This window comes from Adiantum capillus-veneris, chromosome 11 (genome assembly GCF_014529385.1).
Source record: "Adiantum capillus-veneris isolate H3 chromosome 11, ASM1452938v2, whole genome shotgun sequence".
In the NCBI taxonomy this organism is placed as follows: domain Eukaryota; kingdom Viridiplantae; phylum Streptophyta; class Polypodiopsida; order Polypodiales; family Pteridaceae; genus Adiantum; species Adiantum capillus-veneris.
The window spans coordinates 28,726,097-28,870,275 of NC_140941.1; the positions used below are offsets into that span (position 1 = coordinate 28,726,097).

The following is a 144,179-nucleotide window of genomic DNA, read 5'->3' on the forward strand; positions in this document are numbered from 1 at the left end:
TTGGTCAATGACATTGTCGTCCCCATGTAATCATTTACGTAAACGACTTACATAAAATACCGGATGGACACGAGAGTTTGTAGGCACGATCACCAACTCGGTTGATTATCTTGAAAGGCTCACAATATCTTTGAGATAATTTAGGTGTTGGCCCAGTCTTCAAAATTTTTGAATGCTCTAACACACGCAAAAACACTTCTTCCCCTTCCTCAAAGGTAACTGGCTGACGTTTCTCATCAGCGTACTTCTTATATTGATCATGCGCTTGTCGGACATTCTGACGAGCAAGTTTCAGCATATCCATAAGGTCTTGGAGAAAATCCTTAACCTACTGTAATTTTTTGGTTGCCAACCCCACAGTAACGGGTGACCTAGGTTGAAAACCATACATGAGCATCAAAGGACTAAATCCAATCGTGACATGCTTAGCACTATTGTAAGAAAACTCAAGAAGAGGTAGATACTCTTCCTGACATGTTTGTTTCTTGCTAACGTATGCACGTAGCATATCCTCTAGCACTTGGTTAACTCGTTCAATTTGACAATCCGTTTATGGATGATCTGTTGTACTGAGGTTGAGTTGTGTACCCAATCATTTAAACACAACCCTAAAAAATGACTATTAAACTTGGGATCACGATCACTCACAATGTTTCTTGGCCAGTCATACAACCTGTACAGATTATCCACAAATAACTTAGCTAATTCTGGAATCTTTATGGTCGACTTGGTTGGAGTAAACTTGCATAGTTTAGTCAACGGGTCTGCGAGCACCCATACTGAGTCATGACCTTGTACAGTGGTTGGTAAACCTACAATAAAATCCATAGAGATACTTTCCCATTTCCCATTGGGAATCTCCAAAAGGAGGTAAGAGTCCTCTTGCCTTCAGGCGCTCTTCTTTGTTAACTTGACATTTTTGGCAATGCAAGACATAGTCTTGAACATAGCCATGTAAACCTGGCCAGTAAAATTGTCGTCGTATGAGAGCGTAAGTCTTTTTAATACCTGGGTGCCCTGCACTTGGACTGTCATGACATTCATAAAGAATCTGACGCTGAATGTCTGTGTTCGTCGGTACACAAACTGTCCCCTTGTGGAGTAGGTACCCATTATCGATGGAAAAATTCTTCCATTGTTGCAGTTCATCAGTCGATGGAGGAGAACTGTGTGTGGAGGTTAACGACACACTACCAACATTGGAGTGAGAAGGATCCCTCATTTGAACATGGCTCCACACTTTGGAGTATGCATCATCATGCTCATATTTTCCCTTCAAAGAATCCAAAAACTCACTGCGAAGTTTCATGAACAAAAGAGAAATGATCTCTAGCATACGACTAAGAGCATTAGCCACCACATTGTATCGTCCTTTACGATACCAAAGCTTTGCGTCATACTCCTAAAGGATCTCAGCCCACCTGGTCTTTCGACCCTTCAAGTTTGTTTGTTGTGTAAACCATTCTATGCTTTCATGGTCAAGCACAATCTCAAATTGAGCTCCATACAAATAATTCTGCCATGTCTTTAAGGCAAACATTATTGTGTAGAGTTCACGTTCATAAGTAGAATAATTTTGATGTGCTAAATCAAGATTCTTGCTTTCAAATGCAATTCGCCTCCCCTCCTGTAGAAGTACTGCTCTAATAGCAAGGTTACTGGAATTTGTTTCCGAAACAAAAGGCTTCAAAGGATCCACAATAGCTAGAATAGGAGTTGTAGCTAATGCATCGTTGAGTGTATCAAAACTGTATTGTTGAACGGCCCCCCATTGGAAGGTTTTTCCTTTGCCTCTGAGTTGGTCTGTCATTGGAACAACATTATGAGCATAGTTTTTGACGAACCTTCGATAAAAACTTGCAAATCTCAAGAAAATTGTAACTCTTCCACATTATTAGGAGAAGGCCACCTCCGGATGGCATCCATATTGGATTGATCCATGTGGAGCCCACTAACTGAGATAACATGCCCTAGATAGTGAATTTCCTCCTTGAGAAAGTCACACTTTGATTCTTTGGCATATAAATTATTTGTTCATAACAAATCAAACACCTGTCTCAAATGTTGCAAGTGCTTCTCGTCAGAAGCACTATATATGCGAATGTCATCGAGAAAAACGATAACAAATTTACCCGAGTACGGTCTCAAGAAACTATCCATGAGTGTCATGAATGTTGTGGGCGCATTGGTTAACCCAAAAGGCAAAACCAAAAACTCACAATGTCCAAACCTTGTTTAGAATGCAGTTTTGGGTATATCAGCAAGTCGAATACGTACTTGGTGATAGCTGATCGCAAGTCTATCTTCGTAAAAATACAAGCATGAGTGAGCTTGTTGAACAACTCATCCACGCGTGGTTATGGGTACTTGTTCTTAATAGTGACCGCATTTAATCCAAGGTAGTCTATGCACATGCGCATACTACCATCCTTTTTCTTCACTAATAGGATAGGAGAAGCGCATGGTCAAGAACTTGGTTGAATAAAACCTTTCCTAAGATAGTTAGCAAGCTGACGTTCCGCCTCAGCAGAGCTTTAGAATAACTAATTTTGTAGGGAGGTTTACTGACTGGTTTACTGCCTGCAACCATGTGTATGCCATGTTGCACAGATTATGTGGGTGATAATCTTGATGGCAAGTCATTACAAAAAACATCGTGAAATTCCATCAATAATTTTTTTAACTGACTAGCAACCTTTTCTTGTTGAGAAGTAGCCATTGCTGGAAGAGATGAGAGAGAAGCATGCGGCATTGAGGAATGTTCAACAGATTCACATTAGAAACAAAATGACACAATGAGTAACACAAGAAAACTTCTTCTATTTCATGATCAGAAGTGAGCTTTATAAGCTCTATTTTACATATGAGTGGTAAGGAAGGCACATCCTTCTCTCCTAAAAACAACACATGTGCACCATGGGATTCAAACATCAGACTATTGTGCTCGTAGCTACACTTTAGTAATGGTCCTAGGCTATGCAACCATTCTCTACCAAGTACCACATCTACTAGCTTCATATTCATAACCTGGAAATCCAAGGATGTGGAATAGCCTTAAATTTCCAACGATACATCTCTAACTAGAGTATCCCATACTTCGGTATCATAACCGTTCATCATGGCTACCTTGTAGCGGTGGGAACTCGGCAATTTGAGTTTTTTCACTAATCCGTAGTTAATGAAATTGTGAGTAGCACCGTCATCTACCAAGATACGCACCTTGTGCCCTTGAAGAGATCCGTGCATATGCACTAACTCATAAGGACCGACGGTCTATTGCCACATGGAAGCTGTGATACATCATTCATGCACCACCTTGGTGTGTATTACCTCCACCTTGGAGAAATGTGAGGAAGACTCAAGAGGCAGGAGTTGTGCCATGCTCATTAATTTCTTATTACTTTGAGCAGTAAATTTCCCCTTGGGACAATCCTTTTTGCCATGGCCACGTCCTAAGCATTGAAAGCACAACTTCTCTTTTTTAGCCTTCTCAAATTCCTCAAAAGAGAGAGGCCCGCAAGAACCCTTGGGTTTTTTACCTACTTCATAACTGGCTACTAGAAATTTCCTTTGTGCCCATGTTGTGTGTGTGTATTACCATGTATATTAGCAGGCACATGATTATTATGTGATTTCTTTTCATCTAGATCATCATGAATGTGGGCTTTCACTATGGCCTCCTCAAGGGTTTTAGGGTCATGAGTCTTGACGTGCTTCTTAAGCTCTGGCGTCAGACCATGGATAAATCCACGTACTTGTTGAAAGGTGTCTAGCCCTTCCAACTTGAGGATAACATCCCAATAATGAGAGATATATTCAAGCAATGATGGGTGTTGGCACGTGGAACACGTGTCCCAAGATGTCCAATTTCTATCTGCCTCATTTGTGGGCAGAAACTCTTTTTGAAACATAGCCTCAAAGGCTGTCCAATTATGTGGTATGATATTCTCCTCCTTGAGAGGCATCCACCATTTAGAGGCCTTGCCTTCCAGAGTCAGACTTGTCTGCAGTGCTCGAGACTACATCTGGAGTACGCCATAAGGTCTGAATTCCATCCCACTGGCTGAGAAAGATATTCATTGCATCCTTATTGCGATCTCGCTCCTCTCCCTTAAAAGTTGGTGGCTTTGTATTTTTCAACATATCGTCCACCTCCTTTGCAGCGATAGAGTGCATAGAATCTGAAGATGGACCTTGTCCATGACCAGAAGGGCCTTGCCCCTGATCATCCACGTGCTCATGCATATGTATGTCAACAGGGACCTTGGCCTGCTGCTGCATAAACTGTATCACTAAATTGGATAGTTTACTAGCATTTTCATTTAGGGATGCAAAATTCATTTCCATTACTGATATGCGTGCTTGAAGTGCTTGAAATTCTTGGATATCAAGAAATTCATAAGCGTCATCTCCTCCCATAGCTTCGTGGGTACCCTCTGTGAGAGTAAGGTCTTCCACAAAGTCAAAAAGATCCCTACAAGAAGGAGGGGGAGAGCCCTACAAGAGGGGGCTAGAGAGAGAGCACACACACTTATACAATGATAAATTAGTTAATTTTTTCAACATTTATCAAGTCCTCTCTCTCAAAGGGGAAAATGGGACACTTGTCCCAAGACTACCCTTGTTGCTTGTAATGCATCCTGCATGTGATTGACCATTCTTGATGGGGTTCCAATGAGCTTCAAGCATGAGCTCCAATCGGGGGTCAACCAAAGCAAGAAGGGGATAGCTTGGGGGATATATTCTCCCACACACACTCACACACACTCTCATTTTGTGAAGTGCAAAGTGCAAGAGCTCCATCTCCTTCTCCCAGCTAGTAGAGATGTTGAGAGCCTACACCAACACTCTTGGCTATGGAATGAAAATCCAACCAAGAGCCATGCTTCAATGCTTAATCTTGCCATCTTCTCCATCTTCATTACTATGCTATTATGTATGCTAGCAAGAAGAGTGATGATAAGTGAGGAACTACTTCTTTCTCCTATGGAATGTTTCTTCTTCCTCTTCCCTACCCTCATTCCCCGCTATCTCTCTCCATCTTCGAAGGTGTTTGAGGCCTTGGGACTGAGGCTTGGGAAATTTAATGCTTTTTGCAAAGTTTATGTAATGCTCGTGATGCATGAATCTTTCCATCTTCATTGCATCACGTAGGTCACAAGGAACACAAAGATTGTATTGTACCAAGTCTCTCTTGAGGGGAGAATATATAATACAAATGCTTATTGAAGGGGGGACCGGCTCCACATAGATTCGGTCCTCAATTGTTGTCATGTTCTCTAAACTCTCTCTTTTTCAAACGTATTTCTCATGCCAAGTTAACTAAATACTATGTTTATGTTTATACCATCAATTAAGTTCACATTCTATACTCACAAAGTATTCTCATGAAGGTGCTTTCTATAATTTCCTAATTCCGCTACTCTCAAAGTTCATAGGTCATTTCCATTACATTGGTATCGGAGCATTTGGTTTCTCTTTTCTTGCTTAAGAAGAGAGGTCCTTAAAGTAGCCTATTAATGGTTGATTTTGTTAATTATATTAGGGTAAGTGGGGTTGGGATCTATCGGTTTTGTTGATCCTGTTGGGTATGCAAGCCTGGTAATGGTGTCTTAGCCTGTGGGAATACCCTCATAAAGCATGTAGGGAAAGGTTTTTTAAAGGTTGAGTTTTGCATGGCAAGAAAAATCCTTCATATTTTAAGGCTTCTTCACAAGAATATACATCAACATATAGCGTGTTATTTACCACTGAGTATCTCTCTCTCTCTCTCTCTCTCTCTCTCTCTCTCTCTCTCTCTCTCTCTCTCTCTCTCTCTCTCTCTCTCTCTCTCTCTCTCTCTCTCTCTCTCTCTCTCTCTCTCTCTCTCTCTCTCTCTCTCGCTTCTGTAGCTTTTCTCGCTCGTCACCTCTACACGCTCCTCCACAGCCGCCATGGCTCCTTGGTGGCACCCACCATAGCCCAAGGTTACAACATCTGGTATTAGAGCTAGGTGCTCTCTCAAGGCGGGCATAGCTTGGCCAGTAGTGTCAAGCCACACAGTGGCACTGCAGGCGGAAATTCCTAGGTTGGTTGGCAAACCCACTCAGAGCCTTCACAAGGCGGCAAAGCTCCAGGAGATTGGGCAGATTTTTGAAGGCGGTGTCATCCTCGTTTCGCGCGGTGCTTCAAAAGAGCCGGCCAACTGCTGCACAACACTATTTTTGATTTACAAACACAAAACAAAAGCTTTGATTAAGAATCTCCTATGAAAGCTAGAGTTCACACATAGTGTGATTATCCACGGCTACAGGCCTTGGATGGTGATGTTAACGAAAAGCATGAGGGCAACTCCAACAATCGAAGCTTCTCGAGAAAGAAAGCCATTGGTGATTTTTCAATGGTTTTGCTTCAAGCACTTGATACATCCACAAATGCTACACATCTCACTTGAGTATCTGCTTCGCGACTATAGTACAAATTTTCAAAACCAGTTTAGTGTCGTGGAACTGTCATGGAATTGTGATCTTTTGTCAAAACTTTTCAGTCAAAACCATCATACACTTTTCAGTCAAAACCTTATTCTAGCTTTAATTTGTCAACTATTGCCATGCAATCAAAACTTTGTACAGGGTTACAGACACTCCCATGAAAATAAAAGTGGTAAGACCACCCTCATGTTTGGTTGAGTTCTGGTATGTCTCACATTGATGGTTGTTTGAGGGAAGTGCACACACACACCTATGTTATAGTCAAGGGGGGACTTCTACTCATGGTTCAGGTGAATGGACTCTACCATGGTCTGTATCAAGTCCATTGTCATTGGTTTGGGCTTGAGGGGGGGGGTTGTTGGGTATGCAAGCCCGGTAATGGTGTCTTAGCTGGTGGGAATACCCTCATAAAGCATGCAGAGAAAGGTTTGTTAAAGGTTGAGTTTTGCATGGCAAGAAAAATCCTTTATATTGTAAGGCTTCTACACAAGAATATACATCAACATATAGCGTGTTATTTACCACTGAGTATCAATCTCTCTCTCTCTCTCTCTCTCTCTCTCTCTCTCTCTCTCTCTCTCTCTCTCTCTCTCTCTCTCTCTCTCTCTCTCTCTCTCTCTCTCTCTCTCTCTCTCTCTCTTCTGCAGCTTTTCTTGCTCGTCACCTCTGCACACTCCTCCACAGACGACATGGCTCCTCGGTGGCACCCACCATAGACCAAGGTTGCAACAGAGCCCACTATGTGGGATATGGTGCACACCTCAAGAGCTTTGGTCTTAAGAATGAGGTCCTTTTAGACATGCCTATGGCTTTACCATTATTGAGCCATAAGAAGTCCAAAAGGAGCTAGTCCTCGGTAGCTCAGCAATATTACACCCACACCACTACTCTCTACAATTACCCAACTCGAGTCGTGGGTGTCGATACTTAAGTGCCGATTTTCAAAGGCTAAGAGGAGTAGCAACTAAGGTTTTGAATTGCCAAAGCATACACTAAGTAAGTACAGAGCTTTTGTTACCATGGCTAACAATAACCAAGAGAGTAGAATGAACATTGATAACTTTTGATAAGTTTGCAATGCGTACTAGAGGCTCACGCAACGTGCCCATAGATAGGGATAGCTTGCTTTGGCACTACCTGATCCACTTGGGCCATTGATTCTTTAAGTTTCTCACACAGAGTTCTCCAAGGATGGTTCTGCGGAGTTGCTTAAGTGCAAAGCATTAAGTGTCATACTTGCTAAAGATTCCCTTCCCCTAAATGCTCACAAATGTATATTGGTGGACCGAGAGGCAACATTGTATGTCTTTACAGGCAAGCACCCTGGGTCAGTCCTCTCCCACTGTGCCTTAAGCCTAGGTCAAGGGGTGACAAACCCAAAGAAAATTGTAAAACCCCTTGGCATCGTCAGCTATTTTCCCCATACCCATAGATGTAGTTCATAGAAAAACTAATCAGCCATGATGTAATATCCAAATCAATACATAATATATTCTTTTAATGGATATCTCTCAACATTCTGTACTTGTTTTTTTTCTACTTCATATTGTCTAATCAAATTCATTTCCACAATGCGTGCACAAAACCTCAACCATGCAAGCACTTGCCGATCAAGGGGGACCGCCCGTTGATTTTTTCACAAAACAGAGCAACGGGGAGGGCGTACGAAGATGACGGGATGACCACAGTACTCGGTGGCGCCTAGCAGGGTTGGATGGCACAAAAAAAGCCTCTTTGCGCCACGACACATAGGGGACACTTTTGACTAGGTGGCAGGAAGACCACGGTGGCGCTTGGCGGGGTGAGACAGTTCAAAAAAATCACCTGTGCACCACAACATTGGATTAAAATCCCATAGCCAAGAGTGTTGGTGTAGGCTCTCAACTTCTCTACTAGCTTGGAGAAGGAGATGGAGCTCTTGCACTTTGCACTTCACACAATGAGAGTGTGTGTGTGGGAGAGTATATCCCCCAATCTTGCCCCCTTATTGCTTTGTTTGAACCCCCTTGTAGCTCATGCCTGAAGCTCATTGGACCCCAACAAGCTTGACCAATCACATGCAGGTTGCATTACAAGCAACAAGGGGGGGTCTTGGGACGAGTGTCGCCCTTTCCGCTTTGAGAGAGAGAACTTAATAAACGCTGAAACAATTAATTAAATTAACTAATTTATCATTGGACCCCTTGGGAGGCCAACCAATAGGCTTTCGGAACACCATGAGGGCAACATGAGGAGGAGCTTGACAAGTTTCCTATTTGCTTTCTTTGTACCAAGCTTTCCTTGTGTGAGGGTGTGTGTGTTCTCTCTCTAGCCCCCTCTTGTAGGGCTCGCCCCCTCCTTGTAGGTATCTTTTTGACTTTGTGGAACACCTTACCCTCAAGAACCTTAGTCAGCAAGAATGAAAAAGCACCTCAATCTTGGGTAGTGTCCCCACAATCACCTCAAACTCCCTAGTTGGCAAGCAGGACAAGCACCTCAAGCATCTTAGTTAGCAAGCAAGACAAGCACCTCAATCACCTTAGTCATCAAGCAGGACAAGCACCTACAACACCTTAGTCAGCAAGCACCTCAAGCTTGGGCCCTCAAGATTAGCCCTAGCTTACTTAGGTCAAAGGACTTTTAACACTAACATTTGGAGGTCTTTAATGAAGCTAACCCTAAGGTCTTTTAAGCTCCATTGGTTAGCCTTTCTCTTTGACATACTATTTCTCATTTGGACCATCTCCTTGATTGGCTTCAAAGTTTGAAAAGGACCATAGTTTCTTTTTGCTAATTTAGCATAATAGTTTTGATGGCCCGTAGGATTTTTTCCCATCGTTTGCCTCAATCGAGCCTTGAGAAACTTTAGTAAGACCCAATAATTTTTTTTGAACATTAAGGCCCTTCTGTGCTTCAGCATCAACTTTTTGCCTTTGTTGATAGATGGATATAGCCTCCTTAATCTTTTGAAAATATTCTTGTAGTTCATGACTATACTCATCGATAGCGAATATCTTCCCATGTACTTTAACTAGCAAGGGACTTTTAGGTCTTCCCTAAAAGATTTCAAAAGGTGCTTTTCATGTAGAAGCATGGACAGTGTTATTGTACGCATACTCTACAAGAGGTAAGTACTTTTCCCATTGTGAGCATTGATCTACTTCGGTAACATAAGTCTTTAGTAGATCGAGTATCGTAAGATTGTCTATCTCACTTTGTCCATCCGTTTGTGGGTGATAGGTCGAGGAGAAATTAAATCTTGTTCATAGATTTTCAAAGATACCTTTCCAAAAATTACTGGTCATTCTAGGATCTCTATTTGAAATGATGGATGTTGGCAATCCATGGTGTTTGAAAATCTGTGATATGAAGAGAGTTGCCATTTGGTGTGTCTTAATAGTCTTTTTGTCAGGAATAAAGTGTGCTTGCTTGCTAAACGTGTTGACTATTGTCCATATTTCCATATTATGATGGATGGAGTTGCTCAATACAAAGGTAAAATCCATGGATATACTCTCTCATGGTGAATTTGGGATAGGAAATGGCTGGGGTAATCCAGGTTGCTTCCCTCTATCATACTTGGTCTTTTGGCATACTACACATTTTGAAACATACTCTTGTATGCCCACTTTCATGGTAGGCCAATAGAAGTAATAATCTACTCCTCGGACAGTAGGTTGAATGCCTTTAAGTTCTGCATAAGGAGGAGCATGGGATTCATACATGACTTTCTCACGAAGGGAGTGGGTAACACATAGCCTATTTCCATGGAGAAGATAAACATCCTACAAGGTGAATGGTTCCTCTTTATTCCCCAAAGCAAGCCCTCACATTATGTCTCTTAATTCAGGGTCAATAGCATGCTTATCTATCATAGAAGATAGATCATTGTGAGTTTCTATAGACACCACATTAACTTTTTGTAAAAGTGCATCGCCCACTTGATTGTGCTTACCTGCAATGCGAGCAATATGGAAATTAAATTGCAAAAGAAAATTTTTCCACCTCATTTGTTTGTTGAAAAGCTTGGTTTGCGTCATGAAGTACTTGAGACTTTGGTGATCGGTTCGTAGAATAAATGGAGTCTCCAATAGATAGTGCTTCCCTATGTCTAGGACATATAGAACAACTAAAAATGCTTTCTCATAAATTCCCAAGACTCACTCATTCGTATTGAGCCTTCGGCTCTCATATGCTATGGCATGCCCTTCTTGAAGCAAGAAGTCTCCAAGGCAATCACCACAAGTATCACATTGGACCTCCTGTTTGAGAGATCTGGAAGCATGAGGATTGGGTGGGAGGGAAGCTTTTCTTTGAGCTTGTCAAAATCATTTTGCTCCTTAGCAGTCCGTGAATACTTAAGGTTCTTCTTTGTTAAGTCATATAATGGTCCTGCTACTTGAGAAAGTTTTGCTATGAAGCATCTATAGTATGCACACATACCAATAAAGATTCGTAACTCATGTAGATTCCTTGGATTAGACCATGCTTTTATTACCTCTAACTTCCATGGATCCATATGTATACCATATTGAGAGATAATATGACCTAAGTAGTGAATCTCTTGAAGGAAAAATTCACTTTTCTTTTGGTTGAGGAAAAGCTTGTTCTCCCTCAATGCTTGAAAAATCACTTGGAGATGTTGCATGTGTTCCTCCAAGGACTTGGCGTAGATGATGATATCATCAAAGAACACTCTAGTGAATTTATGGTAGGGTCAAAAGATTTTCTCCATTAGATGATTGAACATGGCTGGTTCATTAGTCAAGCCAAAAGGCATGGCTAGATATTCATAAAGACCAAATGTTGTACAAAACCTGCTAGCTTAGCATAATACTTTTGATGGCTCGTAGGATTTTTGCCCATCGTTTGCCTCAATCAAACCTTACAAAACTTAAGTAAGACCCAATCATTTTCTTTGAACATTAAGGCCCTTCTGTGCTTGTCAACATCAGCTTTTTTCCTTTGTTGAGAGATGGATATAGCCTCTTTAATATTTTTGAAAAGATTCTTGTAAGTCACTATTATACTCATCGGCAATGAAGATCTTCCCACATACTTTAAGTAGCAAGGGACGTTGAGGTCTTCCCTCAATTATTTCAAAACATTCTTTTCCCGTAGAAGTATGTAAAGTACTATTGTACGCATAATCTACAAGAGGTAAGTACTTTTCCCATTGTCAGTGTTGATCTACTTCGGTAACATAAGGTCTTTAGATCGAGTATCGTAAGATTGGCAATCTCACTTTGGCCATACATTTGTGCTTGATAGGCCAAAGAGAAATTCAATCTTGTTCCTACATTTTCAAAGAAAGCTTTCCAAAAATTACTGGTCGTTGTAGGATCTCTATCTGAGACAATGGATGTTGGCAATCCATGGTGATTGAAAACATGTGATATGAAGAGAGTTTCCATTTGGTGTGCCTTAATAGTCTTTTTGACAAGGATAAAGTGTTCTTGCTTGCTAAACATGTCGACTATTGTCCATATTCCTGTATTCCCTTGAATAGACTTGGGTAATCTAAAGATAAAATCCATGGATATACTCTCCCATGGTGAATTTTGGATAAGAAATGGCTGGAGTAATCTAGGTTGCTTCCCTCTATCATGCTTGGTCTTTTTGCATACCACATATTTTGAAACGTACTCTTGTATGTCCACTTTCATGGTAGGCCAATAGAAATACGTCTCTACTCCTCGGAGCGCTTCCATGTGTCTAGGACATGTAGAACAACTAAAACCTCTTTCTCATAAATGCCTAAGACTCATTCATATGTGTTGAGCCTTCAGCTCTCATATGCTATGGCATGCCCTTCTTGAAGCAAGACTGCTCCAAGGAAATCACCAGAAGCATCACATTGGACCTCAAATGGCTTTGAGAGATCTCGAAGCATGAGGACTGGTTGGGAGGTAAGCTTCTCTTTGAGCTTGTCAAAAGCATTTTTCTCCTTAGCAATTCATGAATACTTAATGTTCTTCTTTTTTAAGTCATGTAATGGACCAGCTATTTGAGAAAATTTGGCCATGAAGCATCTATAGTATGCACACATACGCATAAAGCTTCTTAGCTCATGTAGATTCCTTGGATTAGACCATGATTTTATTACCTCTAACTTCGATAAATCCATACATATATCATCTTGAGAGATAATATGACCTAAGTATTGAATCTCTTGAAGGAAAAATTTGCTTTTCTTTTGGTTGAGGAAAAGCTTGTTCTCCCTCAATGCTTGAAAAATCACTTGGAGATGCTGCTTATGTTCCTCCAAGGACTGAAGATTTTCTCCATTAAACAATTGAATGTGGCTGGTGCATTAGTCAAGCCAAAAGGCATGACTAGATATTCATAAAGGCCAAACATTGTACGAAATGCGTTCATTAGAATATCTAATGCACTATCCTTATTTGATGATAGCCGCATTTAATGTCAATCCTACTGAAGTAGGTAGAGCCTTGTAGCTTATCAAAAAGATCTTCTACTCGAGGCACTCAAATTTTTTTTTTGATAGTGATGTGGTTTAGTGCTCGATAGTCCACCCACATACGGTATGTACCATCTTTCTTTTGCACTAAAAGGACTAGAGAACAAAAGCGAGAGGAGCTAGACCTCGCCATCCCTTTGTCTACCAATTCTTGTACTTGCCTCATGATCTCCTCTTGTTGAGCTTGAGAAACTCAATAAAGAGGCTTGTTAGGTGGTGAGCTTCCTGGTAGAATCTCAATTTGATGGTCATCATCCCCTCGTTTTGGAGGTAAGTCCATAGGGATATCATCAATGAACACATCTTGGAATCCTTATAGATAATTAGACAAGTCTAAATCTTTTTTATTCCTACCATTTACATTTGATGAAACATTAGGACCTTGTAGGGACTCTTTGACAAAAGTCACTGTACGCAAAAACTGAGCTCTGAATCATTGATTTATCAAAAGCAAGAGGATTTACAAGTGGTATAGTACGACCAAACTCACTAGCATCTATATACATGTTCTTTCCCCTTTAGGTAAAGTAGATTCTCCTTTCCAATAACTTCATGTTGGAAGTCATGTGGCTAAACCATGTTGCCCCTAGGATAGCGTCCTCATTTTGGAGAGGAAAGATGGAAAAGTATTCTTCGTCGACATAGCTTTGGACATGAAGCCTCAAATTCCCAATCAAGGGAGTAACGGAGGCTTGCTGTCCCTTGAAAGCAGTGTCGACCGTTCCAACATCTCCCATCTTGAAAGCTTGAATACCCAACTTGCTGGCCAACTCCGTTGATAAAGGCATCATGTTCCCTTACCTTTCCCCAAGCATAGGAGAGAGGTGCACCTTTGCAATGAGCATCCTCTTTTGGAGCTTCAATGGTGGAAGCTCTAGGAGTCTCATTGCGAGAATTTCTCTTGGGGCAAGAATGATAGCCATGTCCTTTGCTCCCCACACATAAAACACTTATGATCCTTGTTAAAAGCTTTAAGCTCTCCAGGAGAGAGTTTGTTTTAACTTTGTAAACCCCCTTATTCTTGGACCGATTGTTGTTGTTGTTGTTGTTGTTGTTGGAATTGCCTTGGGAATAATTCTGGGTATTGGTTTTCCACTTGGCATCACTTTTGTCTTTATTTTCCATGGGCTTGACATTCTGTCTAGCCCCTTGTTGGAATTGATGTGCGAAGCAACCATGGTGTGGTGGATTACTTTGGTGATAGAACCAGGCCGTTGTGAGAGTTGATGTACTCAACCATCTCTTCAGGTAATCCCGCACAAAATTGTTACTTTTTCTCGGCAAAGTCTATCTTTTGGAAGACAGTAGCCTTGAGATGTAAATCCCAAAACTTGTCTCTACATATTTGTGGATAGACTCATGGGAGAGAAGCTGTAAACTACGCCATTCGGTCATCACTTTGTCCTTTGCATCTCTTGCAAGGAATTGCTTCATGATGGAAACTCGTAGAGTTTTCCATGTCTTTGTGGATTCACCGTTGCCATGAAGGCTAGCCCACCATTGAAAATCCAATTTCTAGAAGTGCATAGCTACATGGCATAGCTTGGAGGAATCTGTGAAGCCCTCATCTCCAAAGGCCGCATCAAGGCCAATACTTTGTTAGTGGCACCAAAGGTGCCATCATAGGTGAGAAAGGGGATACTCTTTCCTCCCTATTTGAGCTTCTTGAGCTTTTGTGACCTTCACCATGCAGGGACAATTTACGATTTCCTCCCCTCTTGTATTCTCTAGGGGAATAGCCATAGCTTTCGTCAAAAGAGGAGGAAGGTGAATAAGAAGGAGAAGAGGGTGACCTCTTTCTTGCCCTTTTCTTCCTTTGTTTCCTCTCTTCCCTTTTGAAGTGACAAGGAGAAGGACTGTGTGTTGATCTTTTCTCTTGGGAGGAGTTGCTGATCGTCTGAACCGTCATCTTCATAGAGCAACATCTTTAGAGGAACTCAAAGTTTCATTACTTTCTTGCTCTTTGGATTCCTCGTCTCGTATGGGAGAGAGTCTTCTTTTGGGGGTCTCTTTGAGAGGCCTCCTAAGCTCTCTATCCTCTTGGAGAGGAAGGAAAATCCCATAAGCGTGAAGTTGTTGAGTAACTTTGGCTTGCAAAGTAGGGTTTCCCATAGCTTGCTGCATCCTAGTAACAAGATAATTGACAAACATGGGGGCATCATCATTAGCACCTTCATGTGAAAAATCAAAGTTATCAATGTTCAGTCTACTCTCTTAACAAAATTTGTGTACTTACTTAGTGTATGTTGCTTTGGAAAATTCAAAACCTTAGTTGCCACTCCTCTTAGCCTTTGAAAATTGGCACTTTAGTATCTACACCCACGGTCAAAGTGGTTAATTATAGAGAGTAGTGGAGTGGGTCCAATATTGCAGAGTTGACAAGGGCTAGCTCCTTTTGGACTTCTTATGGCTGAATAATGATAAAGCCATAGGTGACTCTAAAAAGACCCCATTTTTAATTCCAAAGCTCACAAGGTGTGCACCATATCCCACATAGTGGGCTCAACAAAACCAATGATAGATCCCAGTCCCACTTACTCTAATATAATTAACAAAATCAGCCATTTATAGGCTAATTAAGGACCTCTCTTCTTTAGCAAGAAAAGAGAAACCAAATGCTTTGATACCAATGTAATGAAAATGGCCTATTAACTTCAAGAGTAGCGGAAATTATGAAGATGGAAATCTCCGGCATCACGAGCATAGCATAAACTTTGTGGAAAGCATTAACTATCCCAAGCCTCAATCCCAAGTCCTCAAACACCTTCAAAGGTGGAGAGATCTAGGGGGGAATGAGGGTAGGGAAGAGGAAGAAGAAACATTTCATATGAGAAATAATTAGTTCCTCCTTATCATCACTCTTCTTGATAGCATATACAATAGCATAGTAATGAAGATGAGAATATAGAAAGCTTAAGCATTGAAGCATGTCTCTTGGTTGGATTTTCATTCCATAGCCAAGAGTGTTGGTGAAGGATCTCAACTTCTATACTATCTTGGAGAAAGAGATGGAGCTCTTGCACTTTGCACTTCACACAATGAGAGTGTGTGTCAATGTGTGTGGGAGAGTATACCCCTCAAGAAACCCCCTAACTTGCTTTGGTCGACCCCCCCTTGTCGCTCATGCTTGAAGCTCATTGGACCCCTCCAGGCCTAGCCAATCACAAGCAAGAGGCATATCAAGCAAGCATGCTAGTCTTGGGACAAGTGTCCCCCGTTCCCCTTTGAGAGAGAGGACTTGATGAATGCACAAACAATTAATAAAATTAACTAATTTATCATTGGACCCCTTGGGAGGCCAACCAATAGGCTTTAGGCACATCATGAGGGCAACAGGAGGAGGAGCTTGACAAGTGTCCCTTTTGCTTTCTTTGTACCAAGCTTGCCTTCTTTTGTGAGTGTGTGTGTGTGTGTGTTCTCTCTCATCCCCTAGATCTAGGGCTCGCCCCTTCTCTTGTAGGGATGGGATTTGAGTTTTTGGACACCTTACCCCCAAGCACCTTAGTCATCAAGCATGACAAAGCACCTCAAGCCTCGGTAGTGTTCCCATAAGCACCTCAGGCTCCCTAGTCGGCAAGCATGACAAGAACCTCAAGCATCTTAGTCATCAAGCACCTCAAGTACCTTAGTCATCAAGCATGACAAGCACCTCAAGCATCTTAGTAATCAAGCACAACAAGCATGTCATGCTTGGGCCGGGTTCCCACCTCAAGCTCAGCCCTAGCTTACCTAATGTTAAAGGACTTTTTAGCACTAACCTTTGGAGGTCTTTAATCAAGCGAACCCTAGGGTGTTTAAGCATCATTAGCATTGCTCTTTGATATACCATCTCCCGTTTGGACCCATTAGCTTTGGTTCCGTGTTGAGATGCATCTAAAGCACATACCTATATTCTAACCCTTGTTCTCGTTTATTCTCCCACATTAAATGATCAATTTAATATGAGAAAATCATTTATGGTGGTTAGATATTAGTTTCTATGACATGAACTCTACATTCTTAGAAACTACAGAGTGCTTGATTCTATCTCCCTAGTGGTTGACCACTTTAGTCTCCCATCCAACTGCAAGAAATCCGTTGATCGCACTTCCCCCTTTTCAAGTCCACGTTGTTGGTGTCTTGTGAACACTCTGCAGTCAAAAGATAAACACAAACCCATGAAGAGACATAAACCATGTTACCGTGGATTTGTGGGAACCATAGGTGTACTTCATTGTTGCTTGCATTTCCACCTCGATTCTCCTTTTGGTTGATGCGATCAAGGTATTGTCTGGCTTAGGCCATTCCATACTACTCTGCAAGGTTGGTGAGGGAATCCGAGAAAGATTTCCATACCCATTTTTCCAAGACGTGACATAAGTATGGTTATTAAATAAATTCCCATGAGGTAAGCTCATAGGATGGACAATTAGCATATAGCAACTTGCCAAGATCAACGTGGATGACCTCAAAATTTCCTATGAAGGACTCTATTGGCTCCCACTCTACAAAATAGGATGAAAAAACATTTGTAAACATGAACAAGCAATGGAAATCTTATAGTCATCAAAAGAAACATACACGGCAAAAATACAAAATAAAAAATTTAGAAACTTGAGAGAGGAGTAAAATTATAGTTTGCAGGAAACCTCGATGGAGCCACTGCTGTCTCTAGCTTCAGTTGTGAAGCAACATACACATGATGCACCTTTGCAAGCCACTTGCCATCTTGTGTTTGATTGAACTCCATGATTCTTCCCTTCCAATGGTGTGATTGAGAAGCTATGTGTCTTCTTGAGACCTTGTGTGCACCTCTTGAGCTGGGCTGCATTGTCACCCACAACAATCGTTTGAACTCCATCGTCACCCAACATCCATTGTAGTCTTGTACATTGTTGCATGAAATGGATTCAATGACACTCCTAGGTCGTCAAGTACTTGATGGTTCCATGGGAGATAGTGGCACAACCTACAGAAAAACACTTATGATTAATCACTACACATCCATGTTCTCAGTTGTATAAAGAGCAAGATTATTGATGGTACACAAAGATGGTTAGTTCCACCTACTACTATACTACTCCACCTGCTTCTTGGATTATGAGGAAAGATAATGCTGAAATTATTGAGAGGGAAGTAGATCCTCTCTAGAGATCTTAATGGAGAAGGAGCATGAACCCTGCTAAGGAAAGAAAGAGGGAAGATCTAGCAGAAGGATATGTTGCAGATCTTCAGCTTTAGGTACAGGTGTTTAGTGAGGCTCGTGGAGAAATGGAGAACTTAATCTTGAGGAGAATGCATCATAATGAGGAAAATGTAGTAATATTGAGGAGGGAAAGGAGCTTCAAACTTCTATTGCTAAGCTTTTGGGAGGGAAAAGTGAAAGGAAGGAAAGAGAAGCAACTTGCAAGGTGAAGTGAGGAGAAGTGAGAGATGGTACAATAGAGAGAGAGAGAGGGAATGATCAACACGTTTTTGGAGGGACCCCTTTTGAGGAGAGAGGGGAGAAACGGGTAGCCACTAGAGAGAGAAAGGATTTGTTTTTACCAACTATTCAGAGAAAAGTTCAATTTTTTGAATTCATAAGAAATTTTCTCTTTATATTGTATAAAAGAGTACAAGTTTGACCACTTACTTTTAGGACCTGCCATACCCACCATTTCAGTCCTCATGGCATCCACCATTTTCTCCTTCCATAATCTCCTTCTTAATCCCATGGCAAATAAAGAGGATCCCATAGACCCTATTCCTTTCCTAATGGAGAAGAGGCAACAAACTCTCATAAATTTCATGTGAGCTTACATTGCTATCTTTAGTACATGACAACAAATGTTGACGGAATCTTCCACAAACACAACATCATGTGAAACCAAGATACACTTCGTTTGTGGATGATATAACTTGTAACCATTGCTTTCAATACTATAACCAGCAAAAATGCATTTGACATCCTTATCATCCATTTTTTTGCGTTGCATTTGTGGCACCAAATCATAATCCAAATAATGAAGAACGTACATGTGATCAATAGATGGTTTTCTATCATAACATGCTTCATATGGAGTTATAGACTTCAAAGCTTTTGTAGGATACCTATTAAGTACATAAGTAACACACATGATAGCATCAAGCCAAAAGCATGTGGTAAAGCTTGATTCTTGACCATTCATCGTGGCCCTCTCCATAATCAACTTGTTTTTCCTTTTAGCAGCATATTTTGTTGAGGTGTATATGGCATTGTACATTGGTGTTGTATCCCATGACTAGCCAGAAATGCATTAAATTATGGAGACATATACTCCCCCCTTGATCTGAGCGAATGGTGTCCATAGTACATTTAAAGACATTTTAAGCCATAGCCAAAAATTTCTTGAAGCACATAAACACTTTGGACTTATCTTAAGTGGATATACCCATGCATGTCTAGAGTAACCATAAATGAAAGTCACGAAGTACAAGTAATTGCCTAAGGATAGAGTTTGCATAGGCTCACAAACATCACTATGCACAAGTTGCAACTTGCATGTAGCCTTTAGTGAGCCATCCTTTGGAAAATTCAAACCTTGCATCTTACCCAAAATACAGCCTTCACAAACATACTTCAAAGGTGCTTCAAGAGGCGGCGAAGAAGCAACCATATCAGATCTCTACAAATGTAGCAAAGTAGAAAAATTTAGATGCCCAAAACGTGCATGCCAAAGTTTTGAATCTCAAATAGCCTTTGAATCCACAACTGCATTTGCAAGATTCTACCCACAATTGTCATACAAAGTGAGCTTATACTCCATATGCAACAATTTCATCACCAACATTGAGATCATAAATTGTACATCTATTATCCACAAATTTGACAACAAGACCAAGTCTACCAAGTGCAGATACAGGCAAAAGGTTATTTTTCATCCCAGGTACATAAAGTGCATCAATAAGTGTGAAAGAACTGTCATTCGCAGCAATTAGCACAATCTTTCCAATCTCCTTGACTGAATAAGAGGCATTGTTGGCACAAGTGACTGAATTCCCATGAGGGACATCCTCAAGAGAGGAAAACAAGTCACGATGAAAGGTAATGTGCTTTGTAGCACCACTGTCAAAGTATATCACATGATCATAAGTGCACTTTGCACTAAAAGCCCATTTTGCATCTACATCAGCATCACAATCTCCTTTCATAGAAGACTCTATAGTTGTTTCACTTGTAGTGGAACTAGTCTCTTTTGCCTTTTTGGACACTGCTTGATCGAGTGATCATTAGCTTTACAACAATAGTAGACATTATCAACATGAGAGAAGGTATAAAATACAAAGAGACCATGGAAGAGAGGAAGAATATGGAAGCGAGTGTAGCCATAGGGATGTTGAATGAAGGACTCACAGAGAGCATGATAATCGCAGGGATAGAAACAATGGATATACTAACAGTGATGATGATGAATACATAGACCGGACCAGCAAGAAGGATCAAGATATAGAAACCATATCTCTTTAATTGGTCATTAACCATATGAACTTGAGCTGCTCAATGTTCACATAGGTAGGGTTTCACGTTGATGGAGCAAAAGACATTGTGCGCACACTCACACACCCTAACACGCAAACACAACATAAGGAATTCACTTAAATTCCTTACCTCTCATACCACCACCCAAGATCTAAATTAAAATCCTCCCCACAATCCCTATTCAGACTCCAAACACCTCGACCTACAAGCCCTTTCCGACCCACATACACTACAAGGTGAGTCGAGTTGATCAACACTTGAAATCACAATTGATGGCGACCAAAATATACACGAAAAACCAAAAAAAAAACTCAAAAGCTCAAGCCACAAAATTCCTCTCTCAAACCATTGCAAAAGCTTCACCAAACTCAACTCTGTTGGACTCTTTGGAGTAGCCTCAACCCTAATGGCACCGATACAGGGTCACGTAGTCTTGCAGAAAGCCGCACCTTCTTCCCTCAATTCCTCGCACACACATATTCATGGAAACCTTAGAGCTTCCATAGAATCTCCCAAGTGCAAAATTGAAGTGAAGAAACTCTCATTCACTCCTCCACACCCTCAAAAGCAGGATGCAAACAAGACGGGACTGTGTATGATCACTTGTGGAAACCCTGCTTCCTCCCACACATAGAGAGGTGAAAGTGCTGATGTTGCACTTCAAAAGTTCTCCCTCAGCCTCAACACGCATGGCATCGTGAATTATGTGTCAAGTTTTCCCCTTTTTACACCATTTTTTTTACTTTTCTAGGCCCATTTTTAACCCCTGGCAGGCATTTTTCGCAGAAAAAATACCAAATGGACTCCAAAATCCACCAAATTTTGTAGGATTGGTCCTTGATACTCAAAATGAATTTCCACATGCCCACATTCCACTTTTTGACCACTTCTAGGGTGGTGCATGCATCGCTACATATCAGGTGCCTCAAATAGACAGTTACCGCATGTGTCAATCTTCGAGGGTGGGATGAGAGTGCCCACACTTGTCGCCAACATTCCCTATAGCCAACATACTGCATTCAAAACCACATGCAAGGCTTTGATACCCTTGCCAAGCATGTGTGTGTGCTCGACTCTCGGCATGCGACATGACTATTTGCCATATCTACATCATTTTCCATACTTGAAACAAAATATTACATTAGCCAAACTTTCAAATGCACGTAAACACCTCTTTATATACACATTTTCATGCATATACCCACTACTATGTACATACCAAAAGTGGTTTATCATCATTGCCCAACCCCTAGTTGCGCATTTATGCTCAACAATCACATTAAACAGTATCATAAACCTGCAGAAGTGGCCCCAAAGTGCCTCCTGGATCATATGGAAACTCATCCACTTGCATAACATCACCCATGTATCCAAGTATGCCACTCACACCAAATGAAAAAGCATATATTTTCTTGCCAGAATACCACCATCTATCTGGATCCCAAGCATAATGGGTGAAAGCATGTTAACATGTCATGCTTTTTGTTGTCCCGGATAGTGCTAGTTAGCACAATTTTGACATATGCTAATTAGTACAATAACAGAAGCTAGATCTCTAAGATCTATGACATATGATATATCAATAGAAATCTCCTCAAACAAGGATTCCAATTGTACAAACTTTGACAAATTTTGATTTTATTTGTGATGAAAATTTTACCATGCACCCAAGTTTTTTTTTATATGCTAACTAGCACAAAAAGCGTGACACATTAACATGATTTTACCCTAATATAGATCACTTGCAAGGTTGCTACATGCCATCTCATACCATAAGGTGAGTCACAATCATTTAGAACCATAGTTAGTTCAAAATTCATCTCATGGCTCGAGCTCATCCCGTAGATAATCTTAAATCTCACATCGTCTCCGTGATGCATTGATTATTCTTCATTCCTTGTGCAAAAGAGATCATCGCTCCAAACACTAACAGATCCCTTCTAAAATTGACAAAGCACCTCAAAAACACTATCAATAGCACCTTCATCTTCCACATAATGCATTTGCCACTTAAATAGCTAGAAACATGCATACAAAGCCACACAGAACATCATAACCAAGTCTTCATCATGCCAAACTGCCCTAGGACTCACCAACTACCGATCAAGATCTTCATAGATAAAGGTATATGTCCCAAACATACATTGATGTGAAATGCATCCATAAGATCACCATGCAAGACAAAGATCACTCTGAATTCCTTGTCTACCACATCCTCAAGATGTTTATAATGAGCAACCACATGGCATGTATCATCATTAACATCCCTTGGAGATGGCACTAGCATCAAATCCTTGCATATATAAAATTCATCCCTATCACCTTCATGACCCAATATCTTTGCAAAGATGTATTTCAGGAGATCTTTCATATCTATGTCATTATCATTGCATACATCACCACACAAACACTTATTTATTTCAGATGTATCACCATCATAGGCTACTTTGTCCTCATCAATTTCACTCTCCTCATATCCACTTTCTATGCTTCTAATGCTCAAATGTTTACATTCATCTACTAAGTCCTTGCCATTTTGCACCATAGGCATGTGTATGGTCTAAAAAGGTACCTCACATACTTCATTTGCATCGACTTTGAGAATATGGGCATTCGCACCTATCTCCAAGCTATTACCCTTACTAGCATGAGCATCTGCAATTGTGACTTTATGCACATAAAGGTCATCCACACTATCCATACCAGTTACTGAAAAAGGGAACTTCATGCTTGTAGAAACACACAACTTTCTCTCTTTTTGTAGCACTATTTTCAATGCTTCACACATGGAATTGGGCTCTTCCTCTTGCAATTTCATCTTAAGGACCGGCCGCAATAGACTCGTGAATTCCTTTAGTCTTTGGCTATATCTAACAGCGGACTGAAATTCCTCTTACATGCAGCACATAATATTTCCAAACTCTCCAAGCATCATCAAATCTTGATCAAAAATCTGCAACAGACTTGTGCTCTTGCATAAACAAACTAGTGATCTATTTCTATGCATCTTGGTGAGCAATCACCTTCTTGAACTGCTTCAAAAAGCATCTCTTAAGCATGTCCCAATTTCCCTTCTCATATTGTGACAAGTCCTCATACCAATCTCTTGCATTAACTCTGACCACCAGATTGATACCTACATGATTTTGCGCCTCACGTGGAATTGCATGGCATAAACATGTCAAATCAAACTCTAGACGCAAGCTTATCCTCGGCATCCTCCAAACCTATGAAATTGATAGTTGGAATGGTTCCACCATCATGAAACTCCCTTAAACATCCAAAATGTGTATAGATCACTGCTCAAAATTCTAATTTTGGGTGGTGCACAACCGGCAATTTTTCTCCCCAGCAATATCACCAAATGATGATGGAGCAAAAGACATCGTGCACACTCACACACCCTAACACATGAACACAACGTAAGGAATTCACTTAAATTCCTTATCTCTCACACCACCACTCAAGAGCTCAATGAAAATCCTCCCCACAATCCCTATTTAGACTTCAAACACCTCGATCTACAAGCCCTTGCCTACCTCGATCTAGAAGCCCTTGCCTAGCCACAGACACTACAAGGTGAGTTGAGTTGATCAACATTTGAAATCACACTTGATGGAGAAAAAAATATACACAAAAAACTCAAACACTCCACATTAGGAAAAGTTTGGACTCAAAAATGGGCCTTGTAAGAATTGTTGATGTGGCATAGCTTTCAAAAAGTGGGGATCGGTAATTTTTTTGCAAATAAGATCCAAACTTGTAGGAGGTTGGATATTTAGAATCTACTCTTCAAATGCTATCTATTGATATATAGCATGCATGTATCGGACATTGCCTTCATGTAGATCTAGAAAAAGGTGATTTTAGATTACCGTAACGGTAACAAAACCTGGTTGATTGAAAAAAAATGGCATAACTTTCATAGAAGTCATCCAAACTTTTCGGACCTTGGCTCTTTAGAATCCATTTTTCAAGAACTTTCCAATGATAGGTCATATCATGGGGTTCTAAGAAATATTTCGAGGGGTCTATCGGGTTTCTTTCTTTTGTACAACTTTGATGATGTGGCACTCTTAAAAGGCCCAAAAATGAGTTCAAAATTTTCCTAATGGTCACAAAATTCCTCTCTTAAACCATTGCAGAAGCTTCACCAAACTCCACTCTGTTGGACTCTTTGGAGTAGCCTCAACCCTAATGGCATCGATACAGGGTCACTTAGTCTTGCAGAAAGCCGCACCTTCTTCCCTCAATTCCTCCCACACACACATATCCATGGAAACCTCAGAACTTCCTTAGACTCTCCCAAGTGCAAAATTTAAGTGAAGAAACTCTCATTCACTCCTCCATACACTCGAAAATAGGACACAAACAAGACGGGACTACATAGGATCACCTGTAGAAACTGATCTGCTTGGAACCTCCCACACACAGAGAGGTGAAATTTCTGATTTTGCACTTCAAAAGTTCTCCCTCAGTCTCAACACTCATGGCACTATGAATGATGTGTCAATTTTCCCCCTTTTCATACTGTTTTTAACCATTTTTTTACTTTTGTTAGGCCAAGTTTTGGCCAATTTTGACCCCTGACGAGCATTTTTTGTGAGAAAAATACTAAATGGACTCTAAAATCCACCAAATTTTGTAGGATTGGTCCCTAATACCCAAAATTTTGTAGGGTTGTTCCCTGATACCCAAAATGAATTTCCACATGCCCACATTTCACTTTTTGACCACTTCTATGGTAGTGCAGGCATTATCAGGTGCCGCAAATAAACAGTTACCACATGTGTCAATCTTCCAGGGCCGGATGAGAGTTCCAACACTTGTTGCTTGAATTATTTAAATTCTAAAAAGCTCAAACATAGTCCCTAGAGCCAAAAGAAGCCACTCAAAACCACATCCAAGGCTTCGATCCCTTGTCCATGAACATGGGTGTGCCCGACTGTCGGCACCCGACATGACTATTTGCCATATCTACATCATTCGCCATACTTGAAACCAAATATCACATTAGGAAACCTTTCAAATGCATGTAAAAACCTCTTTATATACACATTTACATGCATATACCCACTACTATGTACATACCGAAGGTGGTTTATCAACGTGTCATGGATCATGGCTGCTTTTCGCCAATTGCAGGCTTTGTGATCAAAATGAAGGGCTTCTGCGTGTGTCAAAATTGCCACACATATGATAAATTATGTTGTGAAGAGAGGTCACAAGGTATGGGTGGGTTGAGGTTGTTTTGATGACTCAAAATAAAATTAGCATTTCTATGAGGGATGTGGACCAAAAGGGAGATGGAAATGGAGGAGTTTTCCAGTTTTTTGCTCAATTGAGCAAAAATTTTAAAAATGTTTTCTCAACTCCAAATTTTTTTTTTGGAGCAAGCGTTTTGGGGAGAGATTTTTCCTCTCTCTCTCTCTCTCTCTCTCTCTCTCTCTCTCTCTCTCTCTCTCTATATATATATATATATATATATATATATATATATATATGTGTGTGTGTGTGTGTGTGTGTGTGTGTGTGTGTGTGTATAGAGAGAGAGAGAGAGAGATCTAGCAGGTTTCTGTGAGATACTGAGAGAGAAGGCTTTGACTAAGAGTGGCAGCGATGAGGCATGAGGTACCTCAATGGGAAATCTAAGTGGCATGAATAACTCCTTTGCATTGATGATGAGTGAGGCTTGGAGTATCAACAGACCAAACCACCTGGCCATAGCTACAATAAGAAGCCATTGCAAAAAATCACAAGATAAGCCTTATGTATCACCTCTCTCTCTCTCTCTCTCTCTCTCTCTCTCTCTCTCTCTCTCTCTCTCTCTCTCTCTCTCTCTCTCTCACACACACACACACACACACACACACACACACACATAATTCTAGAGCAGGTTTTGTGCATGCCATTCCATCGCTATCAAAGCTCTACATTTAAACATAGCACATGAGAAGTGAGCCGCGAACAATGATGTGTACGTGGTGGTGGTCCACACTTGGTAATTTTTAAGAACTGCACGTAAACAAGTGTCTGTGCCAAGGTTGACTTTAATGCTCACCTGTAAATCATTGTTTTGCAATGACTACCATGGACTAGGATCACCAAAATGTCGGCCTCGCGATCAATCATTGGCATCTTGGACTTTGTATGCACCAAGGTTTACAGTGATGATGCTTCTAAAGCGAGCATGATGCCCCGTGAAGATATAATGATGCTCTAGATTTTGGTGAAGATAATGATAGAGATGCCTGATTGTTACAGTGATTGGAGGGGTTCATCATGGCCAATAGAATCCAAGAAGCGATCATTGATGGTCTCCAATAATACATGTATGTCTTTTGTGCATATAGATTGGTCCTAATCCAAGGATGTTTTGTGAGTATTTTGGACATGTTTTGTTTTTTTGTTAGTAATAAGTTCTTTTAGCGTTATTTTGATTCCTAAAGTAAGTTCTATGCCAAAAAGAGAGAAATAGGGGGAAGTTGGGAGGGGGGGGGGGGGGGGGGGGGGGGGAGAGAGAGAGAGAGAGAGAGAGAGAAGAAGAAGAAGAAGAAGAGAGTTTTCACGTTGTAGGAAACTATCCCAAGAGATCTTAAAGATCTAGCCAATGAGGAGTAGAACTCAAAACCTGTTATTCAAGAGGGAAATGGCATTACCAATCTACCACACTTGGGTGATAGAAAGGTTATAACATTTTCCTCCACACACCCACACCCACAACACCGGAGAAGAAGAGAGTTTTAACGTCGTAGGAAACTATCCCAAGAGACATTAAAGATCTAGCGGACGAGGAGTTGAACTCAAGGCCTTATTCAAGAGGGAAATGACATAACCAATCTACCACACTTCGACATTAGGAAAAATATGAACTCTCTAGGGGCCCTTTTGGATTAAGGTTAATTAGAGGCCAACCAATAGGAAGAGGGTGGTGGACACACTCTATACCCTCAAAAAAGTAGGGGGACAAGGTAGCCTTACACCTCTTAATGGCCTCTTACCTAGTGAGAAGGTAAGGGAGGTGGATAGGGGAAAGGGAGGGAAGGGGGGGGCTAGAGGGGGCGGGGACCACTTTGACCTTTTTCCCCCCACTTTTTGGCCCGGATTTAAAAATACACTAAAAATTTTAAATTTTCAAAAAAAATCAAATTTCAAGTTTTCCCTCCTTAAAAGGTCCCCTAACCTATTTCATGGTCAAAAAAGTATTTTTGACCTCCAAAAGTCAAAAACGTGCACTAAAAATTTCCAAAAAATTAAATTTTTTCAAAAAAAATCAAAACATCATTTTCCACCCTCCAAAGTCCTTCCAAACCTATTCTATAGCTAAAAAGTGATTTTCTCTCTCTACAAACCCTTTTCCAAGCTCTCCATGGTTGCAACAACCACATGCACCCCTATAGTCCAGCATTATCTCTCTACAAGCTTTCTCCCATCTCCATTGTAGCACCAAGCAAGCTTCTCCCCCATCTCTCCCCTTGCCCACCACATAGTTCCACACCAAGCTAGCTCTTCTCCCTTCTCTCACCTCCATTACAGCATGAAAACAAGATTCTCCTCCTTCTACTTTCATTCACTCGCACTACATGGAAACCTCTACTTTCGAAGGTGGAAAAAGCATCAACTCACATGACTTGCATACCACAAGAACAGGAGGTGCGAATAGTGCATGGGCATTGCAAGGATTCATCTCCAACATAAAGATAGAATGGTGAGAAAACTATCCTTGTAGCTTACATTCAGAGCTTAAGATCATCTCCATCTTTAAGTTTATCATGCTGGAGGGAATTAACCTCTTTATGGCTTTCAATGTTTAGGCTTCACACCTCATAACATTGGGTGGTGCTATTTTGTTGATGACTTTGGTGCGCCATCTATAGTTTTGTAGCATGTGATTGAGTCTCACAATGTAAGTAAGTTGTGTTATCTATGGAGAGTCATCAAAGATTTTTCTTATAATTTATTCTTTGTATAGTTGTCATTAGATTATTAGAATGATATCATTTTGTACTTTATAACTTTGTGCTCACATAATCTGTTGTTTACTTACAGAGTCAACTTGTTTTGAGACGACATGAGCAAGCAACCATGTGCAGAGATGCAAATCACCCTATTTTTGTTTCGTGAGGAACCTTTCACTACCGTGTTAAAAGATTTTAATAAGAATAGTAGGATTTTTGTAGAATCTTGAACCAATAGGTACTCTCTAGGAGCTCTTAGAAAAGCCATCCCTATAGTACTACTATCTTCCCTAGCGTCATGGACACACAAATACTCGTGTATATGAATCTCTAGATGAGAAAGACAAATACTTGTAAGAGAAGCCTAACAGCAACAACATTGTCTCCATTTGTAATTATTTTTATGAGGCTGGATTCCTCTATAAATGCAATATAAATATTTCTTTTTGTTAAATGGTGTCGCACTGAGTGAGAGTATCATACAGATTTGAGAAATATTGTTGATTTTTATGGATATTCTGATTTGCCTGTAAGATGTTTGAAGTTTCAAGTCTTAATCATTCCACCATGAAGAAATTCATGCAATATTTTGATTTCAGTTTAATCACTAATGGTTATTCTTATTAAGTGGATCATAACCTTTGTCAAGATGTCCTCATTTGGGGATGTTGAATATATATCAATAGCAACATTTCAAAAGTTGATAAAGCTAAATTTTGCTTTCCAAAATGTTATTGTTTCCATACTATGCCTATGCCAAGCTTGACTTAGAGAAATGACAACTTGAGATGGAGGTGTAGATATATAGGGGTGACTTATTATTGATTCTTTTTTCATCATATATATATATATATATAATAAAGCCTTTGAGTTTCCACCTTTTTGAGTAGTGTTGACAAGTTTTTGGTATCAAACCTTCTTACATATCCCTATTCATTCGCTATTGGTAGCTATTTATTTGGTATTGCTAAAGATCATACCAATAGCTATCACCTTGTGAACTTAATTGTTGAATTGCGGATTTGATTTTTACTATGTAGCTCATTTGGATAGAGAAAGTGTAAACATAAATTATAGATACATGCATTGTTAACATAGAAGATATGTATCACTCAAACTTATATAACTGCTAATCAAGAAACCTTTGGTTGGATACTATAACAATAGGGGTCACATGTGGTTTCAAATACCAAAGAAATGGCTTAACCAAAACATTCCCAAGAACACGAGGTGAACACAAGGAAGTAAAAATTGGCTCCTTGGTTGGTTGATTTCTAGTGCTAAATGTTCTAAGTGCACAAAATTTGTGAGGCCTTTGACTTTGGGATTTCACTAAAGTATATGTAACATAGCACATGTGTTCAACAGAAGGGAGTTTATATTCTTGTAAAGTTACAGAAACATGTGTAGGTAAGGCCTATAAGGGCTACTTTCAATCCATTGTGGTGAACGCACATGATATAGAAAAATTTTACATACTGAATACTCTGGACATCAAACACTACACCTCTATCTCATGGCCATACATTAAAACAAAGCCCCTATTTGTCATTTTGAAGCCCCAAGGACCCTCAACAAGAGGGACCACAACGGCACACAGAATGGCCATCTAGGGACAAATAGGGGCCAAGATATTTCCAAGAACAGGGGATGGACACAAGGAAGTAAAAAATGGTTGATAAGCATGATACAAGGTTTAGGTATCTGTCATTTGGGGGGGGGGGGGGGGGGGGCTTTCTATGAACACATTAAACTGCCCAGTTCTATCTCATGGCCATGCATTAAAAAAAGCATATACTTGTCATTTTAGGGCCCCAGGGACCCTCAATATGAGGGGTCACAAGGGCGCGCAAACTGGCCATCCAAAATTTGGGGGGGGGGGGAGGAGGGGGGGCTTGCTATGAACACATTAAACTGCCCAGTTCTATCTCATGGCCATGCATTAAAAAAAGCATATACTTGTCATTTTAGGGCCCCAGGGACCCTCAACATGAGGGGCCACAAGGGCGCGCAAACTGGCCATCCAAACAAGTACAAGCTTTTTGTTAATGCATGGCATGATACAATGTTTAGCTATTTTCCATTGGGGGGGGGGGGGGGGAGTTTGCTATGAATACATTAAATTGTCCAATTCTATCTCATGGCTATGCATTAAAAAAAGCATGTACTTGTCATTTTAGGGCCCCAGGGACCCTCAACATGAGGGGCAACAAGGGCGCGCAAATTGGTCGTCCAAAAATTCTATCTCATGGCTATGCATTAAAAAAAGCATGTACTTGTCATTTTAGGGCCCCAGGGACCCTCAACATGAGGGGCCACAAGGGCGCGCAAATTGGCCGTCCAAAATTTTTGGACGGCCAATTTGCGCGCCCTTGTGGCCCCTCATGTTGAGGGTCCCTGGGGCCCTAAAATGACATGTATAAGCTTTTTGTTAATGCATGGCATGATACAATGTTTAGCTATTTGCCATTAGAGGGGAGGGGGGGGGGAAGTTTGCTATGAATACATTAAATTGCCCAATTCTATCTCATGGCTATGCATTAAAAAAAGCATAAACTTATCATTTTAGGGCCCCAGGGACCCTCAACATGAGGGGCCACAAGGGCGCGCAAATTGGCCATCCAAAAATTTTGGATGGCCAATTTGCGCGCCCTTGTGGCCCCTCATGTTGAGGGTCCCTGGGGCCCTAAAATGACAAGTATAAGATTTTTTTTTATGCATGGCCATAATTCAAGTGGTTGAACTTTTAGGCTGTTTTCAAGAGCTTCTAGTGTTCAATTGGCTCCGAATCTATCTAGGCTTGTCTCACATAAATTTGTTCATCTTGTCGCGCTCTTCGACCATTGTGTGATGCAAAAAAATCATATCCTACTCGGATTCTCCAAAAATCAACGTGCAAGTTGGTAATTTCTTTAGAAATGATGTAAAACAGACATTTCTTACTTTTTCCTTAATCTACGGGCTCGAACAATCATTAAAACCATGGAATCTGAAAATAATCAAAGAACCAATGTTTTTTATTGTGTTAAGGACAGCATTTCCTACATACAAAACTTTCTCAAAATCTCACCCTAACACCTTCAAAAGTGGCTTCCAAGGAGTGCCCTCGATCAAAAATTGAAACTGAAGGAAAACAATCAGAATAAACTCCTAGACTGTGTACAAACTTCAAAATAACCAAAATTTCTTTTTAAAAAAAGTTATTGCTAAGTATTTGAAAATAGACCACCCTTGGACTTCCCACAATGATAGAAATCAAAGGGTTCAAGGAGAGGTCTGGTGTCACAAGTACAAGGTAGGAATCTAATCGAGGTTTATTCCGTCAAGATCTCTTATACTTTATTATGTCTTCTCATGTACAATCTTACCAAACAAAAATAAACTTACACTTTAAATGACTACAAATTTTATTTAACTTATCAAGCAATCTAAAATATGGTAGACCTAGAGTGCTCTTACACATCAACAAACAAAAAAGTCCAAATTTCTCCTCATTAACTTTGATAAACATACATCTGTGAACAACTTCCAAAGAGTAGTGCGGTCATAGTTCTTACATCCATTCCATGACATGGTATGCTCCTGGGGTGACCTATCACATAAAAATATCTTTGGTAGGAGTGCCCTCATGTTAGGAAAGGGTGTGTTGTTGCTGATGAAAAGTTTTTGCATTGTCTTACTAGGAATCTCTCCATGGTAGCATAATGATTTTTGGTGTAGTGGGAGCCACATTGCCGCTGAGGAGAGCTTTGTGCCACCATAAAAGCTTCATGTTATGCAAGTTCCTTGAGCCATTCTTGCAAGCAACGCCACTCAACTAGCATAGCAAGAGGTCACCTTGTAACAAAAACATGTATGAATTCAACATTTGCAAGCTATATAATGAAGACACTTGTTAAGTATATGTTGTACAAATTTGCAAGTATGTCTATCTAACTGGGAATAAACAATCCTAAAATATACATTAGGATGAGATTACCACCCCTAATAAGCATGGATTTGAAGCACCTACCTGCAAGATGTAACAAAGAAGATTGTTTTAGAGAAAAAGTGGTGACACTTGGCCTCTCTAACCTGCAGCCTTTCACTATTTGTGCATAAAAGCAACCTTTGTGCCAAGCACTACAAAACAAGTAGAGACAACACCTTAGATTTCAAAGTTTATGATAATAAGAACACAATCAAAAGTAAGAAGTATATTGTTACCTTGCATAAAAGGGTGTTTTATTTAAATATGTGATGGTATTGGCAAGATATAAATCAACATTCATCTCACCGATGGTACGACGTTCTTGGGATGACCTCTGCTCACCCTCACATGTGACCTTCGGTGCAAACGTTGCGAACAAGCAAATATCTATGCATACGCTTTGTGATGTCCTTCAGCACCATGGTAGTTGTTGCATGAGGAAGCAAAGGATGAAAAGAGAAAGGGGGGAGGGAGAGAGAGGAACATGGGAGGAGACAAGGGGGTAGTGGGAGAGAGAGAGAGAGAGAGAGAGAGAGAGAGAGAGAGAGAGTGGAGAAGGAGGAGCGAAGGGGGCAGGGAGGGAGAGGGAGGAACATGGGAGAGAAGGGGACAGTGGGGGAGAGGAGAGAGAGGGGAGGAGGAGGAGAAAAGGGGGTAGGGAGGGAGAGGAGAGGGAGAAAGGAGAGAGGAGGAAGAGAAAAGAAAGGTTTTTTTTTTTGAAAAATTGGACTTTTAGTGCTTGTAAGTTTAAAAAAAGGTCAAAAAATACTTTTTTGATATGGATATATGTTGGGGGGGAGTTTTAAGTCAAAAAAAAGTAAAAATATTTTTTTTTTTAAAAGTCAAATTTTGGCTCTTAGTGATCCACATTTTTGATGATGTGGCCACACCTCTTTACTCCCTTCACTTTCAAAAAGCTAGAGAGAGAAGGTGACCTCTTAGGTCCACATCCTACATGTGTCTAAAAAAAAGGCTAGAAAAGCCTACTCAAAACTAGCTTCTTGAATGCCCTTGTCCCCTTAACCTTACACACCATTAGCCTTAATCCCTAAAAATTAGGATTCCTTACAAGGCCCATGAAAGGTTCATATTTCTCCTAATGGATAGAAAGGTTATGCCATTTCCCTCTTGAATAACAGGTCTTGAGTTCAACTCCTCATCTTTAAGGTCTCTTGGGATAGTTTCCTACGACGTTAAAACTCCCTTTTTCTTGGGTGTGTGTGTAGGTGTGGGTGTGGGTGCTAATAAAAAGGGGAGGGAGAGAAGAATATATATATATATATATATATATATATATATATATATATATATATATATATATATATATATATATATATATATATATATAGAGAGAGAGAGAGAGAGAGAGATAGATAGCTAAGAGACAAGGTGTCAGATGTGAAAATCCATGACGACACCTATTGTTGTGTCAATGATGCTGTGCTTTTGCAGTGACAAGTTATGGTGCCTTGGAGGGATTCAAGAGGTAAGACCATTTGAGCAAGCTGACATCAAGCCATCAGTTTCAAGGTAGACAATCAATGACAAGATGGGAGGGCCTCATCACTAATTGACACCTCCCTAGGGAGATGGGATCAATGGCCCACAGTAGACATCGCGAGGTAGGTGCAATCCGGGTCGTCGGATCACCATTTGAACTATGTGTGAACTAAGAGTGAACTTGGGAGGTATGTGCACCGCACCGAATTTAATGTGAACTTCGTGTGAACTCAACGTGAACAAAGTGTGATCTTGGTGTGAACTCGGGACGGTGTGCACACCACACCAAATTTGGTGTGAACTAGGTGTAAACTTGTCCGCGACACCATGATCTTTAAACTTACCACACACACACCTTTCAACGAATGCGCGATAGCCTAGTGACTAGAGTCAATTCTATGGGGGAGAGAGTAGTGGGCTCGAGCCTCGGATCCGAGAAAGTGGGAATCTTTTGCATTCTATAGTCAATCCAACGGTCACAATCAACCGATGATCATGAGCCATTGATCCTACCTCCCAAAAGGAGGTGTCAATTAGTAACGAGGATGGGAGGGTACAAAAGGGGGCACTCCATTGGACTACCTGCTTCTGTCTCTTGGATGCGAGCAGTGGATTGTGAGCCCTTTGGGAACTTGTAGCCCATTGCGTAGCTCTACCGTCACACACAAACTTTTGCAGCTATCACATATTTATTTGACACTTCCTTTGAGATTAATAATGTCGTAAAGAATAGTATTGAATAGCATCACATTGAGCTCTCGTCATGATTCAACCCCCAAAATCCCACAATGATATGGTAGGGCATGTCAGTACTTTGGCTATGGATCAGATTGATTGTGGTGATACCTGCACATAGAGGTATTTCAAAGATGGCATAGAGCTGCAACTGGTAGATTCTCTATCTCCAACACTCCACAACGTCATCATGGGAGCTAGCTTTTGCCTATTTTGAAATATGCAACGAGAGTTCATCCTTCCATATTATATGCATTCTCAAAGTTTCTATTTTAATTGAGTTCCTTGAAAAGGGAAAGCAAATCCATGATGAGTTTTTGAGCCAAGGGTTGCTGGAACAACATGTTGTATCACTTGTGCTCTTGTAAATATGTCTTTATCTTTGAGAGGCCAACATCCTTTGTCCGATACTTTGGACATTTCCTTGAAAAAATTAATAAGCTCACCAAGCTCTTGACTGTATCCAAATCTCATGTTGTGATTGGGAACATTGACAATGAAAAATAAGTCTATGATGGGATTCCAAGGCAACGATTGTTGGAGCATCATGCTCTTCTGGGTGATGCTCTTGTGGCTGTGTATATGAAGTGTGATGCTCTTTGCCAAACACAAAGCATCCTACAACATCTTCCTTGTTGCAATGGTGTATCCTATGTGTGCATCTTCAAAGCTTTTGTTGTGGTGACTAGGCCACATGATGACTGCTAACCTTGACCTCTTGCCTTGTATGCGGCAAGAGACTTTATATACATTCAAGATAAGCTTTGAACGATGATAGAAAGAGCAGCTACCAAGCAATGGAAAAAACTCTTAATCAATAGGTCATCCAAGTTTGTTTTTGGCATCCAAAGCTCCATGTGTATATGTTTGATTGGACGACACAAGTACACTATGGGAAGGGCATGACTTCTATTCCTTATAATTCATGGGAAGACACAATGCCAAATCTTCACCATACTTCTATATGGCACTTTTGTATGAAATGCACTATACATTCTATAGATTGTGTAATTTCTTCATTGCATGAAAAAAAGTTTAACGAGTCACAAGCTTTTCCTATAGCTTGACAAAACAATGTTCTCTACCTTGTACATTTGGATGAGAAACCTGCTTGCTTACCAAGTCAACAGTCTTCTCCTTTGAGACCGCATCCTCATTGATTTGTTTGTCTTCTAAATTCTTCCTCTTACATTAAAATGACTTTCATTTTAGGTCTCTTAACTTGTATCTCAATTATTTTTTTCCTCACTATAATCCATTGAATGTAAACATGTTGTTTATTTTATGCATAGTCAATCACTATCTCTCTATACTCTCTATATATAAACATACTCATTATGATTCACAAGACACGACAACACATCAATATCAAACCACCCCAATAGATTTCTCGAGCAAGGAAAGCCAAGCAAGAATAAATACCTTGATTATCTAATACTGTTTTAAAGAAAGGGGTAAGGAGAATATTGGCATTTGGTATTAACGCATTGGAGGAAAGAAAAATGTGTGTATAAAATTATAATTTAACTTATGAACTGAAAGGAAAGAGTAATGTGTGTGCTAGTCTCCACCCAACCGTGCTATCTTATAGCCTCCCCCTAGCGTACACACTGTCCGGCCGTTCCGGTGCCTTGCCCAAAGGACCCATGTCCTTAGGATGAAAACGAACATAGGAAAATGTTTCTTAAGTGCGGAGACATTCTCCCATGTAGAACCTTCTCCAAGACTATCTAGCCATTTTATCAACACATGTCGTCTGACATGATGTTTGGTGCGAAGCTCATGCGAATCTAAAATCTTTTTGGGTTCATGAGGGATGCTTGGTGGTCTGATAAGGTCAACTAGCACATCTGTGGCGGTTTGATAAGGTCAACTAGCACATTATAAACGGCTAACATGAAAAACAGGATGAACTCATGAGTGCTTGGGGCTAACTTATAGGTCACTTGACCTATACGTTTGAGAATGGTAAACGGTCCACAATAGCGTGGTGAAATTTCAGTAAATTTTCTCGTTTTCAGACTTTCTGAATGCTCCATAACTTTGAGGAAAACCGTGTCTCCTTCTTCAAAAGTAGCAAGACGATGATGCTCATTTGCGTACTTCTTATATATCGATCTTGAGCTTGCCTAACATTCTGACGAGTAGCTCGAAGCATATCAAAATGGTCTTGGATAAAATCTTTTGCTTGTTGTATCTTCTCCTTAGCCAACTCCACCGTAACAGGTGATCTAGGTTGAAAACCATATAAAAGCATAAATGAACTAAACCTTGTAGTCACATGCTTTGAACTATTATAAGCAAATTCCAATATAGGTAAGTAGTCTTCCCAATTGGTTTGCTTCTTGCTAACATACGCTCCTAGCATATCCTCTAGCACTTGATTAACTCTTTTGGTCTGACCATCTTTTTCTAGATGATCAGTTGTACTAAGACTAAGTGTAGTTTCCAACTTTTGAAACACAGCTCTCCAGAAGTGATTATCGCACTTTCGGTCTCTGTCATTAAATCCATAGAGATACACTCCCACTTACCTTGTGGAATCTCTAGAGGATGTAAAAGTCCACCTACCTTGAGGCGCTCTGCCTTATAACTTGGCATTGTTGGCAGTTTAGTACATACTCTTGGACATCATAATGTAGGCCTGGCCAATAAAATTGTCATTGAACTAAGGCATAGGTCTTACGAATACCTAGATAACTAGCACTTTGACTATCGTGACACTCAAATATTATTTGGCGCCTAGTGTCTGAGTCCTTTGGCACACATACTCTACCCTTGTGGAGTAAGTAGCCATCATCAATGGAAAAACATTTCCATCGCTTAAGCTCTTCTTGAGTAGGGGTGGAGCTCTATGTGTTGGAGGTTTTATATGCACGTGCAGAGACATGTTGATCTGGCTGTGCAGAGACATGTTGATCTGGCTGTACAGAGACATGTGAGTGTGAGGGGTCCCTTTTAAAAACTGCACTCCACACTCTAGCATATGATTGATCTTGTGCACACTTGCCACGTAATGACTCCAAAAATTCACTCTTTATTTCCATGAAAGCAAGTGAATTAATTTGAGACATTCGACTTAGTGCATCCGCTACTACATTATATCGCCCCTTACGATATCGTAGCTTACAATCCTAATCTTGAAGGATCTTTGCCCATCTAGCTATATGACCCATCAAGTCTATTTGAGTAGTAAACCATTTAATACTCTCATGGTCAAAAACTACTTCAAACTCGGCACCATATAAATAGTGTCGCCACTTTTGTAAAGCGTGAATTATGGCATAGAGCTCTCTACCGCACCAATTGCTTTATCACTAGCATCAGTCTCTACCACAAACGGCTTAAGTGGGTCAACGATTGCTAGGATGGGAGTAATGGCTACAACTACCTTGAGTTGTTCAAAACTGTGTTGTTGGGCTTCTTCCCAAGAGAATGTCTTACCTTTTTCTTCAAGTTGATTTGTCATAGGAGCAACGATTTTGGCATAATCACAAATATATTGTCTTGATAAAATCCAGCCATTCCTGAGAAGATTTGAAGCTCCTCAACCGTGTTGGGATGTGGCCATCAAAGAATGGCAGTGACCTTGTCAGTGTCCATATATGATGCGAGAATAAGAGATCGCATGACCAAAATAATGTATCTCTATTTTAAAGAAATTGTACTTGCTTGCTTAGCATACATAGCGTGAGCTCGTAGCTGTTTGAACACTAATTGTAAGTGTTCTATGTTTTCATCTTCAATCTAATTGTAAATGAGAATGTCATCAAGGAAAGCCACAATAAATTTTCCAAGATAGGGGCGTAAGACACTATCCATGAGTGTCATAAATATAGATGGAACATTGGTTAGACCAAAAGGCATAACCAAAAATTCAAAATGCCCAAACCGAGTTCTAAAGGCAGTTTTAGAGATATCTTTCAAAAGCACCTGGTGGTAACCTGAACGAAGATCTATCTTTGTATAGTATCTTTCCCCATGGAATTGATCAAAAAACTCATTCACTCTAGGTAGAGGATACTTGTTCTTGATGGTTATGGTTTTTAATCCGCGATAATCTACGCACATGTGCTAGTACCATCTTTCTTTTTTACCAATAGAATTGGTGATGCCCAAGGAGAAGTGCTAGGTCTAATGAGACCACAGGCAAGATAGTTAGCCAACTAACTCTCAAACTCCTTAGCCTCACTATCACTCATACAATAAGGTGGTTTACTCATCGGTTTAGTGCCCGAGGAGACATCTATGCCATGTTTCACATCTTGTGTAGGGGGTAACCCCGATGGTAAATCACTTCAGAATACATCACTATACTCCGTGAGGAAGTGAGTCAGGTTTTGCCGTGCAAAAGAAGAAACTAAACTAGAGTTATGATGGGATGGATAATCTTGTAGTTCCTGTAATTTTTGTTTTACAACAATTGCATGTTGCTCAATAGAATTAAAACTGAGAGCACTTTGGTCTTGAGAATTGTTAACACTTTGCTTATCATTAAATTTCATTGCACTTTGAATGCCATAACTAGAATTCACAATACTTTGCTCTTGAGAATTCACAAAACTTAGAGACAAGCAGTAACACAAAAAGACTTCATCTATTAAATCTGCTTTTTGTAAAATAGAAAGCTCGGTTGTACATATAAAGTGCAGATGGTATATTTTTCTCACCAAGCAAAAGCACATGTTTACCATTGGCCATAAAGGATAGGGAGTTGTGTTCATAACTAGTGTGCAATGTGTTTCCTAAACCATGCAGACACTCCTGTCTTAAAACTACATCAGCACGGTCCATGTTTATAACTTCAAAGTCAAGGGTCATCGTATGATCTTGAACAATAAGCTCAACCCCTTGAACTACCGTGTCCCATACTTCTTTATCATTTTCAGATCTCTGTTCTACCACTTACTTGTGGGAGCAAGGAGTCTGTGTAAGCTTCAATTTCTTGACTAGCTTATAGTTGAGGAAGTTATGAGTTGCACCATCATCCACTAAAATACAAACATGTTGTCTATTAATAGTTCCATGCATGCGAATCAAATTATGGGGGCCAAAGGTGGGTTGCCACATTAAAGCAGACACACAACACTAGTGCTTTTCTTCCATATGAAGAACCTCTACGGCACAATATTTAGGAGATGAATCTAATTTGAGGCATTGCACCGTGTGCATGGCCTTTTCTTTGCCTTGCAAAAGAGGAAAATCCTTCTTGTTATGTTGGTCCAAAAGACATCTAAAACACAAAGTGTGTTTCTTTCCACGCTCAAAATCAGTAGCACTGAGAGACCCACGTGGAGTATGTCGTGATTGCTTAGGCTTCTTAGCTTCTTGTGGGTGTGGAGAGGTAGATTGTCTTTTATTCCTCTTGGAACATGTGGGAGATCTACCTCGCCATTGGCTCTTGGTCATCATCATATCTTTGGGCATGACCGATGGCTTCTTCTAAAGTTTTTGGATGTTGGGTCTTGACATGAAGACAATAGCCTTTGTCAAGACCTCTATTAAAACCCCGTATCTTTTGGAATTTATCTAGACCTTCTAGTTTTAATATGATTTCTTAATACTTGGAAAGATACTGAGTGAGGGAGAGGCAAGACATGTGGCATGCATCCATGCTAACCAATTCTTATCCCTTCATTGGAGTCCAAAAACTCTTTAGAGAAAGAATCTTGAAACGCAACCCAAGACGGCGGATGAGCATCTATTGGAAATGTCATCCACCACTTATAGGCCTTGCCTTTAAGAGATAAACTTGTTTCCACAGCTGTCTTTATATCCGGGGTGTGTCTCAACCTATGAATATCACTCTATTTGTGTAAGAACGTATTGACCGCATCCTTGTTGCGATCATGCTCTTCACTGTGAAACTCAAGAATGGTGATATTCTTAAGCAATGCATTGTTACCTTTTGCATCTTTTGAAGCACTTGTCTCTTGGACTCCTTGAGTCGTGCGATCTTGGGTTCCTTGAACCGTGCCATCTCGGGCTCCTTGAGCCGTTTGTGAATTCATAATTTCACAAGTAGCTCAGTAAGATTGGTTACATTTGTATTTAGTGTAGAGAGATTGTGTTCAAGTACGCTTTGGCGATTTTCCAAAGTCTTGAAAGTAGCCATATCTACAAGGCCATGATCTCCTGGATCATCATCTTCAGGCATATTAATATCGGTAGCACCCGTAGGTGTTCAAATTTTTGATGTACGTGCTCAAAATACACATCAAAATATTCCACCTATACATCAAAATATCCTCGCTGGCCATGGTAAACACACACTAATGTAGAGAGAGAAAAAACGTCAACTTGTACCTTGTAAAGCTTGAAGTCTTTGTGTTTTTTTATGCCCAGTGATTTTTTCGCTGCATGCAAACCTCGCCTTGCAAAAATTGTAGTGCTTCATGTCTTGTTCGTCGTAAGAACACCTTCGTTGATTCTTCACAAAAAATCATCATTTTTGTGAAGGCTATTGTTCACTTTGAAGCTTCCTCCTTAAGGAAAAGAGAATTTCTGGAGGAAAACTTGCCTTTCTCTAAGAAGTGAAAAGGAAGGGTAAAACTACTTCCTTGAAGTTTGTAGCTTCGTTGAAAGGGTAATTACTTAGCTAAATTGATGCTCAGTCAATTTATGCTGAATCGGATCTGAATCAGACTTCTATTTGGTCGGATATTGTAACTCGGATTTTGGTTAGGTCGGATATTCATGTCAAGAAGATTTCAGTTAGAGCAGTTATAACTTGCTGTGGATATAGAAGTAGTCGTGTGTACGAGAGAGGGAAGATGTACAAGCTTTCAGAAATGAAGTTTTTTTATGTCTGAACTTGCTTTGTTTTTATTTTTACTCAGTCTCAAGTTTCTTATGCTATCTTATGTAGTACTCTGATTATGAATTGATTATGAATTGAGTGTTCATTTCTCTGTGTACAAGTATGTGTGTGAGTAGGATTTTTGTGTTGATGAACCCCAACACATTTGGCGATCCTACTGTGTCCAATTATCTTCTCAGATAGCATTCAGGGTTGGTTTGTGGTCTTATTGAATGATGATGTATGTCGAAGGGACAAAGAAGGGCATCTCGAGTGTATTACACAAGGGATGAGGCCCAAGCAAGAAATAATAATCCTTTTCAATATGTCCCAGCAGATGACTTTGAATTACAGCCAAAATTTCAGGTAGGAGAGAGTTCAAAAGCAGCAGAGGTCAAGCAGGTGAGGAAATTTGTTGGAGCTTCACTCTTGACAGCAAGATCTACAAGAAGTAGAAGAAGCAAGCTCCACTTTGATCCATTATAGGTATCTACCAGGTAAAGACCTAGGAGAGTACCTCAACCCCCCCCCCCCCATGGCTCAACCACCTCCTAACCCCAAGGTTAAGACAACAAGGTTCAGAGGAAACTCTGGTGAGGATGCAGATTGTCATGTGGCTCAGTTTGAGACCAACTGGCAAGCAAGTGGACAGCAGGCTGTATATGGTGATGATATAAAATTGTAGCAATTTGCAGTAACACTGGAGGGCAAGGCCATGAGTTGGTTTAGCCAATATGGAATTGCACATTTTGCAACCTATGGTGCACTCTGAGTGGCATTTTTGCAGAAAGGAGAAGACTCCGACTAATATTTTAAAAAAATCATGGACAGCAAACAAGGGAATATGTTGGTGGAAGATTATGCTTAGAAATTTAAAATTTTGGTGGAGAGATTGCAGGGAAATGAGAGACCCACAAATGAGATGTTGGCAAGTTATTTCTTGAAAGGTTTGAGAAAGGGATTAAAGAATGTTGTGGCCAGCATTGACATTGTAGGTGGCATTAATTTGGTCACAGCTGCAGCAAGAGTTGAAAAAAGACTTAGAATGACCAAGACAAAAACCAGAAGCAAGGATAGATTTGAATTTGAGGATGGGTCCGATACTGAGTCTGAAGTTAATACAAAAAATGATTCCGAGGGGTCATCAAATAGTGAGGCTAAAAGTAGCAAAGGGAAGCACAAGAATAAGAAGCATGGTAGTAAGAAGAGAAAGGATAATAAAGGTAAAGAGGAGGAATTGATTAATCAATTGAAGAAAATTGGATATTCCATTGTAGACCCCAAGGAAAATCAATATTGTCAGATTTGAGAAAGGGAAGGACATAACACAACTGATTGTTGGTACAATCCCAACAATAGAGGTAGATCCAAATGCAGGAAGAGGGAGAAATGATGTTGAAACCAATCAAATAGCTCCTTTTAGAGGGAGACTACCATTTCAGAGACCTCCTCGACCTCCAAGACCACCTTGGAGAAATCAATACAATAATCAAAGAAGACAATCAGGCATTATTCCATGTGTGTATTGTGCTGCATCACACCATTGGGTTGGTCTGAATTGTGACTTGTGGGTTAAACATCGAGAGGAGAGAGGAATGCCAATGGTACCCTACAATCAAGATAACCAACAAGTTAATTCACAGCAACAACAGTAAAATCAACCACCAGCTCAAGCCAATGTAATCATCATTTATTATGATGAGCAACAACCAGTAGGGGAGTTACTTGAAGAAAATTGGAAACAGCAACCTCAAGAACATTGGGATGAATGGTCTTGTGATTGTAATGTAGCTTGGAAAGATGAGGAGATAGATGTCATGGTTGTTACTAGGTCTAAGGGAAAAGGTCCTATTGGCAGGAAGAAGCAAAAAGGAATCCGAGATCAAGTTCAGAAACGGGTTCATAAGGACCAGCAGAATCAGAAGGTGGATGACATTACTTCAGATATTGAAGAGGATAAATTGCAACAGCACTATGAGAGACCTTTAGTACCAAAGGATGATAAGGATTGGTTTGAGGTACTAATAAACTCTCATTTACAGATATCTTTGGATCAGTTATTATGTGTGGTTCCAGACTTCAAAGAAAAGTTGTTGAATAGATTGTTGTCAAGAGAGTCTCCAATTCTGACAAATCATGTGCTTGAGACTGTTGTGAAAAATGTTGATCCAGCAGATGTGGACTTTGTGGTTCCAGTTATTAAGGTGGTATTTCAGAGCACCTTGTTTGAAGAAGTTTTGTTGGATGGTGGATATGGAGTCAACATATTGGCTGAGTCTATCTATTATAAAATGAAGTTGGGTATATTGGAGCCAGCACCATTTCAGGTGAAGATGGCAGATCAAAGGAGAGTTCAACCCTTAGGAATTATGAGGCAGCAAGCTATTTATATTGCAGGTATTACATTTCAAGTGAATTTTGTTGTGTTGAAGATGGACAAGGGTAATACCTCCTATGATATGTTGTTGGGAAGGCCTTGGTTCAGATTGGCTAAACTCAATTAGGATTGGGGAGAGAATGAAGTTGTTATTAGGAAAGGGAAGCAGGCAATTGCAATCCCTATGTTGGGGAGAAAGAATATTCCTTTTAAGGAAAGATCATTTTATGCTAAAACAATTAATTTGGCAAGGAGGTGGCAGATGATGAAGAAGAAGAATTTTTAAGAGCCAATCCAACCATTGTACCAGTCTTTGAAGTTGATGTTGAAGGTATCTTGCAGAAAGAAGCAGAGGTAGAATTGGAGAATTCTGACTTAGTACTAGGACAAACAATTCAGGGAACAGAATTGGTGCAGATGGTGGATCGGAATTTGGTTCCCCATCCAATGGAGATTTTACAGCAAGAAGAAAAGGAAGCAAGGGATTTGGCTGAAAAGATTTACAATAAAAGACTTAAAGGATCAGTTAGAGTCAAGCAAGATGAACTAAAGGACCTCAATTTGGGTACTGAAGAGTATCCCAAGATTATCAAGGTCAGTATTCATGTGGATGGATAGTTTTTGCATGAGTTGTTTCAGTTGTTGAAGAAGTATAAAGATGTTTTTGCATGGGACTATTTTGAGGTGAAGGGTATAGATCCTGATTTGCATTAGCATCATATTAATTTGAAGGAGGATACAATTCCGATTCTGCAACAGAGATATAGAATGAATCCCAACTTTGCAGCACAGGTTAAACAGGAGATTGATAAGATGTTAATTATTAGATTTATCAAACCAATTCACCGGGTTACATGGTTGTCACCAATCATTGTGGTGCCCAAAAAGAATTGAAAAATATGAGTTTGTGTTGATTATAGAAAATTGAATTCATCCACTATTATAGATCCTTTCCCAATGCCATTTTGTGATGCTATACTGGATGTTGTAGCAGGGAAAGAAATGTATAGCTTTTTGGATGATTTTTCAAGGTATGATCAGGTTCAGGTGGCTAAAGAGGATCAACAGAAAACAACTTTTATAATTGAGTGGGGTGCTTTTGCATCTACAGTGATGAATTTTGGCCTAAAAAATGGACCAACATCATTCAATTTTGCAGGATCTCATGAGAGTCTTTGTGGATGATTTTTCAGTATTTGGAAAGAAGGAACTCCATTTACAACATTTGAAGTTGTGTTTTGAAAGATGTCGATAATTCAAAATGTGCCTTAATCCTTTCAAGAGTGTCATTGTTGTCAAGAGTGGTGTACTTCTAGGTCATGTGGTTTCTCATGAAGTGATATCCATTGATGAGAAGAAGATTGAAGTTATTAAAGCAGCAAAAGCTCCAAAGAATGTAAAGGAAGTCAGCAGGTTTGTTGGCCAAGTGAAATGGCATGCTAGATAAGTCAGATATTTAGTAAATGTTTCTATGCCTCTAACTCATTTACCAAACAAGAATGTACCTTTTGTGTGGGTTGAACTTCAAGAGAATTCCTTCCAGATGTTAAAGAAAATGCTTTCTATAGCACCAATATTACAACCTCCAAATTGGTCATTACCTTTTCATGTATTTGTTGATGCATCAGATATGGCTATTGGTGATGTACTTATGTAGGAAAAAGTTAGGGGATGGTTCAGACCTATTTACTATGCTAGTAGGGTGTTAAAAACAGCAGAGAGGAATTATGGTGTGACAGAAAGAGAAGCTCTTGGCATGGTATATGCTTTAGATAAATTCAGGCATTACTTGTTGAGTAATAGAGTCATTTTTCATGTGGACCATCAAGCATTGCTTTACTTGATTAAGAAACCATTGTCGATAGGGAGATTAGCAAGATGGATGTTGTTGTTGCAAGAGTTTGACTTTGTAACTGTTCATACTCCTGGCAAAGAGCATACCATAACTGATTATTTAAGTAGAACTGATACAGGAGAGGAACCAATTGGGGTTTCCGATGACTTGCCTGACGTTGATTTGTTTGAAGTTCAGAATTCAGTCTTTGAATCATGGTATGACCAAATGCTTATATTTTTTATAGATGGTACAATGCCAATCGGATTTTTAGGAGACCAGAGAAGGAGGTTTGCTTTAAAGAGTCAACCATTTTTGGTAATAGCAGGAGCATTGTATAGGAAAGGGATTGATCAGGTAATCCGAAGGTGCATTCCAGATTTTGAACAGAGAGCTGTTCTGTAGGAAGCTCATTCAGGAGCAGCAAGAGGACATTACAGGCAAAAAGGTGTTGCAAGCTAGATTGTGGTGGCCCACTGTGTTAAAGGATTCTCATGAGTATGCTTACAGCTATGTAATTTTCGAGAAGTTAGGTCAGTCAGATTCTAGAGATAGAATAACAGCTCATCCTATTTTACCTCTGGAATCTTTTCAAAAGTGGAGAATGGACTTTGTGGGACCTATAAAGCCCACCAATAGTAAAGGATGCAAGTACATCCTGATAGCTACAAATTATTGCACCAATTGGGTTGAAGCAGTAGCTCTAAAAGACAATAAAGCTCAAAGTGTTGCTCGGTTTCTCTATCATAACATTATGAATAGATTTGGATCTTGTGGAGCTGGTCAATGATAGAGGCAGCCATTTTCTCAATGATGTGATTGCTGAGTTAACCAAAACTCATATGATTATGCATAACAAGTCCACAGCTTATCATCGTCAAGCTAATGGGCAGGCTCAAAGTACAAACGAGACCTTGGTAAGGATACTGAAGAAAATTGTTCAGGACTACAAGAAAGATTGGGATCAAAAGCTTGATTCAGCATTATGGTCTTTAGGACAACTTTCAAGGTGACCACAGGTATGAGTCCATTTAAATTGCTTTATGGTTTGGAATTTGTGGTCCCTATGGAATTTGTGGTTCCAAGTCTTCGAGTCAATGCTAAGAAAATGAGTCCCAAGTTGTCAGTCAAGTACATGAGCAAGTATTTGATGTAGTTAGAAGAAGACAGATTGATTAGCTAATATATCTCTGAAGTGATTCAAAGGAGGAGGAAAGCTTGGATAAGCATGAATGTTTAAGTTTAAAGCTTTTCAAGTTGGAGATTGGGTTATGTTGTATAACTCCACATTAGGGCCACATCCAGGCAAGCTGACTTTGAGATATATTGGTCCTTATAAAATTGTCCAAGACATGGGCCAAGGAACATTCATAGTTGTTGATGTTTTTGGTACCAGAGTTGAGAAACCTGTTAATGGGTTTAGGTTGAAAATTTTTCAAGGAAAACCACCTCATTTGGACTCGCCTTTGGCAGTTGATTCGTAGGAAACTAATTAAAGGGACCTAAAGATTTAGCTGATGAGGAGTTGAACTCAAAACCTGTTATTCAAGAGAGAAATGGCATAACCAATCTACCACACTTGGGTGATAGAAAGGTTATACCATTTTTCTCTTTTTATTGGCACACACACACACACACACATACACACACACACACACATACACACACCCACACACACACACACACACAAGAAGAAGAAGAAGAGAGTTTTAATGTTGTAGGAAACTATCCCAAAAGACGTTAAAGATTAGGTTAGATGTAGACTTATGTTAAATTAGATTTAGGTTTATTTTTAGTTAGATTTACGTTTGATTAGATTTAGGTTTATTTACGTTAGATTTAAATTTACGTTATATTATATTAGATTTAGGTTTATTTACGTTAGATTTAAATTTACGTTATATTAAATTAGATTTAGGTTTATTTACGTTATTTACCTGTTATTGAAGCGGGAAATGGCATAACCAATCTACCACACTTGGGTGATAGAAAGGTTATACCATTTTCCTCTTTTTATCGTTAAGATAATGTTAGATTTAGATTTAGGTTTATTTAAGTTAGATTAGATTAGATTTAGGTTTATTTTGAGTACACCGGAGGATTATACTGCCTATGCGTTTGAGAGTCGCCGGTGTCTCGGTCACTGCGTCGGAGATGCTTAGTAGTGACTCAAACACTACGTCGGGGTCACCTAGAGGCCTGGATGATGAGCATTCATCAGACAGGGTTGCTATAGTTCACGAGAGGGACATGGCAAAGTGATATGCCTACCTCAGCAATCGTATGTTCAATGAGACCATTATGACCCCTGAGGGAAAGCAAGTGATGGGACACATACAACAGTTGTGTAGATATGAATGGGCCTCACATATACAAATACTTCAATGCAAGAGTTTAATACTCTCACCTCTCCACCCCGTCGATCCATGATGCAAGTGATGGGACAAAATCCTCCTCAAAGCTGGCCCAAACCAGCCGCCACTCCCCAGGGAGGAGATCCAGACAGGCGATGGCAGCAAAGTGACGCAGCAAGAGTTTGCATCAAGACAGGGAGTGGCGGCTGGACCCGCTTCAAGGAGGATTTTGTCCCATCAAAGCTAGTATTAAACTCTTGCATTGAAGTATTTGTATATGTGAGGCCCATTCACATCTACACAGCTAGTAGCCCTATTGGTATGTCTTTTACCCTTCAATGGAGCGAATCACCACATGTTCAATTAGGTTAGATTTTGGATTGAGTTTTTATATTAGAGTCTAACTTCGAGATTACGGTAAAAAAATTAGAGTTAGACAAACGGTGAAAAGATGTTAAGATGCTGTGAAATGCTACAATTAGAGAAGAGGCAAAGGGGTTTTGTCCACTACATGCGCTATCATGTAGACGTGGGTATGTAGATTTCTTGTACCCACAAATATAGGCATTGACCAATAAAGAGAGATTATAACCCGGTGGTTCTGATCTCCGTGCACCTCTAGACCGAGGTGTGCGGGGATTGGACATGACTAGAGAATGTGAGGTAGTTTACAGTGTGAACAAAGAGAGAGAGAGAGAGAGAGATAAAAGACCAAGAATGCCAATAGAAGATTAAATTTGTTGTCCAAGTTATAATATTTTTACCCTCATTATGAGTAGTGCCAAGGATGTGGGGCCGTCCAACCAAAACACCTATCTCTCAACGAGGATCTTATGTCCTTATAATCAATGCAAGCATGCTGTGCGATGGACAAGACGTGTTTCTTTGCAGCACGTTCGCGAATTTGGCGAGTTCGATCCGTCTATTATAGATCGAGTTGTTGCCAATTATAATTCGTCGAACTCTGATGATGGCCAACAGGCAGTAATCTTGCAATCCAATAGACGTGTTTGCAAGCGCTTTGGTCAAGCAACATATGTGAGGCCACAAGATGTAGCCTCTGACAGCTCGGGGGATGATGATGCAGACCACATTCCCCAGGAGGCAATATTTGAGCCCGAGATTGATGAAATGATCGAGACGATCATGGATTCAGAACGGCTTATCTATGATGATATGAAAAGTGAAGCCGATACGCCATTGTATAATGGAGCACGTGTGTTTAGATTGAAAGCGCTCCTAGTTCTTCTCAACATGCAGGCAAAGTTTGGATGGAGTGACACTAGCGTCACAACACTTTTCAGGTGATCTATTACAATTAGTTTACTTTAATAAAACTCTAAATGTATAATGATCTGATAGATTTTTACACAATTGTACCCTATTTTTATGTTGTGTAGATTGCTCAAAGAGCACATACTACCAGCTGATAATGTGATGCCAGATTCTTGAGAGTAAGCAAGAAAGATTTTGCAAAACTTGGGGATGGATTACAATTCGATCCACGCTTTTCCTAATGACTGCATTCTTTTCAGAGGGGAATACATAGACATGGAGAAGTGTCTGAAATGTGATTCTGAGAGATATCGAGTAGATCTCCACGGAACAAAAATTCCACAAAAGGTTTTGTGACATTTTCCTCTGCTTCCTCGCATCAAACATTTCTTTGAATGTAAGTCCACGGCCGCCCTAGCACCATGGCATGAGGAGAATAAATCTTCGGATGGTGTGCTACGGATTCCTGCAGATTGCGCAGCCTAGAAACATATAGATGGAACATGGTCGGAGTTTGCCAGGGAAGCTCGGAATTTGCGCTTAGGCCTGGCTATGGATGGCGTAAACCCATTTGGTCAAAGATCAACATCTTACAGTGTATGGCCCGTTGTCATCATCAACTACAACATTCCCCCGTGGTTGACTACGAAGAAGGGGCACCTATGGCTAAGCTTGATTGTGCTGGGGCGATATAAAGTGAAGAATATGGATGTGTATCTTCGTCCACTATTGGAAGAGCTACAACAATTGTGGATTGGCATAGAAGTGGTGGATATGAGCCGATACACAGGTCGACAGAATGCTTTCACAATATGAGGATGCAAAGCAAGAGCGACAAAGGGAACGAATCGAGTGGAGACGGGGAAGACGACCACCGATGCACTATCCGACGGGTCTGGAGAGCCTACCAACATTCATGAGCTTAAGATGGCTGCACAACCAATTGAAAAGCGCACAACAGTGAGGTGAAGAAGTGACTGAGGAAGAGTGGGAGTACTCTCGGGGTTGCGCGACCAAGTTAAGTTTGCAATGTACGACTAGTTACTTTCTAGATGTTTGAACGGCCACTCATAATCTTTGTTGGTTGTAGTATAAGTCATACACAGCAGCATGGTGTAAAGGTCGACATTTTAGGGTGGAACGGATTGACAAAAAGCGTTTCACTCAAGATTGTGGAATCATGGCAAAATTTGAACAGTCTAGTCGACAACGGTCTTCTGATGCAGATCCTGTGGTGGCGGAACTCATTTACTTCGGCACGCTATAAGAGATTTTGAGGATCGATTATAGAGGATTTTTTGTCGACTTGTTCGACGTGCAATGGTTCAAGATAATCATGGAGGGTCGCAACGCTACTATGCGTAGAGGAGAGTCTGGTTTTCTTGAGGTAGATTCAACTAAGAAATGGACTGACCTAAGAGACACTTTTGTACTACCCGAGCATTGTGAACAAGCAAGTATGTAGATAGTTAACATCCCATTTTAGAATTTATGTGCTTGGAAGCTCTCATGTAAGTTATGTGGCTCTGTCAGGTGATATTTCATCCTACAAAGTCTGCATCAAACTGGTGGTACGTCATAGAGGTAGCCCCTTGTAGTGCCCGGACGTATGAAGGCTACCATGTGCCAATCACAGCGGCATCAATGGAGGAGATCGGAGAAGATGCTCAGTCAGAAGCCCTTGAGGTGGTGCTAGACGAACATCAAGCTGCTACTCTCTATGGGGTGCATGCAGAGGATCTACAAAATGAAACGGAGGACATCTGTTTAAACGGAGAGCTCTATATAGATATAGGAAGCTATGCTGAGCTATGCGAGGATGAGAGAGAGATCTCTTAAAGCCATAAATATTGTATTTGAACAATTTTGCTCCGTTTTGTAAAAACTCTGGCTCTCTAAGTACCTTCCATGTTGTATAACGCTCTTTTGATTTTGTGCTCACATCCTGGGCAATCCATGGCCACATGCAGCTCCACCACCTGGTTTTTTGACTCCAAGATTTGATTGTGTGTGCTCTCTCTCTCTCTCTCTCTCTCTCTCTCTCTCTCTCTCTCTCTCAATTGAAAATTCTGAGTTGTCGACTTGCCTCTTCCATCACTCAAGTTGAATAGAAGAAGAACACGTCATTGCGTCATTGTATCTAATGTTCTTTGCGTCCACTCCAGGTACGTATGCTCTAGGTATGTTCTCACAAGTAGGGACGACGAGCACCTCCTCTCTCTCTCTCTCTCTCTCTATCTATCTATCTACTCTCTCTCTCTCTCTCTCTCTCTCTCTCTCTCTCTCTCTCTCTCTCTCTCTCTCTCTCTCTATCTCTATCTATCTATCTATCTACTTGTCCATTTTTTCTACTCCATTCATTCAATACTAAGTTTAAATGTTCGTGTGTTTAATGCAGGTATGGATATCCGTATCTCCTCTGTTTCGGAGCATTCATCGCGCTCCGAAGCTTCGGTGTCAACTAGACGATCTTCACACTCGTCTAGGCACCGGCGCTCTAGTGGTGGCGGTGGCGGTTGTTGTGGGGATGCCACCGCCGATGCTACGACACCGCCTCATGACGAGGCTCTTTACCCTCCCCTTCTTTGTCTGCCCTGACATCAGCCACGGCATCGCCATCGACACCAGGTTTTGCACGGCTAACTACCATTCCTAGCAGCTCTACACCACTAGCTACTCCTCCATGAGTCACTCCAGTGGACACTCCTCGCTTCGGGGCTCAGTCTCCAGTGGAGATACCTGACGTCCGTACCCCCGTCGACACGCCGCTAGAGACCCTTGCCGGGACACCCAGGTTCACGCGTTAGCGGCGAGAGAGTTTGCCTTACTCCGTTGACTTCAACAGCGGCATCATCTTGGATGATGGAGGAAGGAAGGTGATTTCGCGCATGCGCGGTCTTTGCTCTCAGGTGTTTAGACACTACATACTAAACACCTGGAGTGAAGTACCGAATGATTTAAAAGACAGAGTCATCAGCATTCTTCATGACGAGTTTCCCGTTCCAACACGGGATGAGCGCTTCAATGAAGATGTGATGAAGGTTCGAATGCACGAATACTGCAAGCACAAGCGTTCCGAAGTGCAAAAAGCAATCAAGCATGGGTGGAATAGACCAGATTGGCTAGCCAAAGAAGATTGGAAGAATGCGAAGAAAGCAGCGCGCGAGAATCCCGACAAGTGGAAGCAACAAAAGGAGGCAGCCAGAGCACGAGTAGAGGTAGGGAGCTCGCACCACTTGGGGAGCGGCGGGTGGGCATCATTTGAGGCCAATTTTGTAAGTGTTTTTGCATTGATCTCTATGCTTGATAGTTTAGGGTTTATGGGTTTTTAAATTCTAACATAATGGATTCTTTGTATGTTTTGACAGTGGTCGATGACAGGACGTGATCCCACACCGTACGAGCGTGAGTACGTAGGTAGGAAGGGCTTAAACGCCCTGATGGACATTCTGAGTTCTCACGGCGGCATGGTTAGTATTAGGGATTACTCTTTTCTATTTGTTGTGTTGTTTTATAAACGTCGCTATATGTTTATACTTACAAAAAGATGTCTTATTGTTTTTTCTTGCAGAATCCAACAGATACGCCGCTTGGACGCGATGAGATGTCTGATTAGACGACGTTAGTTTAGCCGTAGCTAGAGATCATTAGTTTCTTTTTGTCATAGCTTATGTATCATGAGACGACTTTTATACATCTTTTTGAAAACCATGTATATTTTTTCAATAATGACAATGGTTTGAACTATTACATTTGCAAAGTTTAACAATCAAGTGATTTTGCCTATGTGTGTCATTGATTTACTTTCATCAATGTACGCTTGTCAGTTTTGTATCTTTATTTTGCAAACAATACGTACTATGGATGATGGACTTAATGGTTATATTGTCTTGTGGGTGACTATTTTGAGTCTATATCTACCTTTGCACTTTTTTTTAAAAGGTGAATCAATTAATGAAACAGTCAATATGGTTGATGGGTGACCAAAAAAAATTTCTCTTGGGCGTCGCTATGAACGTCGCTATATAAGGCTCTGCAACGTTGCTATAAGCGTTGTATAGATGGCCTACAAACGTCGTTATAGGCGTCGCTATATAGAGACGATTATAGCGACGCCCATAGCGACTCTTATAGCGACGCTTATAGCAACGTCCCCGTATCGACGCTTTTAGCGACGCTGGGGGTTATAAAAACCCAATGTATTTCCGTCGCTAAAAGCGTCATAGGAGCACACAACCTCTTGTAGTGAATGTGGCATGGCTGCAAACCATCGGATTACAGGAATTTGCCTTGTTGCCATGGGAGGACTGGCGGAACAACTATTATGCAAAGGCCCAACTTGACATCCTCAAAAAAACTAAGGGTATGATTTCAAGCAATATGTCTCTTACTCCTGACTTGGTAGCCCACATGTTTCAATTGCCATCAAAAGGAATATCAACATTCCCAAGTGTTCTGAAGTTGTGTTGAAGAAGGAATTTGGTCTCACTGAGGGTGGTAGGAAGTACTACATGCTTAAAAATGTGAATTATACCCAAAGGGAGCAGTTAAGGTGGTACCTAGAAAGATTGTGTTTCTTGATTAAGTTCGACTACATGTCCAAAGAGAACTATGGGCCACTGTGTTTTGCAGAACAATGGGGTAAGGTAAATTGGGCTAGCTGGTTATATGATAAGATTTCTTTTGAGGTATACATGTCGGACAAAAGAAAATCTCAGAATTGTACTAGGCTCTCTGCCTTTTTGGCAGCATTATTTAGTTTTCCTTACAAAGCTCCTAGTACAATTAAGGATGCAAGGGATCAAGCCCTTACAGGTTTATTGAGCAAAAGTTCAGAGGTGCAAGTGAATCGGACTTTAGGTCTGAAGTTGGAACTGCCAGCAGATATGCAGGAGAATAAGCAGCAGATGTCTTCTTTTAGATTCTTGGTGCAAGCTAGATATTCAGAAAGAAGCTTTAAAAGTTGTGCAAAATTCAGAACTCGTTCATTCTATGCAGGATTTGGATATGCCCATTATGATTTCTGATGTCAAAGTGCAGACATCAACCAAATTGGGGAAGCAGTTTACTTTGTCAAAGAAAAGGAAAGTGGATAGTGAAGTGTTCAAGGCATTTAGGCAGCTGGATTTTGACCCTGGCACTATTGAGAAAGCTAAGGGACCGGTTGACATTGAGGATGTTGACATGGCTATACACATGTTAGCACAGGTTAAGAAATTTGTCCAGAAACAGTAGTTGCAGATAGATAATCACATGCATGCAATGTCCAAAACAGGGGCAGCTTAGGTGTTACTGCAGGAGCATGTTGACATGGTCAAGAATTTGCCTATGGAAATGGAGGATTTGAAGATCAAGCACAAGGATGAGATGCAGATTGTTTTGGGGCAACATAAAGATGAATTGGCCAAGGTCAAATTGTCTTTAGGGCTATTCGGAGAATGGACCATGACCTTGGAAGGGAAGGCCAGCAATGAGTTAGAGCAGCTGGCTAACAAAAATGTAGAAATGCAGGTCCAAATTTTGATGTTTGATCAAAGACTTCATCCTTTGTTGGATATGGAGAAACAGGTGTTGTCTCAAGAGGAATTGGATGTGACTGGGGTTTTAATGTCAGAAGGGGATGTGCAAGTCCTTAAGCAGCAACTCAAGAATACAATGGAAGAGGTATGGAAATCTATGAAAGCTAGATTGATTATTGTGTTGAAGCATCCATATCAAAATGGTGAACTGGCTTTGTGAGTGCACATGAAGCTAATTTGCTGACAGAGGTAGCTCAATTTAAGAAGGAAAGAGAGTTTGGGATTAAGAAGGTATAGGAGCTTAAAGCAAAGCACAAGGAGAAGCTGGTGATTGAAGAGCATCCACAATGTACAAAACAGGCTAAGTTTTCAGATAAACCACTGCCTGACATGGAAAATATAGAATTGGAAAAGAAGCAAAGTGCTGAGCCAGAATTGGAGATTGATGAAGATGTTCTAGCAGGGTTTGCAGTACCAGTTGTGGAAACTTCTGACCCAGTAGGAGTTTCCCTTTCTCAAGTTGAGGGTGTTGTTTCTGAGGCTATGGAAAAATGATGTAGAATTTGGCATTTTCAGACTGTGCAGCATATGTAGTTTTTTGGAACTTGTTTTGTGGTCATGTTCTTTTTTGATCAAGGGATATGTAAGTTGCTTAAGCTTCCATAGGATTGCCTCAATGAAGAATTGAGAGAGGAAGCTTGGGTTTTCTATAGTAGCAAGCATTGTATCTATATAATTGGGGTTTAGGCTACATGAAATCATCACACATACACAAGTTTTGAGTTTTTCTTGGTCTCATGTATGAATGGAACTTCCATGGCTGAATTGAAGTTTTTTTTCTTTATTTTAAAGTTTTAAATACTTGGTTTTGTTATCGATTACTCCACGAACTCTCACAATCAGATTCCAGGTGCCTTCCTAAGTGTACCACAAACGTTTCAGCAATGTGCTAAAAAAAGAATGTGTGTAAGCATGCATTTTGACCTCTATCATAATCTATGTTGTAAATAACACGGGATGATGGTGGGAGTGAAGATGGATCACATCTTCAAAAGAGAGCCATTGATTTGCTTTACATTTTGACCTCTATGATAATCTATGTTGTAAATAACATAGGATGGTGGAAGATATTCATGGTGGGAGTGAAGATGGATCATATCTTTAAACGATAGTCACCGATTTGCTTCGTCAGCATAAGAAAAATTTGAGAAATTTTGTTTCTCCAACTTGGGGTGATGCTATTTGTTGCGAAGGGAATACGATCCTTTCAAAAAAAGGCACCTTAAAAAAAAGTGCCAAAAACTATAATGGCACACATTATGGTCATTTGGGTAGACATTGAAAGCTTGGCATCCCATATGGTCAAATCTCATGAATTTATGTGTTCAAAACTATTAAATTAGGGTAGGAGATTAAGTTCAATGTTAATCTTGATGGAATGATGCATACACACAGTCCAGTTTCTCTTTTAATATGAAAACATGTACCGTGCCCCCTCCCTTCCCTTCCCTTCCCTTCTTCTTTGTGACCATCACCATGGAGTGGTCTGTTGAAATGGATGAGAATTGTGATAATGTTAGTGCCCCCATGAGAGCTTCTCAAGCAGCACATGTGAAGAAGATGATGACATACACAAAGCTACTTGGTGAATTCAATGTTTTTTTAAAAAAATCATGGAATTCAAAGGCAGTTTGATGTAGGTATACTCCGTAGCAAAATTTTATTGCTAAGGGGAAGAACAAGCACATTGCAGAAGTTGTTGGAGCATTGATGAATGAGAAGAGCATGTCTCATTTCTATTGGGATGAGACTGTTGCTATAGATATCTACATTATGAGCAAGACCCCTATTGCTGTTGTTGTACATGATGACACCGAAAGAAAAGTTTTGTGGTGAAAACCTGTATGTATCAGAGTTTAAAGTGTTTGGATGTATTTCGTATGTGCATGTTATGGGATGAACTAAGAAGTAAGCTTGACCCAAAAGCAAAAAAAAGGTGTGTTCATTGGTTATTCCCTGGAGAAAAAAGGATACACATGTTACAATCCTGTCACCCCACAGGTAAAGTGAGGGTGAGCAAAAATTCTGTTTTTGATGAAATGGCAAGTTGGTATGCTAATGTGAAAGATGGTTTAGGGGATGATTTAAGAGAGAATGTGGCTGCAAAAAATGTAGATGCACAGTTGCAAGTTTTGAGTGGGTCGTGTTACCATACATATGTGGTAGTGGATGTGTGTGAACACACGTCGGGGCATTTTTTCTCTCACTAATAGGTTTTTTTCATGTGCATTTTATATACACGTCATTCTAGGGCTAAATTATCTTTCATTGCACAGTAAGTAATATTACTCTCTGTTGTGTGCCTTCAGCTTCCTTCGTCTTCTCCAAGCTGTGTGTATTTCCCTGCAGCCCTATTTCCAACAATTGGTATCAGAGCAGTCAGGATTAGTCGCCAGTATCGCCAGCACACGTCTGTACACTTTCTCAGATTTTAGTGAGCTTTGGTGAGTGTCATCATGCTATAAACGGGAGTGCGGAGAGCCCTGAAAATATCAAGAACAACATAATACAATCCATAAAATTGACAGATCTGCATACGTGGAACATCTGCAAGCACGTAATCAAAGCGAGAGTGGCAGAGAGCGGGATAGAGCGAGAGATCACATGCAGGTGCACCTCCTAGAGCGGAGTGCTACATCGGTGCATCGAGAAAGAGGAGAGGAGAGAAGAAAGACACAAGCATTGGGTGCAATCTTCCCGTGCAAGAGTGAGTATTTTCCTCTTGCATGTATTTACTTATAGATTTCTTGAATGCTCAAAAATGAGTACAAATTGACCGGTTGGTCATAAATGGCCAAAGCTCATGAAGAGCACTTGAATACGAAAATGTACATAAAATGTATATCTGTTCACATAGACCTTTATTCAATTAAGCCTTTTTCCACCTGTCAGCTGCACTAGATATTAAAACATCAATTTCATGACATACTTCTCCGTTAGAAAGCAATTATCCTCAGTTGCAAAGATAACAATCTACAAACCATACTTGTCAAAAATAGTGATGATTAGTATTCTGTGTCAAGAATATCCCATACTGAAAGAAAATTTCATAAAGCTAAACAATATTGCTTATGTCTGTCGTCGTCCACATACTGCTTATTCTATGACACATACCTCTAGAATAAGTAGTATATGTCATACCCTAATGAAGCAGAATATCATTGGTCACATTCATCAATCAATAAGTCAATTCTCATCAATGTCAATACCAATGCCATAAACATTTTCACGATAGAAAATCATCATATTCCAAATCCCATTTTCAAAGTATAAGTTCAAATTCAAATATCTGCCAACATATACCCATTTCAAATCCAAATCCAAATATCTTTCATTTTGTATACCCGAGTAACAAAATCATGTCAAGGACAGTGGTGGCCATCCACTGCATCATGATTTCGTGATCGGTGTTACCTAATTCAGTGAATCTACACTAATAAAACATGTTGCCTAAATCAGTGAATCTGCACTAATGTGGTCTAAATCGAGGAATCTACATTTGGTATTGTTTAAAATTCATAAATCTGTAGTTTGTTGTTGTGCTACCTAAATCGGTGAATCTGCACTTGCGCTGCCTAAATCAACAGATCTGCATGGACAAGTGGTGTTGTTGAAATCGGTGAATTTGTGTGCACGTGACCAATGGACCAGACAAGACATAAAAAATATTTACTATTTGTTTGACACCACTTTGGAGTATAGCAAATCACTTACAAACTGTTTCTCCATCAATGCAAAGTATCGTAGCTCGTGGGAGTATCTACATAGCTTAATGTCAAATGTTCTCAGTAAAATTTCCATTTAGTGCAGAGCTCAAGTCACCATATGAGAAATGGCTAGGTTAATAGCTCGAAAGATAAGAAAGCAAGGAGGTAATGGATGTATGTATCTAGATTGTATACTGCATTTGAAAATATATATACCTATGTGTGCGTGTGGAGAGAGGCACAAGTAAGAGAAAGTTACAGCTGTCAAACTTTCACCAAAGTATAGTTAACAAATTCAAAATGTGTTAATTTTGTGTTAATAATTTGGCCATGAAATAAAAGAATATTCCATCTATTGAAACTTAAATTTGATATAAGTGTTTGATTGCACATTTAGAACGTACAGTCTTGGCACCTTGACTTGACAATGGCAATGTTAAAAATAAATTAAACTGGAACACAATTAATATTTGGTCATGAAATAAAAGAATATTTCGTCTATTGAAAATTAAATTCGATATAAGTGTTTGATTGCACATTTAGAACATACGGTCTTGGCACCTTGACTCGACAATGGCAATGCTAAAAATAAATTAAATTGGAACGCAAATAAAAATTATCCAAAACCTTGTTGAAATTGAAACATGAGACAACTTAGCAAGAATAAAACTTCTGCAGTTCTAACTTAATTTCATAGGATCGATTAAAAAGTGAGGTGGAATGGATTAGTCCAACAAATTATGAACAACACAAAAATGATTCGATTTGAGCTACGCTTTTTTAGAAGTTTCCATTTACGACAGGGATGTCTAATTAGCTTGAATAGAAAAAAAAGGATGCATCAAGTAGGGATACCGATTTGCACATTGATGAGACACTCATACAGTGTGTGTGTGTGTGTGTGTGTGTGTGTGTGTGTGTGTGTGTGTGTGTGTGTGTGTGTGTGTGTGTGTGTGTGTGTGTGTGTGTGTGCGTGTGCGTGCGCGAGCGCTATATCATCTGAATTGACAAGTGAGTGAGTGTGTGTGTGTGTGTGTGTGTGTGTGTGTGTGTGTGTGTGTGTGTGTGTGTGTGTGTGTGTGTGTGTGTGTGTGTGTGTGTGTGTGTGTGTAACGGTTGATTACAAATCAAGTGTGGTGTGGGCATACAAAGGTGTATGTAAGGTCAGTGAGTGTGGAAGCTATCCCTATTGAAATTAGGGTTGCACAGAAACGCACACAGCTTGGAGAAGACAAAGGAAGCTCAAGGCACACAATAGAGAATATGTTACTTAGTGTGCAATGGAAAGATAGATAGCACTAGAGTGATGGGTGTATATACAATGCACGGGGGAAAAACCTCCTAAAGAGGAAAAAAATGCCCCGGCAGTCCTATTGTGTTCACACACATCACTACCACATGTATACGGTAACAAATCCCCCCGAAGTGATGTGGTGAACAAGTGTTGGCACATGAGTAAATGGAAGTGCCATGCCCTGAGGACATGATCAGTCCACAAAGGGGAGTAAGCCCAAAGATTTGCGGAAAGCTTCGAGCTTCTCACGAGACAATGCCTTTGTGAAAAGATATGCAAGGTTGTCCTGTGTTGGCACATAAGCCAAGCTGATCTCTCCTATTGAGAGCCTCTCCCTGACATAGTGGTAATGCACCTCAATGTGCTTTGTGCGAGCATGAAAAACTGGGATCCTCGCAACTGCAAGTGTGCTCTGACTATCAGTGTAGATAGTGTTGGGAGTGTCCTGTCACACCCAAATCAGCCATAAGGCGTCTGAGCCATACACACTCAACCGTAGCTGTGAAGACTGCATTGTACTCAGCCTCACAACTCAAAGTAGCCACAGAAGGCTGCTTCTTGCTCAACCATGATATACATGCATTGCCAAGCATGAAACAAAAACCACTCGTGGACACTTGCGTGTCAAAACAACCAGCCCAATCTGAGTCCGAAAAAGCATGTAAATTTGGCGGCAATGATACCCCCTTGGGGTAAAACAAGCCAAGATGTAAAGTGCCGCTGAGGTAGCGAAAAATCCTCTTGACAGCCTGCCAATGCTTAGACCCTGGGCTATGCATAAATCTGCCGACCTGTGAGATTGCAAACTAAATATTTGGCCTCGTGTTGCATACATAAATGAGGCAGCCAACAGCAGTTTGGTAAAGAGTGACATCAGTAGGATCGCCAACATCATGTAGACTCAACTCTAAACTTGTTTTCATGGGAGTGGCAATAGGTTTGTAGTCCTCAAGTCCAAACTTACATAGTAATGTCTCTATGTAACTTTTCTGACACAAGGCAATACCACCATCACAGTGCTTAAACTGTATACCCAAATAATGATGCAACAATCCCAAATCTTCATCCTGAAAGTAGCATTCAAATCAGCCTTAAATTCAGCAATATGTCTCTCATTTGGTCCAATGATCAGCAAATCATCTACAGAAAGAACCACAATGAGAAGTACATCACCCTCACGCCTTACATACAATGTGCTTTTTGTTGGATTGTTACGAAAGCCTTGTTTGACCAAATGAGTGTCAGCTTTCTCATACCAAGCACGAGGAGATTGCTTCAACCCATACAAAGCCTTGTTACATTTGCACACTTTGTCCTCTTGTCCTTCTTGACAAAATCGCGAGGCTGCGTTACATAAACTTCCTCAAATATGTTACCATTCAAGAAAGCAGTAACAATGTCTGATTGATATACATCCCAACCAAAATGAGCTGCCAATGCACATAGAAAACGCACAACAGTCATACGCCAGTGGGAGCAAAGGTTTCTTCATAATTTATGACTTTTTGTTGTGCATAACCCTTTGCAACAAGTCGAGCCTTTATGGCGATCGATCTCACCATCCGGCTTGCGTTTCAACTTGTAAACCCACTTTGTACCGATGGCCTTTTTTCCAGGAGGCAAATCACATATAAGTCCATGTGTCATTTTCTATAAGTGCATCATATTCTGATTGCGTGGCAGCCATCCAATTTTTTGAATTATGTGCTTCATCAAAAGACAGAGGTTCCTCAACATCATGTAAGCTAGACACAGACAAAGCATAACAATCTGGTTCATAAGATGCATGGCGAGAGCCTGAACGAGTACGACTAGACAAAGGTGCATCCAATTTACTGTCACACAAAGTGTGCACCTGCCAGGCTCATTTTCATCCCTTTCTTCATCAAGTACATTATGTACATCTGCATCAGCAATAGGCTGATCTGTAACATTTTCAGAAACCCACATAGGTTGTACATTGTCTCATTGGAACTTACATTCGTATTTCCACCACTAAAAAGAGGCAACAAAGTGTCATAAATGTCCTGTGAGCTTACATTAATGTCTCTAGTACATGATAGCAAGGGCTGAACAGAATCTTTCACAAACACTACATCCCGTGAAAACAGAATACGTTTTATTGCGGATGATACAACCTGTAACCTTTGTTTTCAGCACTATAACCAATAAAAATACATTTGACAACCTTATCATCCAATTTTCTACGTTGTGTTTGTGGCACCAAAGCATATGCCAAACAGCCAAAAACACGCATGTGCTCAATAGCAGGCTTTCTATCATGCCATGCTTCATATGGAGTAATAGACTGCAAATCTTTTGTAGGACACCCATTTAGTACATAAGTGGCACACCTGATGGCCTCAAGCCAAAAAGAATGCGGCAAAGCTTGACTTTTGACCATACATCGTGCCATTTATTAAGTGACCTGTTTTTCCTCTCAGCAACACCATTTTGTTGAGGTGTATAAGGCACTGTACATTGGTGTTTTTTCCCACGACTAGCCAAAAATGCATTGAATTCATGAGACATATACTCCCCTCCTCGATCGGAACGGAGGGTGCCCATAATACATTTCGAGACATTTTCAACCATAACTAGAAACCGTTTGAAGCACATAAAAACTTCGGACTTCGCTTTAAGAGGAAATACCCATGCATGCCTTGAGTAATCATCAATGAAAGTCACGAAGTAAAGGTAATTGCCCAAGGACGGAGTTTGCATGAGTCCACAAACATCACTGTGCACAAGCTGCAACCTGCATGTGTCCTGAACTGAACCATCCTTTGGAAACTTAGAATGCTGCATCTTGCCCAGAATGCAGCCTTCACAAACATGTTTGACAAGTACTTCAAGAAGCGGCAAAGAAGCAACCATATTAGATTTCTGCATACACAGCAAATTGACAAAATTCAAATGACCAAAACGTGCATGCTAAAGTTTTGCAGCTGAAATAGCCCTTGAATCTGCAACTACATTTGCAAAATTTTATCCACACTTTTCATACAAAGTGAGCTTATACATCCTACAACACAAAAGCCCAGATGCAACGATTTCATTACCAAAACTGAGATCATGAACTGTACATCTGTCATCCACAAATTTGACTACAAGTCCAAGTCTATCAAGTGCAAATACAGACAAAAGATTCTTCTTGATCCCAGGTACATAAAGTGCATCAACAAGTGTGAAAGAACTGCCATTAGCATCAGTAAGCACAATCTTTCCAACTCCCTGAATAGGATAAGAGGCATTGTTGGCATAGATGATTGAATTCCCATGAGGGACAAACTCGAGAGAGGTGAACAATTCACGAAGTGAGGTAATGTGCTTTGTAGCACCACTATCGAAATACCGCACATGTGAATCTGTAGCAACTGATAAGCATGCATCATGGACAACAGGATTGTAAGTGCACTCTGCACTAAAAGCCCATTCTGCATCAACATCAGCAACACAATCTCCTTCCACAGAAGACTCAACAATGGCTGCATTTGTAGTGGAACCAGCATTTGCAGTGGAACCACCCTCTTTCTTTTTAGTCTCTTTGGACTTCAACTTAGGACACTGCTTGATCAAGTGATCATTAGCTTTACAATAATGGCAACGCATCTTCTTTTTGCCCTTATCACCAGAATTTCCAAACGAATTGCTGCCAACAGAAGCATTAGGAACAGAAGTTTTGCCACTCGTAGCAAAACCATAAGAAGTGGTTGCATTGCTGTTACCACCCTTTCTTTGAGAAGCAATAAAAGCCTGTTCAAGTGCACGCTGTCTAGTCCTGTTTTTTCTGGAAAGTGACTCTTGCAACAGCAATGTGCATAATGCATCAAACTTGACAACTTCTGGATTTCCTTGGGTCATAAGTCACCAAGTACTAGCAAAAGTCTGGTAAGAATCTGGTAAGGCATCAAGAACAGTCAACACAAGGGAATTTTCTGAAATGACTTCACCTGCAGAAATAAGTTGCTCATTGATATCCTTGACACCAACAAGAAAAGTGTCCATATCATCTTCCTCATGCATAATCTTCGACTCCGGCTCTTTACGCAACAAAGCAATTTTAGCCTCATTGCGGCTTGCATAAAGACCTGTTAGAATATCCCAAGCCTGTTTTGCAGATTTTGTTGAACGGATGTGAGGAACAATGGTACCCTTCATAGACAATGCAATCAATGCATGAGCCTGCGCATCCTTTACATCCCAAAGAGCTTGTTCTGTCGTAGGCAAAACAACTCAAATAGCAGCAATCCTTGCAGCAAGACCTGCAACATCCTCAACATCGCCTACATCCTCAGAACCAGAACGTACATCAATGCCCTGCAAATATTCCAGACGCCCTTTGACACAAGAACATGTTGCATCATATAAGCCCACATAGGGTAATTGTCCCCATCCAACCTGTCCTCAGCAACAAACATCTTGAAGACATCTGTGTTGTTGTCAGCCATGGTAAATGTTGCACCTGATGTGAAACTGCCCGAAATAGAAGAAACGGAGCGGGAATAACACATGCTATATAGCACAAACCGTAGAAGACTGTAAGACAGTTGTTATGCAGAAAACGGCACTGACAGAAATTCTGCACAAAATGACCAAATTGTTGGTGCAGACCTGCCTGTAGCGGAGACGGAGGCCAAAACATTGTTGGAATTAGGGTTGCAAAGAAACGCACACAGCTTGGAGAAGACAAAGGAAGCTCAAGGCACACAATAAAGAGCATGTTACTTAGTGCTCAATGGAAAGATAGATATCCCTAGAGTGATGGGCGTATATACAATGCACAGGGGAAAAAACCTCCTAAAGAGGGAAAAAAATGCCCCGGCGGTCCTAGTGTGTTCACACACATCACTACCACATGTATATGGTAACAATCCCTAAGTTGGTATTCGTAATGCGTGCTTCCATTTTGCGAGCTCGTACCATAACCTTAAGCTTGTCATATTTTTAAGTCAACCTCCATAAGGGATAGAAAAAAATATTGTTGCAGTAAACTAGTGACGCCCTGGCAAGTGTGTTTGGTGATGTGCAATGTGAGGTCATTGCCATGAGCAACTTGACGTTGTTGAATAGTGTCTCCATTAATTTTTTCATGAGGATAGACTAACTACTCATATGATGTCACTTATGTTGTCTTATAGATTGTTGATTATTTTGTGTTGATCAACAACCCAATCCTCTTCATCTCACAAATTGTTAGTTCAATACACAGTGGTGTAGAGGCCACTAGACTTGAAGATCACCAAGTGCACGCCATAGCCACGATAAAAATGGGGGGAAGAGAAAGGGGTGGAGAGAGAGAGATGAGAGAGATGAAATGAAATGTTATATTAACCGTCTTCAAAAAGCCTATGAGACCAAATTGATACAATCCTTATGGATCTAATCCAATGCTTGGGTATTAAAATAAAATGAAGTAAAGTGAAAGACTTGAAATTAAAAGATTATAATCGTCAGATTAAAATCATCATGATCATCGTTAGTGCACGTGGATGCCCGACATTGGGCGTTGTCCGAGAAAGTATTGCATTGGTCGCTAAAGAGCTTTGTCGATGTCCGATGCTTCCATGCCATCGACCATCGACCAAGAGGGAAGGGGGAGAGGGGAGAAACAAAGAGAAATGAAATGAGATGTTATATTAAACGTCTTCAAAAGGCCAAAATTAAATATGAGGCCAAAGTGATACAATCCCTGTGAATCTAATCCAATGCCTGGGTACAAACGGGAGCGCAGAGAGCCCTGCAAATATCAAGAATAACATAATACACTCCATAAAATTGACAGATCTGCATAGCTGGCACATCCATAAGCACGTAAGTGAGGCTATACGCGAATAGAGAGAGACAGCGAGCGAGATAGAGTGAGAGAGCACGTGCACCTCCTAGAGCGGAGTGCTACACCGGCACACCAAGAAAGAGGAGAGGAGAGGAGAGAAGAAAGAAACAAGCACTGGGTGCAATCTCCCCCCGTGCAAGAGTGAGCATTTTCCTCTTGTACATATTTACTTATAGATTTGTTGAATGCTAAAAAATGAGTACAAGCTGTCCGGCCGATAATAAATGGCCAAAGCGCATAAAGAGCACTTGAATACTAAAATGTACATAAAATGTATATCCATTCACATAGACCTTTGCTCGGTTAAGCCTTTTTCATGTGTGAACTCTAGATAATAAAATATGAATACATTACACAGCACGTCGACAAATACGGGCTCAGATTTTTCATTTGGGCTCCGTTCCCACTATAGTCAGTACTGTGCAGGCGATTTCGTCATTTTGTGCAAATTTTTTGTCAGTGTCATTTTTTGCATACATATATTTTACAGTCTTCTACGGGTTGTGCTATATAACATGTGTTAATCTCGCTTCGTTTCTCCTCTTTTTGAATAATTTTCACATCAAATGCAAGCATTCGCCATGGCTGACAACAACACAATTGTGTTCAAGATATTTGTTGTTAGAGGATAAATTGGATGGGATGATTACCCAATGTGGGCTTACATGATGTAACATGTTCTTGTGTCAAAGGACTTTGGAATGTTGTGCAGAGCATCGATGTACATCTTGGTTCTGAGAATGCAGGCGATGTTGAGGATGTTGTAGGTTTTGGTGGTAAGATTGTTGTTGCCAGAGCTGTTTTGCGTACGACTGAGCAAGCTCGCTGGGATGTTAGAGATGCACAGGCTCATGCATTGATTGTGTTATCCGTGAAGCTGACTATTACTCCTTACATTCATTCAGCTAAATCTACAGAATAGGCTAAAGATATTTTGGCTTGTCTTTATGTAAGTCGCAATGAGGCTAAAATTGCATTGCTACGTAAAGAGCTAGAGTCGAAGATTATGCATGAGGAATATGAAATGGACACTTTCCTTGCTGATAACGAGGATATTAATGAGCAATTTATTTATGCCATGAAGTCATTTCTGATTGTTCCCTTGTTCAGATTGTTCTTGATGCTTTGTCAGATTCTTACCAGACTTTTACTACTACTTGGAGACTTATGACACAAGGAAATTGGAAGTTGTCAAGTTTGATGCATTATGCACATTGTTGTTGCAAGAGTCACTTTCAAGAAAAAACAGGGTTAAACAGCGTGCAGTTGAACATGCTTTTATTGCTACTCAGAGGAAAAGTGGTAACAACAATGTAGCCACTTCTCTTGGTTCTTCAACGAGTGGCATTGTTGATCACGCCTATTGCAATCTCTTATGCGGCTTCTGTCATCGTGTCAATTGTCGTGTTCATTTCTTCTATCGCACCTACGATCACCATTGCTTCGATGTTGTTCCTCTTCTCTCCACTTAGCCTTATGCTCAAGCTCCTTTTGCAAATCTGTCATTGGAAAAAAAAACGCACAGCCTGCTACCTACGCCAACCTGCATGAAGCAAGGTGATTGATTCGCATGACAGTCAAATCGAAAGCCTTTTACATCGAATACAGTTGCCTTCGAAGCATGGGCTGCATGTCAGATCCAGTATTGATCAACGATGTGACAAAAGGCCAAGTGGCTCACTCCAAACCCTTCAACAGTCCTTTACTCGGGTTTGGGCTTGTCTATAAACTTTCCAATTGGTCATTTATGGAAGGTATCACTCTCTATTAAGCGGAGAAATAACGGCTAAGCCACTAGACGTTGGCCAGTTAGATACAAGACCGAGAAATTAGTCATTGTAAAAAAGGCTTCAATGGCTAATAGTTTAATCACAAGATGAATTTTGTCAAAAGAGTATGAAAGGTCTTTTTAAACAAATAAATAAAAGAAAGTTATAGCTCGTTGGAAGTTTGACCCATTACAGAATTCAAAATTTCAATGTGACACCCATCCTACCGCCGGAGAACGGGAGCAAGAGAGAGAATTCACCCACATGCACCAGCAACGAAGAGAGGTGCGGTGAGGGTGATCGAGTGCCAATCGGCCGGGGAACGCGCACATGCCTTGTGACGCCTGCCGTTTTAGTTAGAGAAGTGAAGAGAGAGACTGTCAGCAGCGTGCAGAGTTCCCGGATCAATCAAAAGTGCTCCCGCCACTCAAACGACTGGCGCTGAACATGAAGGCAGACCTAATGCCATGCCGGTTGCCGGAGGTGAAGAAGCGGTACATTGGCGTGGTGGGCCTCTGATGGGCTCACTATGCTTTTCCATCAGAAGGCGACTGCCGACGGCTTGCATGTGCGCAGGCTAATAAGAGGCAGTTCTTATTATTTTTTGGAGTGCCAAGTGTCAAACGTAGATATTTTTAGGACGTTCAACCTCCTTTAGTATGTGGTAAGATAAGAAGTAAGGAGGTGACAAAAGTCTGATATTTAACCAATCCATCATCACTAAGGATTTCTTGGCATGAGAAGACAGCTGCTTTGTGGGTCAACTGCAATGTTCGGGAAAAATCATTTTCTTACCCATACACATTTCTTTTTCTTGCCCTCTATTGCCATGCACTTTGTCTGCACAGGAGGCAGGCTGCATTTCCCTCACCTTACCTTGCCGCCGTCCGTTATGAACACGATGGTAGCGGAGGTAGGTGAAAACCTGCAAACTGCTACCCAGGTCGTCTGAACCAGTTAAATGAAGCAAGCATGGCGAGGGTGCTACCCCCTGCACGAAACTTATATAAGCTGAGATACACTTTTCCCGAACACTGGTCAGCTGTCCGCCTGACCAAGAATTTCTTCTTGCCTCGCTTGTGTCGCAACGCCTAGGAGGCACAAGAACTTAGGCGTAACCAAAGAACTTAGGCAATGGTTACGCGAGGCTTAGTTATCAGTTATTTGAACAAATAACTAAGCCTCATTCTTGGTTACACATAAAAAGGAGCATTAAATGACTTACTAAGCCTACCCTTTGTAACTATGCCGAATTTGGCATAGTTGTGAAGCTCAAGGCATAGTTGGGAAATGAATGCCAGACTTTGAGTGAAGCATGTGCCTACAATGAACCACCTTGATCAACATAGGGCTCAAACCCTCTCCAGTCAACTTCTCTCAGCGTCCAAAAGCACTGGGCTTCATGTGTTAACATCTAGCTCTCGGCATGTATTCCATCGCCAATTCTTCAATCCACACAAAAGCAACCACAGCCTTCATGGGCAGTTGGCAGTAACAGCCTTATAACTGCCCAACAGCATCCTTATGGAACAAAGATTGTTGGGATTCAAATTCAAGCTCATGGAACAAAGACACCAAAACCCATTTTGGCCATAGTTATGCACTTTCTAGAACCACCAACCAAGCTCTGATACAATGCTGTAATGTTAAATGAAAATATGAGAAAGATGAAATAGAGAAAGACACTCCAATAGTATTTTAAAGCTCCTAGCTATATTCGATTTCGACTCAGTGCAAGGAGGGTATCCTCTGTTGGTGGGTGTACATTATCTCAGTTGTCTTTGGCAGGTATTACAAACAAAATGCAGCGGTTCTAAGATAATGTTCACAAAGTTGTCTACATTTCACTCATTCGAAAAGGAGAAAAAATCAGGCAGGAATTGTCTCTTCGTGCTTGAGAAGCGACCCTCCCCACTATGCCGAGAGATGAATCAACCCGTAGACACAAATCTTCTCTTCCACACCCAGCTAGCTAGAGCTTTGATGAATTGAGCTTGTCCCACGAGGCTCCTGCAACATTCTTTGCCGAGTTCACCGCTTCGGATTTTGTCTTTCACAGATTGAAGCTCTCTTTCTACTCTGTTTTGGACCTACATAGCATATGGTGTAGATCCATAGTTGTGAATGAAGTCATAACAACATATTAATTCTATAATAGGGAATCTGTGCAGCCATCGATTTCATTTAAGGTGGCATTTTCGGCCTCCAGTACATAGCATATGGTGTAGATCCATAGTTGTGAATGAAGTCATAGCAACATATTAATTCTATACTAGGGAATCTGTGCAGCCATCGATTTCATTTAAGGTGTCATTTTCGGCCTCCAGTACATGGTTTAACGCAAATTGACACCTGTCAAAATGAAAACAGTCTAGAATCAGAGAAGAGCTCATAAAAGACGCAAACATCACCCTCTTCTTGAATAACCTTCGCACTCTCTCTCTCTCTCTCTCTCTCTCTCTCATACATGCTAGAGATCATATTGCTGGTTTGTTGGTCTTCATGTTCAACAGGGCCATGTGTGAGGGGTTTCCTGAGACTTGGAGTACGTCTAGGATTGTCCCCACTACTCCAGTCTAGAGATCCAACACTGCCACTAATTATCACACCATCATGATTGGCCACTCATTTGACAAGCTATATGCATCTATACTTGTGTCACGTTTGTGACTTAACTACATTACAATACTTACTCGTTGATGCAGATACGCGAAGTGCCATGCCAAGGAGGACCCCTACGCTTGGATGGTTGCGACTCTTCGCTCAAAGGACATGCCTCTTCGCCAAGAGCCACACTCCTTCGACAACTGGTCACACCCCTTCGCTCTACGGGTGCGACTCTTCGCCCAATGGTTGCAACTCTTCGCCGAAAGGATGTCTTTACGTCTAAAGTCATGTCTCTTCACCAAGAGACGTGTCTTTTCATTTGTGTCTATTCGTCTCCTATAGAAGGAGCCCTTGTATCACACAATCAATCAATCAAACACAGTCTTCTTAAGTCTTTCTTTGAGTTCAGTTCAGTTTCTTAAGTTTAATCATGAGTTTAAGTACTTAAATAGAGGATTAATACTTAGAATCCTCACAGTGGTATCAGAGCAAATTTTTTCCCGTGACCCGAAGGTTGTGAGCCTCTCACCCTCGCCGCTACCCTCTCCCCACCCCTTCCCGGAGTTGTATGGAAGAAGGAGAACGAATGAAATCCCCAAGATTTTTCCCTCTTTTCCCCCCGCACATGTGTTAAATTACCACTTTCGGGCAACACTAGTGTAATGCAAGATGCTCTCTTAAAGTCTCGGAGGTTCAACATGGCATTGATGGCGGTGCCCTGTCCCGTGTGACGCGTGGAGGTACTCAAACTAGCCCCCCCATGTCCCTTTTACCCTCTCGGAGCCTCTCCAAGTGATGCATCCCTTCGAAAGGACACAACTTTTAAAACATGCCCTTTCACATGGAAATGACCTTTTTCTTTTAAAAAAAGTGACCCTGGACTTTTTTTTAAACCTAACCATTGGGCACCCTCTCCTACCTCAAAAAACGGAAAAAAATAAATAATTTTTTTTTTTTCAGCCCCCCTCTTTGACGCGCGAGCATATCAGCCCCTCCCCTCTTCGATTGCGCACCTGAAACCAACCCCCCTTCCCTTCCTTGGGTGCGCCTCATCACCAGCCAGCCCCCCCCCCCCCCCCCCCCCCCCCTTGCGCGTGATGTGGGCTCGCGGTGTGCTCTCGAAGGCGGATTTGCATGGCTGTCCAGAAATTACAGCAGCAAAATACTTCAATTTTCAGCACCGAATGATCTTCTTCTTCGCCACTTTTACCTCCCAGGAGTGATGGTTATCAATCTCCCTTTCTAATGCTTGAGTACTACATGCTTTTTCAGCCCCCTCTGTGGTGAGCAGTTTTCATTCCCCTCAACAAGAAGAAACCCCTTTCATTAGCGTCCGAGCAAAGCCTTTCTTTTCATTAACGGTTCATGCTCGAGTATGGACTCTCACCTCTCATTGTGGAAGCATCGGGTAGCCGCCTTGGAACAAGACATCTCCTCACTTACAATGAAATTGGAGGCTCTCCGGCAACAATTGCAACAACCTTTTGGTATCAGACAGTTTTCGACGGTTTCTTAGCAATCTATGTCTCACCCTCAGCATGTTTCTTCCATAGTTACATGGGACGGCGGGTCGGGGTCGGGAATGGGGTCGGGAACGGGGTCGAGACGGCAAAAGTCAGGAAACAAGGACGGGGGTCGGAACGGCAAAAAAAAAAAAAGAGTTTTTTTGGCATTTTTTGACCTACACACATGCCACACACATAGAGCATCACTTTGACCATAAATTTACACTAAATAGACCAAAGAACACGAGTCATATAGGCTGAAATGTGCTAATAAAACATCGATGATCGATGGATACAAAATGAGAAGTGCATGCCACAAGGGCTCAAGAGTCAACAAGCCTAAAGGACTTAGGACAAGCCTGAGGCCTCAAGGATAACAAAAAGTACAAAGGGCTATGTAGTAGGTAGAGTCGTAGACTCAAGAGTCTAGACTCGAGAGTCGAGTGATCAATGATCATCAAACTCAAGAAGTGCTCGCCTGCTGAATCTCCACATCGTCGTCGTAGTCGAGATCGTCAGCGACGTGTGAGGGCTCGGGAGGCTCGCATTGAGGCTCGAAATCCTTCTCTAGCTCCTCCAAAAGAGTATCGGCCATAGATGGATTCTCTTGTGCCATCTCCCACTCAGTGAAAGGATCTGCCTTGTGTGTGACGCTCTTGGCAAGCATGCGCAAGTTAGCACTCACAAACACCAAATCATTGGCCCTCTGAACCCCAAGGCGATTCCTCTTCTTAGAGGCAATGTGGCTGTACACACTCCATAGTTGCTCCAAGCAACTAGTGGTACATGCTTGGCTAAGGACACGAACAGCCAAGCGCTGCAAATGTGGGCCATCTCCTCCATAGTCCTCCCACCACAAAACCGAGCCAATCTTGTTGCGATCAAGCTGTGCATCTACACATCCATAGGAACCCTTCTTTTGCCTGTAGTTGAGTAGCTCGTCTCTAATCTTGCGCCTAATGTCACTGCTAGGCTCAAGGCGCTCCAATGCAAGCCGCCATCCTTTGCTCACCTCCTTGTCGGTCTCTTGACGCCTTCCTTGAAACTCAGGGTCAAGCACATAAGCTGCCGCATGAAGTGGAGAGTAGTATCCATTCCACCTCGACTCACACAAGCCATGAATCTCCGCATACTGAACAAGGTCAGGCACAAGCTTCTCAAGTGCCTCTATCATCCGATCCATGGCTTCATAGACTTTGCCAACGCATGGCTGCAAGCCATCCACCACTCGAAGTAGGTGTAGAATAGGCTTGACCATGGCGTCAAGAGTCTTCACCTCCTCCCACCAAGCGGCGTCGTCGGCCCATTCTCGGCATTTCAATCCTACTGCTGATGTAGACTCCGGCATGGCCTGGAACTCATCACTGAGAAAGAGGCCCCTTAAGGCTCCGCCACATGTAGACAAGCGGCCTAGCATAAGCCAATTAAATGCAAATCTTGTCTCTGAATATTTGAGCAAGGACAAGTGGCTCCTCTTTGAGAATTCATGGCGCGCTTTTTGATGGTTGAGCACAAAGGAGACAATTCGAGAGGCGTCACCAATGGTGGGTGAAATCCATGACAAGTTCCCTATGTCCTTGAGGAGGTTATTGAGGCAATGTGCCATGCAAAATGTGACATGGATGCTGGGATACATGCCTTCAATGATAGCTCCGGCTGCCCTATTTGACGCCTCTCCATCTACAACCATACAAAGGACATTCTCCGGGCCGGTGATCTCTATGGTGCTTGTCCACTCCGCAGCAAGCATCTCGGCGGCCTTGCCACTATCGGATGCATCATTTGACTCCACAAAGTACATCTCCCCCCGAGAGTAGGCCACCACCCCGTGGATGGACCGCTTGCGGGTGTCGCTCCATCCATCTACAAGAAGAGAGACGCCATTGGTCTCCCACAAATCCTTTGTTGCTTGGGCCGCTTGCTCCACGGCAAGCTTCTCTTTGTCAAGGAGGGTGGTGCGAAGCCTCTCCGATGAAGGTGGCACATAAGAGAAGCCATATTCCCCTATTTTCGTAACCATGGTTCGAAAGTATGGAGACCTATCCACACAAAATAGAGCATGTTGTGTTAGTATGGAGAGTCGAGAGTCGAGAAGTTATAACCCATTATGAATACAAAATGGAAGATTGCAATGTGCATATGCCAAGGGAAACTCACCGCGAAGCATGGAAGGCAATGTGGTCGTGGAAGAAGAATCGGGCAACCGACCTATCCACCTCTTCCTTCAATTTAGGATTCCAATTTTCGTTGAGAGTGGTTTGGCGATGCGGAACGGAAGAGGACGGTGTATATCCATGGCTCTTGAAGGTTCGAGCGATGTCGTCAAGGTTGGCTTCCCTTTGCTCTCGCGGAGTCGCCGTGGCGGAGGGATCAACGGCAACAAAACGGCCCCTCTTGGCCGCTTCCGCAACCTCATACACCGTGAGCTTCTCAAGAAGATCCAAACTCTTCTCGGGAGCTACATGAGGGCAAAACTTCACCTCGTGACCGGGTTCATGAAGAAGATGGGCTCGCACTTTGTTTGAACCACCCGATCTCTTGTATGGACATAGCTTGCACGTCCATGGTCTTGCACCGCCACCTTTGCCACGCGAGCTAAAGTCGACTTCATCCCACCACGACCACGTTTGCACGGCGGGCCTCCTCCGAGAAGAAGTGGCTTGAGAAGTGGAGTTGGCTTGAGATGACATGATGGTTAGAGACTCAAGAGAGTAGAGCTTAGAAGTTAGAAGAGTAAGAGGAGAGCTTGTGTGGAGAGAGAGTAGAGGAGAGCTTCAAAGTGGGTAGAAGAGAGAGAGGAGAGCTTCAAAGTTCAAACTTGAGCCTTGAGCTTGAGGGAAATGGAATGAGCTTGAGCCTTGAGCTTGAGGGAAATTCCGAAATGGAATGAGCATTGAGCATTGAGACTATGAGTATTAAGAGGCCCAAGGGAGCCTTTTATAGCCTCCCCAGGGCCAAGGCTCCAAAAATATGGCAGTTGGGGCTGCATAGAGCCGTTGCAAACGGTCAAAAACAAGCATATTTTTGAATCTGTTCCGGTCCGACCCCGGTCCGTCCATCCTGCGACCCGCCCATCCGGCCCGTTTTCCGTCCGTCCCTCGGCGTTCCCAACCGTTCCCGGCCCGGTTACGGCCGTTCCCGGCCCTAGGGCCCGTCCCCCCCGTCCCCTGTAACTATGGTTTCTTCAGAGACAACCCAACACAAACTCACTTTGCTTCAGCAACAACATGCTCAGAAGCAACATTCTTTGCAGCATGACTGTTATAACAAGCCTCAACCTCAAAATGATCATCGGCAAAAGCAGCAACATGAAGCTTGCAGAAGATCTCCCCTTGAAGAGCATTCAACCTCTTCGAAGTGGGCTCACATAGTGGCACATATTTCCGACCCTAGTCAAGTACTCGGTCGTGAACGCCGCAACGCTGGACAAGTTCCCCCTTGCGAGCCATGCCATGCTCCTCTCACTCTGGAAGCCTTAATACCCGCTGATAAAGCTGAAGATTCAAGAGATTTTAGTTCATGTGTGGCATCCCAAACGCACACAACTTCTTTGGTTGTGGTCTAGGCAAAAACAAAAGCCTCATCACCGCCCTTGCAGAATGAAGTCTTTGTTTCTGATGAGATAACTGATGCTGTGGTGAATGATAATTCTTCAAACTTGAAGATACCAATTCTTACCTTCAATGATACAATGGATAAAACGGATACAAAATCTTGCAGCACGACTTCAGTCGCTGCAATTGAATATTTGGACACAACTTGTTTCACAGATAAACCTTTACAGATGGAAGTACCTCCAAACACTACTATGTCTCAGTCTACAACATCCCTTCATGAGGATTTTACTGTTCCAAACAAACCAATGGAATACCTTACAAATTTCCAACCAGTGGTCATCACTCAACAGAAAACGCAAGTCAGTTTACCAATTTCACTCGAAGCAGATACAGATTCAATCTTTTATTGGACAAAGCTCGAAGTTACAAATGACTTTGACAAAAGCACTAATCAAGTTGCAGATGTGATACTGATACTTTTGAAAAAGATAAGACAAGTTGCAGATATGATCAGTTTTCAGTTTGGCAAAATAGTCATGATCAATAACAGTGCCATGAGGTGGGAATTAACAAAAAGAGCTTTGGATGCAGAAGCACAACAATAATACATTTCCTCCTCACGGAGTTTCTACAACTACCCTGAGTTTTATTTTAAGAGGGAGGGAATGTCACGTTTGTGACTTAACTACATTACAATACTTACTCGTTGATGCAGATACGCGAAGTGCCATGCCAAGGAGGACCCCTACGCTTGGATGGTTGCGACTCTTCGCTCAAAGGACATGCCTCTTCGCCAAGAGCCACACTCCTTCGACAACTGGTCACACCCCTTCGCTCTACGGGTGCGACTCTTCGCCCAATGGTTGCAGCTCTTCGCCGAAACGATGTCTTTACGTCTAAAGTCATGTCTCTTCACCAAGAGACGTGTCTTTTCATTTGTGTCTATTCGTCTCCTATAGAAGGAGCCCTTGTATCACACAATCAATCAATCAAACACAGAGTCTTCTTAAGTCTTTCTTTGAGTTCAGTTCAGTTTCTTAAGTCTTAATCATGAGTTTAAGTACTTAATAGAGGATTAATACTTAGAATCCTCACAACTTGAGCATGAGTAGATGGGCAGAGAGAGGTGTGTACAATCTTGAAGGCAAGCTGGATTCAGGAGGGAATTCTTTACACTTGATCATATCTTCACGCTTAGAGCGATCATTTAAGAGGGTAGAGCACATGGGAGGAGGATTTATTGTAGCTTTGTGGATTTCTGCAAAGCCTTTGAGACAGTCCGGAGATCCCATCAATATACAGTCCAAACAAAGTCGGAGAAAGTGGGCATCCTTGTTTCACCCCAATAGTAGAGTAAATAGGGTCTAAAGATCCTCTACTGTCCGTACTCTCCCTATAACTATCTCATACAATGCCACGATACCCTATACAAGCTCGTGTGGAACTCCCAAGTCATGTAGCCGCTGTATCAACCTAGATTTCTGACTATATTGAGGCTCTAGGGAATACATGGGCACAGTTGTCAGGTACATGGATACCTCTATTTCTTTAGCCGATGATATTGTGCTTGTTTCAGATTCTCTGGAGGGTATGTTGAGACATTTAGATGTGTCAAATGGTTATGCCTCTTCGTCAGTTTTGGTAAAACCAAGGTTATGGTATTCAATACTACAACACAATGGGTCAGGAGATCAGCACCTATTTCTACGTATGGTCAGAGGATATATTGACAGATGCAGTTTTAGGAGCCACACACTAAGTTGTGGCTATTTGACACTTTGGTCACTTCTACCGTGGAGTGTAGATATGAGGGCCTGGATCATCAAAGTAGATCAGGGCGCACATATGATGGATGGAGATCCATTGAACTTGTATCCATAATCTCCAGGCTGATCCGGGTGAAAGCCTCATTGCCACATGAGATTATCAGAGCTGACATGAGTGCACCACATGTCATCGCAACAACTTGCCAGTGAGCGAGATACTTCACGTTGGTTTGCACAGATATCATCTTCGTTTGAGCCACATGGATTTAGTATGGACAGGTTGCGTACATTGGTGCTGATGCCAGAGAGAGACTTAAACCTCTCAAAGCAGCCAATGTGGACTGAGAGACCAAAACAGTGCATCTCATTTAAGGAAATAGAAAAACCAACCTACAGCTAAAAGACTAAATATTGCCTATTTACAAGTACATCCATAGTCCAAAAGACACAGGATATCATTCAAACGTCCTCTCTATGTGTCTCTCTCATGGAAAGATGTATACTTGCATATTGAGAGGGATAGAAGACTAACCTCCATGGCATATGATCCAGAAACATAGACGTAGAAATAACGAGATTCTGAAAGTCTGTTCTGTCCTTGATAAAAGCACGGTGCTGGTGGCCCTGCTGCACTTTCTTGCCCCAGAAATCCCACGAAGGCGAACTTCTTGATTGACTTTCTGGAACTATATGTACAATTAACCCTGGCATAAATATCTCACAGTAATCATCGTGCTCTCCAAAATGGCATGCACACAATGTTTGAGCCATGGCATTACTCTCACGATGAAGTGGAGCCTCCCCTATTTGTCCACTCTCAATGATAGAACATATATCCCCAGTTGAGTGTTTCACATCATCCTCAACCACAGAATGTGAAGTACAAGGATCTCTATGCTCTTCAATATTATCTCTAAATAAAACCTCTGACTCCTCATCATCATTGTTCTCATCTCTGCCTGCATTCACACAAAGGACATTCTCTTTATCAAGTAACTCATGATCAACTGTTAAAGATGACACTGGCATACGCCTTTCACCATCTCCAATGAACACAAAGCTCTCCACATAATTTAATAAATCTGTAGAAGCTTGTTTGCCATGCCCATTCAGTCCTTTTGAAACAACCTTCAAAGAATGAGAAAGCTGGGGCCTACATTGTGGCAAGTCAAAGAGAAGACTTCTTGGAGAGCTATTGCTTGACATATGAACCATGCAGTGGCATAAATGGGAGCAAAGGTAAATGCCACCTCTTAATCTTAAGCTGAATCGCCTGCCCTTGTGTTTGCTGAGTGGATTCACAACAGTAACATCCTTGATAACTGCTTGAGTGTTGTCAGGGAGTATGACAGGTTGTTGTGGTCCAAGAATCCGCCGTACCAATTTTGTTACAGTTCCCAAATCCAAGCTAGGCTCCGAGGCCAAGGCGTTGACAGCAGCAATACGTAACCGTTTGATAGAGGAGATAGACAGTCTTGAAGAAAACTCATCATTGTATACAATGCTGCAAATGCAAGATGGAGATCACTGAACATCTTTGTTACTAAAGCTACAAATATGTAGTATTCATATTTAGTGCCCTGAATGTCAAAGAGCCCCACGATGAAAAACTATTAAAATGCAGCCCAAAAACTAACTGATGTTATACATGATTAACTTAATTCATTTTATGTTTTGTCGATTTTTAGCTCGTTGCCAAAATCAAACTTACACACCTTGTTACGAAATCAGAGCATGCATCTGCAACCGAAGCATCTACACAAGGCAAGACACCATATCCATACGCATGAACTTGAGGATAGCGTGCATAGAACTGGCGGTAGAAAAACCTCTAATTAAATTGTGTCTATAACATCTAGCGTATTAAGACTGAAGAAATTTAATACCCTTAATGCTGCAAGGGCCGCAATTGAACCACCCAGTGAGTGACCAACAAATTGTAGTAAGTAGCCTTCACACTCTCCACCAGGTCCAAGGAGTTTCAAAAGAATTCCCGGTTCCTTTGTAGCATGACTGTTTTCTGGTCAACACAAAAAAACATAAGACTTCGCTACAAGGACTTGTGCTGCCATAACCTTTCCTTCACATTTTAGAAACTCACAAAATGAAACAGCTAGAAAGAAAGAAAGGAAGGAAGAGAGATCTATGTACTCCTATAAAAGACCAATTGGCCTATGAGACAAATATGAAATCACATCCATGTCTGATGCCATCTCATCAGGAGAAAAAAGTTGAAATAGCTTCCTAAACTCGAGCGAAGAGCTACAGAACTCAATTGAATTCCAGTCTAGGCTGTTTCTGGTCTGATGAACAGAACTTAGACAGTCCATTTATAAAAGACATCTTGAGGAAAAACGAAAAATAGGCATTGTCAAGCTGGGAAATGGGAGAATTGTGTTGAACAGTTTGTCACTTGTGGTTCAATCTTTCAAGGAGTTGAAAGGTGGCAGCATAAATGAGAAGTTATATTAAGCATATTCAAAAGGCCAAAATGACTTGTGAGACCAAACTGATATAATTCTCGTCGATCTAATACAATGCTTGGGTACAAAATAAAATGAAGTAAAACAAAAGCTAAATGAACAACAGTGTCCGAGGATGTCCGGCATCGGGTGCTGTCCGAGGATGTACTGCATCGGTCGTTGAAAAATATAGTCAATGTCCGCGCCGGTAAATAGTCGTACTGGATGTCTCCCATGCCGTGCTAGAGTAGTCTTGATCCTCTAATGGAGCTTCCGTCGATGTCATGGTGGCCCTCGTAGGCGTGGGCATCTAGCTCTCCCAAGCTCAATATATATGTCAGTCAATATACATTTGGTTGTCACGTGACACATCCAACCCTATGTGTCCGTGGACAAGCTACAGCACGACAAGGGTTAAGTCAGTCCAGTCAGTCTAGATTTAGAAGTGATCTGGCACTTTTGTGAGTCTGTTCGCAGACCATGCATGTCCAGACACTTAGTGTAGATGCATCCTCTAGTTGTACACAACATGATCATAAGCATTCCCATCAGAATCCTTCAGGGGAATTTTCCAGTGCATTTAGCCTATCTTCCCTATTTTTGACATTTTTCACTTATTATTTTTAAGTGACTTTTGTTGGAAAGTAGGTAGGGCAAATTGAGTAAGTTTGTATATAAGCAAACCTAGACTAGCACCAATTGGCAAAAGAGGTAGCAGGAGCACTCGCTCAATAGGCAACTTCTCAGCAGAACCCCAAGCCCTAGAGTTTTTGCTCCACAGCAACCACCTAGTGTTTTTGGACCAGATCAGCCAGCGTTTTTGCTTTTGCAGATCCCTGGCGACAGAAGACTCAACAAGAGACCTAGCGTTTTGCAGTTGCAGGCCATCCGGCGACAACAGAACCATTTTCAGCCCTAGCGTTTTTTATTTGCAGATCAGCCCCAGCGTTTTGCAGATTCACCGCGACAGAACACCAAGAAGCATCAGCGTTTTCAGTTTTCGGCCCTTAGACACCGCAGATCAAGTCCCGAACCTCGCAGATTTCACCTTCCCGTAGCAGTTCCTCGCCGCACGGTCAGTTTCCGCAAGGTTTACAGTTTCAGCCCAGAAAACGAAGATTTCAGCATCTGCGTTTTCAGCGCGTCGTCGTCGCATCGTCTCCATCGACATTGTCACCGACATAAAGTCAGAATTCAGCAGATAAAGATTTGCAGATTTGAGCCATCAGCGTTTTTTGGGACAACAGCGAATCAGGGACAAAATTCAGCCATCAGCGTTTTTGGACAACAGATAGGAAGCATCAAATTTCAGCCCTTAGATCGGTCTCGCCATCCCCGTCGTCGTCGTCCATTAGCCTACACTTGCATCAGTCACATGCATTCAATTTGTACTAGTTTGTGCAATCAATAGTAGACCACTCTCACCGACGAGAGTGGAGCCTTCAGAGGAGGGTTTTACAACGTCTCTGGTGTTTTATTCTATGTTTAGCCTCCCCTTGTGTCTCTTTTCACTCATTGAGAGCGGACCGTGCACTTAGCGGCCGGCCAATCAACGTGAGGTGGGAAAAAGCAACCTTGGTGTGAGTGCAAGGCCGCCAAGGGGTGCGCCCGTAGAAAAGAGAAGAACTCGGGTGAAGAGAAGATGCTTCTCAAACACGGTTTGCAAGCGAAAGAAAACCTCAAGAACCTCAAGACCCTCAAGAACCTCAAGACCCTCAAGAACCCAAGACCCGCAAGAACCCAAGTTCCTCGTGAACTTAAGAACCCAAGACCACAAGAACCCACGACTTCAGAATGGTCATGACTCGAAGCAGAATGGATACTTCGCTTAGAGGTAATGAGCATGAGAGAGGTGAAGAAGAATTTTCCCCACCAGGAGATTTTTCCGACCCTCCCCCTTCCCCATCTACATCAAGGATTGCACTAACTCCTATGGAGGCTTTGGACCATATGTTTATGGAAAGGATGTTAGAACGCGAAGCAAGAAGAGAAGAAAGAAAAGCAGAAATGGAGCGCGAACACCAAGAAAGAATGGCAGCCATAGCGCGTGAGCGCGAGCAAGCACGCTTTGAAGCCAAAGAACGACAAGCCAGATTGGATCGTGAGCGCGCAGAAAGACAAGCAGAGAACAAAGCAATACAAGAACAGAGCGACCGACAAAACAAAGAGTTCTGGCGACTCTATTCTCAAGTTCAGGCACAGATGCAAGAGATTTGGGGAAAGGAGACTCTCTCAGTCTCTTCTTCTCCCAATCATGACACACAAGATTTTCATGATTATGAGAAGCATGATGAATTGAATGATAATGATGAGCATGATGATGATTCGATTGACGATGATAAGCATGATGATTTAAATGATGATGATAAGCATGATAATTTGCAAGATCAAGATGTGATTTCTCACAAGCATGATGAGTTGCATGAAGATGATGTGATTGTTCACAAAGATGATGTGTTAGTTGATGCTTTTTCATGCGAAGCTAACCTTGTTGTAGATTCGGTCAATCACGAAGAACCGATCTTGGCTTTCGAGTCAAGGTCCAAAGAACCCCCATAGGACGATTCGATCATTCAGGACGAATCGATCTTGGCTCTCGAGCCTAGGTCCAAAGAACCCTCACAGGAAGTATTATATGTTCGCATGATTGATACGCATGCATTGTACGAGTGTTTCATTCGTGATCGTTTCCTGTATTTTAGTCAGCGTCTTTGTGTGATCCCTTTTCCTAGGCATGACATATTGTACGTTGCGCACGTTTCACTCATGAATGAGCACGAATGTATACGGATTTTTCATGAAAAGCTGAAAAGTATGTATGTAAGGAAATCACATTCCATGTCTCTTCCTTGGCATGACACAGTTGTAGAAAGAGCACATGAAAGTATGAGCACCAAGCATGGGTATTTCCGTTGTGAATTGCCACAGTTGATTGCTCTAGATCATTAGAGAAAAATTCGATCTCATTGTTTGCGTGCATGTGGTGAACGGTTTAGCACTCCGTCTCTTTGTTCATCTACATTGCATGCACAGTCTTTTAGGAAGACAAGATTTTTTCCACTCACTTTACATGGAATGGGTATGTTCATGTTTTTATGTTGGAAGTGGTTTCAAGAATTTTCAGCCCTAGAGATTCTTGAAGAAGAAAGAAGCATGACTCCCGACGAAGTTGAAGCAAGAAAGGAGACTTAGAAGATTTTGTGTCGCTTTCAGCGCGGCCCAAAGAAGCAAGCTTTGCAGACCTTTATGAAGTTCAAGTACCGCACGACCCACACATCAGAGTGGGCCGACGAAGAGTCCCTTCCAGGATTCCGGATGCTATTGGCAATCTCCCTCGACGCCATACAGTTCGGTACCAGTATCTCACTTTGAAAAGGAGGGGATGTCACGTGACACATCCAACCCTATGTGTCCGTGGACAAGCTACAGCACGACAAGGGTTCAATCAATCCAGTCAATCTAGATTTAGAGGTGATCTGGCACTTTTGTGAGTCTGTTCACAGACTGTGCATGTCCAGACACTTAGTGTAGATGCATATCCTCTGGTTGCACACAGCATGATCATAAGCATTCCCATCAGAATCCTTCAGGGGAATTTTCCAATGCATTTAGCCTATTTTCCCTATTTTTGACATTTTCACTTATTATTTTTAAGTGACTTTTGTTGAAAAGTAGGTAGGGCAAATTGAGTAAGTTTGTATATAAGCAAACCTAAACTAACACTAATTGGCAGAAGAGGTAGCAGGAGCACTCGCTCAACAAGCAACTTCTCAGCAGAACCCCAAGCCCTAGCGTTTTTGTTCCACAGCAACCACCTAGTGTTTTTGGACCAGATCAGCCAGCGTTTTTGCTTTTGCAGATCCCTGGCGACAAAAGACTCAACAAGAGACCTAGCGTTTTGCAGTTGCAGGCCATCCGGCGACAACAGAACCATTTTCAGCCCTAGCGTTTTTGGTTTGCAGATCAGCCCCAGCATTTTGCAGATTCACCACGACAGAACACCAAGAAGCATCAGCGTTTTCAGTTTTCAGCCCTTAGACACTGCAGATCAAGTCCCGAACCTCGCAGATCTCACCTTCCCGCAGCAGTCCCTCGCCGCAAGGTCAGTTTCCGCATCGTCGCCATCGACATCGTCACCAACATAAAGTCAGAATTCAGCAGATAAAGATTTGCAGATTTCAGCCATCAGCATTTTTTGGGACAGCAGTGAATCAGGAACAGAATTCAGTCATTAGCGTTTTTGGACAGCAAATAGGAAGCATCAAATTTCAGCCCTTATATCAGTCTCGCCATCCCCGTCGTCGTCATCTATTAGCATAGACTTGCATCAGTCACATGCATTCAGTTTGTACCAGTTTGTGCAATCAATAGTAGACCACTCTCATCGACGAGAGTGGGGCCTTCGGAGGAGGGTTTTACAACATCTTTGGTGTCGTATTCTCTTCTCTCTCTATCTCTCAGTCTCATACACTTGCATGCACAGTGTCCATTCACTTGTTTGTGATCATTGCACTCTCTCATTAAGAACGGAAGGCTCTACCTTCCATAAGAACAAAAGGAACCTTGAGCACAGTTCGGACCACTCATCTTGAGCAAAGTTAAAACATTCATTCCGCTGCACCTTACACCGGTATAGGTGGACTTTTACGTCTGCTTTGAAGTTTGCTCATCTAACTGCTCAGTCTCTGCTCTAAAGAAATCATTGATTTCCCTCTGTGAATGAATCTCCTCATGAGACTCTCCCTATGTCTGTGCAGCTCTAGCAAAAACAACCCAAGGCCACTCTGTCCTGATGTCTCATGACTCTAGCCAGTGGTCCAAAACCCTCTTTGAATAGACAATGAAAGTATCTCATACTACACTAGACAATGACATATGTGTGGTAACTCTGTCTTTGGCTCTATATGACACAACATGCAAATTCTGGCCTCTATTGGTACTCACCTAAATCTACTAGTCTCAATCTCTAGCAGTGGTGGTGGTAGGCCACGGTGTCCCCATTCCTAATGTCCTGCTAGGCGCTTCTAGTCCACTAGACAAGCACAATCTAGTCCACCAGACGAGAGTGTCTGCCAAGTGTGAACCAAGACAACTGTAATTGCGAGTCTGGTGGCAGTAACATTGTAGGCCTGTCACAAGACTACTCACAGTCCCGGTGAGTGAGCTACCAAACAAAATAGCAAATGGCACTAGAACACAATGGGTATAGACAATACAAAGAGGCCTCCATGCTATTGATGCTCTAAAGGAGGGAATGTTGTCATCAGAGTGGGTCCAAGAAAACTCATGAGAATCCTCATAGTGCTCACATTGGAGTGCTTGCTTGGGGTTCCACGTACAAACCATAATGGGTGTGATGTACCAATTTTGTGCATGACTTTTTGATGTATCGGGTGAGCTGTGTAACCAAACTCTCAAAAGCACACCAAGAATTGTAGTCTATATCAATTTAACTTGACTATCCACATACACATCAATAGGCAACCTTGTATGCAACCTTGTAGTCCTGAAAACTCATGAGAGTCCTCATAGTGTTCACATTAGAGTGCTTGCTTGGGGTTGCACGTACGAACCATAATGGGTGTGATGTACCAATTTTGTGCATGACTTTTTGATGTATCGGGTGAGCTGTGTAACCAAACTGTCAAAAGCACACCAAATTGCACACCAAGAATTGTAGTCTATGTCAGTTTAACTTGACTATCCACATACACATACATAGGCAACCTTGTATGCACCACCCTATCAGAAGCCACAATTATGACACATCAACAATGCATATTTATTCCAGCGCTCTACCTGTCCCTATGCTGCATACTTGTAAAGGGAAAAAAAAAATTCCTGGAGAGGTGCACTGTGCAGAATGGAGGGCGGAGTCGGACAACCTCAAGCGCAAGGCAAAGTCTAAGAGCTCAGGGTGTGGTTGGGCGTAGTACAGTAAAACTTGACATTGCAAACATCCAATGAGTTTTTTTACCCTATAGGACAAACTGCCATATGTAATATTAAACTAGTCTCTCTTGTAGGGCGTGCCAAAGAAATTTGATGATACGGCTTAATATTGATGTGGTTTAGTATTGATGTCTCATTGCAAATCAAGAACAATTTCTTTACATGTAGTAGATAGCAGTGTGAGGATATGCCAAAATTAACTTGGACTACTGACCTTGTTATTGTGTAGAGGTCTCGTTTGTGTGTGCAAAGCAAAGAACATTGTTTTGTCAAGCTATCGGAAAACCATGTAAGTAGTTAAACCTTTTGTCATGCAATGAGAAAATGACGCAAACTACAGACCATACATAGTGCGTGCCATACAAAAGTGCCATATAGAAGTATGTTGTAGAGTCGGCATTGTGTCTCCTTATAAGGAACAGAAGTCGTGCCCTACCCCATATATTCTAGTTGTGTTGTCCAAGCAACACATAGTCATGGAGATTTGGATGTAGATGACGAACCTTTATGAATAGGAGTTTTGTCCATCGGTTTGTAGATGCTCCCATTGTCGATTTGCTCTTTTTCTTACCGACTACTCTAACCAGCTCAGTTTTCAGCTTGTAAATGGGAAGACTTTGTTTTTGGTATTGTATTCATTGCTGTGAATGTTAGGCAAATGTGGTTGCCTTACCAAATGCATCCTTCTTCCACTTCGGCATGTCATATCTAGAGAGTAATACACCATGAAGCTCCTGAGCGACATGTCGCTCTTTTGTTTCTGGCATAGGATCTTCCCAAGGACGATTCAAATCCTTTGGGATGGAATCAAGCATGGTACTTTGCTGTTGCTCTCGCAACTCTGTCCTCTCTTTGGCAAACGCAGGTTTTGTCATTGCAACTCTCTGAAGTGAACCATTTGAATTTCTTACGATTTTCACAAGTAACACATCAATGATGTACCTTCTTTACCCTCTAAAGAAGGCCGGTTCATCCTCATTGAGCTCAATTTCAAGCTCCTCTTCAGCGCCTTCATTTTGATACAAGAGTTCAAATCCATAAGCATCATAATTGGGGTAATCCCTCACATCCAAGATCCCTGACGATATGAGGTGTTCCCATCTCTCATGTGAACTCATTCTCTAAGTAGTGGTCGCGTAACAGAGCCATTTTTATCCTCCTTTATGATGATAATCCTAGAAAGCCCTTTGTGACCTATTGAAGGCTAATTCATATTAGAGGGACTAGATTCCTCATCCAAAGAGCTTTTTCATCAATAGAAGATCTTGCCCTATCCTTCGGTCCACATCCCTCATGGAAAGGCTAATGGTATTCCCAGTCATGGAAACAGCCTTAACCCATACCTCTTGGTCACAACATCTTTTACATTAGCAACCATACGTGTGGCAATTTGCAACACATGCGCAATCCCTTCCTTTCCATCATGAAAGCCTCCAAGGTGCACAAAGCAGCCATGATCCATGGCACGTTGTCAGGCATTTTTTGGATGAAGATAAAGTCATTAATCCATGCTAAAAAGCTTGCCCACTAGCCTCGTGTACATAGGTATACATAATGCTTTGAGTTTTAAGAGCGCCCTTGTAAAATTTATTTATTTAAGCACTCTAAAGGTTTGGTCCTGCTAAGTTATTTGCTGGAGTTTCGGGTTGGTTAAACTTTCAAAAGATGGTTTTTAATGAGCATTTTCAGTCGTGCTTGATAGCATGTGGATCGGACTCATACATCATGAGTTACATGCATTTGAAGTGGGCGGTCCCTTACTTAGAAAGTGGTTGCAGATGCATATGATGAAAGGCAAGTGGACCGACTTGATGGATTTAATTAGAAATGATGCGGTCGAGAATTTCTGGAGATGGCCGAAGTAATGAGCTCCAAGCCGTGCTTTACGGCCTTGCATTTGGTGCTCGGAGTCATCCGCTATGCTTCCGCCAAGGATGCTAGGTGTAGGGAGCAAAACCAAAAATTTGTATGCATGTGTGGGGAGTTGGGAGGATAGTGCCAAGTGGCAATGGAATAGTCCCACATGGGGTGGAGTAAGTGCAAAATGGGGGGTATAAGGGGGGGAATGGGTACCCCACAAGGTTGAATCAAAGGGGAAAATGGAGCTCTCACTCCTTGGCTATGGGGGCTCGTGGGTGTTTGGGGAGAGAGTGGGCGCCCATTTTGGATTCCCACCAGCTGGCTAGGCGCCTCGACCTTTTTTTGGGCCTTTGGACACTCCACCTTGCCCACTCCCCAAGTCAAAGTGACCAACATAGAGCCCCCCTTTCCCAAAAAATGGTTAGAATGAGCCAATAAAAAGGGGAGATGAGAGAGAAAGACGTCGGCTAAGATAAGGAAGAGAAATCCACCCCAATAAAATAGAAAATGCCCCCATTATTATAGTTGCAATTCCTTGCACACCCCTCTTTTCTTACAGAGACTTGTTTTTCTGGAGTTCTTTGAGAGACTCCCATCTTCGTAAACTTGTAACTCTCTCATCTTTCATCGGAAACAAGTATATAGATACTCTACGGAGGTCTACACAACACATGCTTCGTCTTTATGGTCTCGGGTTTTAGCAATTTTAATCATGGTTCGGGTTAGAGTTGTTTCCCGCCCGACTTTACAGGTGTTTGGCATAGGTGTTTTTTGCAGCTTTACAGTGTTTCTTTCCGACGGTGTGGTGTGTGCAAGGCTTTAGAGGTTTTCATTTTTCTTCTTCTTTGCACACTAACATCGTTTTGGTGTCCACGGAGAAGCAAGCGCTCTTATGCTCCCATTTCTATGAAATATGTTTATTCTACAGGTAGTGAATGTAAAAGGGATGTGGGTCCTTACAGACAACCGCCTATGTATGTACAAATTGTGGACAGCACTTGAGGCGGTCGTATAATTGGATTGCAGCCTTTGGAGGGTCGTGAGGTTTTGTGAAGCCAAGCACCGGGGGTCGGGTTACCTAGTGTGAGGTGGATTAAGTACTGGAGCGATCCATCGACATCCCCTGAGTTTTTGACGTCACATGTAAGTGTTTTTGTGGCAATCAAACATGGCAGACGAGTTCCCACAGTTTCATGGATTGCCTAACGAGAATGCACAGACTTTTATTGAAAAGTTGGAAGTTAATTGCTTACTGCAAAATATACTAGACCAAGCTATATTGTTGCGGCTACTACAATGTAGTTTACAGGCTGAGGCAAAAGTTTGGTTACACAATTATAAGAAGTTGATGCATGTACAAAATCCAAGGGTAGTTTTGGACTACAATCGTGTGAAGCAAGCTTTCCTGACACAATATAGATCCATTGAAGTACCTAATGAAGTTTGGCATGAAATTCTAGGGTACACTCAGAGGGCTAATCAACGTGTTGATGATTTTGTCATGCAATTCACCCGTTTATGGGATAAATGGGCCCGGGCTTTGGGAAATGAAATTCCTCCATCCATGTTAAAGAAGGACCGTTTTGTGGCAAACCTAAAAGAAAGTCTGAAGTTCAAAGTTAAGCTGAAAAGACCCGTCACCTTCGAGGAGGCAGTCGATATTGCTAGAGAGAAAGAATGGAAGGCTCAAAGACTTAATGAATATGGGAAAGCGGTCCCTGTGCAAAATAATGGTGGCCAAAAGAAGGAGAATCACGCAGAAGCTGGAGGCCAACCTATTCAAAGGGCTGCTAATACCGAAAAATTACAACGAAATATGTAAGACATGATGACCGTAATGCAAGAATTGCGACTTAGTGTTCTTGGAGGAGGAGGCGGTCGTGGTCGTGGTCGTGGTCGTGGTAGAAGAATGGCTCAGGCATGTGACGCCCAACCTAATGCGAATGCTGGTCGTGGTCAAGGAGGTTTTGAGCCGCAAAGGAGGTTCATCCCTACTTGTTATAATTGCGGTAAACTTGTCATATTAGCACTTATTGTTCAAAGCCAGTAAGGATGGGAAGTGATATGTTTCCACTTCCTCAGCAGATTCCTAACAGGGCTAATGATTATGCATTGGATATACATGGAGATCAAGGTACTGAACAGGAAAATCAAGCCTCAACTTCTGGTGGTCATCTGGGTATTGTGCGGGTTGAAAAGAAAGAAGCAGATGTGCTGCCAGTAAGCAAAAGAGAGAGAGAAGGCTATGCCGCGCCAAGGCCTAGCAGAAAGAAAGGGAAGGAGGAGAGTGAAGATGCGAAAGTCAAGAGGAAGAGAACCTCGTAGACGATTTGAAGTGGCAGATTTACCTTTGGGAGAAGGCCAACAGCTTACAGTTTAAAGAAAGACCTGATTGGAAGGAAAGTAGATTGTACTTTTGGACAGTTTATGAATATGGTGCCCAAACTTAAAAGGTAGTGGAAGTCATTAGTGAATCTAGAGAAAGAGCTGAAGCATGAACAAGTCAGAGTGTTGGCTGTGGGAGAGTTGCCTGACATTTGTCCTGTGGTGAAGCATGGACAAGTCAGAGTGTTGGCTGTGGGAGAGTTACCCGACATTTGTATTGTGGTAAACGCTTGGCACAAAGGTGTGGGCATGGGAGAAGCCTACATTGATGGAGGTGCTCAAGTTTGTGTGATCACACAGTCATGTGTCGAGAGACTGGGTCTCATTACATGCGGAAGCTCTGGATTTCGGATTAGACTAGCAACCATGCCAAGGTGAAATGTTTAGGGATGATCAAGATTTGGAAGTTCAAGTCTTTAACGTAAAGGTTATAGTAAACTTTCATGTTATGCCAGCTAATCTGGGAGCTTTTCCTCTCATTTTGGGACGACCTTGGTTGAGAGCTATTGGTGCCGTGCAAGATTGGGGCCAGGGCACAATCTGTGTGTATGGCAGGAAGGGTGAAAAGAGAGTGTTTGATATAACTACCAAGCAACCTATGGCACTTGGAAATGTGAGTGAGAATGATGATTCCAAAGTTACCAGTGATGATCGTTCTGAAGACTCAGAAAATAGCACTCCTTCTAGTTTTAGTGATGAGGGTGAAGTGTCATTTTTATTGTTAGACGAGAAACAGAGAGAAGTTAGTAAAGTGCTACAATTATCAAGGAATATAGACGCTTCAAGCCATTTAGAGCAACTGAAAGAGTTGATGCAACTTAAACAGGAATTGCCAGTGAAGAAAGAGTTAATACAAAATATGTTGAGTACTGATTCGACACAAGGAGAAAGGAGGGAGTACTTAGCAATGTTGGACAGGTTTCCAAATCTTTTCATTACCTCATATCAAGAAATTAGGGGTTTTGTTGGGGATCGTGTGAAGATCGAGCTAGTTGACGGGGCAAAACCAAAGTCATAGATTAGCACAAAAGACAGCTAAGAATAAAGTTGAGGACACCGCATTGGAAACAAAAAAAGATAAGAATTTGAATGCTAAGACGGATTAGTACAACAAGAGAAAACCTAGAGACAAGAAGCCATCACATAAAGCGAGAACTAGTCACGTGACTGAACACTACAGTAATCTGAAGATTTTCTTCCTAATGTTCAAAGGTGGGAAAAGGGATGATCTCAATGTGCATATTCAGGCTTTTGGACAATATGCATAACTTAAAGACATTGATGAAGATGAATGGGGGGAGTATTTTCCACAAACATTGAAGAAGGTAGCACGGAAATGGTACTACCATTACCCAACTTGTTGACTCAAATCACACAGTAAGCTTATTAAGGCCGTTAAGATGGAATATCCACATAACAGGGGTGATGAAGACATATTGTGTGAACTGGACAACATTAAGCAAGGTAAGTTATTGGTCAGAAGCTATGTTGAGAAAATCAAAGAACTAATCAAACAATTGCAAGAACCTCCTTTGGAAAAAAGAATGAGAGCCTATTGTTTGAGCAGGTTCGGAAGCAAGAAATTACGGCGGGAACAAAAGGTTCCAACTTCAACAAAAAATTTCAATGATTTGATGCAAAGAGCTCTGAAATTGGAGCAATTGACAAAGAAGGAGAAGGGACATAAGAATTTACTATTGTGAATAAATTTGATAATGGTACATATCAGTTAGTAGATTTGAGGGGTGCACAACATGTTAATGATTATATTAAAGAAGTATCTGGCGCGTTTGATAACCATTGTGACAGATGAGATGTTATCGATGGAAGGAGACAATGTGGAGACATATGAGGATGTAGATGAGGTTTCTAGGGATGAGATGCAGCAGTTATTCACCCTAGAAATCTCTGCTTGTCATAAATGATCGAGCAAGCTAGGGGGAATTGGAAGCTATGTCAGGCATTTTTTGGATGAAGATAAAGTCACTAATCCATGCTAAAAAGCTTGTCCACTAGCCTCGAGTACATAGGTGTACATAATGCTTTGAGTTTTAAGAGTGCCCTTGTAAAATTTATGTATAAAGGCTTGGTCTTGCTAAGTTATTTGTTGGAGTTTCGGGTTGGTTGAACTTTCAAAAGATGATTTACAGTCGTGCTTGATAGCCTGTGGATCGAACTCATACATCATGAGTTACATGCATTCGAAGTGGGCGGTCCCTTACTTAGAAAGTGGTTGCGGATGCATATGACGAAAGGCAAGTGGGCCGACTTGATGGATTTAATTAGAAATGATGTGGTCGAGAATTTCTGGAGATGGCCGAAGTAATGAGCTCCAAGCCGGTACACACAAGTGCTCGCTGCTACTACTCGCATCCCCTCCTCTCGCCATTGCTGCCCTCCCCCCCCCCCCCCCCCCCCTCGCGTAGCCCCTCTGCCTGCCCTCTTGCGCGCAACCCCCTTGCCCACCCCCTGCGCGTTTTGCCCAGCTCGCTGCCACATCCGCTTCCCGCCTCCCCTCCAGTCGACTGCCCGTTGCCTGTCGCCAGCCACACCCGTTGCCCGTCGCCAGCCCCTCCTGCTGCACGCCCGCCGTTGCCCTATCCGCCTACCCCGCCCGCCTTCATGTACTTTGCCTTTAGCCATTGACCCGCCCGCCTCCATTTTACCTTCAATCACTCCTGCTTGTCGGGCCTCGCCAGCATCCTTGACATGCTCGGAACAGCAAGAATCTCCCCCTTCGTCGACGCTTCTCCACCTTTTCTTCACAGCAGCAGACACAGATGGAGGCTCATGCTCCGCCACAGAGAAACTCCAACGAAGTCCCCTCGCCCGACCCCGCTGAGCCCACCATTCGACTTGCTCTTTCATCGACAGAGCAAGCGAGCCTAGCCGCAGAGGTGGAACGCCTGCAGGCAACATTCGTCATCTGCAAGATTCTCAGCACCAGACCCAGCAGAGGAGAGCTGCGTGATCTTCTCCAGGCCCGCCTTCTCGCAGAGGTGGACAAGATCTTGGACGTTCAGTTCCTCGGACCTGGCTACTACCAAATAGAGTTTGAGACCTCCAAGATGGCGTCCAAGGTCATTGCGATGAGCCTCCTAACCATCCAAGCAATTCGAGCCCACTTTCGACAATAGAGCCATGGTTTTGAGCCAGCTTTAGATGTTCTGGTAGAGCAGGCAGACCTTCCCATCTCCGTCTACTTTCCTGGTTTAAGAAGGGAATACTTACCACTTTTCTCCAGGATAGGCTCAGCGATTGGGACTGTCCTAGAGACACCTCGCACGGCAGCCTCGGTAGCCTGCCAAGGCGGCCGGCATTCCCTCAGTCCGAGTTCTGGTTAGGGACACCCACACTCCCCAAGGTTATCCTTCTTCCTCTAGTGAGTGGGGGTTGGTTCAGACAGACCGTGGAGTATTCACGCCTCCCGAATCAATGCTTCATTTGTCGACAGATGGGCCATCTTGCGAAGGCCTGGCAGCGGAGGAGACCCCGACCTACACCACAGGCCCAGCCCCAGCCCTCAAGGGCTGGCCAGCAGCAGCAGGCAGAACCAAATAGCACGTAGACAGAGCCACCCTCCGAGCCTGGGGCTCAAGCGAAGGAGGGCTAGCAGCAGGTTCGTGGTCAACGTCGGCAAGGGCCACCGCGCCAGCCTGGAACTCAGAGTGGTCCTCAGGCTCCTGCCCAGCAGCAGTGGGTTCCCACGATGAACCAATTCAATCCTCTTCAGCAGGACGAGGTCCCTGCTCGAGCCTCCACCTGAGCCTCACCCTCAACAGTCCCTCCTCCCCCCGAGTTCCCCCCCTCCCCCTCCTCCTCCTCCATCTCGCCCTCCTACCTTTGTCGATCCCCCTCGCCCCCACCCCCTTGCTCCCTCACCTCCTCCCGCTCCAGCCCCACAGCCATCTCAGGGGGCACGGCCTACCTCGGCTGCTAGGCGATCTCTTGGCAGCGCCTTTGCCACGAGTCGATTAGCGAGAGAGGGACAGCCTTTCTTGCAACCCCCTCTTCTGGTGCAGACGTCTCCCTTTGCAGCAGTTCCTTGTGGTCTGACGAGTTTCGACATTCGTCGCCGTTAGGATTTCTTTGCCTACGACTTTACACGGTTTCTCGGCGACCCCTCATCAGACCTTGAGACAGCCTGCTTCAGAGATCATGTGTTGTTCCTTGCAGCTAGGGGGATAGAGGCCTTGGACTCAGCGGTTGGCTTCTCGTTTTCCCTATGCGGTAGGGACCAGGTTGAGTGGACCATAGACTCAGTGTTGGAGTGGCTGCAGACACAGAGTTTGTTGTCACGCAGCACGATGTAGACACATTGTGGTCCACTTTTTTGCTGACACATAGTGCCCGCCATGCTATGTTCACATACATGAGGACTCCTGGACAGAGGAGGTAGCTTTACGCACAGATCGGTCTACTTGGGCTTGGGCTAGGCACTCTTTGCAGCCGCGTCTATCTCGAGGACGCTCGGATGCGGATTACTCCGCATCCAAGCCAGCCCCGAAGATAGCACAGTTAGCTACTGCAACAGCATCAGTTCTCTCTCGCTCCCCATGAGGATCCTCTCATGGAACGTGCAGGGAATAGGTGGGCCCCAGTTTCAACGTCAGAGGGGCCGTCTGCGTCAAGAGCTTTAGCGATGCCGTGTGGGTGGAAAGATTGACCTTCGTATGCTACATGAGCATCATCTGTGTGAGAGCCGCATTAGACGTTGTGGTCAGCTTTTGCGTGGACGATATGAGACTTTTTGGTCAGCTACATTTGGACCCGGAGGCATCCAAGATGGGATATGTATAACTATTGCGGATTCTTTGCAGCAGGCCATTGTGGGCAAAGGGATTATTGTGCCAGGCAGGGCTCAGTGGATCACTATGCAGTTTCGGGGTTGTCTCCTGGGCTTCTTGAACATCTATGCGCCAATGCGGCGAGTGCACGTGTAGAGTTTTGGTCTCAGATTGTTGTCTCTACCGCTGGCAGAGCAATGGTGCATAGGAGGTGACTTCAACATGTTGGAGGAACCCTCTAACAGGGTTGGTGGTAACCATACTACTATGCATGGAGTTGAGTTGACAGCTTGGGAGAGGTTTTGTATGACTCTGCGGGTTTCCGATGTATGGCAGCATTCCAGCTTTGTGAGGCCCCCAGACAGCATGGCCTTCTCTCGTTCGGACCGCAAACTAGGAGGCGTGAATCTATCTACGATTAATCGCTTCTACATAAGTGACCACTTCTGCGACTTGGGTGGGACAGTTGGCATTCTGGCAGGGACCTCCTTTTCGGACCATGCTCCAGTGATCCTTACAGTGACTGATAGGCAGAGGCGGGGGAGCACGATGCTTCGCATCCCAAAGAAGGTCCTGCTGGACTCAACGCTTAGAGAGCAAGTGGAGGCTCTTTGGACAGAGAGCTTAGACATGCAGGAGTCTCCTGCTGACAAAGTGGCCTCAGGACTTGCTCAGCTTAGTCGACTCTTTCTTCAGGAGTCTTCATGTTAGTTGCAGCGGAATGAATGTTTGCGCATTGCTCAAGATGAGTGCTCCAAACTGTACTCAAGGTTCCTTTTGTTCTTATGGAAGGGAGAGCCTTACGTTCTTAATGAGAGAATGCTATGATCACAAACAAAGTGAATGGACACTGTGCGTGCAAGTGTATGAGACTGAGAGATAGAGAGAGAAGAGAATACGACACCAGAGACATAAAACCCTCCTCCGAAGACCCCACTCTCGTCGGCGAGAGTGGTCTACTATTGATTGCACAATCTGGTACAATGGTGATGCATGAGACTGATGCAAGTCTAGACTATGTTGACAACTACGACGGGGATGACGAGGCCGACACTAGGGCTGAAATCTGTAATCCTTTATCTGCTTTCCAAAAATGCTATGGGCTGAAATCTCCTGCTAGTCCAAAAACGCAGATTTTGGGGCTATTTCTGTGAGTCTTCGTCGCTGAAATTCTGCAGGTTTAGGGCTGAAAACTGAGGTTCTTAAGGGCTGAATCTGCTACTCTTGCTACTGCTGAAAATCGCCAGACTGAAGACTGCAAAGGCTGAAATCTGCAAACGCTGGGATATCAAAAACGCTAGGGTTGTAGCTTGTACAAAAACGCTAGCTATGTTGGGGTCTGTGTGTGGCGATGATGCTGATGCAAAACGCTAGGCTTAGGCTTGATTGCGGCGAGGATCTGCTGATGTGAAAACGCTAAGGCAAGGGGCTTTCCGGCGATGATCCAAATGCTGAAAACGCAATGCTGATGCAGATCTAGGCGAGGGTGCTTGATGGAGAAAACACTAGTGATGGGTCTTGCTTGGAGGGAAGTCCACCAAGGCCTCGTTGGAGAAGTTGCCTGCTGAGCTTGGCTCCTATTGCCTCTTCTGCCAATCAGTGCTAGTCTAGGTTTGCTTATATACAAACTTACTAAATCTGCCCTACCTATTTTCCAACAAAAGTCACTTAAAAATAATAAGTGAAAAATGTCAAAACTAGGGAAAATAGGCTAAATGCACTAGAAAATTCCCCTGAAGGATTCTGATGGATTCTGATGGGAATGCTTATGATCATGCTGTGTGCAACCAGAGGATATGCATCTACACTAAGTGACTGGGCATGCACGGTCTACGAATAGACTCACAAAAGTGCCAGATCACTTCTAAATCTAGACTGACTGGATTGACTGAACCCTTGTCGTGTTGTAGCTTGTCCACGGATACACAGGGTTGGATGTGTCACATGACATCCCCTCCTTTTCAAAGTGAGGTACTGGTAGCGAACTGTATGGCGTCGAGGAAGATCGCCAATAGCATCTGGAATCCTGGAAGGGACTCTTCGCGGCCCCCTCTGATATGTGGGTCGTGCGGTACTTGAACTTCATAAAGGTCTGCAGCGCTTGATTCTTTGGGCCGCGCCGAAAGCGACACAAAGTCTTTTGTGGCTCCTTCAATGCTTCAACTTCGTCGAGAGTCATGCTTCTTTCTTCTTCAAGAATCTCCATGGCTGAAAATTCCTGAAACCATTTCCAACACAAAACCATGAACATACCCATTCCATGTAAAGTGAATGGAAAAAATCTTGTCTTCTCTAAAGACTGTGTACGCAATGTAGATGAACATAGAGACAGAGTGACAAACCGTTCACCAAACATATGCAAACAATGAGATCGAATCTTTCTCTTTTGATCTAGAGCAATCAACTGTGGCAATTCACAACGGAAATGCCCATGCTTGGTGCTCATTCTTTCATGTGCTCTTTCGAGTATTGTGTCATGCCAAGGAAGAGACATGGAATGTGACTTCCTTACATACATACTTTTCAGCTTTTCATGAACAATCCGCATACATTCGTGCTCATCCATGAGCGAAACGTGCTCAACGTACAATATGTCATGCCTAGGAAAAGGGATCACATAAAGACACTGACTAAAATACAAGAAACGATCACGAATGAAACACTCGAACAATGCGTGCATATCAATCATGCGAACACCTAATACTTCCTGTGAGGGTTCGTTGGACCTAGAATGGAGAGCCAAGATCAGTTCTTCCTGAAGGGGTTCTTTGGACCGATGCTCGAGAGCCAAGATCGGTTCTTTCTGAGGGGGTTCTTTGGACCTCGACTCGAAAGCCAAGATCGGTTCTTCGTGATTGAGCGAATCTGCAACGAGGTTAGCTTCGCTAGAAAAAGCATCAACTAACTCATCCTTCTTGTGAACAATCACATCTTCTTCATGCAACTCATCATGCTTGTGAGAAATCACATCTTGATCATGCAAGTCATCATGCTTGTCATTGTCATCCAAATCATCATGCAAATCATTGTCATTCGATTCATCATGCTTCTCATAATCATGCAAATCCTGTGTCATGCTTGGGAGAAGCAGAGACTGAGAGAGTCTCCTTCCCATGAATCTCTTGCATCTGTGCCGGCACTTGAGAAAAGAGTCGCAAGAACTCTTGCATGTGTCGGTCGCTCTGTTCTTGTCTTGCTTTGGCTGTTGCCATTCTTTCTTGATGTTTGCGTTCCATTTCTGCCCTTCTTTCTACGTGTCTGCGTTCCATTTCTGCCATTCTTTCTGCATGTCTTGCTTCGCGTTCTAACTTCCATTCCATAAACATCTGATCTAAAGCCTCCATAGGAGTTAGTGTAAACCTTGACGTAGATGGGAAAGGGGGAGGGTCAGAAAAACCTCCTGGTGGGAAAAATTCTTCTTCGCCTCTCATGCTCATCACCTCCAAGCGAAGTATCCATTCCGCTTCGAGTGATGACCATTCGAAGTCGTGGGGTCTTGTGGGTTCTTGCGGTCTTGGGTTCTCAAGTTCACGAGGAACTTGGGTTCTTGTGGGTCTTGGGTTCTTGAGGTTTTCTTTCGCTTGCAAACCGTGTTTGAGAAGGATCTTCTCTTCACCCGAGTTCTACTCCTTTCCGCGGGTGCACCCCTTGGCGGCCTTGCACTCACAACAAGGTTGCTTTTTCCCACCTCACGTCGATTGGCCGACCGCTAAGTGCACGGTCCGCTCTCAATGAGTGAAAAGAGGTTGGACAAGCCCTTCTTTCTTGGAATTCCTGTCACTCTTCAAAAACACGACTAGGAATCGACACGCCCAAGCGAACTTCGGTTCGTGCGACCGCAACAACCAAAAAAAATCTTGTGATTCTTGTGGTTCTTTCCTTGACTCATACAGAACACTGCCAAAGCTCTGATACCAATGTTAGGTGCAACGGAATGAATGTTTGCGCTTTGCTCAAGATGAGTGCTCCGAACTGTGCTCAAGGTTCCTTTTGTTCTTATGGAGGGGAGAGCCTTCCGTTCTTAATGAGAGAATGCTATGATCACAAACAAAGTGAATGGACAATGTGCGTGCAAGTGTATGAGACTGAGAGATAGAGACTGAAGAGAATACGACAATAGAGACGTAAAACCCTCCTCCGAAGGCCCCACTCTCGTCGGCGAGAGTGGTCTACTATTGATTGGACAATCTGGTACAATGGTGATGCATGAGACTGATGCAAGTCTAGACTATGTTGACGACTACGATGGGGATGACGAGGCCGACACTAGGGCTGAAATTTGCAATCCTTTATCTGCTATCCAAAAACGCTATGGGCTGAAATCTGCAACTAGTCCAAAAACGCTGATTTTGGGGGCTGTTTTTGTGAGTCTTTGTCGCTGAAATTCTGCAGGTTTAGGGCTGAATCTGCTACTCTTGCTACTGCTGAAAATCGCCAGGCTGAAGAATGCAAAGGCTGAAATCTGCAAACGCTTGGATATCAAAAACGCTAGGGTTGTAGTTTGTACAAAAACGCTAGCTATGTTGGGGTTCGTGTGTGGCGATGATGCTGATGCAAAACGCTAGGCTTAGGCTTGATTGCAGCGAGGATCTGCTGATGCAAAAACGCTAAAGCAAGGGGCTTTCCGGTGATGATCCAAATGCTGAAAACGCAATGCTGATGCATATCTAGGCGAGGGTGCTTGATGAAGAAAACGTTAGTGATGGGTCTTGCTTGGAGGGAAGTCCACCAAGGTCTTGTTGAAGAAGTTGCCTGCTGAGCTTGGCTCCTGTTGCCTCGTCTGCCAATTAGTGCTAGTTTAGGTTTGCTTATATACAAACTTACTTAATTTGCCCTACCTATTTTCCAACAAAAGTCACTTAAAAATAATAAGTGAAAAATGTCAAAAATAGGGAAAATAGGCTAAATGCACTGGAAAATTCCCCTAAAGGATTCTGATGGATTCTGATGGGAATGCTTATGATCATGCTGTGTGCAACCAAAGGATATGCATCTACACTAAGTGGCTAGGCATGCACGATCTACGAATAGACTCACAAAAGTGCCAGATCACTTCTAAATCTAGACTGACTGGACTGTCTGAACCCTTGTCGTGCTGTAGCTTGTCCACGAACACATATGGTTGGATGTGTCACGTGACACTTCAGCTCGCCTAGCTGCAGCGAGAGAGGAGGAGGAGCGCCTCCGATGGGGTGTTGCTTCCTTGCAGAGGATGCAAGAGCAGCATCCAGACAGTCCTTGGTTGCAAGAGCAGTTACAGCAGGCTCGCCAGGAGCTCGTCAGCAAGAGGAGAGGCGCCATGAGTTTATCGACAGGCATCTCAGTGCCCAGATGGGTAACAGAGTGACAGGCGCATTCTTTGAGGCAATGGAACCTCGGCATACGCATGCCAAGGTCAGTCAATTGAGGAGGTCCGACGGGTCAGTTGCCTTAGAGCCTGAGGACATGCGTGCAGTTGCTACTGACTTTTACCGTGATCTACTGTTTGCAGAGCCCCAGTCAGAGCGTCAGGATGCCTACTGAGAGAAGGTGTGGGCCCAGATGCCTTGTCTTGTGACTGAGGAGATGCGTCAAAGACTTGAGCTGCCTCTACAGCTAGAGGAGCTGCACACAGCTCTTAGTGCACTTCCCCGTGGTAGCTGTCCAAGTGAGAATGGCTTGACTCCCAACTTTTTCTTGGAGTACTGGGACTTGCTTGGCTCAGATCCCTGCAAGCTTTTCAGTACATCCTGCACACAGGTGAGATGCCTGACACCATGAGTGAGGGCCTGATTTACCTCATTCCCAAGGAGGGTGGCTCCGTGGATGAGATTCAACAGTGGCATCCCATCACCATCCTCAACTCAGCCTACAAAATTCTTGCCAAGGCTCTGAGTTTGAGGATTCATCCACTTCTAGAGAGCCTTATACATGGGACCCAGACAGGTTTTGTCAAGGAGCGTAGTATCCTTGACAACATCTTTACTTTTCGGGAGGCTTCTACCCTCGTGCGGCTCTGTGGTGAGAATTTATTGATTCTTTTTCTTGATTTTGAGAAGGCCTACGACAGAGTTGACAGGGATTTTCTGGAGGGCACTCTACGCAGGATGGGCTTCTCAGATGCTTGGATCAGAGGAGTGTCAGCTTTGTATAGACGAGCACACAGCCAGGTGCTTTTCTCAGGCGGTAGAGGTGATCGTTTCATGCTCACACGTCGGTCAGACAGGGCTGCCCTCTTGCCCCCTTCCTTTTTCTGCTCTATCAGAGGCGATGAGCAAGTTTTTGGTTTCACAGCAGGTTGGTTTACATGGCTTAGCGCTCCCTATTCGGGGAGATGAGCTACCGGACGCTAAGTTTGCAGACGACTCAGCCTTGTACTTGAATGGCCCGGCGGCCAACCTACACAGGTGTGAGCAGGCTCTTGAGACTTTCTGTTGTGCATCTAGCGCACTGATCAACTGGAGAAAGATAGTGGCTTTCTCGGTTGGTAGTGCTCCTACGCCCGATTGGATGCCAAGTGAGGGTTTCAGGTGGATTCCCCCAGGGATTGCACTTCGGTACTTGGGCTGTCAGGTTGTATTGGACATGTCTTCTGAGCAGCAGATTGCTCCCCTCCTCCTGTCTATCAGGAGGAAGTTGTTACATTGGAGCTCCGCACGACTTTCTTTGGCACACAGAGTTGTAGTGGCCAACCAGGTGTTGTTGGCTACTATGTAGTACATCACTTCTTGTTGGATCTTCTCAAGTTCTTGTATCATCCAAATAGAGAGGCTGATCAGGAACTTCCTTTGGTCAGGGCGTGACACTCAGATAGCCCGGGCCAAAGTGGCATGGCAGGTCATCACTCTTCATTGTTCTCAGGGAGGGTTGGGGATCATAGACCTAGCACAGCAGAGCAGAGCCCTTCTTGGGAAGTTCACCGTCAGAGGACTTCTTCTAGGTGAGGATTACAGCGGCTTAGTGCTAGGTGCCTTAGGCTAGAGGCCCCCAACGACCCTCGACTCGATGGCTTTTCACAGGGATCCGTAGAGTTGGCTTGAGCAAGAGACTGGAGGACCACTTCGCTGTGAGTCTGCTCCGATCTTGGGAGCAACTACGGCGAGGCCTGGAGCAACGTCGGCCTACTTGCACGGAGGAGCGCCTGAGACAGCCCCTTGTTTGGAACCACATGGTTAGCACTTAGAGAGGCCACTTGGTTGGTAGTCGGCCTCATGTTTCCTGGGGTCCCATGGCAGAGGGTCCAGCGCTCTCTAGGTGACTACTTACAGTTTTCAGGCTTGTCAAAGAAGCTTCAGGGCATTCAGCTACTACAGGGCATGAGAGGGGTGCAGAGCATGTGTCAGGACATCTCACAGGCAGTACCAGCTGAGTGGCTCACACCTCTTCAATTAGCAGCGCTCAGATGGATGGGAGCCTTCACGCGACTGGATGTTCTCATCTCAGTTCGGGCTTGCTCAAAGACTATACCCTCCCTGTTTTTCGAGCTACAGGGTGAGGGACGCTTACAGCGAGTTGCAGTAGAGGCCCCGCAGGTGGCAGAGTGTTGTTTTCAGAGGATTCGCATGGTAGGCATCTGTGGGAGGACTTGTGTCATAGATCCCGAACCAGCAGTTCTTGAGACTAGCCACTGGAGACTGTGGGCTTGGGAGAGCTGTCCACTGGCACGAGTACAGTGGGATCCTGGAGAGTGGCTTTGGAGGGACCCTTTCTCCTCTACAGACCATCCAGGTGTCCCTTTGTTTCAGTTGACGGTTCGACTAGGACGTCACATAATGGCAGCACAGAGAGAGGCTCTCCCTGCTGCAACACCTTATTGGCAGGAGGAGGGTCTCACAGCTGAGTTCTTGGCAGCTTTTTGGGAGAGGTTGTGGGACTCCAGACAGCCAAGACGAGTCACTTTGTTCCAGTGGCTGGTTGCACACAGAGCTACAGCAGTTGGGAGTTGGCTTGTACATAGTGGTCTCTCGGCCGCATGTGCAGCTTGTGACCATCTTGTGGAGAGCTAGCGTCACTGTCTTTGGGACTGTCCTTTGGCACAGCAGGTGTGGCTTCGTGTCCTTCGCTGATGCCAGCTCTTTCCACAGCTCGGCAGTACACTTGAGGGGTAGTTGCTTGGTCCACTCTCACGGGCCCGGCACTTTAGTTTGAGCTATCTTCCACCAGCAGCATGATAGTGATATAGGGGGGTCAACCTACACTCCAGCCTGCTACTACAGAGCTTACTCCACAGGAGTGGTGCAGTGAGAGAGAGGAGTGTTGGGAGCTCATCAGTGGCCTGACACTTTGATTCATCTGGCGGGGCCCTCTGCTTCCACATCTACGAGGCTCGCCCTGTACCACCAGCAGAGACTGTTCGGGATCTTTGGCTAGAGCTGATCCATACTCTCAGAGGACAGTTCAAGAGACTCCAGGGCAGTTCCGACCGCATGCGAGAGCGCAGAGAGGCTTTCCTTTGACTCTGGCGTCCTGGGCCTTTTTTCACCATGGTCCAGGGTGTGCTCAGATGGCACTACCGTCCACCTGTGTGGCTTTTCCCTCCTCCCATCTCTTGATTTAGCCTCATTGTACATATGCTTTTGTTTTCATTGGGAGAGTCTCCCCATCATGATTGTTGTAGCCCTCTCTTGTAATGGTGGTTGTAGCCCTATGGGCAGTTTCATTAACTAATAGAAGGATCTTTTTCTCGGAAAAAAAAATGAGCTCCAAGCTGTGCTTTACGGCGTTGCATTTGGTGCTTGATCAGCTATGCTTCCGCCAAGGTTGCTAGGTGGAGGGAGCAAAACAGAAAATTTGTATGCATGTGTGGGGAGTTGGGAGGATGGTGCCAAGTGGCAATGAAATAGTCCCACATGGGGTGGAGTAAGTGCAAAATGGAGGGTATAAGGAGGGGAGTGGGTACCCCATAAGGTTGAATGAAAGGGGAAAATGGAGCTCTCACTCCTTGGCTATGGAGGCTCGTGGGTGTTTGGGGAGAGAGGGGGCGCCCATTTTGGGTTCCCACTAGCTAGCCATGCACCTGGACCTTTTTGGGGGCCTTTGGACACTCCACCTTGCCCACTCCCAAGTCAAAGTGACCGACATAGAGCCCCCCTTTCCCAAAAAATGGTCCAACTGAGCCAATAAAAAGGGGAGATGAGAGAGAAAGATGTCGGCTAAGATAAGGAAGAGAGATCCACCCCAATAAAATAGAAAATGCCCCCATTATTATAGCTACAATTCCTTGCACACCCCTCTTTTCTTACAGAGACTTGATTTTTTGGAGTTCTTTGAGAGACTCCTATCTCGTAAGCTTGTAACTCTCTCATCTGTTATCGGAATCAAGCATATGGATACTCTACAGAGGTCTGCACGACACAAGCTTCGTCCTTATGGTCTCGGTTTTCAGCAGTTTTAATCATGGTTTGGTTAGAGCTATTTCCCGCCCGACTTTACAGGTGTTCGGCATAGGTGTTTTTTGCAGCTTTACAGTGTTTCTTTCCGACAGTGTGGTGTGCAAGGCTATAGAGGTTTTCATTTTCCTTCTTGTTTGCACACTAAGAATGTGAAACCCAACAGCTCAAGTTCCTATGGTGATGCACTTTTGAAACGCTGGGGTGTCTTATTATCTCTCCTACTTCGAGCTCTGTGTTCATTATCGTCGTCACTGCCAGTACATTTATTGTATCTATCCCTGTGATCATCGTGCTTTGTGAGTCCTTCGATCACCTTCCTTGTGGCTACAATCCCTTCTATATCCATCCTCTCTGTCATAGTATTTTGTATTTCAGACCTTGATCCTGTCTACTGCTCATGTATTAGCAATCATATGACATGTGGCAGTATGCAACACATGCACAATCACTTCCTTTCAATCACAAAAGCCCTTACAGCCATCCCTCATGTCACATGAAACCCTACCTCGGTAAACTTTGAATGCTCAAGTTCCGGTGGCTGATGTCCTTTTGAAGAGCTAGGATTTGTATCATCTCGATCCTTCCTACTCTAATCTCTGCGTCCATCATCATCATCACTACCAGCATATTTTTGTATCTATCCTTGGGATCATCATGCTCTTTATGAGTCCTTCGGGCATCGCATCCCTATGGCTATGAACCCTTCTATATTCATCCTCTTTGGCATGGTCTCTTCGTCTTACATATCTTCTCTCATGCTAATCATGTCTACCTTGATCTTCATCATCATGTCTGTTGCAATCTCCTTCATCATCATGCATTCTGGTGAGTTAACTTTTCATGAAGTACTTAAGGAAGTTCAACACCATTCTCTTTGAGGCTTTCGGCAAACATTTCTTGCTTCTGAATCTTCTCGGCGAGGTCAATGATGAACTCTACTAACACTTTGCCGATGTTGTCTTCCAGAATCAAGCTCCGTGCAGACCTTCGAAACTAGGAAACTATGGGTTGAAAGCTTTAGAGTACTTGTTGAAACCGGCCTGTAGCCTTACCAAAGGGCGGTAAAACTTTGGCTTTCACCCGATCTATATGTTATTTAACTTTACCTACCCAAGTAGACAACAACACACTGTAGGCCCCAAAGACTAACGCCCCTTTTGGTATTTCTTTGTTCCAATTAAACTTGGAAAAAACATGTAAACTTCTACGAGCTGTCCCACTTTTATTGGGCTGAAAATTCCCTACTCTAGCCCAATTTCAGCAACATAACAACAGTAGAAGGCTTCATAGACAAAATCCCCGTGTAATAGGTGACTTTCCATGCACATTAGAGCACTTTTACCAACCTAGTGAGAAAACACAGCAAGCTGAATTCTCTGTTTTGAGCCTCTAAAATGCACCAAAACACTTGTTTGACAATTCCCTAGCTTCCCTGAAGTTCCTGGGACCTTTAGGCATCAAAAAGGGTCAAAACCCTAAACCTGCAAAAAATACAGCAAGCTGTAATTCTGTGTTTTGGGCTCCGTTTTGCATGTCGAACGTTGCTGTAGGTAGCTCTCGAGTTCTCGCACTTGTAGGGCTACTTGCCCTTTGACTTAGACAAGTTTCTCGCGAGAAATCTCTCTAAATCAAATGTGTTCTGAAGAATATTTTTGTCGTATCCAATGCCTTGAGATGTTGTAGATCTGCTACCGCCTCAAAAAATGTGCCATCAACATTATGGATATAGAGTCATGTTCTGCCTTGTTGAAAACAGACTTCTTGAGAGATTGTGGGAGGGTAGTAGCAGCTAGAAGAGACAACCCTAAAGCTGCTCTATAGGCTGGGGTCGGGACCCAAGTAGTTCTCTGATAGTTGTAGCATGTCTTGAGGAGAGACCAAATTGGTGGAAGGTGGTGGCCGAGGGGCAAAGCTGACAGCTATCAGATTAATTTTTAAAAAAGTGGAGTCGTTGCTTTTGAAAATTCTTGTTGTAGTGGTCCTGTAATAGGACAGGGACCACGTGACAACAGAAAGGAACAGACTGAACACTTTTAGCACTTCAAATAACACTCAACTGAAAGAGAGAGAGAGAGAGAGAGAGAGAGAGAGAGAGAGTGCACGGCACATGAGACGGGGAGTGGCGGAGTTCCACCCCGAGAGAGCACTGCCCCAGACCTTGGCACCCCTTTCGGTATTTCTTTATATTGCTTGAACTCTGCACAATGCCGGTACTCACGCTCTGTACCTTCCCCAGCCAAAGACTGAGCCCTCTGCACATATTTAAAGGCCCTTGGCCTATGAAAAGCAATTACATGACAAGATTTAAACTCTAAAGCATCTGGCCCAAAAGCTGGCGCTGAAAATCAGCCAACGTAAATCACGGAAATGCATACATACTGCCACGTCAGCACGGTCAGCATGAAACACGAAAATCCGTATAGGCTACCACGTCAGCAAGTTAGCGCAAAATGCGGAATTCAGTACTGGCTTGCCATGTCATCAGGCTCCACATGAGTATTTGTGTGTGTCTGTGTGGGTCTCGCTTATTTTTATGGCTTTAGGTCCCCTAGGCCCCATTACACGGGGTCCCATAAGTTGATGGGAACTCGTCTTTAAAAATAGGTCACTCGACAAGACTTTGCATGTTGGTTAAACTTCTTCTACTCCTTGTTCTTCTTAGGGTTTAGGCCCTGCGACCTAGATCTGCACGTTGGCTCCGTTCTTCACTGGCTTCACACATCAACAGTTTGTGACATCCCCCCTTCTTGAAAGAAAGTAATCGCCCGTGATTACCGCATATCTGCAAACCAACTCAAGTTAGCTCAAAAATTTCCGAGGGACAATCAGTTTTCTCAATCTAGATCGAAGCTCTTGATATCCTTAGTCGTTGGTTTCACGGAAGTATCTCATCCAATAAGGAGTCTCATTCCAGATCGGAGCTCTTCATATCTTAAGTCATTGGTTTTCGAGGGTCATTCCAAGGGACATTCCGAGGGACAATCAGTTTTCTCAATCTAGATAGGAGCTCTTAATATCCTTAGTCGTTGGTTTCCCCATCCAATAAGGAGTCTCATTCCAAATCGGAGCTCTTGATATCCTGAGTCGTTGGTTTCCCAAAAGTATCTCATCCAATAAGGAATGTTCAATGGTTGGCACATCACATGCAACACAAATGCTCACATATGCATGTTACAAGACATAGAAACATAAACTTGCCGATGAACACTCCCCCCGCAAATAAGCATCTTGGTCTGGGCCATGAGCTATTCAACAACTCCCTCATCATTGCTCTCGCAAATAACCTAAAAAGGTCCGAGCCATGAGATATAGAGGCCTTTTAAACCAAACGCCCCCTAGATCTTAGCCTATGTCGTTTGGAGGTGTTGAGAGTAACCACTTCTCAGACTTCTTAATACTCCCCCCGTAAATAACCATCCACGGGCCATGAGTAACAACAACAATACCCCCCTGCAAATAACCACAAGGATCCGGGCCATGAATAAAAACAGTACTTTTCAAACATTCAATATTCCCCCCGCAAACAACCACAACGGTTCGGGCCATGAGTATGAGCAAGCATTCTTAAACATCATTTTTCAGTACTCCACCCGAGAGTAAAATCACCAATCATTGAAACCAGTATTAAAACCAAAGTCAAACAATTCAAATTGGCACCAAGACAGGTTTAAAACAGATACCATCCATTTCAAACAAATTTCAAATAGTACTTCCTCAAACAGAGTTCAAAAGTATTAAAACAACTAAATAATTCATTCAGGTTTTTGTTCAAACAACCAAACTTTGAGGACGACTGGCTTGTCCTTCTGCATCAGATAATTGTACGGTTCTGGATTTGGAGTGTCCCGTCATTCTTGTCATGCCAAGGCATGCCCAAGAGAACGTTACAGTTGCCTGACTTCATTATGTGAAAATGAGCTTTTCCGTGATATCCTTGGATGTTCGCTGGAAGAGCACCAATGAGAGGTACCACCTTCTGGGTCTGACCGGTGGCCAACTCGGCTTCGATTTTGCCACCCTATGGATCATAATCGAAGTCCATCTGCTTCAAGAATTCTGGATGGATGAAGTTTTCAGTAGCTTCTGATTAAAGAAAATTAGGGTTTTGAAGCCGTTGACTTTGCCATATGCTCGACAAAATTCATTTGTACTTTCAAGGCGTATGCCATATGCTCGATGGATGCTTTAGCTCGTTTGGCTAGAGATGGTCTTGGGGTTCTGTCAACCATCGGTGTGAGCGTGGGCGTGGGTGTCGGCTCGGCTGGTCTGCCAGTGCGTTGGGGACAACCAAAATAGTTATGCCTTGTTTGAAAGCATCCAAAACATCGTCCTTCTTGTAACAAGTTGTCTCGTTGTTGAGGCGTCAAACAAGGCCTTTGCGGTTGACTTTTACAAGAATCTCGAGAATTTATTCGTGGTTGCCGAGAGTTCTGGTTATTGGCCAGAGTTACTTCTGTAGTAAACACTAGCCTTTCATCATTTTTTAGCCGACCACGGCATGGTCCATAAGCTCTGGCATAGTTGAGACTTGCTTGGGCAAGCAATATTCTTGCAATGGTGATGGTAGTCCAATGGTGTATCGCTCGCACTGGTCATCCAAGGAAATAAACTTAAAGAAGGACACCGGGAGGTAGACGTCGAGATACCTTTAGTTATAGTCGTCCATGGTCTCTCTGGCAAGCATTTTCAAGTTGCCCCATTCTGCCAAGATCCGAACTTCAAAAAGAGAAGTCATATAACTACGCGCAAATATTGTCTTGAAAGCTTGCCAAGTCCTTGGAGCATGCGGTTGCATCGCGATTGAACTCCACCACTGCATGGCATTATCTTTAAAAAATCCCGTTGCTCGAGAGATCTTGGATTCCCCAAAGCATAGATGTTGTCGAATAGTTGTAGGAACTGCAATGCTTTCTTCCAATCTCTCATCCCGGAAAAGGTGAAGAACTTGATTGTTGTGCTGCCATCCTTGAAATCTTTCGGTTGGTTAGTTGCGTATCCCAATTACGGATAGTAAGGGTATCCATATGGGCTCCAACCATTGTAACCTGGTGGACCTGGGGCATCAGAGGGGCTAACATGTAATTCAGAAACCGTTGATTTGTTGTGGATGCCGCAACAGCATGTCACGAAGCTCGTCAAGGAGACACTGCAACTATTCTACCGAATCCATGAACGCCATGTCTTGGGTTCTTTATGGCTTATGCTCTGTAAGACAGAGCAGTGAAGACCGGGCCACGCCCGATGCGCGATGGAGTAAGGTGGGAGTGGCTAATAAGTCCGGGTTTGAGACACGGAGATTTTTTAGGGCAAAATGGCAAAATTTGGAAGCGCCTGTTTGCTTTGTCTGCTCTTTGATATGACCGGTTTGCTTTCAGAAAAGCAAACACCTGAAGCTCTGATACCACTGTAACAGGACGCGCACCACGTGCCAACGGAAAAGAACAAATTAAACACTTTTAACACTTCAAATAACACTGAACTGAAAGAGAGAGAGAGAGAGAGAGAGAGAGAGAGAGAGAGTGCACGGGTGACGACACACGACACGGAGAGTGGCGGAGTTCCACCCCGAGAGAGCACTCGCCCCGAACCTTGGTGCCCCTTTCGGTATTTCTTTATATTGCTTGAACTCAATACAATGCCGGTACTCGCGCTATGCACCTTCACCTGGAAGAGTGCCAGAGATTGAGCCCTCTGCACATATTTAAAGGCCCTTTGGCCTTTGAAAAGCAGTTACATGAAAAGCTTTAAACTCAAAAGCATCTGACCCAAAAGCTGGCACTCAAAATCAACCAATGTAAATCACGTAAATCCATACATACTGCCATGTCAGTACAATCAGCATGAAACACAAAAATCCGTACCGACTGCCACGTCAGCAAGTCAACACAAAATGTGGAATTCCGTACTAGCGTGCAACGTCATCAGGCTCCATGCAAGTCTTTTTTTTTTTTTTTTTTTTTTTGTGGGTCCCGCTTTATTTTAATGGCTTTAGGTCCTCTGGGCCTCATCGGACAAGGTCCCGTAAGTTGATGGGAACTCGTGTTTAAAAATAGACCACTCGGCAAGACTTTGCAAGTTGGTAAAACTTCTTCTACTACTTATTCTTCTTAGGGTTTAGACCCCTCGACCGAAATCTGCAAGTTGGCTTCGTTCTTCAATGGCTTGACACGTCAGCACTTTGTGACAAGTCCTTTGCATCAGGGCAGCGTGGGCAAGTGGAGATCCTTCGGGAAGAGGTAGTGCCCATACTCACCACATTGCTAACATAAGGTAGGGCAATTTGTCACAAAATGATGACGTGGCATGTCCACCCAGACGAGAGCTAATGGAAACTGACAAAATCCAAAAGTTAAGTTGTTATAACTTATGGGGTCCCATCTGATGGGTACCCACGGACACAAGACAATTTAAAATAAAAGTTTGCATGAAGACTGCTGATGTGGCTGGCCGTAAGGACATCCGCAATTTGCGCTGACTGCAACGTGGCTGGCTTGACGGACACCCGCAATTTACGGTGGAATTTCCATTAGGCTACGCTGCAGCTTTTGGGACCACATGCTTTTGAGACTTGAAGCTTTCCATGTTTTGTTTTTGGGGCTCTGCTCTTCGTGCATCCCTTGTAAGATTTTTTTTTACTTTTTTTTTCGAGAAAAAGATCCTTCTATTAGTTAATGAAACTGCCCATAGGGCTACAACCTGCTCTACAAGAGAGGACTACAACAATCATGATGGGGAGACTCTCCCAATGCAAAAACAACATATGTACAATGAGGCTAGATCAGGGGATGGGAGGAGGGAAGAGCCACACAGGTGGACGGTAGTACCATCGAAGCACACCCTGGTCCATGGTGAAAAATGGCCGAGGACGCCAAAGTCCAAGGAAAGCCTCTCTACGCTCTCGCATGTGGTCGGAACTGCCCTAGAGTCTCTCGAACTATCCTCTGAGAGTATGAACTAGCTCACGCCAAAGATCCCGAACAGTCTCTGCCGGTGGTACAAGGCGTGCCTCGAAGATGCGGAAGCAACGGGCCCGCCAGATGAACCAGAGTGTCACGCCACTGATGAGCTCCCAACACTCCCCTCTCTCTCACTGCACCACTCCTGTGGAGTAAGCTCTGTGGCAGGCTGGAGTATAGGTCGCCCCCCCTGCATCACTATCATCCTGCTGGTGGATGATAGCTCAAACTGAAGTGCCGGGCCCGTGAGAGTGGACCAAGCAGCTGCCCCCCAAGTGTACAACCGAGCCGTGGAAAGAGCAGGCATTAGCCGAAGAACAGGAAGCCACAACTGATGTGCCAAAGGACAGTCCCAGGGACAGGGACAGGGACAGTGACGCTGACTCTCCACAAGGTGGCCACAAGCTATGCATGCGGACGAGAGGCCACTATGCAGAAGCCAGCTCCCAACTGCTGTAGCTCTGTGTGCGACCAGCAATTGAACAAAGTGACTCGCCTCGGCAGTCTGGAGTCCCACAACCTCTCCCAAAAAACTGCCAAGAACTCAGCTGTGAGAACCTCCTCCTGCCAATGAGGTGCTGCGGCAGGGCGAGCCTCTCTATGTGCTGCCAGTATGTGACGTCCCACTTGAACAGTGTACTGAAAGAAAGGGACACCTGGGTGGTCTGCAGAAGAAAAGGGGTCCCTCCAAAGCCACTCTCCAGGATCCCATTGTACTCGTGCCAGTGGACAGCACTCCCAAGCCCACAGTCTCCAATGTCCAGTCGCAAGAGCAGCTGGGTCAGGATCGATGACACAAGTCCTCCCACAGATGCCCCCCACAGATGCACTCTGCCACCTATGGGGCCTCTACTGCAACTCGCTGTAAGCGTCCCTCACCCTATAGCTCGAAAAACAGGGAGGGAACAGTCTCTGAGCAAGCCCGAACAGAGATGAGAACCTCCAGTCGCGTGAAGGCTCCCATCCATTTGGGCGCTGCTAACTCAAGAGGCGTGAGCCACTCAGCTAGTACTACCTTTGAGCTGTCCTGGCACATGCTCTGCACCCCTCTCATGCCTTGTAGCTGAAAGCCCTCTAGCTCCTCTGACAAGCCTGAAAACTGTAACCAGTCACCTAAAGAGCGTGGTGGACCCGCTACCATGGAACCCCAGGAAACATGAGGCCGACTACCAACCAAGTAACCTCTCTAAGTGCTAACCATGGGTTCCAAACAAGGGGCTGTCGCAGGCGCTCCTCCGTGCAAGTAGGCTGACACTGCTCCAAGCCTCGCCGCAAGTGCTCCCAAGATCGAAGCAACCCCACAGCGAAGCGATCCTCCAATCTCCTGCTCAAACCAACTCTACGCATCTCTGTGAAGATCCATCTAGTCGAAGGTTGCAAGGGGCCTCCTGCCTGGGGCACCCTAGCACGAAGCCGCTGTAACAAGAACTTCTTCCAGGGCTCCTCACCTGGAAGAAGACCTCGGACGATGAACTTCCCAAGAAGGGCTCTGCTCTGCTGTGCTGGGTCTATGATCCCAAGCTCTCCCTATGAACAAGGAAGAATGATGACCTGCCAAGCCACTTTGGCCCGGGCTGTCAGAGTGTCTCACCTTGACCACAAGAAATTCCTGATCAGCCGCTCTACCTGGCTGATATAAGAACTCGAGATCCAGCAAGAAGTGATGTACCACATAGTAGCCAACAGCACCTGGTTGGCCACTACAGCTCTGCCAGCCAAAGAAAGTCGTGCGGAGCTCCAATGTAACAACTTCCTCCTCGTCAGCAAACTCAGCGTCCAGTAGCTCATCTCCCCGACTAGGGAGTGCTAAGCCCCGTAAACCAACCTGCTGCGACACCAAAAACCTGCTCATCGCCTCAGCATAGAACAGAAAGAGGAAGGGGGCAAGAGGGCAGCCCTGTCTGACCGAACGTGTGAGCATGAAACGATCACCTCTACCTCCTGACAAAAGTACCTGACTGTGTGCCCGTCTGTACAAAGCTGACACCCCTCTGATCCAAGCATCTGAGAAGCCCATCCTGCGTAGAGTGCCCTCTAGAAGTCCCACTCAACTCTGTCGTAGGCCTTCTCAAAATCGAGAAGAAGAATCACCAGATCCTCACCACGGAGCCGCGCTAGGGCAGAAGCCTCCTAAAAAGTAAAGATGTTGTCAAGGATACTGCGCTCCTTGACAAAACATGTCTGAGTCCCATGTATAAGGCTCTCAAGAAGTGGCTGGATCCTCAAACTCAGAGCCTTGGCAAGAATTTTGTAGGCTGAGTTGAGGATGATGATGGGGCACCACTGTCGAATCTCATCCAAGGAGCCACCCTCCTTGGGAATGAGGTAGATCATACCCTCACTCATGCTGTCAGGCATCTCTCCTGTGTGCAAGATGTACTGAAAAGCGCTACAGAGATCTGGGCCAAGCAAGTCCCAGTACTCCAAGAAAAAACTGGGAGTCAAGCCATCCTCACTTGGACAGCTACCAAGGGGGAGTGCACTAAGAGCCGTGTGCAACTCCTCAAGCTGAAGTGGCAGCTCAAGCCTCTGACGCATCTCCTCAGTCACAAGGCAAGGCATCTGTGCCCACACCTGCTCCTTGCATGCATCCTGTCGCTCTGACTGAGGCTCTGCAGACAGTAACTCACGGTAAAAGTCAGTAGCAACTGCCTGTCGATGGAAAGCAAACTCATAGCGCCGCTCCTCTGTGCTAACAAGCTCTGGCGAGCCTGCTGTAACTGCTCCTCCAACCAAAGACTGTCTGGATGCTGCTCCTGCATCCTCTGCAAGGAAGCAATGCCCCGTCTGAGAGCTGCTGCTCCTCTCTCGCTGCAACCAGGCGAGCCAAAGTCTCCTGGAGAAAGAAACGACTAATCTGAGCTAGTCCTGAGGCCACTCTATCAACAAGAGAATCCTGCAAGTCCAAGCTCTCTGTCCAGAGAGCCTCTACTCGATGAGTGCCGAGTCCAGCAAGACCCTCTCAGGGATGCGAAGCATTGTGCTCCCCCTCCTCGGTCTGTCTGCCACTGTGAGGATCACTGGTGCATGGTCCGAGACGGAAGCCCCTACCAGAATGCCAACTGTTCGACCCAAGGAGTTGAGCTGGCAGCTTGGGAGAGGTTTTGTATGACTCTACGGGTCTCAGATGTGTGGCAGCACTCTAGTTTTGTGAGGCCCCCAGATAGCCTGGCTACCACCAGTCCTGTCAGAAGGGTCCTCCAACATGTTGAAGTCACCCCCTATGCACCAATGTTCTGCCTGCGACAAAGACTCAACAATCTGTGACCAAAACTCTGCTCGTGCACTCGCCACATTGGGCACATATGTTGAGGAAGCCCACAAGGCAACCCTAAACCTGCATAGTGATCCACTGAGCCCTGCTTGGCACAATAATCCCTCTGCCCACAATGGCCTGCTGCAAAGAATACAAGGCCAGGCTATCTGGGGGCCTCACAAAACTAGAGTGCTGCCACACATCTGAGACCCGTAGAGTCATACAAAACCTCTCCCAAGCTGCCAGCTCAACTCCATGCACAATAGCATGGCTACCACCAGTCCTGTCAGAAGGGTCCTCCAACATGTTGAAGTCACCCCCTATGCACCAATGTTCTGCCTGCGACAAAGACTCAACAATCTGTGACCAAAACTCTGCTCGTGCACTCGCCACATTGGGCACATATGTTGAGGAAGCCCACAAGGCAACCCTAAACCTGCATAGTGATCCACTGAGCCCTGCTTGGCACAATAATCCCTCTGCCCACAATGGCCTGCTGCAAAGAATCCGCAATAGTCATACATACCCCACCCTGGATGCCTCCAGGTCCAAAAGCAGCTGACCAAAAAGTATCATATCATCCATGCAAGAGCTGACCACAACGTCTAATGCGGCTCTCACACAGATGATGCTCCTGTAGCATAAGGAGATCAATCTCTCCTCTCACAAGGCAGCGCTGAAGCTCCTGACGCAGTCGGCCTCGCTAACGCTGAAACTGGGGCCCACCAAGTCCCTGCACGGTCCATGAGACGATCCTCATGGGGAGCGAGAGAGAACACATGCTGCCGCAACAGCTAAACGTGCTATCTTCGATGCTGGCTTGGATGGGGAGTAATCCGCATCCGAGCGTTCTCTAGATAGGCGTGGCTGCAACGAGTGCCTGACCCAAGCCCAAGGAGAGGGAGCCGTACGTAAAGCAACCTCCTCTGTCCAAGAGTCCTCATGAATGTATACATAGCATGGCAAGCATTGAGTATCAGCAAAGAGGTGAACCACAATGTGTCTACATCTTGCTGCATCTGGAGGAGTCACCGCAAAATTGGCCACCCCTAAAATAGCCTCTGCCCAATTTTTGCCCCACCACGCAGTCACGGCGCCGTGACTGACGTGGCGTGGGAGCGGTCTTGATGACGTGGCAGTCGACGGGGTTGACCTTCACCAAATTCAACGATAACAGTTCTGAACTTGGTCGCCACAAGTTGATGAGAGATTTCCTCTTCATGCGCGACCTCGTCCAAGCGCTCTTATGGCCCGTGCAAGCCTTTTTCTCTTCACCTGCGCTCTTCCTCGCTTTCTGCTGAACGCCATGCGTTCTTTTTTCTTTTGTTTCACACACTAAAGCCCTACTTTGTTTTTAACAATTGGGCAGCCATGCCCTTGGCCTTTGGGCGGACGGCCATGCCCTTGTTCTTTGGGCCACCTGCTTCCCTCATAAGGGCACCACATTAGACATGCATAGCGGCCAAAGCATTGCCAAGCACAACGTATGGTATACATTTCGACCAACTCAGTGCTGCTAAGCACGACGTTTACTCTCAACAGCTCTCAGCTAACAATATCATCGTGAATTTACTTGCCCGTAACAAGGTCCGGAACAGTGCCACATGCCCCCAAGATGGAAGTATAAGTGATTGCATCTGGTGAAAGACGTTTCCTTTACACTCAGTCGTTTATTACTTGTATCAGCTTCTCAAATAATGCCAAAATTATCCAGCTCAGTAGTGCCGGCAACTGACACCGGCCTCAAGCCTTATTATCTGATCAAGCGGAACTCTGTCTGACGAGCCGTAAATCCCTGTAGACCTCTCAAGCTGCATAAAATGCATACAAACCCTGCTGAGGCTGTAAAAATCCCAGACGGCACTCCGATAGAGCGGACCGAACTGGTACGGAGCTGGCCCCCAATGAATCTTTAACGGCTAATATCTTCGCAATCGGAACTCCGATCGCTGATCTGAAAAGACTGACACGCCCCACAAAGTGAGCACTTTAGGTTCGTGCATTCATTTCATTTGTCACCTCAGCTGCAGTTGCCCAATCCGATACGGATCTGCAATCAACTCAAACTTCAATATGCCATAACTTCTTCACCGTAGCTCCTATCGACGAGCCGTAAAGACAGGCCGGTAGAGCACTTCAAGCACTACAGTTCTAGATTATAAACTCACATCTCTGCTCACTTCAAGCATAATCATTTTTGGCATCATTAAGGCATTTGTTGGCCCTTTTAAGCCGCATCTGGCATACATTAATCATTAAGCTTGGCTTGTTAACAAGCCCTGCTCACTACTCAATAAATGTGTAGGCTTCAAAGAAGCTTAGCTTGCATTTCTATGCTCTTTTTCTCTTCATGGCAGCTCCCGCAACGACATCCACCCCCTCTGAACCTGCACAACCTCCGGTCTGTGCCAATTGCACTTCAATCTGCATCTACTTTAGGTACCTTAAGCTCCTTACCATCATCGGACTCACGTAACTGGTAAACTTACGAAAAATGAAATAAGGTTTACACCCTACCGTCAATGTTCTAGCTTCATCATTAGGTAGCTGCCCCTCAAAAATCTCTGAACTGTATCTGCCGTATCTCCAAAGCATTCAATTATGAAAAACCTGTTTAGTGAACCCCGCCAGACTTAAGTGCTCCAGTTAATGATGCACACGGCTTGACCATTAAGCTCGCTTTAAGGAATCCTGTCAAGCTCAGTATGCCTTACTCTGTTTGCACACGGAATGGCTGTCAAGTCCTTAACCTCAAGTTCTGGTAGCAGAACCAACTCAAAAGATGTGAAGATACAATCATCCAAAGAAGTCAACTGGAAGCCAGCCATGTAAGCTTATTGACCGCATAACAAAAAACTCTTCTAACCTAGCATAGATCTAGGAAACAAAACCTTGTACCATGCAACCTGCTACAGCAGATAACTGTACTCTTCAAATCAGCAACTTTGCACTTTAGTAGCCCTCGGGATCAAACGGGAAACTAATCATCTGTCCCACTGTGAGCATTCCTTTAAAAAATTTGCACCATCCTCCAGGATCATAGGGGAAATACAAGAATTTCCAATCAGTATGGCATAAACATGAATTAACCCACAAATCTTCATACAAACCGCCTGAATCATATGGCATATAAGGCAATTGCTTAGGACCATGCATATATTTGTCACCTCCTAGGTCAAAAGCTAGCTCAAAATCCCTTACATCATAGGGTAACATCAGATTCCATATAGCATCAGGTAGCATCAGATACTGACATATCCCCTGTGCAACTGGCTCATCCAATTGTCGATCATCGATCACAGGTTCACTCTCACTAGTATTGGAATCCAAATCATGCATATCTGAATACATCAAGTCTCTGTTAAAACTTTCTTCATTAGGCTCAAAAGATGCATCACAAAACAATCCCCTATCTCGTAAAGGCTCAAAATCAAGTAGTGCATCATCTAACAACTGCATCAGATCATCATCGACTACATCTGAACAAACTTTCTCATGCATGAATATAGATTGATTGGTATCCTTAGCATCTGTATTTAAGAACCCTTCCAAAGCTTCATCCAATAAGAACATAAGGTCCAGATCCACCGCTTCAGAAGGTTCCTCCATCTTGCACATCTCAAGTTGCTGTAAACTAAGATTTCCACATATGACATGCATACTAAACGTATCTTCAGAAAACTGCTCTTCAAGTCTTTCACCCTCATCCAAATATCTTTGCACTTATGTAGCACAAAGTTTAGCATACACATTGAAAATTTCATCTACTGCCCTGTTTGTATCATCGGCACAATGAAACCAATCATATTCAACATCAAGAGATTGCACTTCACTATGCACCCCCTCTGAAGTAGCATCCTCAAGTTCATGATCATTCTGCCATAGTGTGAGTCCTGTGACACAAATTCTCGATAGAGAAGAAGTTTGCTCCTTCTCTAAATCACCATCATCAAATTCAGGATCAATCTGTCAGATCGGTAGCTCTAGGTCACAGAAGCGTGTCAAAGGAGTCTGCACCCCCTCTGAATCATCATAATCACGTTCGAGATCAATTTTCCAATTTGGTAGCTATGCTTCACAAAAACTTATCAATGAAGGAGTCTGCACCTCCTCTAAATCAAGCACATACTCTTGCTTAGCCAAGTCCTCAAAATCTAATACATCCAAATTCGGTAAATCTGGTATGCCAAAATCCATGGTCTTGCTGCTCTGAACAATAGCCCTGCTTTGACCTATGACATTTGTATCATTAATCAACTCTTTGGCAAAACCTGTACCAGTATCTTCAATCAACTCTACGGTAGAGTCTGTACAAAAAAAAAATGCTCTAATTCTCGTTCAATAGCAAAAGTAACAGTTGAAACCGAATCTTCATGCATGTCTACTTGAATATGGCTGCACTTATTCACCTGTACGATTTCCTCTTGAGCTTTAGCCACTTCATTGTTTTGATTCCCTGATCTCTTTTCCTCCTGTACTGCAGATATATGTTCTTTGCAAAATTTACCCTTGTAGTTCGAGGCTGTAGAGCCTCGCCCTCAAAGACTTCTACTTCATGTAAAGCATCTGCTAAATCTGGCTTTTTATACACAGCTTCAACTATGTCGTCATCATTAGCCTGTAAGAAGGTAGCATCCTGCACAATAAACTCATCAATCACAGCTTCTAACTTTGATCGTACTTGTCCTCGAATATCTGCGTAGTTTGGTAGACTTAAACACTGTTCTTGATAGCTTTCATACTGCTCATAACTTACCTGTACAATAGCTTTCTTGAAAGACTCCCAGTTGCTGCTGCAGGCTTTGGAAACTTCTTGCATCTGCTTCTTCACATCTGAATTCACTAACTACTCAAAAGATTTGATCATCAACTCTTCTGGTATCCCTCTTACCTTGGTCTCCAGCTCAAAAGCACTCTAGGTAGCCCTCTGGATCGTATCCATCCATCAAAGAGTCGTCTCCGGCAAAGTAGTCTGTGAAATGACAATGATGTGAGGAGCTTCTTGGACTTGTGTTCTTACTATCGGAGCATCATCTTCTTTGCCATTGCATGTCCTTACTTAGAAAGGTACACTATTTACTTGGGGACCTACATAGATTGCAGCATTTGATGGCTCCAACAGCAAAAGCTGATTACTTTTGATACGACCAGATTTGCACAAGTCTTTTGAGGTTTATTGCATTACTTTTGGGAGCAATGTAGATGTACTCTTGAAGGGAGTAGCTAATGAGAGTTAGAAGCTTTTGAAGACTCAAAGGGTAGCATAGATTTATGAGAAGGTACTCTTTGCAATGATACATGCTTTCAGAGTCACTGGAAGCATTACGTGTGCAGTGCAAATTGTATAATGTTTAAGGATCATTGGAGTTTGAAGTATTTCTTGCCCCAACCGACATTGTCAAGAAAAATAAGATCGGCAAATATCATACCTCAGTTTCACTTTCGAATAGTGTATTTGAAGGGCAAGACGAATGTGGTTGCAAATGCACTATCTCACAAGCCACAGATATTTGTGGACACAACATTGAGCAGTTGAGAGTTTTTTGTATTGGGCTCAACTCAAGAAGGACATGAATGATTTGGTGCGTACTTGTATGATAAAAAGTGAAGTATGACTCTCTCCATATGGACCCCTTACCATTCAGTGCTTGCAAGGCAACAACAAGGTCGTATGAGTTCACTTAAAGAAATCAAAGTTCAGAACATTTCCCTTTCAATTCCTCAAATAGTGAACCCTTCTTTTCGTTCTTCTTACATTGCCTTATGCCTAAAGTCATGTCAGTAAGACAGGGCTAAAATGTACAGATGTAACTACAGTACATACGTCTTTTTCTACATGATGTAGTAAATGGCATCAAGCGACTCACTCTCCGCTTGTGTCGTATGGTAGGTATTGTCTTACTTCCAGCCACAGCTATGGTTGGGGAGATCACCACGGCCGGTTCAACTTGTTCGCTCAGCATCGTGGAGGCAACTGCAGCTTGAGAGACAGCACTGCCAATCATCCAAAGGATGCGAACAGCAGATGCAAATGCCGTAACAAAGCATGCAACGGAAACCTCACGAGGGCAGAGGTCGATAGCAATGATGGCACCCCAGGCAGTCACACCTATGAAAACCAAATGGAAAAGAGCAAAGAGACGGTGGAGAGACCGCACTTTACCCCAGACTGAGAAATCCATAATGCTTGAAGTTTCTGCGTGCTGCTGCGCTAGCTAAGGGCGGGAAAGTTGCCGAAGGCGATGCCGAGACATCATCGTTCTTCTTCTTGCTGTTTGTTGCCTTCGAGCGTTAGCGTGCATGCATGATGTGCAGCAGACTCAACGGCCAAGTTTGACTTACGTCAAACTAGTCTTGCTTGGTGGGGCTTTGCAGTACATAATCTGGAGCACATGTGGTTAGTTGGTTGTGATTGTTGTTGCCTTGTTTTGTTGTTGTGGTGACACCAGAAAATGAAATGAGTGGAACTTATTGATAGGCACCAATAATAGCTCAGCTTGGAACTTGATGAGCATTGGGAAGAAGCAATTTGTGTCCCAGAGTGCTCCATATACGATAAAGAGCTACTAAAGAGGGTAATTGAATTGAGCAAAAGGGTTGCAAGTAGTTATTTGCAGATTGCACTATTCAACCTGGTAATATCGACCATTTAGTCTCTAAATCGTGGAACCATCTTATTCTCAATCAAGCATAGTTAGTTAACAGACTATAAAAAATGAAGTACACTACCGACCTGATAATCGTGTACGAATGTCATCCAATTGTGTAAGCCGGCAGGCAATGTTTGAGTCAAGTTACAAAAAAGCAATGTGAATAGTTAAACATATCGTCTTGCAATGAAACATCACAAACTGAAACTGCTAGTATACAGTGCACGTCTTGCAGAGGTGCCATACAAAAATATGGTGGAGAGCTGGCATTGTGGTCTCTCCAAAATTATAAGAAACGGAAGTCATGCCCTACCCCTTAGCGTTTATGTGTTGCGCCAAGCAAACGCATAGTCATGGGGTGCTGGATACACATAATGAACCTTGTAGTGTTGTCGAGTTGAAGTCGCGCTTGTGCAATTGAAACGTCCACTACTGTGAATATATGTCCTCCCTGTCAGACACAAAACACACTTTTAAGACAAATAGAAAAGATGCAGGATATAAATTAAACTTAAAGAGAAGCAGAGCTAACTTTATGTTCTACATCATAGACGTATTGGACTCCTACGTAGTGTGAGAAGTGCCCTCGCTTTGCATCCTAAAACCAATGAGCCAGAGCTTTGTGGCCCAGTCCTTGTTGGGCATATCCCACAATCAATGCATTTCAAGAGACGACATTTCAGAAGGCAGTGTCATATGCCTTCAAGGGGATTTGGCATACGACCAAAGCACTACGAAGATTAACGAGGCCTTTCCCTCGAGCCCCCGACTAGAAATCTCCTTGTGTTTAATTTTTCCATGTATGTGTGTTAGGGCGGTAGAAGCTGACCTCCTCGTACTATGGGACCAATAGTGTGCTTGGTTGGATTTTGGCTAGAGAACAAATACAGCCTTCAAGAGAACGGCAACGTGTCCTTCAGCAAGGTCTCCTATGGCAAATTCGCAGTGGTGATGGAGCAAGGGGGCATCATCATGTATGCCTCCACACTGATGCCTTGTCTTACAAGGTGGTGGGCTTCTCATCCATAGACAAGAACAACATGATAGTCGCCTCTGCCCACTACCCTTCTCACTGCACGGGCATCCCCTTGACATACAACAGTGAAGGGGGAGTTGTGATCTTTCAATAGAATCGCAGCTGCAGAACGCCTGAATCCTTCAACATTTTTGTAGGATCCAACGACAACAACATTGAAATTTTCTTCAGGCTCGATTAAGATAGGAATTTCTTTCGTCTGCATTGCCAACAATCTCATAGCATCAACAGAAAAATGTGTTGAACGGGCCTATGAAGGCAATGAGTTTTGGTGATTCTACTCCAAATTAGGCCAACTAATCATCAATTGAAATCTGATACTTCTGTTTCAGTAGCACTAGAATAGAACTCTGCCATGGGTTGACCGCATGAAATATCTCATCTTTGAGAGTGCTCATCACGTCGACAAGCATCCAAAGTACCTTCCATCTTGACGATCTGCAAAATATAAGAGGGTTTGAAAGGTCTCCGGTACTCTTTTCTGGTTCTGCTTGTCTTCATGTTGCACAGGCAAACAGCGTGGAATAGAATTGGTGTGAATCTTGATTAGAATTAGGCATGGGGACCTACTGCATATCATTTCCATGAACATTGAAGGATGGCCAAGGGCACAAGATTGTTGAATTTGCATGAGCTATACTTGGAGTGGCATAATGCTAGCCATAACTAGTTGCACCCGCAGAAACGAGCTGCGTAAGGTAGTTGAAGCTGGACATGTTGTTTAGGTGCCCATTGGGTCTTGTCACGCATAAAGCTGCTATGATCGTTATGCGGGGAAGACGCAGGTAGGCTTATAATTAGGTATTGATGCTTCACTACAAAAGAAGGTCGATTCCAATATGTCGATGGGGCAAACAGTGACATTGTGGACCTTGTACTACTGGAATGAATAGCGAGGAGCTTGGCCTATAGACTCTATGTTATTGAAGAATTCTCTCGTCATGTCGACGAGGTAGGCTTTTCTTCATGGTTCTTCGCTTTCATGTGAACAAGTATAAGGTGCCAATACCAGATTCCACTTCCAACACCAAAGATGGGAGTTGCTCCAACACCATAGATGGGCGTTGCCACTTCCAGCACCATAGATCAAAGGATGAGAAGGCAGTAGGGTCTGCGTTTGATGGTTCCATTAAAGCTCATGCGCGGATAGTACGTAGGCAATGATGGATTTGCTCATCATAGCCTACTCTCTCTCTCTCTCTCTCTCTCTCTCTCTCTCTCTCTCTCTCTCTCTCTCTCTCTCTCTCTCTCTCTCTCTCTCTCTCTCTCTCTCTCTCTCTCTCTCTCTCTCTCTCTCTCTCTCTCTCTCTCTCTCGCTCGCTCTCTCTCTCTCTCTCTCTGAGTGGCCAGAGACAAACATGCAGACAAAGCTCCGAGCTACTTCAGGGAACCTGCGAACTGCTTGTGGAGAAAATCGAAATACCTCTGAGAGAAATTGAGCAATGCAGGCTGCTTTTTTTATTTTATTCACTTGGTAGCTTTTCACGCGCAATTTTTTTTTAATTAGATCTTTTCACTGCAGTGATGTTTTTTTTAAAGTTTAAATCTACCGCCACGTGGTGGCTTCTGCGTGCAAATACTGGTGAAAGAGCCTTGGGCTCACCAAGTAAATATGTTATTTTAACACATTGCCCCAAGTGATGATGCTTCCTGCGGCCCTTCCTGGGGGCCGGAAGGATGGATACATTGCCTGAACTATGAAGGGAAAGAGACAGACTTCCCTTTGGAATACTATGAAATTTAAGCTTGGTTCCATAAACGTTAAAAATTCAAAGCCTTTCAAATTAGCTTTTAAAAGTGGCTCAAAGATGTTGATAATCATACTTTTCAATGATATTGAGAAAAGGAAGAGTGTGACGAATTTGGAAGAAATAGAGAACCATAAGTAGAAACTTAAAGAGACAAAACAATCTGGCCCCCTTCCATAGAGATTCTTGTATTATGAAAGCTTATAGTGAAGCTAATTACAAGCATGATACATTATCTCACAAAAAAGGTGGCCTTTTCATCGTGCCAGCATAATGGTCTTCTCCAAACTAGCGAATAGTTTCAAATCACTCACACAGTCATCTCCTTGAAGAAGCATCATCTTCTTCCTTCTTCAACATCTCTTTTTGTCAAGAATGTGTCCTTTTCATTGTGCTAGCATAATGGTCTCCTCTTAACTAGTGAATAGTTTTATCCTTCTCAAATCACTCACAAAGCCATCTCCTTGAAGAAGCATCATCTTCTTCCTTCTTCAACATCTCTTTTTGCTCATGTAGAGGCACACTCTGAGAAACATGTGCATGCTTTTCTTGAAAAAAAATTTACATACAAGGTTACATGCATTGCAAATAACCTCTCCATCATCTTCTTCGGACTATTGAGAGTAGTTGACGAGTAAAGATGTTCCTACAAAAATTAGTGGACATTGTTAACACACGAAGATGATACCATAGATGTGTATAACCCGAAGAGAGCTTTATGCCTCAAGACTTTTGCATGACCATTCTCATTGATTTCGTAGATTGAAATGAAATTTTCAAGGATATTGTCTCTCTAAATTAACGAGAAAATCAAATTTGAAGTAACTTTAAACTGTAGATATACTCTTAATGGATTTTGAATGTTCCAAAAACATGTAGCTCATTTAAAGTCTGGAATGACCATTCCCGTTATATTTTCATCTCTGATTTAAGCATTATGGGGCATTTTCTCCCTCCAACCTTAAAAGAGAAACCATGTTTTAAGCTTCAAACTTTCTTCTAGCTTCCTTGAAACATTGTAAGATGTTAGAAAATGAATTCCATAATTAATTTTAACGGGGCTCTTACCAAAATACAATTTTGGTGACATTACCTTGTCCTTACATCATAATTGTCCTCAAATATGAGTCATCATAAGAAAAACAAAGTGTTAATGGTCCTTATGTAAATAACAATGCTAGTACGCAATAGGTGGCTACTCTATTCATTAATTGAAAAAACTTTCTTTGTGACCATTTGGGTAAATTTGCATGAGGTTGATAATGTATGCATTCCTCACCCTTGCAGACTTTGCTCGTGTTTAATTGTTTACAAACCTTATTGGATGTGGCACAACAACCATTTGTTGAATGCATCTTGAAAGAATTTTGATACACTAGCTAAAGATTTTATCCTTGGTATCATGTAGTTGTTACCATATACATGTGGTACTGATGTGTGTGAACACACTAGGACCGCCGGGGCATTTTTTCCCTCTTTAGGAGGTTTTTTCCCCGAGCATTGTATATACGCCCATCACTGTAGGGCTATCTATCTTTCCATTTCATACTAAGAAACACACTCTCTATCGTGTGCCTTGAGCTTCCTTCGTCTTCTCCAAGCTGTGTGCGTTTCTCTGCAACCCTAATTTCAACAATTGGTATCAAAGCAGGTTACGTCCTCCCGGCCTTAGTTGCCAGCTGCTCTAGCACACGCCTGCTCACTTTCTCCAATTTGAGTGAGCTTTGGCAAGCGTTCGCAAGTCAAAATATTTCGGGAAAACTCGTAGAGTTTAGTCTGCTCATATTTTTTATTCGGGCTAATTTCGGCATCAGTTTCCACTACAAGCAGTACTGCACAGGCAATTTTGTCATTTTGTGCAAAATTTCTGTCAGTGCTGTTTTTTGCATAATAGGTGCCTTACAGTCTTCTATGGTTTGTGCTATATATCACGTGTTGTTCCCGCTCCATTTCTCCTATTTTCGGGAGTTTTCACATCAGGCACAACATTTACCATGGCTGACAACAACACATATGTGTTCAAGATGTTTGCTGCTAAGGATAGGTTGGATGGGGACAATTATCCTATGTGGGCTTACATGATGCAACATGTCCTTGTGTCAAAGGGCGTCTGGAAGCGCATTGATGTACGTCCTGGTTCTGAGGATGCAGGTGATGTTGAGGATGTTGCAGGTCTTGCTGCAAGGATTGCTGCTATTAGAGTTGTTTTGCCTACGGCAGAACAAGCTCGTTGGGATGTAAAGGATGCGCAGGCTCATGCATTGATTGTGTTCAGCAAAATCTGCAAAACAGGCTTGGGATATTTTGGCTGGTCTTTATACAAGTCGCAACGAGGCTAAAATTTCTTTGTTGCGTAAAGAGGAAGATGATATGGACACTTTTCTTGCTGGAGTCAAGGATATCAATGAGCAACTTATTTCTATAGGTGAAGTCATTTCAGACGGTTCCCTTGTGCAGACTGTTCTTGATGCCTTACCAGATTCTTACCAAAATTTTGCTAGTACTTGGAGACTTATGACCCAAGGAAATTTAGAAGTTGTCAAGTTTGATGCATTATGCACATTGTTGTTGCAAGAGTCACTTTCCAGAAAAAACCAGGACTAGACAGTGTGCAGTTGAACACGCTTTTATTGCTTCTCAAAGAAAGGGTGGTAACAACAATGCAGCCACTTCTTATGATTTTGTTGCGAATGGAAAAACTTTTGTTCCGAATGCTTCTGCTAGCAGCACTTCGTCTGGCAATTTTGCTGATAAGGAAAAAAAGAAAATGCGTTGCCATTATTGTAAAGCTAATGATCACTTGATCAAGTCGTGTCCTAAGTTGAAGGCCAAAGAGGCTAAGAAGAAAGAGGGTGGTTCCACTGCAAATGTTGGTTCCACTACAAATCCCGCCATTGTTGTGTCTTCTGTGAAAGGAGACTGTGTTGCTAATGTTGATGCAAAATGGACTTTTAGTGCAGAGTGCACTTACAATCCTGCTGTCCATGATGCATGCTTGTCCTTGCTGCAAATTCACATGTGTGGTATTTTGACAGTGGTGCTACAAAGCATAGTACTTCACATCATGAATTATTCACCTCTCTCGAGTCTGTCCCTCATGGAAATTCAGTCACTTGTGCCAACAATGCCTCTTATCCGGTTCAGGGAGTTGGAAAGATTGTGCTTACTGCTGCTAATGGAAATTCTTTCACACTTGTTGATGCACTTTATGTACCTGGGATCAAGAAGAATCTTTTGTCTGTATCCGCACTTGCTAGACTTGGACTTCTAGTCGAATTTGTGGATGACAGATGTACAATTCATGATCTCAGTTTTGGTGATGAAATTGTTGCATCTGGCCTAAGCTCACTTTGTATGACAAGTGTGGACAAAATTTTGCAAATGTAGTTGCAGATTCAAGGGCTATTTCAGATGCAAAACTTTGGCATGCACATTTTGGTCATCTGAATTTTGCCAGTTTGTTGCGTTTGTTTCAGAAATCTAATATGGTTGCTTCTTTTCCGCCTCTTGAAGCACCTGTCAAACATGTTTGTGAAAGCTGTATTCTGGGTAAAATGCAGCGTTCTAAATTTCCAAAGGATGGTTCAGTTAGGGTCACATGCAGGTTGCAGCTTGTGCATAGTAATGTTTGTGGGCCCATGCAAACTCCGTCCTTGGGCAATTACCTGTACTTCATGACTTTCATTGATGATTACTCCAGGCATCCATGGGTATTTTCGCTTAGAGCGAAGTCCGAAGTTTTTATGTGCTTCAAACAATTTCTAGCTATGGCTGAAAATCTCTCGAAATGTACTATGGGCACCCTCCGTTCCGATCGAGGGGGGGAGTATATGTCTCATGAATTCAATGCATTTCTTGCTAGTCGTGGGATAAAACACCAATATACAGTGCCTTATACACCTCAACAAAATGGTGTTGCTGAGAGGAAAAACAGGTCACTTACGAAAACGGCACTATGTATGGTCAAAAGTCAATCTTTGCCGCATTCTTTTTGGCTTGAGGGCATCATGTGTGCCACTTATGTACTAAACAAGTGTCCTATGAAAGCTTTGTAGTCTATTACTCCATATGAAGCATGGCATGATAGAAAACCTTCTATAGAGCACATGCGTGTTTTTGGCTGTTTGGCATATGCTTTGGTGCCACAAACACAACGCAAAAAATTGGATGATAAGACTGTCAAATTTATTTTCATTGGTTATAGTGTTGAAAGCAAAGGTTACAGGTTGTATCATCCGCAAACAAAACGTATTCTGGTTTCATGGGATGTAGTGTTTGTGGAAGATTTTGTTCAACCCTTGTTGTCATGTACTAGAGACAGTAATGTAAACTCACAGAACATTTATGACACTTTGTTGCCTCTTTTTGGTGGTGGAAATACGAATGTAAGTTCCAATGAGGCAAATGTACACCTATGGGGGTTTCTGAAAATGTTACAGATCATCCTATTACTGATGCAGATGTACATAATGTACTTGATGAGGAAAGGGCTGAAAATGAGCAGGCTAGAGGTATGCCAAAATGGCTGGTGCACACTTTGCATGACAGTAAATTGGATGCACCTTTGTCTAGTCGTACTCGTTCAGGCTCTCGCCATGCATCTTATGCATCAGATTGTTATGCTTTTGCAGTGTCTAGCTTACATGATGTTGAGGAGCCTCTGTCTTTTGTTGAAGCACAAAATTTAAAAAATTGGATGGTTGCCATGCAATCAGAATATGATGCACTTATAAAAAATGACACATGGACTTTATGTGATTTGCCTCCTGGCAAAAAGGCCATTGGTACGAAGTGGGTTTACAAGTGGAAACGCAAGCCAGATGGTGAGATCGATCGTCTTAAGGCTCAACTTGTTGCAAAGGGTTATGCACAACAAAAAGGCATAGATTATGAAGAGACCTTTGCTCCCACTTGTCGTATGACTACTGTGCGTTTTCTATGTGCATTGGTAGCTCATTTTCGTTGGGATGTACATCAATCAGACATTGTTACTGCTTTCTTGAATGGTGACATATTTGAGGAAGTTTATGTAACGCAGCCTCGCGATTTTGTCATAAAAGGACAAGAGGACAAAGTGTGCAGATGTAAGAAGGCTTTGTATGGGTTGAAGCAATCTCCTCGTGCTTGGTATGAGAAAGCTCACACCCATTTGGTCAAACGAGGCTTTCGTAACAGTCCAACAGAAAGCACATTGTATGTAAAGCGTGAGGGTGATGTACTTCTCATTGTGGTTCTTTATGTTGATGATTTGTTGATCACTAGAACAAATGAGAGACATATTGCTGAATTTAAGGCTGATTTCAATGCTACTTTCAAGATGAAAGATTTGGGGCTGTTGCATCATTACTTGGGAATACAATTTAAGCAGTGTGATGGTGGTATTGCCTTGTGTCAGAAAAGTTACATAGAGACATTGCTATATAAGTTTTGACTTGAGGATTGCAAACCTATTGCCACTCCCATGGAAACAGGTTTGAAGTTGAGTCTACATGATGCTGGCGATCCTGCTGATGTCACTCTTTACCAAACTGTTGTTGGCTGCCTCATTTATGTATGCAACACGAGGCCCGATATTCAGTTTGCAGTCTCACAGGTCAGCAGATTTATGCATAGCCCAGGGTCTAAGCATTGGCAAGCTGTCAAGAGGATTTTTGCTACCTTAGGGGCACTTTACATCTTGGCTTGTTTTATCCCAAGGGGGGATCATTGCCGCCAGATTTACATGCTTTTTCGGACTCAGATTGGGTTGGTTGTTTTGACACACGAGTGTCTAGAAGTGGTTTCTGTTTCATGCTTGGCAGCTCATATATATCATGGTTGATCAAGAAGCAACCTACTATGGCCACTTCGAGTTGTGAGGCTGAGTACAGGTCAGTCTTCACAGCTACGGTTGAGTGTGTATGGCGCAGACGCCTTATGGCTGATTTGGGTGTTGGACAGGACACTGCCACCACTATCTACATTGATAGTCAAAGCGCATTGGCAGTTGCGAGGAATCCAATTTTTCATGCTCGCACAAAGCACATTGAGGTGCATTACCACTATGTCAGGGAGAGGCTCTCAGCATGAGAGATCAGTTTGGTTTATGTGCCAACACAGGACAACCTTACAGATCTTTTCACAAAGGCATTTTTCTCGTGAGAAGCTTGAAGCTTTCCGCAAAGCTTTGGGCTTACTCCCCTTTGTGGACTCATCATGTCCTCAGGGCATGGCACTTCCCTTTACTCATGTGCCAGCTCTCCTTCACCGCATCACTTTAGGGGGGATTTGTTACCATATACATGTGGTAGTGATGTGTGTGAACACACTAGGACCGCCGGGGCATTTTTTCCCTCTTTAGGAGGTTTTTTCCCCCGAGCATTGTATATATGCCCATCGCTCTAGGGCTATCTATCTTTCCATTGCATACTAAGAAACACACTCTCTATCGTGTGCCTTGAGCTTCCTTCGTCTTCTCTGAGCTGTGTGTGTTTCTCTGCAACCCTGATTCCAATAGTAGTATGGTGTGGTTTTGTCTTTAGAATAATATTTGCAAGATCACACACATACTCTTTTGTAAAGATTCATTATGTTGAACTCAACAGAGTTACGTTGCTTTGGTTGAGGATTGACTCTTTCATTACAATGTTTATATGCTAACATTTAACTCTAGAATATATCTTAAAGACTATACACATATTCATTTACCAAAAGTAGAAGCAAATCATCATCTTAAGTTTCGATACTAAGTTCCTCCTCCAAAAGGTGTTTGTATTATAGATTCTCCCATCAAGAGAGACTTGGTAGAATACAATCTTTGTGTTCCTTGTGACCTTAGTGATGCTATGAATATGGAAAGCTTCATGCATCACAAACATAACATAAACTTTGAAAAAAGCATTAACTATCCCAAGCCTCAGTCCCAAGGCCTCAAACACCTTGGAAGGTGGAGAGAGCTAGTGGGGAATGAGGGTAGGGAAGAGGAAGAAGAATCATTTATAGGAGAAAGAAATAGTTCCTCACTTATCATCACTCTTCTTGCTTAGCATAGCATAATAGCATAGTAATGAAGATAAAGAAGATGGCAAGCTTAAGCATTGAAGCATGGCTCTTGGTTGGATTTGCATTCCATAGCCAAGAGTGTTGGTGTAGGCTCTCCACTTCTCAACAAGCTTGGAGAAGGAGATGGAGCTCTTGCACTTTGCACTCACACAATGATAGAATGTGTGTGTGTGTGTGTGGGGGGGGGGGGAGTATACCCCCCTCTCATGCTTGGTCCACACCTCTCTCTCTCTCTCTCTCTCTAGTAATATTTAATTATATCATTTGGGACATGTGTTCTCTTTTTCCTCTTTGAGAGAAAGAACTTAATTATTTATTTTTATGCATGTAAATTCTTATTGGACCCCTTTAAAATCTATCCAATAGGATTCAAGCACATCATGAGGACCACATGTGGAGGATCATTTGAACATGTGTCTTTTATGCTTCTCAAGTCATTTGGTATGAATTGAATACTTCAAGCACTTAGTGGAAGATCATTTGAACATGTGTCTTTTATGCTTCTTAAGTCATTTGGTCTGAATTGAATACTTCAAGCACTTAGTGGAGGATCATTTGAACATGTGTCTTTTATGCTTCTTAAATCATTTGGTTTGAATTGAATACTTCAAACATTTAGTCAATCGAGCATAAAAACCACCTCAAGATTTGGGCAAGGTTCCCACAAACATTTTAAGCACTTTAGTTAGCAAGCCGACAAGCACCTCATGCTTGGGTAGGGTTCCCACCTCAAGGTCAGCGCTAGCTTGCCTAAGGTCAAAGGACTTTTTAACACTAATTTTTGGAGGCCTTTAATGAAGCTAACCCTAAGATCTTTTAAGCTCCATTAGATGCAGGTTGCTCTTTGATAGACTACCTCCTTTTGGACCCCTATTGAGATGTAACCATATCTCCTCTTGGTCCCTTGCTGAGGTAAATCTAGAAGCACTTATTGCACATTGCTCTTTGGTAGACCGTCTGCTTTTGGACCCCTATTGAGAAGCAACCATTTCTCCTGTTGGTCCCCTGTTGAGATAGGTCTAGAAGCACATATCTATATCCTAACTCTTGTTCCCCTTTTATCTTCCCATATTAAATGATCAGTATAATATGAGAAAATCATTTGGTAAAGTTAGATATTATATTTTATGATAGAGACAAATCGCATAACCACAAGTAGAAGCTGAGAGAGAGAGAGAGAGAGAGAGAGAGAGAGAGAGAGAGAGAGAGAGAGAGAGAGAGAGAGAGAGAGAGAGAGAGAGGAAAAGAGACATTTGACAAAGTATCAAGGGTACAACATGTTGAGGTTAGCCTTTAGTTTACTCTCAATACATGACCAACCCCTAAAGCCAAGTATACCAAGCATGCATCCTTATGTGCATGCATGCATCCCACTACATAGACATCCCTAAACGCATGCTCCTTTATAGTCATATGCTATTTGGTATAGCCACATGCCACTTGAATTTTATCTCACATGTGATGAATATCACTTTCTAATATTAGATTCCACCTTCCAGTTTGAGCCTATATAAGGCCATATGCTTAGTTTGTAATTCAATCTTTCATCTTAATCAATCAAGCAAGTCTATTTTCATTGAGTGCACTCTCTCTATTTTTTTTGCTTCTAGTTATTATAGAACTCTCATCACAATGAATGCGTCATTGGTCTATCCACCATAGGCATTACAAGTGGTATCAGAGCTTGTAAGTAATTAGTATCTCCTAATCATGTTTAGTGCTCTCTCTCTCTCTCTCTCTAAGCACTAAATTATCTTTGACTTGCTTGATTACAATCAATACTTATATACATGCGTGCATGTGAAGCCCTCATCAAGAGCTTTTGGATGAATGTATTCATGCTCTATTTAACTCAAGCACCAAGCAATAACGTCTTGATTAGTTGTGCATGATTTTGTGTTTGATTTTTGCTCACTATCAATTGAATTAAGTGTGAATGTAAGTGCGTGTGTGCGCCATTTGAAGGCTTGAGTGTGTATATGTGTGTGTGTATCCTTTGAAAGGGTGTCAAAGAAGTCAAAATAAACAAAGGCCATTTGTACACACGTGGGATCCCTTACTACCCTAGTTCTTTGAGCAACATGGCCTAAAGCTGCCCCTGCCTACCCACAGGTCTGCCCGATTGCCCAAAACTGCTCGCGCTTGCTTGGATTTTTTCCCGGCTGCCCGCGCCTTCTTGGAGCTACTGGGCTTGACCCCCCTGCCTGCCTTGCTTGTCCCTTTAAGGGGTTCCTACAAACTTAAGGAGGTGGTTGTCAAACCCAAGGAGCATGTGGACTAGCTATTCCCACCAAGCCTCTATTCCCAACAACCACCACCAGCAGCAAAGCATCAACAAAAAGCATGGCACCATCTTCAAATTTTAGAGCATAATCCTTTAGCTTCAAGGCTAGTTTGACTCCTTGAATTGCAAACAAAGTTTATTGTGCAAGCATGATTTGACCACTTTCCCATTTGTACTCGGGTTTATACACTACCAAATTGCTTGGTAAGACCGCCCTACATACACAAAATGTCCAACGGAGTCGGGTTTCACACTTGGCAGATGAAGGTCAAGGATGTGCTCATGAAAAAGAATCTTTGGAGCATTTTGAAACCGCCATCCAGTTTGGAGGAAGCCTTGACACAAAATTTGAATGCTCAATGCTTGGCAAACCTTACCCTAGAGCGTATTTTGGGTGCTCAAGGTAATCATTCCAAAATGAGCATCAAAATTCAACTTTATAGTCTCATTATGCAAGAGCAAGATGATGTTGCTAGCCTTGTCAACAAACTTAAAAGCATCTCAACCCAATTTGTCTATGCCGAGGAACAAGTTCCAGATGAGGATATAATCACCATCCTTCTCAAAGCCCTACCAAGTATCTTTGATAACATTGTAACTCTGCTCAAGGAGAAATATCCCATTCCCGCACTTGAAGATGTAATCAATTCACTTCTAGAGGAAGAAAAACAAATTGGCACTTACACAAGGTCTCAAAATAATGTATTTGTTGTAAACAAAGAAGGTTGGTCACACTTTGGCAAAAGCAACCACAAATCGCAAGATTGCTTTTGCATTAAGGCGTACCCTCATTGCAACAAGAAAGGACATGCACCCAGCTGGTGTTTCTTCAAAGATAATGCTAAGGACAAAAACAATCCTAGAGGTTCCAAAGGTAAAGTACACATTATGGAAGGAGAAGAAGAAGAAGAAGAAGAATAAGAATAAGAAGAAGACGGGGATGTCAACACTATCTATGTAATGGTAATGGGTGCCTATGAACTTTGAGAGTAGCGGAATTAGGAAATTAAAGAAATCACTTTTGTGAGAATAATTTGTGAGCATCGAGGGTGAACTTAATTGATGGTAGCAACATAAACATAGTATTTAGTTAGCTTGGCATGAGCAATACTTTTGCAAGAGAGAGAGAATTTAGAAAACATGACAATAGTTGAGGACCGGATTTATGTGGAGCCGGTCCCCCCTCTAATAGGTATTTGTATTATAGATTCTCCCATCAAGTGAGACTTGGTATATTACAATCTTTATGTTCCTTGTGACCTAGGTGAAGCAATGAAGATGGAAAGCTTCATGCATCACGAGCATAACATGAACTTTGCAAAAAGAATTAACTATCCCTAGCCTCAGTACCAAGGCCTCAAACACCTTCGAAGGTGGAGAGAGGTAGCGGGGAATGAAGATGGAAAGCTTCATTCATCATGAGCATAACATGAAATTTGCAAAAAGAATTAACTATCCCTAGCCAAGGCCTCAAACACCTTCGAAGGTGGAGAGAGGTAGCGGGGAATGAGGGTAGGGAAGAGGAAGAAGAAACGTTCCATAGGACAAAGAATTAGTTCCTCACTTATCATCACTCTTCTTGCTAGCATACATAATAGCATAGTAATGAAGATGGAGAAGATGGAAAGCTTAAGCATTGAAGCATGGCTTTTGGTTGGATTTGCATTCCATAGCCAAGAGTGTTGGTGTAGGCTCTCAACTTCTCTACTAGCTTGGAGAAGGAGAAGGAGCTCTTGCACTTTGCACTTCACACAATGAGAGTGTGTGTGAGTGTGTGTGGGAGAGTATACCCCCCAAGCTAGCCCCCTTATTTCTTTGGTTGACCCCCCCTTGTAGCTCAATCTTGAAGCTCATTGGACCCCTACAAGACTGGCCAATCACATGCAGAATGCATTACAAGCAACAAGGGTAGTCTTGGGACAAGTGTCCCCCTTTCCCCTTTTACAGAAAGGACTTGATAAATGAAAAAAAATTAATTAATTCTACTAAATTATCATTGGACCCCTTGGGAGACTAACCAATAGGCTTTAGGCACACCATGAGGGCAACAAGAGGAGGAACTTGACAAGTGTCCTAAATGCTTTCTTTGTACCAAGCTTACCTTATGTGAGGGTGTGTGTGTTCTCTCTCTACCCTCCTCTTGTAGGGCTCGCCCCCTCCTTGTAGGTATAGGATTTGACTTTTGCACACCTTACCCTCAAGCACATTAGTCAGCAAGCATGACAAAGCACCTCAAGCTTGGGTAGTGTTCCCACAAGCGTCTCAAGCTCCCTAGTCAGCAAGTACGACAAGCACCTCAAGCATCTTAGTCAGCAAGCACGACAAGCACCTCAAGCATCTTAGTCAATAAGCACGACAAGCAACTCAAGCTTGGGCCGGGTTTCACACCTCAAGCTTAGTCGTAGCTTACCTAAGGTTAAAGGACTTTTTGGAGTTCTTCAATGAAGCTAACCCTAAGGTCTTTTAGGGTTGGCCTTGCTCTTTGACATACCATCTCTCATTTGGACCCCTTTACCATTTTCCCCGTGGTGAGATAGATCTATAAGCACATGTCTATATTCTAACCCTTGTTCCTGTTTATTCTCCCACACTAAATGATCAATTTAATATGAGAAAATCATATTAAATTGATCCTGTTTATTCTCCCACACTAAATGATCAATTTAATATGAGAAAATCATTTGGGTTGGTTGGATATTAGATTTTTATGACAATCTATTATGAGGATGTATTGAAATGGGTTTTAGGTGTTGCCCCAAACCCAAAATTTGGAGGTAAGACCTAGCCTATTTCCCATTAGATTCATCTTATGAGCCATACGCAGTTACTCTAAGTAATCCATATTAGTCTAGATTAGAATCCATGCACATCGTGTAAGATTCAGCTTTCGAGGGCATCTGTTGAGGTAAGCCTTTAGCTTACACTTGATATGTGACCAACCCTTAAAGCCAAACAAACCAAACATGCACCCTTATGTGCATGCATGCATCCCACTACATAGGCTTCCCTAAACACATGCTTATTTATAGTCACATGTTATTTGGTATAGCCACATGCCACTTGACTTTTCTCCCATATGTGATGAATATCACCTTTTAACATTTAATGCCACCTTCCACTTTGAGCTTATATAAGGCCATATACTTAGCTTGTAATTCAATCTTCCATCCTAATTAATCAAGTCTATTTTCATTGAGTGCACTCTCTGTAAATTTTTTGCTCCTAATTATTACGAAACTCTCACTACAAGGAATGCCTCGTTGGTCTATCCACTATAGGCATTACACCCCCTCCCCTCCCCTTAAGGATTTTTGTATTATGGAAGCTTATAAAATGAAGCTAAATATAATAATGATATACGTTGGGATATAGGCTTTGTTTGCATCTCTTGTGAGAATGACCTCTGCCACCTAGGACTATGATCAGTCAATAAATCACGTGAAGAGCTCTTTGTGTTGTGCATGAAGACTGCAACATTGGTAGTACGCAAAATTGGTCCCATAGCATGGCACTGGGTGCGATGTAATCTCAGCCTATAGTAGCTCCACCCTTCAGCATCCCTAGTCTACTTTGCCTTTCTTTGCTCATTGCCCAGGCCTTGCAACACTACCAGCCACCTTGTGCACTAACACTGAGTTCAAAAATTGCTGCCCCATCGTGGCTCGAGTGCACGTGCGTTAACCATGCGGTGCCATATTGTCACCAATACCTCACACCCAAAGCCAGATTGTTGCAAGTATCACCTTCACCCTCTTCCCAATGCCAGCATTTCTTCATACACAAGGTCTTACACGTGTAGTTGCGCCCAACATCAACCTCAACTGCACGTTTACCACAAGCCAAAGCCATAAGTACCTGCTTCCATCAAGCTACATATTAAGCCTCTTGAGTCTTTCCTTGGATGCCCAAGCAATTCCCACCATCAACCTTGAACTTACAATTTTATGTGCACCATTAAAAAGGCCATAAGTCTTGTGTTCCCATGAAATATTTCATAAAAATTTCAAGATAACACAAATTATACAGCTTTATGGATTGCTTATGGAGCCCAAAGAAGACGTGTCTTCACTCATCAGTAGGCTCAAAAGTATCCACATGTAGTTAACATACATCAAATGCCCTGTAGATAATGAAGAAAAAATTGCTATATTTTTTAAAGTTGAAATGTCACGAAACTTAAGGAGAGGTATCACAACACTTATGGGCTCAATCCTACCAAGCTCTGTCACCATCTGGGAAGGTACATAAATCACAATCCATCACAAAAAATGTGCAGAATACTGAAACAGAAGTACTTGGAAAGATCCATTTTAAGCATAGAAACACTTATCCAAGGTCAAAACATAAAAAAACAACCATTTTAACTCCCAAATCAATGCATTTAGCTCACAAACGACTCTCGTGAACCACAACAGAATTGGAAATGATTACACTTAGATTGAAGAGCAAGAGACAACGAACACAATGTACTATTCGGAATAGAATTCTGATTACCCGTTCAGGAGAAATGATGATTACAAATTGTAGTCACAAGAAGCTTTTGCAGTGCACGTTTTCTTCTCCCAGCTATGATAATCCCCCTTTCAAAACAAAGGGTTTTGACTTTAAAATTTAGGGGGCTTTCCCATGGCCATCCGGCCTCTTACAAGGGGTAGACTCAGAGAAAATTAAAAAAAGTATGGTCTAACCTCATTATGATTACAACTCATTTTAGGCTGAATTACAGGGTTTTTGTTGAAAAATAGACTATCCACCGGGTTTGGTGTGCATACGCCTGTTCGCTTGTATCCACCAAACATTCCCCCCTTCCTATTCATTGCACGCCCTCGTGCAAGCTGCATTTGACGGAGGTCACTTTAGTGCCTTCTTTCGAGTGTTGCAGTGAGGTTTTTGAACTTCTTCGCTCTTGCTTCGATCTCGACTTTGGTTGCAAGTTCTCTGAAGGGATTTTGGCGATGGTACTCTGATAGGCGATGTGACGGGCTGGCAGCTCTTTCATCATTGGATTGAATATAGAAGAGTCTACTTCGAAGAAACCTGTCATGAAAGCTTCTTCGAAGGTCTGCATGTATTGAGATGGCAGAAACATGACTCTGGCATATAATCCCATGATAATATTTCTGCTGGGGATTCCAGTCTCCCCAGCAGATACCTCGTGTGCCCTCGACAAACACCTGCCATGAATGCTCTGCCGCTTCAATGTCTCTGAAGGCTGTAATGCACGTGATGAGCATTTTGGCAATCTTTACCAACATTTGGCAAGCGAGATCTGGGATCTCCATCATCATATTAATGACTCCTTTCAAAGTTTGCATCATGTAATGCTTTGATGGGAGGTTGTTATTGATCGGCTTGGTTATTACAGGGTAGTTCATCACTACTGGTCGTTTGCTTTGCCAACTGTAAAAACTGTCCCAGGATCACTGCCTGTTGATGGGACAGTAAGTGGGGTCGATCCTGAGATGTTGGGGTGCGTTCTTGTAATATGTTTCGTCAGTCGGTCGTTTGCTAATCAAACCATTTCTTTCTCCAGAGTGGTTGATTGTCAATGATGGTTTCAATTTGAAGAGCTGTAATTGGAACCTCTTTTAGTCCCCTCTGTTGTTTGGTTCAATTTTTGGGAGCATTTTTTGCTGCCATAATCAAACTTCTTGCCACATCAATAGTCGAGCGATCATTTCGTGCCCAAATTTTTTTGCAACCTCATTTGGAGTGATCATGAGGAGGGCTGCTTATTCCAGCACTTTTAATTCATATTGCATATATGCCTTGTGTGACGGGTCTTTGAATTCTGAGATCCAACGCTGAATTTCATCTTTTGCCGACTCCAATGTGGTTGTCGTGGCTGGATCTGTAGACTCTTGAGTGCCTTTTTTAATACTTGTAGTTGCCATCTTTGTTTGTTGAGTTTCAAACTCTGAGTGATCGAATCTTTCCCCCTGCTCAAATTCTCCCGTGTCCTGCTGATCCTTTGTTTGATTTTCTTTGAGAGCCTCTACTTCCTTTCTTGGCTCAGCCAGTTGCTTTTTCAAGTCTTCAATTTCCTTATCCTTTTTCAAGTCTTCAATTTCCTTATCCTTTGCCTGTTGTAGGGCCCTATGACCTGCTGTCATGATCTGTCTATCATATTTTTCTTGTTTTAGGGCTTCCTTTAACTCTTTGATTTCCTGGCTCAATGAAGTAGAGCCTGCAGTCATAGTCGAAGAGGAGGGTGTCTCCTGTATTGCTAGGAGCTGAGTGAGAAACCTGATAACCACGGCATACGAGCCTTGTAGCTTCTCATTCTGTTCCTTTTCTCTGGTTAGCTCCTCCTCGAGGCGTTGCTGTTCGATCTGTAAAGCTGAGCTCGCCTCATTGAATTGTTGCACTTATTCATAATAGTAGGTTGTATTCTCTCGTTCTCTTTGCAACTCCGATTGCGCCTGGACTTGTGCGTTCTTCAGTGCCTCTATTTGTTGCTTCAATTGCTCGGATTCTGCTGCTACTCTTGATACCTCCTTTTTGTTATCTTCTACTTCCAACTCCTTGAGGTTATAAAGATCTCTTTGACATTGGAATTGTAGTTTGATCTGCTCTTGGTGACTGACAATATCAAAGGAGTTAACCATCTCCGCTCCTTGTTTTATGGCCGCTTGTGTGTGTTGCGTTCTTGGCCCATGCTGATCTGATTTCTCAACCACTTCTGCTTGCTTTTCCTTCTGTTTCAAACACTCTATTGCGTCACGGTTCGTGGCAGGCTTTGTCTGTGACTTTGTTTGTTGATCCATCCACTGTTTCGGCTGCTTTCCGTCGACTCTTTGCTCCGACTGTCCTGCACTTTCCCCTTTCTCTTGTTTTGACCTCTCTGAAGCTGTCTCAACCAAGGTCTTGGTCTTGTCTTTCCTGTATCTCGTGTTGTCCCTCTCCTTGCGAGAGACTTTTCTCCTTTTTACTTTTTTCAGATTCGCCAGATGATTCTAAATCATCGATGCTTCTTTGATTCTTCTTGCTGCCTCTGCTCCATCTTTCGCTTGAGCTCATTGTGAATTCTTTGCCATATGGCACTGGCAATTTCCCGTTTCTCTTCAGCTTCCCTCCTCTTTTGTTGGTTGATCCTTTCCAAGGCCTCTGTTTGCCTGCGTATCAGCGGAGTATCCTCGACTGCATCATGTTCTTTCTTGTCATCCGCTTCTATCTCTTGGGTTTATTGGTGATCTTTCTTTTGTTGGCAAAGCTTTTCCCTCAATGCCTGAGCCTCTTCCATTGTCCTCCTGGCATGAGTGATTGGGATAGCTTCTGCCAAATGTGTAGCCTTTTTCTTTAATCGAGTATATCCCAGGGTGTAGGGGGTATCCTTCTCTTCCTCCGAAGACTGGTACTGAGAAGGAGTATCTCGTGGGTTGGATCCCTCCTCCTGGCTGCTCCGAGCATTCGACTCTGTTTTCTCACTGTCCGAATCCCTTAGAGGTGCACTTTGCCTAGTTTGTTTGACTCCAGGATTCGGTCTTGTAGAAGGTCCCGCCACTGGTCTCACAGCTCTTTTGGACTTGTGGATTAGGTCTATCTGTGCTTGGGCAGGTGGTAGATCATCAATCATGCCCAATGCTTGATAGGCTATTCGTGTGAGCATGGGTCCTCTGTTCATGTAAGCTTTACTTCTTTGGCCGCCCTTTAGGTTTGCTTTCACAATTGTGTCAAGAAGGTAGTTGCCAAAGTCACAACTGACCACCCTGCCTTCAGCCAAATCCATCGCCATCACCACTGCCATATGCAACAAGGGTTCACTATATCTGGGTGGCTTTTGCACTTTAAAATGCTATGATATAAGACGCAATGGTAGTTTCATTTCTGAGTAAATCAGGTCCTGATATGTCAGCTTGTGACCGCGTTGCTTCAAAAAGACCTTATCATTGTCGATTGCCTTCGTTTTCTACAAAAGGTTGTGCGTCCCTTGCGGCGGGTAGATGGAGGGCTTTATTGATGATTTCAGCTGTAATTTTTACCTTAATGATTGCCCCGTCCTTGTATATCAAAGTTGCTTCCCCATTGTACTGAATTGTGCTTATGAGCTCGTGAGCCCGTCTGAAATCCGTTCCCCAAGGAGGCAGTCTTAAGAAATTGTCAAGCTATAAACACCTGACCCCTGCTTGCACTTCTGGTTTCTGGTGTAAAGTCTACATTTTGTGGGGAAAGATGGTGGTCTTTACAATCTCTCCATCTGCGGCTTGGAACCTTCCAATGAAAATGTTTGTTGAAATTGCTTCAAGTACTTGTTCGGTGAGGTGAGCTTTCTCATTTGATGAGATATCGGTTATCTCATAGGGTGCCACATGCCACTCCCTCTGTGCTTTCCTTCGAGGCATCCTGTTGCCAGTTTGCAAGTGAAATTAGGTTTAAGCCATTGATCAAAATTGTCAGAAAGTGTAAACTTGACCATAAAATAAAAAACTGAGCTTAACTCTGTCAAAACTACTCCAAATTTGACCAAATTTCACCAGTTCACCTAGGATTACTATAGGCACAAAGCTGTAATGAAACAGATAGATTTTGACAAAAAGGAACATGGATTATGATCCATGTTGGAAAGCATTTTAAAATTCCAACTTTGGGAAGTTGTCCCTGGGCATTAGGGGATGCTACTGAGCAATTTTCTCTGGATTTAGAGCTAAAGGTACATGGATCACGATCCATGTTGGGCAATATTTTGGAAAATTGCTGATACCATCTGGTAGGTTCATCTTGATTATGACTTGGTCCAAAAGTTTGGGATTTGGATCAATGGTTTGACACTTGGGCTAAATTTTGGAAATCATGTACAGATTCAGAGATTTTGGCTTTTGGAAGTGGATTTTTGGGATTCAAATGGATTGACACTTCATGGCTTGGCTTTCTTGATCATACTGAATCAAATGGCATGGGTTTTACTTATTTTGGCCAAAAAGGTACATGGATCGCGATCCATGTTGGGAAGCATTTGGATACGTACATTGGTTCCTATAGGTTTTCCTAGTACACTGGTGAAATGTTTTCAACTTTGGACATGTTTTTCCATAGTTTGCCCCATTTCTTAGTTTATGGCCATATTTTTTTTTGTTTTGACCAAATCTGTTTCTGGTCACCACTTTTGGAGTCATGTTTTGCCTGAAATATCTCCTTGCATTGATCTCTGATGGTTGAGGTCTGTAGTTACTAGCTTTTCTTGGTTCCCCGACAAGTTTCCCCAGACTTTGAATTCTTTTGGGAAGGCAAACTGAATCTTGGAAGTTTCACCATTTTGCTAGTATACTTTTGCTTGGTTTTGATCCCATCACTATTGTTAGGTTACAATTGCTTGTTGATAGACTTTGAGAAAAGTTTGAAGTTTCTCAAATTGCTTTAGCAGTACTTTTGACCAAAAGACCATTTACAAACTGACTGTAGCAATCCGGGTGGATCTGATGATCTTTGGAGCATTTTTTTGTGATCATTTTGCAACCCCAGTACTATTGGTACATTGTCCAGCTAATGAGACTGGGGTTTTATTCCTGGGCCTCTATAGCTTCTCCTGTAGAAGTTTCCTTGATTTTAGGGTTTTGGGAACATGGATCGCGATCCATGTTCCAACACCTTTTCCTACTGTTCTTAGCTTGGCTGATTTTGCTAGGTAGTTGGGGTCTACTGATGAACTTTTTCTTATTTTTGATGGGTTTTGGACTCCCACATTGGCCCTGTGAGTTTGCCAATTTTGTGACATTGTACTGCTTCAATTTGTTGTTTTGGTACTGTTGATGCAGTATGGGTCACACACACATGCTCTTGCAAGGTTAATGATCATACCTATCAAATCTGGTGTAGTAAGATCCATCGAGGTGGTCACAGCAGGCATAAGAAAATCCGAAAACCCTATGCTCCTGTGGCTCTCTCTCTCTCTCTCTCTCTCTCTCTCTCTCTCTCTCTCTCTCAATGCAAATGAGCTTCTGTTGCTCTTTTTTGACTATATGGTCCCAGTCTACCTGGAATGCCCCATTTATACTTTCCTTCATTGCTCATATCTTGTTGGGCACATCACCTGCGGTTCGAACCGTTCATCATTCTGACACTCGGTTTACAAATGGCGTCCGATCTGCAGTTTTGATCCTTCAGAAGTTGGTCCAAAATTCATTTTGTGTTGAATTTTTCCATAGTTTCCATGTTTGTAGTCCTTGCTTTGAAGTTTCGGTGTTTGCTTTCAAAAGTCGATTCTGACTTTCTTGGCTCGACTTATCAATTTTTTGTTGATTACCTATCCTTTCTTGCGTGTTTGTAAAAGAAAATTATTTACAATGATTATTAGTCAGCCAAAAATTAGCCAAAATTAGTGTCACCTCCCTTATATACATACTTTTATTTTGGTATTAGATTGTGACGGTATGGCTAATGATTATGCCCACTAAGAGTCTGTCAGGCTCCGAAAAACTTGTGTTTTTTAAGGAAACGGGAAAGAAAGGAAACGAAAAGAAAAGGAAGGAAATAGGATGATAATAATGGTATATACAAGTGGTACTCCAACCGCTTTTTCCCCCTTCCTAAAGTGAGTCGTCCGTGACGAGCATGTGTCAGAGTGCATGGGAATAAAGCACGTGTCTATGCATAGCCGTATGGTGTGGCTCTATGATGCTCATGGAGGATATGCATGGGAAAACAAATTGCTGTGCAAGAGATAGATGCTGAACACTATGTTCAGTGGCTGTTGGTGGCGAGGTTCCTTGGAAGCTGCGTGGCCCGAACAATAGTAATTGTAGAAGGCGTGCTCTGTGTTTGATTGTGAACTACAAAAGTTTTGATGTTGCCGATGGTGTCGGTTGTTGGCATGTTTTGGGTTGCCATCAAATTTCCCTAGGGGTGGAGCCACTAGAAGAGGCTTCATGAAGGCGATGTTGTTTTGGTTGCCATACCCATTTGAGTGTGGTTGGATGTCGAAGAGAGTGGTCCATCGGTCTAGGCGGTTTGACAATAGCGGTGGGCAATTCGTGATGGTTTAATTTTTTGGTAGGCAATGTAGGTTTACGTGTATTGATTTGGCGTTTAGGTATCCACAATTGCCTGGGCTTGGTTTGCATGATTGATTTCTTAACCCATATTTTCGTAACCATGGGGGTGGATGATTGCTAAGTTGTCGCCTGTGGTGGAGGTAGAGGTTCCCATTCATAGTCCGTTTGTACGAATGGGGTGGCTAAAGATTGGCCATCATGTTCGATGCGTAAAGTGTTGTCCTGCCAGTTTGGTGTTGCCTGATAAGTGCACATCCATGGCACTCCCAGAATAACTGCTTCGTTCACTTGATGATCTTCGACCACATGAAATTGATGTGGATAAATTGTTCCATCAATGTTGATTGGCAAATTTATGTGGCCTAGACTGTTCATAGTACCTCTGTTGGCGACCTTGAACCCCATAGTGTTTGGCATTAGAGGTTCCTGTGTGATTTTTCTCAAAGTGGAGTAGTTAACCACATTAGCTCTGGCCCCTGTATCCACTAACGCTCTTTCGGTGGTGCCGTTGGCAAGTTGTATTTGAATACGTAGATCCATTCCTCCTAACCATGTAGTCGCCGTTTGTATG

At 42.8% G+C, this 144,179-nt stretch overlaps 1 protein-coding gene across 2 annotated transcripts; it reads right to left on the bottom strand.

Annotated features, from left to right (window-relative positions):
• Positions 1-69,030: 69,030 nt before the first annotated feature.
• Positions 69,031-120,253, bottom strand: LOC147447045 (uncharacterized). Of its 2 annotated transcripts, XM_086522946.1 has the most exons (6): positions 120,025-120,252; positions 78,719-78,852; positions 78,548-78,645; positions 78,083-78,336; positions 77,365-77,791; positions 69,031-69,749 (listed from the first exon to the last, which is right to left on the bottom strand). In XM_086522946.1, the coding sequence occupies exons 1-6, from the start codon at positions 120,041-120,043 to the stop codon at positions 69,665-69,667; spliced, it is 1,017 nt and encodes a 338-aa protein (XP_086379072.1). In that variant the 5' UTR covers positions 120,044-120,252; the 3' UTR covers positions 69,031-69,664. The 2 variants fall into 2 exon arrangements, with proteins under 2 accessions (XP_086379072.1, XP_086379071.1); XM_086522945.1 differs by having other exon boundaries at positions 77,365-78,336; positions 120,025-120,253.
• Between the last annotated feature and the right edge of the window lie 23,926 nt (positions 120,254-144,179).

Excerpts from the sequence above, each read along its gene's own strand:
- LOC147447045 (XM_086522945.1), bottom strand. Across the intron at positions 78,337-78,547 it reads TGCTCTGATTTCGTAACAAG|CATTGTATACAATGATGAGT; the intron begins GTGTGTAAGTTT and ends TTGCATTTGCAG. Across the intron at positions 69,750-77,364 it reads CTGGATCATATGCCATGGAG|GTGTCAATTTGCGTTAAACC; the intron begins GTTAGTCTTCTA and ends TCATTTTGACAG.